The sequence below is a fragment of the Thamnophis elegans genome, chromosome 11, assembly GCF_009769535.1.
Source record: "Thamnophis elegans isolate rThaEle1 chromosome 11, rThaEle1.pri, whole genome shotgun sequence".
Lineage (NCBI taxonomy): Eukaryota > Metazoa > Chordata > Lepidosauria > Squamata > Colubridae > Thamnophis > Thamnophis elegans.
In genome coordinates, this window is record NC_045551.1 from 33,006,810 (window position 1) to 33,125,891 (window position 119,082).

Below are 119,082 nucleotides of genomic sequence, written 5' to 3' on the forward strand. Positions count from 1 at the left end.
ACAATTAAATTTCATTTCAATGATTGAAAAGTCATTCAGTGAAGTCATACTGTTAACATCTTTAGGACTATAGTCCTTTTGTTGAAGTAGGGTGGGTGAATGAATATGTATGTGAAATGAAAAAGAAGCTTGAAGAGTATATCTACTCAGATTATCTCTTTTCTGGAATAGGCATTAACTTGCTGATATTTCAGAATTGTGGCAGATTATGAGCCTAGAAAAAGGTTTTGACTAGGTTCTGCCGAGGAAAGAAGAAAAGCTTATCTAGATAAATATTAAAAGCTTATCTAGATAAATATTAGCCATTATTATTTTGGTATCTTCAACAACAAAAAACTTTGCTACACTTATACCTAAAAGTACATGCATGCAAATAGATCCCACTTTAAATAGAGGATGAATTTATTATATAAAAACATTAGTGTTAATACATCATATTCTTAAATGTGAATCTCTTTGTATGTGGACAAAGCTAATGGTGCATAGAAATGTATGTAATTCCAACAGCGTTCATACAAAGCTCCTATTCTAAAAACTAAAAATCCATTGGGTTTTTTCTTTCTTGATAACAAAGTAAGACTTTGTATGCCGCCCACTCCCGGAGTCCTCCGGGAGTGGGCGGCATACAAGACAAATAAATAATAATAATAATAATAACTTGATTCCTTAACAAACAGGTTTTATGTCTTACTTAACAACTCTAAGTATATACATTGGAAGGAGTGGACATTACAAGAAAATAACAAAATAAATAAAAGCCTATTTCTGAACTAGGCATAGCATTTATTTATCTATTGTTGAAATCTTATTGAGTAACTCAGGATGGTTATTTTTTATTTATCTCTGCCTTTGAATCAGCATTGATTCCTGGCAACTGCCTGGACAAGTCCCTCCCGTTTCTTTGCAAGATTTCAAAAATGGTTTGCCATTGCCTCCTTCCCAGGGCTGAGAGAGAGTAACTGGCCAAGGTCACTCACCTGTCTTTGTGCTTAAGGTAGGACTAGAACTCATGGTGTTTTGGTTTTTAGTCTGATGCCCTAACCCCTATACCAAACTGACTCTCACTAGATGGCTAGCCAGCATTAAAAATCATCAGGAACATGTTAATCATTAAAATAATAAATAATAGTACAATAAAATACACTTCATACATTGTGTAACTCCAGAAGACATCCTATATGGATCCAACCAGCTCCTGTCTAGGACCTGGGCTAAGAACCAGCCTTCAGCCACTTTTTAAAGAGGGAAGAGGATAGGATCTAACTAATTTGGGGAAGAGGTTATGTACCTATATTGATTTATGCCTCTGCATTCTGGATCAACTGTAAGCGATTCCCTCCCTAGCAATCCAGGAACGGACACAATTGACACACAAAAAGAATATGTGCACATACCATCCTAGGCATAGCTACTATTTGCTAGTCAAGCTGGAGCCATGAACCATTCGCAAACCCAAGTTGGATACCAGTCCTGTCTGTGGTAGTTCAAGCCTATCCTGAACTAACAATGAAAAATATCTAGGGCCAGGTGGCCTACAAATCCATAGCCACTTTGTTTTCCCGGGGGTATTTGAAGCTTCCTGGGGTTTTTTTGTCTTGTTCCAAACTCTCACAGTTTTCAGACACTGAGACCTTATCACTATCACTTGGTCAGCCCGCATACAGATACAGGTGGCCTTCACCTTATGATCACAAATGGGAGCAGAATTTTTGTGGCTAACAAGGCAGTTGTTGAGTGACTTTTGTGCCATTGTTGGTAAGCAATTTACGGAAGTGAATCATGTGGCCATTAAGCAAATTCAGCTTTTCCTATTGACTTTGCTTGTTGGAAGCCATATGGGAAGGTCACAGATGGAGATCACATATGAGATGCTGTAACAATCATAAATACATATATGGCCAGTTGCCAAGCTCCCAAATTTTGATTACTTGGCCACGCGGATAGTGTGACAGCCATAAGCACAAGGACTTGTCATAAGTCACTTCTTTTAGTGCCATTGTAACTTCAGTCAGTCACCAAATGAATGGTTGTAAGTTGAGAACTACATGGATATCAATAGCATATTATTGACAATACTTAATCCCACGTTCCCAGATAACCTCATCCAGTAGCTTTATATAGGTGTTAAATAAGAGTCGCGAGAACTTTGAACCCTAAGGACCACTTCTACATACTTGGGTAAGCCTAGATGTGTCTACTCCATCAAATCTGATTAGAACTATCGCCAGAAGAACAAAGCGAACTGCCTAACACAATAGCATGATAGCTATACAGATGCATGTTTAAGTAGCAAATACTATATAATTGAAAAAATGTAACAAAATTAGAATTTTTTCAAGAGAAGTAAGATTGATCATATTTATTCTGACATTCAATAAATATTCTTTAAATTCTCATTGTCGTCACTTCCAAATGATAGCTTTAATAGTTCTCACCATGGCAGCCAGAGAGGGCATGAAAAGAGTCAAGTTGATGGCCATTAACATTATCTTCCATTTTCATGTGCATGAAATAACTTCTCTCTGCATTTACCTCCATGACATTGCTTTTATCTCATGCCCAGTCCATGAATGAGACAATCTTAACGAAATCCCCCGTTTTCCCCCATTTTTTTCTGATATTGTCCAAGGGCAGTTTCAAGATGTGCGGAATCTGTCAAACATAACCTTTTCATTACCTTGGAAGGAGATCAGATGATTAACAAGAACAGAACAGAGACAATGTAGGGTTAGTGACAATAATGATGACAAATGTTACACTAGTATGATTTTGTGAAAGTTCACAGATGAATGGATAGCTTTATAATTTGGTAGGGAAGCTATCTAGCTGCTTCTCTGCATAAGGAAAGCCCCGCTTATGTTTCTAATTCTTTACAAAAGAACAATTCCATCAAGTGACTACTTGAAAAGATCACCCTGTTTGAAAGCACAATCTCTGGTCTTCTAAATAAAGGAGAGAGATATAGAAGTAAATGGGAACAGTCCTCTAAAAGTTAGCCTCCTTTAATTCCTATTGATAGTAAAAAGGAAAATTATCTGTTTCCTACAAATGTAGAAGAAAGACAGAAGGCAACAAGACAGCGGAGACCTGCGGAAAGGAAACTCCAAATGATAAATCCCCTTGCAAGATAGGCATTTGCTGTTAAACTTTATGAGGTTGCTTCTGAGAAAGTAAATAATAAGATTGCATATTTAAATTTCAGTGGTTGGCAAACTGTATTTATGGATATGTGCTTTAAGAATGGAATTTCTTTTTTTGCATTCTTTGCCTTCCATTTCCATAAAATTCCTCTCCTCTCCTTAAAGAAAAAAAATATTTATTTACTGATTTATTTATCTATTTAATTGCTATAGCCACCCATCTTGAACAAGTGACAGTTGGGCGGTGAACAATCATGAAAGTTTTCTTATGATGGTGGTGATGGTGATGGGTTGAATCCATTACCTCTTAATTCCATTTTCAAGTCTACCAGGGTCATCACTAACAGTCTTCCCAGAAGACCTCTGGGCAGCAGGGTAGGAATGATAAGTGTTAACTTTAGCCATTTTGCTTAATGTATCAGCCACCAAATTATACCTGTGATACAAGGAGAAAATATTAGAAACTCTGTAGGATAAAATGACTTTTTTTAAAAAAAGAGGAAAAGAAACTTCCCAAGAATCTTTTCTTAGAAATCCATTGTATTTAATTCAAAGATATTTACTGTTCAATTCTATAGAAGTTTTCTCAAAAGTAAATTTTATTGAATTCAGTGAAACTTTCTTCTGGGTAAGTACAAGTGCTTGAGATGGCAACAGGCAGAAACTGATCCTTTAAGACAGGCATGTCCAACCTTGACAACTTTAAAACTTGTGGACTCGCAGAATTCCCCACCCAGCAATTCTAACACTTGACATCAACAGATCTTAGAGTGCCAAGATTGGACACCCTTACCTTAAGTGTTGTTGGGTTGTAAATCTCACAGCTTTGATTTCTGATCATATTGGATGGGAACTCCATAAATAAGGTGGATAGAATTATGCATAGTAGGAAATAAATAAATAAATGTTTCTTTTTTCACAGTATTAGAACTTTGACTATCCAGGGAAGCTGAATAAAGACAACAAAGTATTTCAAATACATCCAGTCTGTAACATTTGCTTCTGCAAGAATCTCCAACTTGAATGGCTTAAAAGATTATTCCAATTTCATGGAGGAAAAGACTATCATTTATAACTACACTTCATGTTCTTAAATATACCTAGTCAATACTGTTTTTCTCAATCTTCAGTATATTTTAGCTTGCCAGGAATTGTTTATAGGTCAAATAAATATTTAACATTTCACATGAGTCTACAGATAAAGCAGGAGTGGCACATAATGATTACGTTGTAGGATTACAATTTTTGTTATTTTCAGTTTTCATTTACTTATGAAATATAGAGTATTATATTTATTGAAACAAAAGTGTTAGAAGTGTATGAACATTTTATTACCTAAGGCTTAGCCAATTATCCACTATAGCATTTTATTTTCCTACTGTGACATACATGAACCCATAAATTAAACAGGAGCAAAAGAAGAAAATAATAGGCTAGATCAATACTGAAAATATGGCTGCATTCATCTTTGACTAACAGGTTTCATTTGTCAAGGCATAAATAAAAAATTAGGGGGGGGGGAGGTTGCCTATAAGAATTTGACATTGCAAAAACACAAATATACACACAAATATAGAATAAGTGGGTCACTGTACTTCTATGTCCTAGTCTGCACTTGCAAATCACATGCTATAAGATATTATGTGGTTGTTTGCAAGTACTCGTTCAGCTTGTCTGTTTTCTTGCAGACGTTTCATTATCAAACTAGGTAATGTCATCAAGGCTACCTAGTGCTGCCCAGTGCTATAAAACATTAAGTGGAAAGAGGGCAAGTGTATAAAATAATCACATTCCTAACAAGCATGTTAAAAACACATAAGTATGCTTCTTAATATTCATTTTGTTTTTCTTTCCATAAAAAGCACTCCCTACATACAGTAAACCAAAGTGTGCTTAGCAAGCCTTTAACCTATGTGCAGGTGTGCAAATATCAGGGATAAAAAGTATGGCATCTGGAACTTTCTGCACATATTTCATCTCTCACAACTTCATCTGTGACTAGACCACACACACAAACACACACACACACACACATACACACACACACGATTTTTAAAAAGTTAGGCTGAAATTCATCAAATCTTGATAATTTGAGGAGTGGTCATTTGAGGTATGTAAATATTGTTGAGCCTATGTTGAGATGCATATGTGATGTGCATCTAAGTGATAAATAGTGATTAGTTTGAGAGAGAATTGGAAGGCTTTTTAGAAAGATAAAATCAGTTGTCACTACTAATATATGTTTTTTGTTCCAGCTCAAACTGCAGGACCTGGGGGAAGGCGTTTTGTGGGGAAGGGAATATTTCACACTGAAATATCCCCCCCCCCCAGTGATTCACTAAAGGCATTTAGCAGAGACTGCTTTGACCATCTGTCAGAGTCATTTCAATTGCCTCCTGTGTAGCAGAGAAAGGAATTGAACTTAGATGCCTTTCAGGGTCTTTTCCAAATCTATGATTCTAAGACAATGTCCATTTAGCCAGAAAACACTTGTAATGCTTCCCACTGTGGAGAAAAATGAAAGCAAGCTGCAAAGACTATACTTAGAAACAGTCAGAAATAATCACTGACTGAATGGAGGCAGCCCATAACCGTCCAGTCTTTGCTTTAAAGCCAATGGCATGTTTAGCTTAGTGAAAACTGTGGAGGACGGGTGCAAATCCCTTTGCATAACAATGTTATCCTTCAAAGAGCTGGTCACGTGGTAATGAATATGCTTAAATGATGAGCTGAGCAGAAATCTCAGTTCTATTCAGCACAGTCACTTCTAGGATTAACAATGGCACAAAAGTAAGCGGTTTGCACTTTCTGCCTTTGGACCACATGAGGAGTAATTATTAAAGCTGATCTGTTATGAAGACAGAGGTAAGGCACAGAATCCATGAAAGGTTTATGTTCTATGAAGAGAGATGAAGAGGACAACTTGAAAATGTCAGTAACAGGAGCCAAATCCTTCCATAATAATCTGGTTCCTAGCTTAGTCCTGGCCCGTTAAATCTCTTCAAAGTTTTTCATATCTTGTCACTTGAGTCTTACATAGTCATCCTTTTTTGCAGCAACTTCATGTTTTTAAATTTTTTGGCTGGAACTCTTAATTCCACCAAAAAAAAGCAGACGGGGCACCAAAAATGTTCAGGTCTTCTAATGGAACCTAGAATCCCCTTAGATAACTTCTGTTCTTTCCTATGTCTTGTTCAAACATCTCAACTGCAGCCTCTTATATTTAGGCTTTCATAAAATGTCTACAATTGTCAGGCTGAAAGAACTAAGAAGAATGATACATGGAGTTACTTCTGAATCGTTCTTTTATTACTGTTCATCTACAAATAGAAATCTTGCCAGAATAAAGCAGTTAGAGCTAGCAATAGCCCTAGCAATAGCACTTAGACTTATATACCACTTCACAGTGTCTCTCTAAGTGGTTTACAGAGTCAGCATATTTCCCCCCCAACAATCTGGGTCCTCACTTTACCAACCTCAGAAGGATGGAAGGCTGAGTCAACCTTGAGCCCGTCACCTGCTGGCAGTGAACAGAGTCAGCCTGCAATACTGCATTTTAACCAGGGGTGGGATTCAGCCGGTTTAGACCGGTTCGGGCAAACAGGTAGCTCCGATGATCAGCTGAGTAGCAAACTGGTTCACTCCAATGATCAGATTGGCCCACCCACCCGCCCCTGCACTTTGGGAGAGCAGATTGCTGCACTTCAGCTGTGTTACTCCTCAGAAGTAACGTGGAAGGTAAGTTTTGTTAAAACTGCACGCAAGTGGAGCGTGCATGTGCATGAAGCACACGATCACTGAACCAATTGTTAAACTGGCAGGATCCAACCACTGATTCTAATCAGTGCACCATCACAGCTCTCACCTGCAATAACTACTGATATGCTCTGTGAATTGTTGGGGAGGGTCCTCCTTGACCTATTCCTGCCCACCAGATATTCCAAGCAACAATGTCTCTTTGCTCTCTGGAAAAGAGACCCTCCCTCCTGCAACTCTGGACAACATTCCACCACAGCAATGGTGTGCACAAAGTTGTTTAGCTCAGCATTTATCAGAAATGCTGGTTTTCGCATGACTGGGTCAATCTATAGTTATGGAATGAGAAGCAGATTAACATGTCTCAAATTGTTATGATATTCTTTCATTCCTGATCAGAAATGGTCCTGGTGGTGAACTCCAGTGGCTTGATGGATTTTCATTGCAGTCTTTTAAAAATTTGGAGTCAGTTTAAAGAGATATTGTCAAGAATATAATGCTACCTTCATGATCTCATGTCTTCCAAATGCATTGACATATAACATCCACAATTCCCAAAAGGTATTGGATTGGGGAGAAGTGAATTACTATAATCTGGATATAATTTTTACTGACTGTAATAAAAAATATAATCCTTTAAATAAAATATTTGGAACCCAGGTATTTCAAAGCCAAATTCGTGTGTGTGTGTCTGTGTGTATGTATGTGTGTGTGTTGTTGTTGTTGTTGTTTCGTGTTGTAAGGGCCTGGGTGGTGGGTGGGGCTCATTTGTTGACTAGGGCTGGTTTCCAGATATCTTGTAGGCGGGAGGTATCATCACAACCACACAACCAATCAATCCACTTACTGAAACAAGGCCAGCACTCCACATACACCCCACGAAGATTTGTAGAGAGACGGCAATTCTGACCATGCTTTAAATCGAAAACACCAGCCTGAAGATGGCGAGTGAGGCCTGGCCAAAATGTTGCCAAGACAATCTCAATCTTACACAGGAAAAGACCCAAATACAACAAGACCAGCATACCTACACCTGTGAAAATCTATGTAGGTATGCTGGTCTTAGTCTTGTTGTATTCTGGTCTTTTCCCATGTAAGATTGAGATTGTCTTGGCAATGTTTCAGCGAGGTCTCACTCGCCATCTTCAGTCTGGGTTTTGGGCTTAAAGTGTGATTGGAGCTGTCGTCTTTATAGAAAGATTTATAGAAAGACAGCAGCTCCGATCACACTTTAAGCCCAAAACCCAGCCTGACTGTCTGTGTGTGTGTGTGTGTGTGTGTGTGTGTGTTTTCTGTGTGTGTGTTTTCTGTGTGTCTGTGTGTGTCTGTGTGTGTGTTGCAAATATATATATGAAAGATGCATGCTAATAAGTAAATCCTCTTAACTCAAATTTGATAAGGGGAAGCATAGATTGGGGTTTTCCTAACACCACCACCATTTTAAAGGATACATGATATTACAGATATTGGTGAAATGTATACTTTAAAAAATCTGCCTATGATAATTTTACATCAAAAAAGAAGTCATAATAGAAATTTGACATAAGAGGTTTGTTGGAGATTTTATCTCGAGACGCACATGTAATTACAGTTAAATAAAAAAAGGACACTTTTATGAATTATTCCCTTTCTTAAAAATCCTTTCAAATCTTATCTTACTCACACGAAATAGAAAATGGAATGGATGCATTTCCATCTACCCATCCATGAATAGAGAATGAGATGAGGAAATTTGAAGGAAGAGAAAGGGGCTAATGAAGCTTGAGAAAAGGGACAGAGGAAGAAAACTGAAATAAGACATGGCTTAAGACGCTAGGCTTGTCAGTTGTAAGGTCAGCAGCCCAGGTTCAAGACCTGAGCTCCACATGATGATATAAGCTCCTGTCCTCACCCTGGCTCCTGCCCACTATCATGCTGGCCACATGTCCATGGAAATGGCTTCAGGAAACGGTGGCTCAATGGCCTTGAAATGAAGATGAGCAACTCCTCCTGGCTTTTCAGCAACCATTAGCAGAGTAAAATCTGCAGGGATCCCTTTTACCTATATGGCTGAAGATCAGGAGGAGTTAATATAGCATTCTGAAAGATTAGAGAGAAGACTACTACAAAGACACAAGATAAATGAATAGAATAGAGCAGTGATGGCTAACCTTTTCTGCACTGAGTGCCCAAAGTGCGTGCATACCCACACATGAATGCACACACACCCAAACCCCCGCATGCACTTTGCCCTCCCCGTGCATGCATGGCAGAAACCCGAAGGCTAGTTGGCTGGTGGGAGGTGCGCATACATGCTCAGCAGAGCTGAACTGGGGCAATGGCTCGCATGCCATCAGAAAGGACATTGCGTACCACCTCTGGCACGCATGCCATAGGTTTGCCATCACAGCAATAGAGCAATAAAGGTAGTAGCATGAAGAGCAAGAACTTTAGAATAGAATAAGAGAAACAACAGAAAAAAGCAAAGCTTAAGTTGGATCTGAGCCAATGGAAGAATGGATAGGGGAATGGAGAATATGAGCTATGGAAATTTGTAAGAGATGAGTCAAAGAGACGGTTACTTTTATCAGTACATTCAGTGTCAGGAGTTAAACATTGCCACTGAGCAGCCAAATAGAAGATCTGCTCTATCTTCATGACAACCATATTCAAAGAGTTTTGACAGCTCTGTGGACCAAACAGAATTGACAAGTAAGTATGAAATCTGTAGCAGGATCTGGAAATTATCACCCAGTCTGGGTGAAAAAGAAAGTTTTGTTCTCCCTAAATAAGAAATGTAAATCAAGCCACTCATTATTTGAACTAGTCCAGATTTTAAGAAGTAGATTATTCTTGTTGCAGGTGGGGAAAAAATATATTTACTTTGAAGCAACTCTTTGGCTAGGCTGAACCAGTTGTTTCTTTTAACAAAGTAAATGCAACTTACCAAAGGAGTCAATTTTACAACCTAAATACATTTTGCAGGCCCAATAAAGCAGCTTTATGAGTTTTCAAAGAAAGTGAAACAAATTTAAGGCAATATTAATTAGTACAAGGACCCCAAATTTATCAAATAAAAGTGGAAGTGGAAACAGTACCTTTTACAGTACCCCCTTTTGAAGTAAAAGTTCACATTATAATATTGGAAAGACCAATAATAAGCCCTCCATGCATCAGTGAATCTCTTATTGTCTTCAATGTGTACACAAATCTTTGAACATCCCATTAACATATAATATAAGCTGGCAATCCATGCAGGGTCCCAACTGCATATGAGTCCCACTTGCCCAACTTTTATAGCCATCTTCTACTCTGTCCTAATCCAGGAATGCTTCATAGGAATTTGGTAGTGGTTTTTGAAACTGTCACTTTCTCATGATTAAAAAACAAATAAGGGAGATGAATTTTACTCTTATACACAACTAACCTCCATGTGCTTCATTTGATATTATATTTGATGTTCCTTTGTCCAGGAGCTTTTCTTCCTTTTCTCTCACTCAATGTTTATTTGATTTTGGTAGGAGAGGATCTTTTAGGACACCAGAACTGGAGAGAGAGAGGGAGGGAGGGAGGGAGGGAGGGAGGGAGGGGGAGGGGGAGAGAGAGAGAGAGATAAGAGGGCAAAATCTGAAGAGCTAAATGAAAATCAGGCATATCCTTTAAATATTTATTAAGAGGCACTAGAGAGAAATGAAATGGTGTATCCTTGAAAAGGGCATGTTTAGGTAATTGGATCCCTGAGCAGAAACACTTCTGTGATAAAAACTGGCTCATTTGTAGTTTTAGATCCTGACAGGAAAAGGCAATAGTAGGGCTTTTACTGTCATTACAACATAGCGTGTAGCATCCTAAAGGAAACATGGTAATGAGGATAGAAAACTGATCAATGTGTCATAAGCAGAGATCACTGATTTACATATTGCCAGAAACTTTGTTAAATTGAGCAAGCAATAGCTAATTCCACTCCTTAGATACAACCTGTTCATTTATAGCTAGACTGATCCTACTCTGATGCACCTGGCTTTTATTTAACAATGTTCTCACTCTGGATGGATGTGCCATAGAATTCACAGCTCTTTATAATTAAGAAGAGATTATTTTGAATAAGGTCAGTACTTCGTACAACTCCATCCCTTCGTTGGAATAATCTCAGTTTGGGTTCCATTTCTTTACATTATGTAAAATAAAGCAGAAATCAGAGACTCTTCTCAAATTAGGATTTTGACCATGCATCTAAAAGTGATCCTAAATAAGTTTGAAGAAACCATTACTGAGAGGAGAGCGAAAGCTGTCAATCACAGAATAACTACCTGATCCACTGTCATTGGTCTTGGTCATATGGTTTTATGTGCCACTTTTTTAAAAAAGAAAATTTGAAGCATCTACCAGTTTTAGTTGTTACCCTGTTCCCACCTATGAAAAATTAAACATGGCTCAGAATCATGTACCACTTTTCAGACAAGAACACAAATGCAATTAATTTTTTCATGTATTTTCAGAGAAAAGGAAATTGGTGTCATCAAAAAGTAATATGAAAAAAGAATCTGCCAGAAAAACAGCTGATGTGACAGCGCAGCTACTTGGGGCATAGATATTGGGGAGGGGATTGTCAAAACTGGGTTCAGAAGGAAAAGGAAAATCAAAACATTGCAGCTGATAAATGAGAAAATAGAGGAGATTCCAATGGAGCTCCCTTACCTGGAGAGGGTGTGGAAGTCAGGGAGCTCTGAATTCTGCAGAAGAACCTCTCTGATTCTCCCATTATGGAGAGAGAAAAAGAAAAACAGAGAGAAAGGGGAGAGGGAAGGAGAGGGGGAGAGAGAGGGAGAGAGAGAGGGAGAGAGAGAGAGGAGGAGAGAGAAAGAGATGGGTTAAAACCAGCTAAAAGGAAAAGCAGCTTTTGGCTTTGACTATCTCGTTAAGGACTTTGCAAGGATCAAACAGTCAAGTCATGAGCTCTGAGGGCATTTCTAGCCACCTCAAAACAATAGGTTTAAATGCCTGAAGAAATATTGGTGTGATTTGAGAGGCTTGTATATGAGTTTTCTCTGCAGGGAGGTTGTCTCTTTGTGTGTATATTTTAGAGAGAACCCCATGGGAATCAGACCCCATGGGAATCGTGCCACAGAAGCCCTTCCACATTATTCCTACAAACCTAGATTCTCAATGTATCCATTTATCAATGAGCTCAAGAACAGTTGGCACATGCTTAGAGGAATATTTTTCCTTCATTCCAGCCATCCCAGATCTCAGTCCAAATAGTAAGAACTTTCCACTAATAATAATTACTATATGGGTGATATTTCCCATTGTAACTGAACAGTGTGCAGATACTTCTTTGTAGCTGTATGTGTGCAAGGCAGCTGAGAGACCTTGTTTTGATTTTTTTAAAAGCCCCTGTAGGTTGGGTATGTCCCATTTCTTGGATTCTCATTCGTAAATGTAAATACTTTGCTGGAGTTGTCAACAAGTTTCCTACCTGCTCTGATCCAATGGATGCTAACTGCAGGCACAGCATGGCTTACCCTCTCGCAACAATGGAGGTAAGGCAGAAAACGAAACAAAAGGAAAAGGAGGAAAAAGCCAGCGATAATCCGAGGGCAGCCTTCAGACTCGCCCTAAAGGAGCGCAACCCTGGAATCTATCCCGAGGCGAATCTTTCCAGACTCACAATCCTCCACGCCTTCTCCTCTCCCCTTTCAGGTAATTCCTTTTAAGAGCAAAGCTTCAATTTGCTGTTCTGGAAACTCGCTCCTCCCTGCTATCTTTTAGCAGCAAAAGGGAGCAAACGGCCGGTCTCTTGTTCCAGTTTGGGGGCTCGGCTCCGAAGCGGTTCAGCACCAGTGGCCACGGACAGCATCCAACGGAAGCGCAAGGCGGAACAAGGGGGAATCGCAGAGGCTTCCTTCCCTCTCTTTATCTCTCTCCGGTTCTTTAAGCCTTCCTTCCTTCCTCTTCCTCCGATTGTTTCAGGAGTCCAGCGGATATGCTCATAGCTGAGAGCTCAACAAAATCTCCCACCTTCAAACAGCACAACTCTGCCCCCTTGCTCAGCATCAGGTCTCTTTGTGGCCACTTCCCGGAGGGCAGAGCTGAAGCTTCCAGGGGTGAGTGAACCAGCTGGCCAAGTCACTTTCTGCAAAAGGTTTGACCCTTTTCATTCAGGGTGCTGAATGGGGTAGACGGGCGAATTGCCATTTGAACAACTAGCATTGGATACAAAGATTGGGTAAAAGATATATTAGGGTCTAATTTAAATATCATCAGTAGATGCACAAATTTGTTTTAACTCTCATTTATTTAACAATAGCAATGTATAAATAGCTTCCACAAAAATAAGTTGGCTGAAGAAGTTAAAATGGAGAAAAATGGGACTGGGTATTTATTTGACATGCCTTCTGAATATAAGTGCCTGTCAGGCTCTCAAAATCAAGAAAGGCAAGTGATGATTCTTCCAATGAGATTTCTTTATTGTTCCACACCTATAGACAGAATCTAGCCAAACTTAAACAGACTACATAAAGCATGTACCCTGGGAACTGTTAGGGTGGGGGCTGGCTTCACCTTTTTTTCTCTCCCTTAAACTTCTGAACTGAATGGAGTTTGCATCCTATTAATACTATGTAACTTTAGTGGATCTCCCTCCCTCCCTAGTGAACTGGAAATGGTTAAAAAAAACAGCCTGGTTTGACTACTTGTCTCTTTGAAGACCACCTGTATATTACCAAATCCCGTAAGATTCCCAAGATTAGCAACATTATATACATACATGGTATGTACAAATAAAAGGTCCACAGTAAATTAACACTAAAACATTCACAGTCAGGAGGGTCTAAAGGGGGAAGGGGTCAAAAAGTCATAATGATGGGCCTAAAATAGTTGCTTGAACCCTTCAGTCGAAGCTGTTATTTTCAGCCTTTGAGTTTGCACCACAGAACGTAGTGTTCCTTGAAGGAAAACCTATTCACGTCTCTTGTTAGTCCAGCAATAATAACCTGACTAGTTAATGCTGGCCTTTCATGTCAGGAAAAGCTGTAGCATGCTAGGAATAGTCAAGAGCTTTCTCTCTAATCTAAGAAGCACCTACAGTGATAGATACTTTTCACCAATGCTTCAATCCTAGCTTTCACATTGCTTCATCTTGCCTTCTGGCAAACAACTCAGCAGTTCCTCGGTGGAATAGAGGATGTAATCAGGGAAAAACCATAGCCTATTGTTGGGAAGGAAAAAGGAATAATCCCCAGCTACTTATCTCTTTTGTTGCAAGGAATGCAATCTAGTCTTTCAGGGAATTGATTTACTACCTGAGGTGCGTTTACTTTTCTTGCTGAAGCAATTAGGATGACTTTTACAATCCTGCTGCAGGAGTTTTTCTATCCCTGTACTCTAAGGGCTCCAAGCAGCACAATAATTTTCCCTCCAAAATTTCTCCTCGTTCACTTTTTATATTGGGAACAGCTGTCTCAGACTTATCATAAATTGAGCCCGAGAAAATGGAAAAATGGAAGCAATAAAGTTATGCTGGTAAGTTATTTCTGGCCTGTAGATTCCAGCACTTTTCTGTGCTATGCCTACAATATTTATCCTCTTAAGAAGCATAGAATACTGTAATCACAGATACCCCTGGAGTGCTTATTGTTCTTCCCCTGCTTGCTGTCCTCAAACCAGAGGTTCTTCTGATGCTTCTGAACTTGTCCTGCATGAATTTATTCCCTTTGAAAGCTATCCAGTTTAACAGCCAATGCTATGTGCTACGATAATGAATTCCAAAGATTATTTTTAAAAAAAAGTGTTTTCTTTTTTCTGTTTTAAATTTCTGTCCCATCAACTTCATTGGATGGTCCCTGGTCTTAATATTTTCAGAGAGGAAGGCAAACATCTTCCTATCTGATTCCTCACTCCCTTCTTGCAATCAGCATCTTGATAATAAAAATTAGATATTATGATATACAAGTCTTCTCAGTTCTCCAAGACTTGAGCATTGGCCAATGGCTTACTGTAGTTGGGTTTTGAAGTAGATCCACCTAGGCTTATAGAATTTTTAGGCTGTTGGTTTGATCTCTGAGCTTGGCAATCTGGTTGCATAGCCAATTTTTGTTATTCAAATCCAGGCATAGCTGCTGTACATACTATTGAGATCATAGCATTCATCCTAAGAACTATTGTTGCCACTGGTTTATAGCAGAATTTCTGAAAATCAGAATATTGATACTCACACAAGAATATTATTAGAGTCATTTTTGGAACCACAAGTTGCAATTTTTTGTTTTCTCCAAATTCATCATGATTATTAGGGAAATGGGAGAGAAGAGAACTGAATAGGCGGACTGGGTCTTGAGCTTCTTTTCTTAGAAAGATCTTCATTTATCCCCTAAACCTACTAGATGTATCTTCTTTTTAAAATAATTCTCCTATTTACTGCACACTTTTTATTTACTAGGATCACAGCTGAAAGCATATTAAATAGGGAATTAGACACATCAGACTTGTTGATGCTTATCTCTGGATAAACATATATAGGATCCAGCAGCAAAATATGATTTTTGCCAAATGAAATGTCTTTGAAACTAGCAGGTTATTCTACAAATGTAAACTGATTCTATATTCAACACTATTAGAACCTTGGAAGCTACTAACTATGTAAAAATCAATATAGCTCAAGTTATGTGATTACCTCTAAAGCCTCATGGCTATTCATTTCTGAGTCTAAATAACAGTTTTAACATTAACATAAATGAAGAAATTAATTATATAGAATAATGAAGTTTCTCACTGGACATAACTACATGTGAGAAAAAGCTAAACTATAACCACAATAAATAAAGCTGCATTGAAGTTTTATTAATGTCTTTTCTTAAATATATTTTGTATCTATATGTTATTTTAGAATAATTATTCAGTTCTCGCTTATGCTCATACATTCACACTGAACGTTCCATTATTTTTAGTTAACATAGAAAAATCCCCTAGAACGGCAACTTTCCCAATATAGAGCGGATGTTCCATGCGGCATTTTCTTCTATAGTAACAGTATCATCTACGACTCACAAATAGTGGTTTTTATTATCATTTTGATGGCATCGGAGGCAGTTTGAGGCCTGACAGCTGCCTTATATTCCATGATTCCTTTTTCAAGATTCCATTCAATCCAGCTGTAGCTTTTGGGTAGTCTTCAGGGACAGCACCTTGTAGATGTCATTGCAGTAGTCCATTTGTGAAGCGGTTAAGGCATGGGGGTGCAAATCAAAAAGGCCTCCAGGCACAGAAGTCTCAATAAACCCTACACCTCTAAGGATCCAATAAGCTCAGGGGTGGGATTAAAAAAAAATTACTACCAGTTCTGTGGGCATGGCTTGGTGGGCGTGGCAGGGGAAGGATACTGTAAAATCTCCATTCCCTCCCCACTCTAGGGGAAGGATACTGCAAAATTCCCATTTCCTCCTGATCAGCTGGGACTCGGGAGGCAGAGAATAAATGGGGCCAGGGCCAGTCAGAAGTGGTATTTACTGGTTCTCCAAATTACTCAAAATTTCCACTACTGGTTCTCCAAACTGGTCTGAACCTGCTGAATACCACCTCTGAATAAGCTGTATAAAAAGGGAAATCCTGGAAACTGGACTTTAGATTGGTTCTTAAGTAGTGGTCCTGGCATACATGGGAGTGGGTTTCTCCACCATCCCTATCTACCCAGCTACCTACAAATGGATTGGACTGGATGTGGTATAAGGGTAGTGCAAAAGTTGTGTGTGGAGGGATGTAGGCTGCCTTATTGTGACCCTTTGTCTTCTCCTTTGCATATGTTGTATGCCCTGCAGCCACTAAATGTTTGTTTCCCCTGTAAAAGACAGGGGAAGAGAAGAAAAGAAGGAAGGATAGGAAGCAGTGGTGGGTTGCAGGTGGTACGCCCCGGTACGGGAGTACCGGAGCCTGCCCAGAGCACCAGGTACAGTCCTGGTACAGTGCTCCAGAGAGCCCGACCACCTTACCATGTTTTAAAGCTGTCAGTGCTTCCAGGCACATGCATGGTGCATACAGCACCTGTGCGACACTCCGCCGAGCAGCTGGAGCATTGCAGAGGCTTGCGGAAGCGTCATTTCCAGCTACAACGCATGCGTATGCCACGCATGTGCATGTGGGTGACGCCGGGGCCGTTCCAACCGTACCAGTTGGAACAGAATCTGGAACTCACCAATGATAGGAAGGAGGGAGGGAAGAAGGGAGGGAGGAATTTCCAAAATAAATTCTATGGATATTTCCCAGAGGCAAGCCCCACTGAACTCAAAGAGTAAACATGCATAAGAAAGCAATTCTGGTATGTTTTTCAAGGGGCAGAAAAGAGCACAAGTTCCAAATAAGGAGAAGATGTGCAAAAAGTGTGGCAATTTGCAAGAAATAGGGTGTAGGGGGGACTTATCTGAGGCAGAACGAGGCGGGGGTCTGGGCTTCAATATAGCTCATCACACATTAAGGTGTAAACGTGATAAATAACAAATTATGCAAGCCTTGCCACATAGGATTCTTGAATGCATTTTGATGCAATTATCTTTACTCTTCCTCTATAAATTTGCTCTCGTTCAGTTAATAGACCTCATTGAAAATCATATTTTGCTCATTGGTTATCCTAAAGCATGGCTGCTTAATGCAATGGCTGAAAACAGTACAGGAAAACTATACTCTGCTCCCCCAAATATACTATTTGCAATGGCAAGAGTTAATTATCTTCTTTGCAGCAAAATACATATACACATACCCCTACTTGACAAGCTACTTGCAGGTCAAATGCACAGATCTCTTAGGTTAAAAGGAAATATCATGAGCTGAGGAATGCAGCTGACCAGCAGTTTAACATAAATATGTTTCAGGAACAGACATTCATATTCAATACACCATCATTAAAAAATATATAGTCCATGACTTACGACCACAATTGAGCTCAAAATTTCTGTTGCTAAATCAGACATTTGCCAAGTGAGTTTTCCCCCATTTTACGATCTTTCTTGCCACATTTATTTTATTTATTTATTTTATTATTAAATTTATATTGCTGCCTATTCGCCCATGGTGACTCAAGGCGGCTTACAGAATACAAAAAGCACATCTAAAAACAGTAAAACTAAAAAAAAAAAAATGTAATAAAATCACACACACACACACACCATTTGTTAAGTGAATCACTGCAGTTGTTAAGTTAGTAACACGACAGTTAAATGACTCTGCCTTCCCCATTGACTTTGCTTGTCAGAAAGTCACAAAAGAGGATCGCATGACATTGCAACCGTCATAAATATGAGTCAATTCCCAAGTGACAGAATTTTGATCACATGACCAAGGGGATGCTGCGACAGTCATCCGTATGAAAAATGGTCATAACAAATATTAATATTGAACGGTCACTAAGTGAACTATTGTAAGTCACGTACTAGCTATATTACAAGGCATATTATTATTATTAGTAGTAGTAGAACTGGATGTTCTACTACTAAAGGGACATGGTGGCTCAGTGGCTAAGACGCTGAGCTTATCAATCAAAAGGTCAGCAGTTCGGCGGTTCAAATCCCTAGTGCTGGGTAATGGAGTGAGCTCCCGTTACTTGTTCCAGCTTCTGCCAACCTAGCAGTTCGAAAGCACGTAAAAAATGCAAGTAGAAAAATAAGGACCATCTTTGATGGGAAGGTAACAGTGTTCTGTGCGCCTTTGGCATTTAGTCATGCCGGCTATATGACCATGGAGACGTCTCCAGACAGTGCTGGCTCTTCAGCTTTGAAATGGAAATGAGCACTGCCCCCTAGAGTTTGGAACGACTAGCACATATGTGCGAGGGGAACATTTACCTTTAACTTAGAACTGGATGTATAATGGCAAAAATCTTTACTTCAAAAGACACGTGTTTGTATTTGATAGGCAAAGAGTGTTTTTTAAAAAATTGCTGCTGACAAAATTCTGAAGGAAATTCTCTTAGGACAGAACAATGGTTTCTTTTCAAGGATAAATGTTCTGACACCTCTGCTTCCAGCACTCCCAGTGAACAAAATGCTTTGTTGTTTATTTCCCATGCTTATTGCCAAATACTGTTTTTTTAAAATATGCAGTTAGTTTTAGATTCTTTAATTTCAGTGTCTGTCTGTAGAAAGAAGAAATAAAAGTCCCTTACACATTCTCTTGAATGACAGGAGAATAGGTAGAATACTAGAACCACTGACACTAGCAATAGCATTAGCACTTAGACTTATATACTGCTTCACAGCACTTTACAGCCCTCTCTAAACAGTTTACAGAGTCAGTATATTGCCCCCCAAAACTGGGTTCTCATTTTACTGACCTTGGAAGGATGGAAGTCTGAGCCGATGAGATTCGAACTGCTGAACTGCTGGCAATTGGCAGTCAGCAGAATTAGCCTGCAATACTGCATTCTAACAACCACGACTTTCAATAGATATTCTCCAGATTGGGGTTACTGACTTTTATAGATTCTGGAATAGGATGCTTTCTTTTATGGTGGAAAAATAAAATAGTTTTTTATATACAGCTACATAGGGAAAAATGTGTCTTAGAAGAAGGCTGGCTTTCCAGTTCAAATATATACAACAATATGATCCATCACTCCTCAAAAACCCATCAGTCATATAGTTTTGCTTACAACTGTAATCCCAAGCATAGGATGGGTGACAACTGAAGGGTAATAGGAATTTGAAACTGTACCTGATTGCAAACTCAATCAATGAGTTTGGAATGTGAAGTAATTGCTAAAAAGGCAAACTCTGTTTTAGATCAATAGAAGTATAGTTTCAAAATCATAGAAAATAGTACTTTTGTTTTGCATTGATCAAGCTAAATTTATATGACCTGGTTTTGGGAATTATATTTCAAAATAGTTTAAGATAAACAGGAATCCATCTATCTACTTATCTATAATCTATTTCACTTTGACAAAAAAAATAAAGAGCCAGTTGAGTGTAGTGATTAAGGCATCAGGTTAAAAACAGAAAGATCATATATCTCGTGGGATATAAATGTTTGCTTGATAGATGATCCATATTCATTGTGTGGATATGTTGGAAAGGCAGAGTTTAGGAGTTTCTGATAAAAGATCCATTCTGAACCCAGTTCCATGTGGACCAAGAGTTAATCTTGATCATGATCAAAGCTGATCAAGATCGTGATCAGAGTAGCCTCCTATATCCTGGCAGATTTAATGACAAAGTGTTATATAACACAATAAAGCTCTTAACTTCTATTCCCCTGCTACTGTATCTGTTAAGCTACCGCAAACAGGATGGAATCTCTATTAGGCATCTCTTACACATATGTTTTTCTCTATCAGGACCTTGGATGCTGAACTATAAGAACTATGCATCTACCATATAATATTCTTCTTTGTTGTTCATTAATAACTGTAACTAAGGATCAGTATGTATGCAATGTATAGAAATGTTTTTCTCCAGTTCAATTTTTTTAAATTACTTTTTCTAAGAAATTGCTTATTGAATAAAAAAGTTCAGAAATAATACATTGCAATTTTCATGTAAAAATACCCCATGAAGAACTCTATGGGATATTTAAAAGCAACTCATTAGAAGGAGCTTTTCATATTCATTTCTAACCACATGAAATAACCATAATAATTGTTGGACTCTATTCTTTTGCAAAAGGCAATAGAAAATGGGTGCTTTCCAAATATGACTAATTCAGGGATAACAGCTAAAACTATAATATGATTTTGGATGAAAGCGGAAACTAGATGGAATACCACCCATAGATCTTCAACTTTTATGTTCTGTGAAAATAGAAAAGAGGTGGGAAAGACTTCTTATTCAACTAATGCTTTCTGTGGGAAAACAATTGCTCACTGCTTCTCAGGAATCAATCCTGCACAATACAATACATTGACCTGAATCGTGACTGCAGAAAAAAATACATTTCTCCTCCCCACTTGCATTTTCCATGTGGAAAAATAACTTTTTAGTCTGAACCTCTTTTGATTAAGATTGTAGCCTTATGCATTCAGGTAAGATCTTCAGAGTAAATATGCACAAGATGGTAATGTAATAACTGTATTCACCCTTAGAATGAGCCTGAATTCTTCTCTACATAATTAAGAACTGATTAAATTAATCCACCATATATATTTTAAAAATTCTGTCAGTGAACACAACTTACTGGGCAATTTGCTAATGTACCACATTTACTTCTATTGTAGGCTTGCACTGCCCTCACCTGGTTTCTGATTGTTTTTCTATACAATTTCCAAGCATTGTGTTTTTTTAGTCTCTGATTTCCAGATATTGCTCCAGGTTGCCTACCAAATGGCAGCACATACCAGAAGCACCTTGAGGTTTTTCTGTTCATCAGTTTTACCAGGTGACCCAATTGTGAACAAAAAAACCCACATTTTTTCTATCGTCTCACAGTCTCCAACAAGCCTTTTAAAACTCCTGTGAAGAAAGTAACAGGTAACACTTTCATTAATAGATGTAGTATGAGAAGAGAATTTGTGACACACTTTTGGAGATAATTTCTCTAAAATACCAATATGGGTGCTGCTCCAGAGAAAACTATTACTGTTTAGTCTGATTACATAGAATTATTTTCACTTTTTATCTAGCAATATGGTTAAATTGTGTGGAGAGATTCTGCTAACCTTGTTCCATTCTAATACTGGATTCTCCAATCAACCCAAAAGAGATTGACTTCAAAGCAGCTGGAACCATTACTTCCTCAATGAAGCTTTTGCAATGCCTTAAGTTTTCCCAATAGCCCCATCTGCTTTGAAGTAGTTGGATGCCAAATTGGGTTTTAAGTAATCCTCACTCAATCATATGGATTACTGTAACAATTTATTGGGCAGTTTTAGGGGAAAGCTTGAGTGAGTGATAGTGGAACAATTACAAGTGGTCATGTTTAAATGAATTGGTTATGTTCATTTCTGTTAAGATTCAGGCTAAGATTTAACACTGAAAAAATTATCAATAGAGCACTTGGAGATTTTAGTAATATTTGAACTGGAGGTTTCATCTTATTTCATCTTGTTCTCCCTACTGTTTATCATTTACAGTACTAGATATCGTTGTGACCTATTGGGTCATCCTTGAAAGTCAGGTAGTACAGTCTGATGTTGAGTGTAGTTTTTTACCCCAAAGCTGGACGAGCTATGATTATCTAAGAAGATTATATATCATAAGTAGGAAAATATCTATGCAGTTTCTCAATCATCCAGGTCATGGCTGTTTCCAAAGGTGCTTTTTTCAAGAGGCAACTGGACTTCCTAGTTTTTCTTCAAAGACATTTCACTTCTCATCCAAGAAGCTTCAGATGAGAAGCAAAATATCCTCAAAGAAAAATAAGAAAGACCAGTTGCCTCTTGAAAAAAGCACCTTTGGGACAAGTAGGAAAATACCAATAGCAATAGCACTTAGACTTATATACCACTTCATAGTGCTTTATAGCCCTCTCTAAGTGGTTTACAGAGTCAGCATATTGCCCCCAACAATCTGGGTCCTTATTTTACCAACCTCGGAAGAATGGAAGTCTGAGTCAATCTTGAGCCAGTGAGAATCGAATTGCCAAATTGCTGGCAGTTGGCAATCAGCAGAATTAGCCTGTAATACTCCATTCTAACCACCACAGGACTACGACTCTAATTTTAATGGCAAATATAGTTCTATAGTCAATATTTACTTACCTAAATAGGTAAACAGAATAACTGTGGGTGAACAAAAATGAAGTGGAAGCAAGAACAATTTTGACTTCTTGATAGCTTGTAAGAGGCTGGCAGGAAGCATTGGAAATAATGGTACCATGTGATCACAGGGATACTGTAAAGGCACTGTTTTGCGAATAAAATAGGTTTGAATATCATGAACATTTCAATTCATAGGAATGGCCCTGGATTTTTTACACATTCTTTCGATTAGCAGATTTTAGGTAATGTATTTTTCAGAGTATAAGACACTCCGGAGTATAAGATGCACCAAGATTTTGAAGAGGCAAATTAAAAAAAAAGTTTTTGTACTCTGCAGACCTCGCAAAAAAGGGGCCCGTTTTTTGTCAAAAAAGGGCATACATAGCCTTTAGGAGGGTTGTAGAGTGGTCCTGGGGGCTAGGCTCCTTCTAGGCTCCTGGGGCCAAAAATGAGCAAAAAACAGGCCATTTTTGTCACAAAAAGGGCATGCATAGTCTTTAGGAGGCTTATAGAAAAATGTCCCATTTTTCACTCATTTCTGCCCTCCCCAATTGCCAGGAGCACTCTGGAAGCCTCCCAAAGGCTATGCATGGCCATTTTTACAAAGGGGATGGGGCTTTAGGAGGCAAAAAAATGCTGTATTCAGTGTATAAGACGCACCCAGATTTTCATCCTCTTTTTTGATGGAAAAAGGTGCGTCTTATACTCTGAAAAATATGGTACTTTGTTTCAAAAATTGATGTGGCATAATGTACTGTTTGGGCTAACTTGAGGGTACAAATAAACTAACAGTTAAATACAATTAGAATTTTAGTAATCTATAAATAAATATAAAACAACTGAATCAAGTCTTTGGGATTTGGACCAAGAAGCCAGTATATATAAAGTAGCTGAATCATACATGATGGAGACACTGTGGTTTAATGGTTACCGGGTCTAGGAATTCAGAGAAAGAGAGATTAGCTACTGTACATTGACCACCAGAAGTGGTTGGGAGACTAGTTTAATCTTTCACCAGATGTAGATAGTCATATTTTATGGGGACAAATTCCCCTACTGGAAATTAAACTCATGGTTTCAGAAAGGGATATTTGAATGGTACATAGTCATCTTTTCCTTAAACTCTTATAGCAGAGAGCTATAGATGTTACAGTATGTGTATGCCCCTATGTGCATGGATTGCTTCATCCTTTGCTGTTCTATCATCATACCTGCCTATTCTTAGGGATATGAAGGATTTATCCTACAGCCCATAAAGGCCTATACATCTGGTCTTAACAGAGTATATGACATGCATTCCAAAGAACCTAGATTGAAAATTGCCTGTTCAAAGTATGTATTAAAAGTTCTAAAGGGTTTGGGGTCCACATAAGTGAAGGAGCACTTCCTACTACATAAACTACCAGAGCTTTATGTTCATTAGAGTTTCTCTATAGTAGACTCTACAGAGAAGCTAATTATATATGTATGCAAGACATAGCTTATTGGGAGAAGTGCTCCAATCTTGAAATGCCCTCCTAAAGGAGATATGCTTAGCCATTTTCTCTTTGTTGGCATTGCTAAATTTCAGCATTTTAAATTATTTTATACTTACCTTAGTACAATTTTCCCATCTCAATGTCACTGTATGCTAATTCTGTAAGTTATTTAAATACTATATTTATCTCAGCCTTTTTATGTACAGCATAGTGAAATTCACTTTCACTAAGGGGCAGTTTTTAAATTCTTAAAAGGACCAGGCTTGTTTTAGAGACTACAATGTCCAGAGTTTTCTTCTTCCTTATCAAAACCGGGCTCCTAGTTTTCTCATTCAAAGAAATTCCCTTGTTCAAGGAAGTATGGAATAAGCAGGTAGCCAACACTTTTCCACTCCTTGCCTTTTGTCCCCTTAGTGTTTAATTTAGCATTCTGCCATGGGACGGCTACCAATCGGCAGTTCAGTGAGAGATAGCAATGCAGCTGCCATTAGAGGAAACAAATTGCAGCTCAAGAGTTGTACTTTGTACAGCTGATAACCTTTCCAAGAAATAAAGTGAAGCTAGGACATGAAATAAGAATGCAAATCTAGCTCTGGCTCATTTAGTTAACCCTGACTAGATTGCTTCAGGGTAGGAGTCTGTAGTATTGCTAAAATATTCCAGATTCCAGTCAGCCCATAAGTTTTATGACCATCTAAAGATTTATTATGCTATAAAGGTTTCAAGGACCACAGTTCATAAATGCATGGCACACAGTTCACAATCTTCATAGATCAACTTTTAGTACCATGGCCCTTTTGGTGCCAACAGAGACAGAAAAAGTAAAAAGAGAACTGCTCTGTGCCAGTTTGGTATGGGTAGATATTTGTTACTCTGGACAGAGAATAAGCAATTGAGAACCTGATGGACTGCATATGGTAAATTGAATTTGACTGGAGCCAAACAGCATTCTTTAGAGTTTCAAGCTGCATAATAGAAGTATTAATGTATCTTACTACATTGTGGGTTTTTTTTTTAATGGTGAATGTTTTAAAAGTGATAGAGATCAAAATTTAAATATATAGTGATTCCCACCCCATCTCAATTAAAAGAAGCACAGACTTAAAAGATGTTACATAGACTATGTGGTCCATCTCCCTAGTTGCACTTCAGTATTAGGAATCCCACCACCTCTATCAGGTTTCATTATCTAATTGCTCCCAATAATAAGATTTTTCAAAAATTCAATTGGACTCTGTTTTTTCACAACACAAATCCCTTCTTCTATGCCCTGCACTCGATAGAGAGCAATACTTGACCTTCTATGGCCGTGATGGTGAACCCTTGGCACACATGACCGAAGTGGCATGTGGAGCCAGGTCGCCTGGCATGTGCATTGTTATGCGTTCCTCAGTGGTGGGATTCTCATTTTTTTACTACTGGTTCTGTGTGTGTGGCTTGGTGAGCATGGCATGGGGAATCCCCATTTCCTTCCAATCAGCTGGGACTCGGGAGGCAGCTGGGGGGGTGGGGCCAGCCAGAGGTGGTATTTACCGGTTCTCCAAATTACTCAAAATTTTTGCTACCGGTTCTCCAGAACTGATCAGAATCTGCTAAATACCACCTCTGCCGTTCCTCTTCCAGGTTTCTGGCACACATGTGCATGCGTTGATCAGCTGGCCTTCATGCATGCTACAATGCCAGAAACTGGAAGATCTGGTCTTCTGGACAGCTGATCATTTGAGTATTTGAGTATTTATTAATACTTATAGGCCGCCCTTTTCCCTGAGGGGACTCAGGGCGGCTTACATAAAATGAGGGGGGGGGTATACAGACAATAGACACAAACAATACATAGAAGTAAAATAGTAAGCAACATTCATTCATCATTCGGGTGGGGACAGTTATCTTTGTCCCCAGGCCTGACGGGCTAGCCAGGTCTTAAGGGCTGTGCGGAAGGTCTGGACGGTGGTGAGGGTACGAATCTCCACGGGGAGATCGTTCCAAAGGGTCGGAGCTACTACTGAAAAGGCTCTCCTCCTGTGCACTAGTAACCAAAAGACTAGAACTGAACTGGAAGTTCATTTTCCGGTGTGCGCATGCCCCCTGGACAGCTCCTCTTTGGGGTTGTGGCCCAGATGAGCACTCCCTTTTTGGCATTGGGTGCCGAAAAGGTTTGCCATCACTGTTCTATGGAATGTGTTTTTAGGTATTTGAAGACTGTGTCATAGTTGCACTTCATCGTCTCTTGTCCAGGATGAACATATTCAGTTCCTTCAATCTCTCTTTACAGGTAGTCCTCGACTTGCAACAGTTCATTTAGTAACTGTTCAAAGTTACAACAGCACTGAAAAAAGTAACATGCCTGTTTTCACACTCACTATCATTGTAGCATCCTGATGGTCACGTGATTAACTTCAGACACTGACTCATATTTATGATGGTTTCAATGTCCCAGGATCATGTGATCAGTTTTTGTAACCTTCTGATAAGCAAACTCAATAGGGAAAGACAAATTCCCTTAACAATCTTCTTACTAACTTAGCAGCTAGTGATTCACTTAACACTTATGGCAAGAAAGGTTGCATAATGAGGCAAAACTCACTTAACAAATGTTTCACTTAGCAACATAAATTTTGAGCTCAATTGTGGTTGTAAGTTGAGGACCACTTGTATGGGACTTACCGTATTTTTCGGAGTATTAGACACTCCAAAGTATAACACGCACCTTAGTTTTGGGGGAGGAAAATAAGAAAAAAAATTCTGCCTACTAGCATCCATGGTATTCAAATCAGTGGTGGGACATACCGGTAGCAGCTGGAAACAGTGGCCACTGTACTGGAACAGTGTTTTGGAGGCCCCACCCACCTGTCTGCGTTCCTTAACTGTATTTAAGTCAACTGGGCCATTTGCGCACATGTGCGCAATGTACAGCATCTGCGTGACCTCCGCCGAGCAGCTGGAGCGTTGCAGGGCGGTGGGTGCACATGTGTGTGCAGCTCATGTGCCTGAGGTGGATGCCTGGCCCCATCACAACGTACCGGTTGCGATGGGATCCGGAACTCACCAATGATTCAGCGGACACATGGTAACAAGGTCAGCCAATGAATAGGCATAGCAACTAAATTAGCCAATGAGGGCTATTTGGACTCTGAAATTTGCTGTGTGAGCAACAAGGAGACAGGAAGGAGCCTAGCTTAGCCAAAAACTGAAAGTAAAACTGCTTGTGTTTGACTTGTATTTACTGCTACCTTGAAATACCTGCTTTTGGTAATGTATTGTATATTATCATTATTTTGAATCCTGCTGAATCAGTTGCTGTGCCGTCTGAATGTGATTGTTGCTGCAAACGCTGACCAGCCAGGTCAGTTATTACAATCTGATTCAGTACAGCTGATGGGCGGGTGGATTGGACTAGCGGCATACCTCCAATCAGCTGTTCCAGGCTGCAGGGATTGCCACAGACCATCGCTGCCTCCATGCCTCACGTTTTTGGCCTCTGGTGTGGGGGCTACATTTGGTGTATAAACTGCACCCAAATTTTCAACCTCTTTTTTGGGGGGGGGAAGTGCGCTTTACACTCTGAAAAATACGGTGTGTTGCTAAGTCATTGAACATTTCCATTATACTCTCTTCTGCTGTCTGAACCCTTCTCAAAGTTGTTTGGCAGACTCTCCCATTAACACCTACACACAAGTCTCCTTCATGGAGGAATATGGTAGGAAAAGGCAGAGGGAGGGCTTATCATTGAAACACAGTGTGAAATTTGTTGCTAGCAGCTTTGAGGTATGTAGGACAGCCACGACCCTACGATGGGCATCATGACCCATTGGTCATACATCAAGTAGAGATGCTTTATTCTGTGCCAATATATCAGGCAACTGGATGGCCACATTTGAAAAGATCTCCTTACAAAGATCTTGTAATGCTATATAATTTTAATATATAAAAAGTTTAATATCAAATTAAATGGTTTATTCAGGATTGATATAGTACAGCTTCAAAAGCGGCGACTAATCCCCTTTCCTCGTTTTTCATTCTGCGTGCTGTCTAATTGCAACTGGTGGAATTGTCCTTCCTTTGAGCTATGTGATACTGCTGAAGCCGTCTTGCCAATTCTTCCACTTTCTCAATGCTGGAAAAGGAGGCATTGCTGCTGCTGCTGCTGCTGCTACTGCTGCTACTGCTGCTGCTATAACTGCTAGGCTGATCAGAGGTGCTCTGATGGTACCCAGAAGTATAGAGAGAGCTCCAAAGATCCTTGTGGGGCCTATACTCAGAAGCCCTTGAAGACAGACAGATCTTGTCAGCGCTGGAGGAAAAACCGGGCGGGAAGGTTTTGCAAGCAGCTGTCGGCACAAAAGAAGATTATTATTAAGGGAGAAAGAATTGAGTGAGAACTGTGGAAAGTGATCTGCTGACTCAGCCAGAAACAACAGGACATATCATTAGCAATGCAGGTATTCTTCAACTTAGAACTATTTTTATGGTGACAGTCAGTGGTGGGTTGCAAATCCCGTTCAAACTGGTACGGTTGAAATGGGGCTGGTGGCGACCTCATGGATGTGCGCAGTGCACGCATGCATCCTAGCGCCTCTGCGATGCTCCATGATGCTCCAGCTACTCCGTGGAGCGTCACGCAGGTGCTGTACGCACCATGCGCCTGCGCAGAAGCGCAGAAGCCTTTAAACACCGGTAAGGAGCACGGGTGGGTGGGTGGGCCCTCCAGAGCACCATACTGGAATGGTATCTGGTGCTCTGGGTTGGCTCCGGTACGCCCATACTGGGGCGTACTGCCTGCAACCCACCACTGGGACTGTTTAAAGTTACAACAGCACTGATAGAAGTGACTTATGACTGCTTTCTATACTTATGACCATTGAAGCATCCCCATGGTCACATGATGAAAATTCAGATGCTTGGCAACTGGCATTTATTTGTGATGGTTGCAGCATCCCAGGGTCATGTGATCACCATTTGCAACCTTCTGACGAGCAAACTCAATGGAAAAGTCACATTCATTCAACAACCATGTTACTATTGTATCTTTTGGACTATAAGACACACCGGTGTAAAAGACGCACCAAGATTTCGAAGAGGTAAGTAAGAAAAAAAAAGTTGTTGCCTTCCTTCAGCCCCCAGCAGCACTCTGCAGGCTTGAGCAGGGCTGGGGCAAGGCAAGTGAAAAATCTCCCATTTTTCGCAAAACCGAGGGCATTTTTGCCTTGCCCCAGCCCTGCTGAAGCCTGCAGAGTGCTTCTGGGGAATGGGGGAAGGCAAAAACGCCCTCATTTTGGCAAAAAAATGGCCCATTTTTTGCCCATTTTTCACAAAAATGAGATGCGGGGGTATGGCTTTGGGAGGCCAAAAATCACCGTATTCAGTGTATAAGATGCACCAACATTTCCAAGCTCTTTTAAGGGGAGAAAGATGCGTCTTATACTCCAAAAATACGATAACTTAACAACTGCAGTGATTCACATAACAACTGTGGCAGGAAAGGTCGTAAAACTGGGCAAAACTCATTTAACTGTCTTGCTTTGCAACAGAAATGTTGGGCTCAGTTGTGACCATAAGGCGAGGACTACCTGTAATGCAAACTATTCTATAATGGAGAAAATAAAGGCATTAAATGAATAAATGTTACTGAAATAAATACAGTTTAGTGACTTTTCAAAGTTACAATAGCACTGAAAAATTATGACCATTTTTCACACTTAAGACCATTGCAGCATCCTCATGATCACGTGGTCAAAATTCAGACTCTTGGCAACTGACTCATATTTATGACGATTGCAGTGTCCCAGAGTCACATTTGCAACCTTCTGATAACCGATGTCAATGGGGAAGCCAAATTTACTTAACAACCATGTTACTAAATTGACAGCTACTTCACTTAGCAACAGCAATTTTGAGCTGAATTGTGGTCGTAAGTCGAGGACTAGCTGTATGGAGTTCCTCCATCAGCAATAACTTCTGAAATGGTAAAACAGTAAGCATGTTGTTAGGGGCCAAAGAATGCATGGGTGGAACTCTGCTGTCATGTGTGGCAATGTGATGGATGGATATATAGAAATGTAGAGGGGGAGGGGAGGCTTCATGGTTTTTGTTCACTTTTAAGCACTAACCAAAGTGCTTCAACCATGGATGGGAAGCCAAATAGGTCTCGGATGTTAGATTTCTAACATCCATAGCTAATGATGAGGACCACTGAGAAAATTGCTCCCCAACTTCGGACATAATTTCCCGATTCTTGAATCAATGGGCATCATTGTTTTTAATAATATTTTTGTTAATGTATTAAGGATAAAGGTGCTACTAGTGTGAAGATTAGACTACAAGAGAATCTATTACTTGATCATCAGAACTTGTACGCTTCTTGGCAATTAACCATTTGTTTTACTGAGCAATATCCTGGTTTGTTTCTAAATATATCCACATATTTGCATTGACTTCTTGGATGAGAAGTCAGAACTGAAGACGCTTCTTGGATGAGGAGCAAAACATTTTCAAGGGGAAAAAACAATCTAGTTGCCTTTTGAAAAGCGCCTTTCAGACTTTTCAAGATTATCAGGCCTGACTTCAAATGTTTTTAAACATACTTTTTGAAAGTAACTATCATATTTCTCTTGAGCCTTAATAAGATTCACCGATCACGATAAGATCAATTTGAGATCCTAAACCTATTTTTACAAAATGTACAACTATTTAAGAAACATGCCATGTGACGACTGATCCTCCCAACAGGCTGGGACAATTATTTGAATTTCCATAAATTGCTCAGCCCCATTTTATTCTAATCTAGTGTACTGTGTGAACTTGTTCAATATGTAGTGTCTTTGAATTTGACTTAATACAGTGCATAAATTCAGTTATTATAATGTTTAGCATAAATGTTGGCTTACTATTACTATTTATTCTACTAATGTTTTGCAGAAACCTTACTGAATCTTACAAACCACCCATCCCCCATTCCAAATAATCATACAACACACTGAATCACAAACTGACATTATTTTAGTTTTCTATGATGCACAAACACAATTCACATGTTCACATTGTGGTTCAGTGTGTCATGCAAATTCACAAAATTGTGGAATGATTGAAAAGAGAAAACCATGGTTAAGAATGTTTTATAAACACAATGTGTTTTATTGTTGTCATGGGTTATTATTTTTGTGTACAATATATAATAAAAGACTCAAGAAAACATTGTATCAATAAAGGGAAGTAAAGTTAATGAAACTAAAGACCAAGAAAAATATAGTAATATAATACGAAGTCAACAAGATTATAATTTAGACAAGAGATGGATAGATTCTAGTAAATGGAAGGTACACACATTCCATCAAGACAGCAAATTTCAATACTAACTCCTTCATTTCAGAATTTACTATTTAGAATTCATCTTCTGCAATTCTACAATACATGCAAAACTAAAAATGAATATTTATTATGAGTCAGGTGCTATCATTCTGCAGCATAATAACTCTGAGTAGTTCCTAAATTAAACCACACAACTGTTAACAATAACTTGTTTACTTCAAACAGAATACATTGCAAAAGACTGGGTTCATTCTTCATGCAAGACATAAATCATTATCTATAGTTTATGATCGGTTGATTTCTACACTGCACTAAAGCTAATGTGGTAAGTGCATTTTGGTGTAGGGTGAAAAATGAACCCAGACATAATGATGGCTACAGCTTGTTCTATACATCTTGATTTAATTTTTGGGGGGGAATTGTGTACAAACTAAGTCATTTAGTTTGACAACAAAAGTCGTAATGGGACAAAACTCACTTAACAAATGCCTCACTTAGCAACAGAAATTTTGGGTTCAATTGTGGTCGTAAGTTGAGAACTACCTATACTTTGGGATTTCTGAGCCCTCCTATCAGATCAATGACCTCGAGAGTGATGCTGGCAGGAGCATAAATCTAACATTGAGATTAACATTTAGGCTTGGGTGCCAGATAATGATATCAACTTAAAGGTCACTCATTTAATTACTGAAGAAAAGCATCAAACAAATAGATTTCGAGATCATGAAGTGTTCAAGGCAAAGCCAGAATGCATTAGATCACTGATGGAGCCAGTACTGAAATAAAAGTTTCTCATTTAACAGGGCACAAACCAGTGTAACATGGACTGTGAGAAATATGAATCAAGGAAATCTGAAATTAGTAAAATTGAAATGTGATATATGGCAAGGAAGATTGTAAAATGGGGCAAAATGGACAACAAATTTCTCGGTTAGCAACAGAGGTTTTAGGTTCAATTGAGGTCACAACCCAAGGACTATCTGTATTAAACAAGAACAAGGAAAGTTACTTCAACCAATGGAGGAATATAACAAGAAAATATATTTTTATAAAGACTGAGCCAATCACAAATTTGTGCTTAGGATACTAATATTCAAGAATAAGGCTAATATCTAATACAGGGGCAAATGAGATGAAAAAAAGATGGAAATACTATACTGACATCAGGAGCATTCATAGTACCATATTTTTCGGAGTATAAGATGTACTCTTTTCCCTCAAAAAAGAGGCTGAAAATCTGGGTGCATCTTATACACTGTATTCAGCATTTTTTGCCCCCTGAAACCCTGCACCTTTCACCAAAATGGCTATGCATATAGCCTTTAGGAGACTTTCAAAATGCTCCTGGGCTGGGAAGGGCAGAAATAAGCAAAAAACAGGCTATTTTTTGCTCAATTTTGTCGCCTCCCCCCAGCCCCCAGGAACACTCTATAAGCCTCCTAAAGGCTATGAATGCCCTTTTTTGACAAAAATTGGCCTGTTTTCACGAAAAATGGACAGTTTTTTGCTCATGGGGGGGGGACCGAGGAGCATTCTACAAGCCTCCTAAAGGCTATTCATGCCCTTTTTTTGGAATAAAACGGGTCCATTTTCGTGAAAAATTGGCCTCTTTTGGGAGGTCTGCGGAGTGCAAAAACTTTTTTTTTTTAAATTTGCCTCTTCAAAATCTTGGTTATACTCCAGTGTGTCTTATACTCCGAAAAATGCGGTAAGTCAATATTTCATTAAAATAATGATGTACTTGTGTGTTACATGAAAAGGGCAGAGCTTGTGTCACAGTATAAGATTTGTCATTTGTGTGTACACATCCTCTATGGATGCCTGTCACTGAAATATTTTTCAGACAGAATTAGAGACTATTATAGGCAAAAGATTTGTATAATGGGATTAAATTTAAAAATCAATTCCAAGAGAAAGTAAGGTACAAGAGACAACAGGTCAGCTATTAATCAGGTAAAGATAAAATACCAATGGGATGAGTTAAGAGACCGAACAGGAAGCGTGAGAGCAAAGATTGGCAAAGAACATGGTGTACACCTCTATTGGAAAAAGGAGATGCAAAAGAATGCTCAAATTAGTGAACCATTCTACTGATTCTTCACACAAGCCATGTTTTCCTAAAATATTACAAAGAAAAAGAGCTGCAGGTAGAGAGAAATGCCAAAGGAACAGATAATTTAAAGAGAAACACAAGATCAAACAGCCAATAAAAAAGAGATAACGGAGAGGAAAAGTGTATATAATAAGCTCTATCTTTGCTTCATTGATTCCAACCTGTCCTTTGAATGTATAAATAGTGCCTGAATATGGAATGTATTAATGTGTGGGGCAGATATGTTTCTGACCAAGGACAGAACCTCTGAATTTACCAAGAATGCCATGAAATGGAAGAAGAACTAATCAGTCAGTTCTGAACCAGATGAAACTGGCTGTTCATGAAGCAGAAAATAACATACTGTGGGCACGTTAATTGAGGAGATGATGGACTAGAACAAATTATTCCATTTAGTAAATTTTAGTGAGGAAGAGAAAAGAAACAGATAATGGAAGATGGAAATGATAAAAGGAATTATTGGAAGGTCTCTGTTGTAAGAGAACAGCCATCTTATCATTGGAACAGTAGTTGAGTTATTTGGGTCTATGTGCATGTAGAATGTATATGGATGTATACATATGCATGAAGTAGCATCTGGATGGTCTACCTTTTGGGCTATGTAAGAATCTATAAAATAAATGGCAAAATTCCAAACATATACTAAGATCAGAAATATCAAGTAGGTAATGGATAAAAAGGACTAATGGAGCAGATCCACTTTAGCTACATTTGATCTTATAACCTGCCTTACTTTTTTTTCCTGTTTACTTTCTGTACCTGTACTTTCTTTTTTGCGATGAAAAGTAGGTGACAAGCTATTTGCTCTTCGTTTAGTTCTAGAGGAAAACATCTCATCACCGACAGATGAGGTCCATTCTTTACAACGCTCCTTTTTGCTGTTAACTCTTCCTCTGTCCTTCTTCTTCTTCTTCTTCTTCTTCCAATCCCCTCCTACAGATATAGAATTTTTCTGTTTCTCGGCCTCTGCGACTGCTCTATGGATGTGCTTTGGGACTGTTACATTTGGTCTAGAATACAAAGGAGGAAACAGAATGAAGGTAGGCATGGTGGACTCCAAATTTCTGCCAACATTTTATTTATTTTATGTATAGAATGACAAGGAGGGAACGATAGCAGTTGTCAATATATTTATACCTGTCTTCTATATCTATTCTGTTCATTATTATATCTATACTCCAATGCATTACTGATTATCCCCATCCTACATACTTTCCATTTATGGTTAAATATCACTGTGCAAATCACGTATTAGCCCTTGTATATTTATGACCAAAGAACAATGCACTCTGTTCTTCCCCTTCCGCTAACCACACAGGAGGGGCACATGTAGCACAGTGATGGAACTATGGGCTAACCACCTAGCCAGCCAGATAAGCTGAATTAAACCTCATGATCAACAGAGTGATAAATGTCATCATCAGATCATCCTTGGATACTTCATACAGAAACTAACCTAACAATCTTTGCTGTAATAATGCTGTCATAATTCTCCATCCTACTATTTCATACAATCCTATTCTGGGTCTCTTTTGTTGTATGGATAGATGTCTACAGGAGTGGAAGGAAGCATCTGATGAAACCTGTATTGTGACATCATGATATAATTTCTGACATTCCTTAGGTGTATCACTGCACATGTGTTATGTTCTGATCATTATGGCTTGCTGCAGATGCTTATGGCAATTAGCTAAATTTTAGCAAATATATTCTCCTGAGTTCACTGCAATTCAGAAAATAATGGTGGCTCATTTTGATAAAGAGCTCTTCCAGATAATAGCTTTGAAAGGGTTCAATTATTAAATAGTACAATTGTTTTTTTCAATTAAATTGGATGCCAGCCATACTACATTAACTAGAGATGCCCTTCTGGGAATACAAGTTATTGCTCAATAAAATAGAACTGAAATGGAAAGGTATAGCTTTGATGGTGCAGAGCATTACATGATAGTTCCTGACAGCTCTTGAAAAATAACATAAAATCCAGTGTCATTGCTTGAATTTCTTCCATTTCCCTATAACAAAACTAAATTTTAACAGGTCTTGATTACAAAGGCTTGTATGTATTGCTACATTAAAAGTTTAATTTACATTGGCAAATTTCATAATAATTTATTATACGGGAGCATGGATACTTATGTAGCCCTGAGTTCATATGAGTGGGGAGGGAAATTTATTTTTCCCCCTATTTTATTTCCAATAACTATCATCCTCAGTTATTGGCAACAGGCAGATGTTTTTTTCTCAGAACGAGTAAGGATTTAGTTTCCAATGCAAAGAGTATCCACAAAAGACAGAAATCACTGGAAATAGTGTTCAAAGTTTCTGAAATGAAGAATCTGTCAGAAATATTGATAGTTACATGAGCAGTTGTAGCAGGAACCTGGTTTAACAGATATCTGACTATATGAATTAAAGGTAAATGTTCCCCTCATACATACGTGCTAGTCATTCCTGACACTAGGGGGAGGGGTGCTCATCTGTTTCAAAGCCAAAGAGCCAGTGTTGTCCGAAAATGTCTCCGTGGTCATGTGGCCAGCATGACTAAACGCCAAAGGCACACGGAATGCTGTTAACTTCCCACCAAAGTGGTTCCTATTTTTCTACTTGCATTTTTATGTGCTTTCAAACTGCTAAGTTAGCAGAAGCTGGGACAAGTAACAGGAGCTCATTCTGTTACACAGCACTAGGGATTCAAACTGCTGAATTGTCAACCTTTCTGATTGACAAGTTCAGTATCTTAGCCACTGAGCTACCACATCCCTATATGCATTACATGCATTTAAATTATATAACGAAAAGCATTTATTCATGCTCACATGAGGTAATCCATCATCTTCGTCATGTTGATGTAGCAGCAGGAACAAGTGTACCTTCTATGACTAATTTTAAAAAGCCCATTTCGTACACAATGATCCTACAACAAAACATTTTTAAAAGATTAAACTTTGATTTTTAATATAACGAGTTATAAATAATTCAAATTAAAGAAATGTGTTAAACAACAAGAAAAGGTGGTGAGTTGATTAACTATAGAGCACAATGTTCTGGAACTCAATTTCTCCGAATATTTTAAAAGGCAAGTGTTATTTACTAAAAAATAGTTGACTATTCTTCAATCTTCCATAACAAAGATTGATTACTACAGTAGACATCTTCAAAATAATGTCAAAAATAAGATTGTTTAAACAAAATATTGAATAATTACTCTATGTTATTAATTATGTATCTTATGCTAGATACTTATTTTACCTATTTAGGGAACTAATTCAGAGCCGAGGTGGTGCAGTGGTTAGAGTGCAGTACTGCAGCCCCTTCAGCTGACTGCTAAGCTGCAGTTCGGCGGTTCAAATCTCACTGGCTCAAGGTTGACTCAGCCTTCCATCCTTCTGAGGTGGGTAAAATGAGGACCCAGACTGTGGGGGCAATATGCTGACTCTGTACACCGCTTAGAGAGGGCTGAAAGCCCTATGAAGCGGTATATAAGTCTAACTGCTATTGCTATTGCTACTGCTAAATGAAGTAGAAACAACCACCTTAACTTCTTTGTTTTAGGGCCAAATTGGTGTCAAAAGCAAAATATGACACCACTTTATAATTGTCTACTGTTTTTATTGCTAAGATTTTTTTTTCTTTTTATAACCCTGTTATCCCTTAATTTGGTGTAGAGCTAGGTTGACTGAATGGAGCTGAGATTTACTGGCTCCCTGACACCTACATGGAGTTCACAGCAAATATCTTCTCTTTGCACCCTAATAGGGAGGGACATCTGTTGCTACCTAGGATTGAACTCTCAACCTTCTGAGTGGTAGGTGAGTGCCTCCACCTCTAGGCCATCATGCCACTTGTTTTCTTGCTAAGAAATAAAGATATTGAAAAGAAGAGGAAAACCCAGAATAACAGAGTTGGAAGTGACCTTGGAGGACTTCTAGTCTTCAAAAACATTGTGCATATTGAAAAACTCAGGTTTTTAACACATCATTAAATCTTGTTTATTATTTTTCCATTGCACCAACAAAGAGCTGGTTATAAACAGGGAATAAATATATCTTTATATACATATTCAAAAAAAAATATCCAGGATTATAAATCTGAGGTACAACTATTTTCATAGATTTAATAGTATATAATATTTCTGGAAAAGTGCAGCTAAGCAAAAGGCTTTGTTATATGTAGCTTTTGGGGGGAGAAACCCATTTAAAAATATTATGGAAGAACTATATAATTTTTAAAAATATATTTTAAAAAATTCTTGGTAATCTTTTGCTTTATAAAGTTGAACACTATCTAAATGTATTACTTTCTGCCCTGAGCATTCTTAGTAACAGAAATATTACTTTGTAGTAGCTGGTTCAGTTGAGAGGACACGAATTTAACCAACTTTCCCTTGTTCCAATATTCTTGGAAGTAAATTAAATGTCAGGCCTGCAGCCATATTCTTTTTGGATCTTTGGCCTGCCACACTTTCTATTATTCTTGTATGCTTTTTCTATTGTGAGAAAATGGGAGGGGGGATTGTACAGAGTTAGAAGCTATGTAGCCCAAACAAAATTCCTTTCTAGAAAGCCAAGGTCATCCTTTGTCTCTGCACCTCTGCACCTGACTGGAATTGGATGGGTGAAACTGCCAGCATGGCAGTGGAAGATTGGACCATGTGATGGGCTGGTGAGTGTGGGGCAAGTTTGTGAACTTTCAGTTGGGTGGGGAAAATGGGGAAGCTTTCAGATTCGGGTTTTCCTAGATGTGCCAACATTATCTCTTAATAAATTGGAACTTTGAGCAATACTTTGCCTTGGACTCTGATTTAATTTTGGATCCTATTTGGAACCCTGACAACATATCTGTATTAAGAGCCGAGGATGAATTAAGGCCCCATGTAGGAGATATAAACACTTTATATAATTTTAGCATAGGTTGTACTGAATATGTAATTAGAAGTTTTTATTTTCCTCTTTTTCTTGTTTATAAATTTTAATTTTTTTAGTAAAAGATTTGCATTTATATAACCATGAAAAACAGGAATTCTTCTAAATAATTTTCATGTCTTTTACAAAAGCTTTAGTTTATAATGATATTTTAAAAAATCACTTGGATAAAATAGTAAGGTTTTTTTCTGCTCATTCTGCTTTTCATTATTTTTGGGATATAACAGAGTATTACAATAGGATCAGGGGTTTAATCAACTTACCTTCACTACTGGTTCAAAAATGTGAGTGTGCTCACATGCCCCACCTCTGCGTATGGGCAGAGCATCAAAAAGGGGACGTGATGACATCCGGGCGGGTGGGCAGAGCCTCCCGCTGCCAGCACTACTGGTTTGCCCAGACCGGATAGAACCGGCTGAATTTCACCACTGAATAGGATCTACTTTGTCTATCTGATTAATTACTGAAATACTTAATTATCAGGAACAAAGCATATTATTGAAGGAAAGATTCAGGTATCAATAAAGTGCTTGCAGCACTTTCTAGGTAACACATTGCAGGAATTTAAATTTGGAAAAGACAAAAGAAGTTGTATGCTTACCATTTCATCAGTTAATCAATTGTTCCTCAGCTCTGACAACTTTAAGACGTGTGTGCTTTCAGAATTCCTCAGCCATATCTTAGACTGCTGAGGTTGAGGTACACTGAGTTAACCAGTCAAAAGATGAGGAAATAATTCCTATCCTGGTAGAGCCTTGAATTGGTACATTCAGCGCATTGCAATTCCAGCCAGATGTGGGTTGCTCATTGATTGCTTACCTTTTTATTGTTGTATTTCAAAACTGTGTAGAGTTTATCATCTACATCAGCTTTATTTGGTATTGCTATGACAACACCAGGGACGTAATACTCTTCACCTGATGGCTTCCTTATTCTGGTGAATACATAATCTCCAATCTGTTGAATAATAATAAATGTGAGTTGAACACACCTATCTTAAATGTAAATATCCTAAAGTTTTAAAGTTTGAATCTGAAGAAAGGTGAGAACCCAGTAAGAATATACAAAGATATATACAGATTTTTAATTAAAAATTTCAACCCATACCTGACTCTTCTCTGCAGTTAAATAGCAATAGCACTTAGACTTATATACCGCTTCACATAGTGATGGAATTCGAAAATTTTTACTACCGGTTCTGTGGGTTTTGCTTGGTGGGCATGGCGTTGCTTTGTCAGCATGGCAGGGGAAGGTTACTGCAAAATCCCCATTCTCTCCTTACCCCACTAACCAGCTCTGTTCTCCTGTTCAGGGCAACAAAGAAGATCAGCTGGGAGGCAACAGGTATGTGGTCATCCTATTTGCCAGTTCTCTGAACAACTCAAAATTTCCGCTACTGGTTCCCCAGAACCTGGCAGAACTGGCTGAATACCACCTCTGGCTTCTCGCAGAGTACTTTACAGTCCCTCACTAAGTGGTTTTACAGAGTCAGCATATTTCGCCCAACAATCTGATTCCTCATTTTACCGATCTCAGAAGGATGGAAGGCTGAGTCAACCTTGAGCCAGTCAGAACTGAACTCCTGGCAGTGGGCAAAGCTAGTCTGCAATATGCATTCTAACCACTGTACCACTATGGCTCTTAAATTCCATTCCACTCCCCAAAACGTAACATAAATGAACCTATGCTTTATCCACTAAAAAGTAAAAAACTAGATATATAGCCTTTGGTGCAAGCTTGAAAGGGCAGAATATGTTCAGTTGCAGCTCCATTTGATTTGTTAATTACATATGTTCTGAACTAGGACAGCTTAGCTACAATGATCATGTTCCAATAACCATTTGTTTACCATAATGTACTTTACAGGATTCTACCTTTGAAGACACAGGCCTCAACTGATACAAAATGCTAAAACCCAATCAGCAAATGGCACCCACATCTATTCTGTGAACTGTACTGAGGTTATCTGCACTGGATGTTAATTCTCTTCCGAACCCATATCAAGGTCATGATACTCCCTCCCCAGTACTGTATATACCAGCGATGGTAAACCTTTTAGACACCAAGTACCTAAACTGTGCACGCACATGCCCAAACTAAAAGGTTTGCATGCGCATGGACATGTGTGAACATGCATGACCATGCACACACATGTCAGCAGAGATCCAAAGACCAGCTGACTGGGAGGAGGCAGGGCATCCCAACACCAGCAGCACAGCAAGAGGTAAGATCTTCTTCTTTCGTGAGCTTCTGTTTCATTGTTTGGAGGGAAACAGAAGTTCACAAAAAAAACGCCACGGAGATCTGACCTGGGGCAACGACACGCGTGCCAGCAGAGAGGGCTCTGCGTGCCACCTCTAGCACACATGCCATAGTTTCGCATCAAGGGTATATACTATGCTGGTCATTACAGCTGATCTTCAGCACTTTCTTTAGGTGTCCTTGATGGGAAATGCACTGACATAGTTATTCTAGGACAAACAGATCTAAGTTGCAAAAGTCCAGATGGCCACTAAATGGCAGCAAATATGTTTTTTTTTCCTGCTCCTCCTAATTTCTGTCTAATGGTAGCACTAGCTTTTTTGTTATTGTGGTTCTTTCACTACAAAGTTCATTGATTTTGAAGTGTATTAAACATTATGGAAGTTCAATCTTATCAACTATTTTTAACATGCATCTTTACACTTCTGGTACCTTTTGATGCTGCTACATATAAATAAGTGGGTGCAATGGTTTGTGGTTTTTACAACTGGGTAGTTTTATGAGTTTTGTAACCTTTCATTTTCATAAGCCACCTAAGATTTTGCATAAAAATTGATTGAATGAATGAATGAATGAATGAATGACATTGGAATGTAGAGTTAATACCTTCATTTATAAAATATGGAAAGAAGAAATAAGCCCAGGTATTTATTAGACTATCACCTCCATTTTAAAAATGATGTTTATAATTCTACATGGGACCCAAACTAGTTTTGATGTTTTTATTTTTGAAAAAAAAAACAAAAAGAAAAAAAATCAAGGGTCAATTTACTTTATAAACATACAATGCCAGATGTGCCAGATCATGTTTTTCCATAGCACATTGCTCTGATACTTATCTGAAAATAAAAATGAATTTAATACGGTTCACTTCCAATTTGATACGGTGAGGTGCATTTTGCAAACAGTTATGTGTACAAATTGAAAATGAACCACATCAAATCACAGATAAAAACTGCTGATCAACACTAGCCATTTTTTTAAAAGAATAATCTATTTCAATTTGCATGGAATTGCTGTTCCAGAAAAGCTATTTCCCTTTCAACTCTATAATATTTTTTATCAAAAAATGGTGCATTACAGCAACCCAAACAAAAACTATTCTTAGTTCCAGGATGAAAATTGCAATGATGTCTATAGCAATTCCTTTTCCAAGATGATCAGCAAGGCAGAGTAGATTTGATCAAGTTGATCAAGACTGTAGCATGAGAGAAAAATAGGATAAATCCCTTTCCCATCCCTCACAGCCCAAATCTTGATCCCTGTCTACTCTAAAGACATTTACCCTTTTCACATATGACTTATATAGTCATTATGATTTATTACTGTGTAGAACAATTAATGGAAAATTATACCTACATAATAGATATACCTTTCACTCAGCAAATTATGGAGAAATGTTTCTTTTTAGGAAAGGTAGCTGATTTGTCTAGATCTAGTAAAAAAGGCTAAAAGAAGGACAAGGAATGACATGATAGTAATATTCCAATATTTGAGGGGCTGCCACAAAGAGGGGGTCAACCTATTTCCCAAAGCACCAGGAAGCAAGACAAGAAATAATGGATGAAAACTAATCAAGGAGAGAACAAACCTAGAACTAAGGGAAAATGTCTTAATAGTGAGAACAATAAACCACTGGAACTGTTTGCCTCCAGAAGTTGTGGGTGCTCCATCGAAAAAAGAGACTAGACAGCCACTTGTCTGGATTGGTTTAGGGTTTCCTGCTTGAGCAGGGATTGGATTAGAAGACCTCCAAGTCCCTTCCAACTCTGTTATTCTGTTACTCTACTCCAGGGGTGTCAAACTCAAGGCCCTCAGGGCAGGGGGGGGTTTCTGCTGGTGTTACTACCAGTCCAGCGCATGCATGATTTGCTCGCGATTTGCGCACACTCTGCATGTGTGTGCAGTTGCCTGTAAATAGGTCTGCCCATGCGCAGAATGTTAAAAATGTTTTTAAAAAAACATGCCGCAGCAACTGGGAAACCGCAGGGTGTGGCAAGCCTGCCATCCCTACTGGTTCGGCAACCCAGTCACAATTTCCACTACTGGTTCACCGGAACCGGTAGCAACCCATCTCTGCCTCAGGGCCAGATCTGGCCCTTGGGGTACTTAGATCTGGCCCATGTGGCTGCCCTGGAAACAGGAAAGGACCAGCCCACGGTGCCTTTGCCAGCGAAAACAGAGGGCCATGTGTGGCCCTCTCATGCTCTGTTTTTGACTGTGCAGTTCTCCTGCAGCCATTTGCCAGTGAAAAAGGAGTCCAGGCAGGCCTCAAGTGGCCCCCATGAGCTCTATTTCTGCAGGCAGAAGGCTGCAGGAGACCATCAGCACCAAAACCAGAGCCTTGACAAGTGACATCATGCTGGCCATGACCACCCCACCCACGCACTCCAGCCCCCCAAGGTCAAACACAACCCTGACACAGCCCTCAATGAAATTGAGTTGGACACCTCTGCTCTAGTCATTTTTACAGGATCAAATTGGACTTTTAGCATAAAGCTACAGTAAACCAGCTGTTCTGATCTGATCTTGTGTTCACAGAGAACTTCCAAATATATTCAAATAAAAAGCATATTGCCTTTAAAAAGCACCATGCAGCCTAAACCTAAACTTATCTTGAGAAATAGCATGCTACTCACATGTAAGGGTGGACAAGATGTCGCACCTCCAATAAACAAAATGAACTTCAAGGGGACAATCTCACTCTGTCCATTAACAAAATCAACAAGTGCATAAAATGATGTGATGCTCTTCACCACTGTTCCTGAAACAAAAAACCCCAAAATTCAATTTACATGCACAATGTTCAGATGCATATTTTAAAAGGAATTTAAGTAACAGAATTGTAAAAGTTCCCACCTAAAGAAAAAGCAAGAAAACTACTGCTCTTGAAGATAATCCCACATTATCAAGAAAAAATAATGTGGGATTAAACAATGCAATTTGTAATTCAGTTTATTCAATGTGATAAATTATTTTTCTGGACCCACTATCAATTGGATTTTGAAGAGGGCTGAGATGAAGATTTTAAGATGTATGTTTGTTTGTTCATCAATCAAATTTAGAAATTGTCTATCTCCCTCCCATTCAGGTCTGAATCCAAATAAAAACCCACAGCATCCAGTAGTACCAGGCAGTCCCCACATCTTAATACTAACCAAGCCTGATCCTGCTTAGCTTCCAAAATCAGATGAGATCAGGGTTTCCATAGTAGCGTGACTGTTTGAGGAATTAAGGAGCTGGACTGAGGGAGCAAGTTCCCCCTTCAACCACATATCTGTAAAAGGCTTGTATGCATGTATCTATACGCATATTTCTCCATGATGGCAGCGAACCTTCTTGTTTGGAGTTGGGTGTTTTTAAATCTATATAAATACATACATTCCCTCATCTGAAATACCCTTGCAACCTGTTTTCATCTTCATGCCTAACATGTAATAGATGTTTGCCTGGCCCTACTTCCAATTTCATATCCACAATTTATCAATGGCAAATAATTGAAAATATACCAGTATGTATTTGCACATTAAACAAATTGTACTGGATCTTTTAAAACAGGGATTTAAAAACTTTTTCAGGCCCTGAAACCTGTTAAGCAAAATAATACATTCTAGGAATCTCTGATCAAGAGGCAAAATTTTTAGCAATAAGGTTAAGGTTATAAGGTTTATTGTATTTATATGCCGCCCTATTCCCGGAGGGACTCAGGGCGGCTAACAAACCCAAGGGGGGGGGGGTAAACAAGAAGAAAATACAACAAACAAGGTACAAAGAGAATTTTAAAAGACAGTCAACAGTCACACGATTCGAGAGGGGAAGGGAACTCGTCAACCCCAGGCCTGCCGGCACAGCCAGGTTTTAACGGCTTTCCAGAAAGCCTGGAGAGAGGTGAGGGTCCGAATCTCTGCGGGGAGAAAACTGACTGTGTTTGAACGTTCGCTTTCTTTCTATCCCCCTCCCTAGTCTTATGGAAACCCATCAACTTTGAAAAAAGCCTGTTTAAGTGATTCTTGCTTTTGGAAACATTATGGAAAATTGAGCTATGAATTGAAAGACAAGAACTATATTAAGATCTGGGAACCAAAGATAATCTCACTAGTGATGCCAACTATAAAAAGGAAAGTTTTAAGGTTGGCACAACTCCCAACTATCATAATAATATACATATTCTCACTCTTTTTTCTGCTATACATCATTTTTTGTTCCTTCGGTTCTGAAAACCACAGCTGGATATTAAGCTTTATTCAACCAAGCAAAAATGTAAACCACTTGGATAACTTCACTAGACTTCTATGAACACAGAAGCATTTATTGAAGTAAGCCAGGATGCATAACCAACTATCGTAGTTCAAGACTAGCCCTGTGTAAAGACACAGTTATCAAACACCTTTCTATTGTCTTACCTGCCACTTGACTACAGATAGTCCTCAATTTACAACCACAATTGAGACTAGAATTTCTACTGCTAAGTAATGGAAACTAATCTCTTTTTTTTGCCACAATTATTAAGCAAATCACTGCAGTTGTTAATGTGATTGTTAAGTGACTTTGCTTGTCAGAAGCCAGATGGGAAGGTCACATGACTCTGGGATGCTGCAATAGTTATAAATAGATGCTGGTTGCCAAGTACCTGGATTTCTATCATGTGACCATGGGGATGCTACAACAGGTGTAAGTTGTCAGGACCAGTTTCACCGTAAATCATTTTTTTACAGTACCACTGTAACTTTGAACAGTCTTTAAGTGAATGGTTGAAAACTGAGGACTACCTGTATTTGTCTCATTTGAATGGGCTGGCCTGTTTTCCTTTGTTTTTGAAGTGATCAGATTTGCTCTTTGTCATTGCTACCTGTGTGAGAACAAACTCTCGCATTGTGGATGTTTTAAAAATAGTTTAGGCCACAAGCATACGTCAAACACACTCTGTTAGTCATTAAAGCTGCAAGTCTGAAAAAAGTTGCCATTACATTAAAGAACCCACTTATGAAAGGTAATAGAAGCAGTGGCACATTTTGTCACATTTACAGGAAAAGTCAGAAAAAACAGGCTGCCTTGATACACGTCTAAGAAATGCTGCACTTGTGTCAAATGGGAAGCACATCTTCTGAAATTGTGTTCAAAGCAGGCAAATGTATAATCATCCAAGCCTGTTCTTTCAAATCTTTACTTTACTATTCTCTTTTGTATTTATATCTTAAAGAGTTGCAGTAAATTCTGTTATGCATAACTGGTTTCAGAAGTGTTAGTTAGCTGAATGTTGGAACACTTCGTAAAATCATCTCTGTGCTACTAATTGTAAATAAAGTTCTATCCCAAATATATTCCTGTAGACAATATTTACCTGGGTAATAAAATCCTGTGGTTTCTGATCTTGCGATGACATTTTGGCCTTTGAGATAATCAAATACTTTTGTTTTTGGTTTCTTTGCCTGTGGTTAATAAAAATGCCTGTATTATATAGGGAACACCAGATATTTGCTCTTTCTAATGTTATCATAGCAGAATAAACAGAAAACAAAGTACAGATATACACAACACATTTAAGACTTAAGCAGAATAAACTTGTCAAAAATATGGCCCTATATAATAACAATATTTGTAGTGAACTGAAATGTTTGACTCAATAGTATAATTGTTACTGATGGGTTTTTTTGAACAGTACAAATTACAGCAACTGAGTTCCAAGGTAATTTTTAAAAAAAGAAAACAAAATACAATAAAATCGACAAATTAAACTTCTGTACTTTTCTACAGTATCAAAAAATAATAAAATGGGCTTTCTAGAAAATGTGTCAATCAAATTTTGAAAAATAAGTTGAACTAAAGCTATAAAGAATCTCATTGTCTGATCATTGTATCTTCAGCAATATAAAGCCATAGTTCTTCACAGACTTTGGAATAGACACATAAGATATTTGCATTTTCAGTTCCTAAAGATGTCAGGTCATAAAGCTGGAAAAGAAATTTCCAATTTTGGCCTCAGATTGTCTTTGCCAACTAGATCATACAATATGATTAACATGACAGAATCATAATATTGGAAGGGGCCATTTAGGCTATAAGGTCTAACACTTGCTCTAACCAGGAAATTGTGAGTTCTAATGCTGCCTTAGATATGAAAGCCAGTTGGGTGACTTTGGGCCAGTCATTCTCTCTCAGCCTAACCCACCTCACAGGGTTGTTGTTCTGGAGAAAATAGAAGGGAGAAGGAATATTAGGTACTGTATGTTTGCTGTTTTGGGTTACTTATGAAAATAATAAAGGTGGGATAAAAAAATCTTTTTAAAAATTGATGTAGTATAAAACATGTCTTCTTCCTGAGGTAATGATAAAGTATACGAAACATTTTGTATGTACTATATAAAATACAAAGTATTTTCTCTCTTTCTTTCTGTTTCTCTCTTTCCTGTTTTTGATCCAAAGATTTGGCAATTGCTGTATGCTTCATTTTCCCCAAATAAACTGATTTTAATTACTCAAATAGACCTTTCACTGAATTTTGTTCAAAACTGAATTACATGTAGTCATCTTAAGAGCTTTCAAAATCCAGATTTGTAAAGCAATACAAATCTTTCACAATAATCTACTTCTGTACTATAATGGTGATAATACAGCCTCACTTACAGATTTATTTGTGCAATTCTTTAATCTATTTAATAATCCACATGAATAAAGCAATAAGCAAAGAGTTGGTCACAGAAGGCCATCAATAAAAATACTTCTATTTCTCTTTGATAGCTAATGAAGTTAGGGGTTCTTAAGAAAGTTATTCTCTCATTAAAAATAGATTTTAATTATTTCATGAAAATTGTTAATGTCTGTTAGTCACATTTTTATAATTGTTCACTTAGGAGGATGTAATTGAAAAAGCTAACGCTTTTTATTTTCTTGAAGTGAAAATGAAATCTTGAATGCTACCTACATTTCTGCCCTTCAGTTCTTAAGGCTTTAAAGATGCAGATTAACAGTTACTAAGGATGATGTTCTGACTGGGCTGCTAAAAAAGGTTGTCTCAGGATAAGTGATTGCTCTGTGTTAATCACATCGTGTCTACAGCATATGTTGGCAGTTGTGGTGGGGGAGAGAACCAGAATAAGCCTATGAATTAAGGAAATTGATGAGTTGGTACAAATCAAGGTCACAGCAAAATTATAATTACCTAATTTATCAATCTGATGTATTTGAGAAGAAGTATAGATCAAATCTTTAAGAAAGTTCCAAGAACAATAACCTTAATGCAGGGATTCTCAAAAGGCAGATTTTGAGGAGGATAATTCAATTTGGGAAGCTTATCCAGGTAAAGCAAGACTGAGAGGTCCTTGGTGCTTTCTGAGCTTGATGGTTTTCTTGCAGATATTTCATTACCAAACTAGGTAACATTATCAGTGCACCAAGCTGAGAGAGAACGAAGGACCCCTCAGTTCAACTCTGAGCTACAAATATTCTCTTTTATCAAAACTGAGCTGCTGCCAGGTATCATTTCCTCCTGCTTGAACAAGTGTTTGTCCAGGCAGAGCAGAAGGACTATATGGGAGGTTTCCGCCTATGCCTTATCTGTCTGCTACAATTGTCCTATTTGCACCATCCTGCTTCCAAGAGCCAAGATGCACTTGCTTGCTTTTGGAATCATATTTGCAACCTTTTCTTCCACCAATTATAGATGTAAGGCTAGAAGGACATGCAGGACTGAACTTCTTGGCTATTCATTGCAGGAGAGGAGGAGGCAGAAGAGTTTACTGTATATACTCGAGTATAAGCCTAGTTTTTCCGCCCACTTTTTGGGCTGAAAAAAGCCGCCTCGGCTTATACTCGAGTCAGTGAAAAATTTGCCCGAAATGGAGGAGAAAAAGGGGCGGGGCCATGCCGCTGGGTGACACTCATGAATGGCCCAGTGCCCGTGAGTTTCCCCTCCCTCTGTGTCAGTTTGCCGCGCAGCGCGCACCGCACCATCCCCCCTCCTCACGTTCTAATGTAATGCAGGGCTGTCTTACGATTCCCCTTCCTCCCCCTCCTGCCGCTCTGCAACAATGTCCCACCTCCTCCTTGTTATGGCAAGCAGCCACATAGCGATGTCCCACCTCCTCTGGTACAGTGATCCAATGATAGGAATCACTGTGCCGTGTGTCATAGGAGGCGGGACATCGCTCCCGCGGCTGCACGGGACATCATCATCACAGCGGGACATCAGCATCATGAGGTGAGTGAAGTATTTCATTGAATACACCGCTAGTTTACTGTTTTTCTTTGAAATAAATATTCAAAAACATTATTGGTATCTATTTTTATTTTTGAAATTTACCGGTAGCTGCTGCATTTCCCACCCTAGGCTTATACTCGAGTCAATAACTTTTCCAGTTTTTTGTGGTAAAATTAGGTGCCTCGGCTTATATTCGGGTCGGCCTATACTCGAGTATATACGGTATATTGATTGTGCCTACACACAAGACTTAAATAAAAATTCAAAGATACCCAAATGCTACTATCTAGTTTTTGGGCTGTTTACAGGTTGGTCATTTCTGTACATAACTATTAACATTGAAATCTTATGTAATCTTTAGAACAGATTATGGTAGATTAACATAAAGCTTCCAACTGGAACAGAAAAAGCTAATTGAATAACACCAAAAAATAAAGCCCAAGCAAGTGAAAAGAAAGCTTTTCAGATGTTTTCTTTTTAAAGATAGAAGAAACACACAATTAGAAATCTCCAGAAGTCTGGCTTTTTCCTGCTGATAAGCTTTCTATATTATGCTTGCCAAAGACCTTATCAGGGTTAGCATTTTAATAACCTTCCCTGTCAATAATTCCCATTTCTCTGACTGAATGTAATCCTTGAAAGGCAAGAGTTTTCATTTATCATCTGTATATTTCAATTACAGATTACATCTGTTCCTAGCCAAGTAAAACGTGCCCATTTCCTTGAAATGAATATTTAAAGTAATCTCATAGCTAAATAAAGATGTTTCATGTCCCTTGCACCCCAAATGTAATGATTTGGAAAATCAACAGATCTCTATTTTATTTGGAAAAACTCCAGAGTACTTATATTATGCAGATAAAATCAGCAATTTTACCATTTTAACAAAGGTTAAGGATTCAACAAATTTATTCAGTTGTTCATTCATTGACAGGGCTTCTAGGCCTCTCTAATCAAACTATCTCTGAGGGAATTAGTTTCTCAAATCCTTACCTTAGCAGGTACCTTCTGAATAAAAAGCTTGCCCGATACTCAGTGTTTGTATATACACATGCATACTAAAGTATAGGAAAAGCATTATTCAAATATGAAGTAATGTTAATTGTACTCTAAATAGTACATTCACATTATTTGGCCTTGTTTTCTCAGGGAAATATCAACATAGCCCATAATGCATTCTCAAAACTACTAAAGCAGATTTTGGAGACTTGGTCAAAGACCATGCTAAAATTACATCAGGCAACCTTAACAGCTATTTTCAATATTTCTCAATCAATCACTCACTCATTAATTGGTTCTTTCATTCTTTTTTTATTTGCTGTGATCAAGAAACCATCTCTATGTAGGCCTGCTTGTTTAAAAGGCAATTTCTGATACAAAAATTGTAATGGTGCCTCCTTTCCTTCTTTAATGAATTGAACTGTAGGTAGAAGAAGGAAACAGGGAGACTACATCTCCAGACTAAAAAAAAACCAATAACTACACATTACATTGCAGCCATGTTTTAAGAAAGCATTGCAATGCTAACACCAGGGCTCTTTCAAAGTGCCCTCAGAAGCTTTATAGAATTAGTTCAGGTTCCTCAAAAACTAGGAAGTTTCATAACAAAATGCATCATTTCAGTACACACACAATTCAAAAAATAAATCCATTTTGACAGTTCCATGCTGCAACATGTTAGAAATACTTGAAAAGTAAAGTTCAAAATCACACCTTCTGCATATTTGCCACTATTGCAGTGTTTTTCAAACTTGGCAATTTGTAGATGTGTGGACCAACTCCCAGAATTCCCCTTCCAGCATGGGAATTCTGGGAATTGAAGTCCACACATCCTCAAGCTTCCAAGGTTAAGAAACATTGGTTGCTATTGTAAACTGTTTTTGTTTATGAAGTCTTGTTTCTATTTCTTCATTCTACTTTCTTTTACAGAAGCTGCCTTGGAAATTTCTTCAAAAAACATAAATAGCAGCAGCTACCAACCTCTTTAGTGGGACAGATATGGAGTGGACAAATTCTCTGGGGTTCTTCTTTGGATGCTATTTCAAGATCAGAAGCCTGTTGTAGATATGTTAATGCTGTTAGAATCTCATCTTCCAACATCACAAGCTCCTGGTTGGCAATTGGCCACTTTGCATTGGCTAAGGCTTCGAGTAAAGATTCTTTACAGTCCACATAGGAAACTGGCTGATCCTGTTGAAATCTAGTAACAAAGGTTATGTATTATTATTTATATGATTTATGCTACCAGCATTCCAAAATCAATTATATATATTAACTGTATCAAGTGTGTATTTTTCCTAGAGGAGAGTATCTGTTAGTTAAAAGATTCCTATTGTTTCCATGCTCACCTTTTCTTGCATTTGCTCCAGATAACTTGGAACATTCTAGGGCTCTCCCCCATAGCTCCATCACTATGTTTCCTTTCCAACTAAAAATTGGGAAGAAATCACCATGGCATAAATCATGCTGCCCCACAAAGTGCTGTCAGTATGCATTTGGAATGGGAGCAGAGTAACAGAGTTGGAAGGGACCTTCGAGATCTTCTAGTCCAACCTCCTGCTCAGGAAGGAAGCCCTACACCAGGGCTGTCAAATGCCAAGTTTAGCGAAGGTGTAGAAAGTTCTGATACATCACGTGACACCACCATGACAACATGAGTTTGACATCCCTGCCCTATACCGTTTCAGACAAATGGTTGTTCAATCTCTTCTTAAAAGCTTCCAGTATTGGAGCACCCACCTTCTGGAGGCAAGTCATTCCACTGATTAATTGTCCTAACTGTCAGGAAATTTCTCCTTAGTTTTAGGTTGCTTCTCTTCTTGATTAGTTTCCATCCATTGCTTCTTATCCTGCTTTCAGGTACCTAATAGCTTGACTCCCTCTTCTTTATGGCAAAATATTTAGCAATAGTTAGACTTATATACCGCTTCATAGGGCTTTCAGCCCTCTCTAAGCGGTTTACAGAGTCAGCATATTGCCCCCAACAACAATCCGGGTCCTCATTTTACCCACCTCGGAAGGATGGAAGGCTGAGTCAACCTTGAGCCTGGTGGGATTTGAACAGCCGAACTGCTGAACTGCAGTCAGCTGAAGTAGCCTGCAGTGCTGCATTTAACCACTGCGCCACCTCGGCTCCTATTTAGATATTGGAACAATGCTAGCATGTTACTCCTAGTCCTTCTTTTCATTAAACTAGACCTAACCAATTTCAGCAATTGTTCTTTATATGTTTTAGCCTCCAGTCCCCTAATCATCTTTGTTGCTCTTTTCTGTGCTCTTTCTAGAGTCTCAACATCTTTTTTACATCCTGGTGATCAAAACTGGATGCAGTATTCCAAGTATGGTTTTACCAAAGCATCATAGAGTGGTATTAACACTTTATATAATTTTGATTCTAGCATGCTATTCTGCTGTTCATATAGCTCCTCCATGTAAGAACAATTATTGAGGGCCTTTCCTGATTCAAGTGAGATCATCAACAATGTAAGAACCTGCACCAACTGCCAAACACCAAATGTGTGGCAGAGTGGTGATTGTAACGCCCAAGCTCTCCAAGCCAATCCTTTTCTTTTCTTACTCTTTTTCAAGGACTGCTGACCTAATAATCACTAGATGAGAACCTAATAATTCATCTCTGTTATGGCTACTTAGATTTGTGCATCCCTAATGCAGCTACTGCCTAAGTATTTTTGAGTTCAAGAAAGGATTTTTGATGTCTGAAACACACATAATGTGGACCTCTCAAGTGCATTACTGCAGTGGTCTCCAACCTTGGCAACTTTAAGACCTGTGGACTTCAACTCCCAGATCCCGTAGAGATTCGCACCCTCGCCACCGTCCAGGCCTTCCGCACAGCCTTGAAGAACTGGCTCGCCCGTCAGGCCTGGGGACAAGGATAGTTCCCCTCCCGAATGATGAATGTATGTTGTCTACTATTTTATTATATGTCTTATCTTAATGTCTGTATTCCCCTTCCCGATTTTATGTGAGCCGCCCTGAGTCCCCTCAGGGAAAAGGGCGGCCTACAAATATTAATAAAAATAATAAAAAAAAAAAAAAAAAAAAAAAATCTCCACAACTCAAACATTCACTCTACAAACCTTACTGCATCCTATACCATGCAGCTGATGCAGCAACTCTTTGAATAAAAATCTATTGGCCTTAAAAGAGCATGGAAAACAGACACACAGTACTGCAAAGATGACCAGATAGAACTCAATCATTAAAAAATTAAAGTCATGGCATTAAGGCCCAAGGCCATTCCTACATCAGAGCTCACTTTGAGATTAAAAATATCTGAAGGGTACCAAATGCATTTTCTTGCTTTGTCCTGCATAGAAATCTGTTGATTCATTGCAAATTGTCATACAGAACTACGGCAACTAGAATGACATAAGCAATCAGAGTGAGGTTCCATTTGATCCCATTAAGTTGCTATCATTGGGTAGTTTTATATGAGAATTCATTGTGTGAGCGCACAGAGTGACAAGCTCCTGCTTTTTACTTTACATTATAATTAATGGCACTTAAGGTTAATTTATTAAGTATCTATTATGAACCTATTATGTTTTCAAGACAGGTTGAATGCCCTTCTATTGAGATGAGTTAGAAAAAAAGCTTTTTTCCCAGTTCTGGAGAAGCATCAAGTGATGGTTTCCATGCATGAAAACAACAATAATTCATAAAGCAGCAGAGACAGAATTTCCATATAATTTTCATCCCCCTATCTGATATGAATGTGGGAAGTGCTGAAGATATACAAATGTTCTTAATACCTAGGGTGTGTTCTAAATAAGGTAACTGTTAGCAACATTCACCCCATTAACACTTTTGACTATTAACATCTGGTAAAGGAAACAAAATGTGGTATCTTACTTCTCTTTTTCCTTCTGTGGTAATGCTTTCCAAACAATTTGGTCAAGGCGCCTATAAAGGTAAATGAGACAATCTTTCAGAGTGCAACCCACTTGTTCCAAGGCAATGAATAAACTAAAAGAATGAGCTCATGAATACTCTTTGTGCCTGGGAATGGCTTTCCATTGACTGAGGTCTTCCATCACCCAACAGTTTAACAGGAGATGTCAAGCAGAAGTGTTATTCAACAGGTTCTGACCAGTTCTGGAGAACCGGTAGTGGAAATTTTGAGTAGTTTGGAGAATCAGTAAATACCACCTCTGACTGGCCCTGCCCCCATCTATTCTCTGCCTCCCAAGTCCCAGCTGATTGGGGGGAAATTTGCCGTAAACTTCCCCTGCCATGCCCATCAAGCCATGCCCACCAAGTCATGCCCACCAAGCCACACCCACAGAACTGGTAGTAAAAAAAAATGAATCGCACCACTGGTGTCAACGATAACCTTTCTGACTCTTAGGCCTGTCCTAGAGAAATCTACCTCAAGAAAATTCACATTTGATGTGGACTGTGGTCTTCAAAAACTCACAGGAAAATAAAAACATTGGTCTTTCAGAAATCACAAAACTCTTTTTTTTAACATAAAAAACATCTTCAATTGCGTACAGTGTGTCAATTGGTTACAAGGTTTTGGTGCATCCTTTCCATAGTCATCACTTAAACTTTATATAAAGTCACGTATTGTCAATCCAATATATATAGTACTTCATTTGTTTGACTATCACTATTATTTCTTCTTTTTAAATGAGGTATTCTAAATATGGGTTCATTTATTATAATAATTCATTACATGATCTTCAATATATCCAATAATAAAGTATTTTATATCCTGCTCTATTATTTTGGTATTGGTAACATTCTCTAGTAATTTTCAATTCCATGGGTTTTTTTATCTGACCACTGATAAAATAAATCCCATATCCTCTAAAATTGTTTATCTTCTTGTTCTCTAATTTCATATGTCAACTTACTCATTACAGCACATTCCATTATTCATATCATCATTCTAATATATATGTATACAATTATTATGATTATTAAGCATTCATTGAGTATAGCTATTATTACATCCTTTTTATGTGAAGTATACTAAATTTAAAGTAAAGTAATTTATAGTATGGCATTTTATCATCCTGAAATCATCCAATAGTAATACATCTTTATATTCTATTCTATATAGAATTGTTATTCTTTTGTAACAAAGCTTTTCAACATCATCTCCATAGTCCTCACTTACAGTTTATATAGAATTTCATGTTATCAATCTAGCATATATAAATGCATTGTTATCATTGTTAATCATTTATTTGACTATAATTATTATTACTTTGTCTTATACATAATACTCAAAATGTAACTAAGTTTAACTTAATTTTTATTTGTGACATTTCATTTCATTATTCTGTATCCTTCCAGTAGTAGTTCAGTCCAATATCTCTTGCCATTTGTAAAATCTGAATTCTAATTGTTTTCTTAATAAGTCTTATGTGGACTTCTCTTGGCAACTTGTTGCTCATTGCATATCTTGTAAAGACTCGAAACCCTCCATCTGGTCCTTCCATCAGCTTGTCTTTAGTTATCACTGGTGCTTCAGCCAAAATTACTCTCATTATTTCTGCCAGATTTTCTCCCTTTTCTTCTTCCATGTTTTGAAGTCTGAGATAGAGTTCCAGGTCGTCGACCTCTCCTTTCAATATTCCACATGTATCATTTCCCTCCACTCTCAGTTTGCTGTCAATGTCAACAATTTTCTTAACACTTTGTTCATATTTTTCTGCAATTTTTTTAGTATCCTCAAATTTCATCATCGTTTTGTAAGTATTCTCAACTCTTCCCTCCATTCTTTCTATTCTTTATTCTATAATCTCATCTCTTTTCAGTGTTCTCTGTACTTATTAGTACTTTTTGAATTTCTAGCATAATTATTTGTAATGTTAATTCCTTTTCTTCTTCATGTTGTGCCATTTTTCCAGGTTGTAAGCACTGCCACTAAAACATCCAAGGCTTATTGATGGGTTTCAAACAAATTCACTGTAATCTTTCAAGTCAAGGCTTTCTCTTTACTCCAGTCCAGCTACTGATAGTACTCCAAAAGAGCACCTGTATAAACAAATTGTGCTCTTCCCATTGTCCCTTTCAATAAACAAAATCAAGGACTTTATATCAAATGTTCAAAGAAAGTAGTGTTTCCAAGCCTCCAGTCTCTAGGTGGCAGTGTTATTTCTTTTTCTCTGCTTTTACCCCTCTCTTTGTTCCGGACTTGAGAAAAAAAATTTAAAGGGTAAAATCGAACTGAGCGTTGAAAAGAAAGAGATTCTTTACCCCTGATACAAAAAATGAGGAAAAATAGAAGAAGAAAGAAAAAAGAGACCAGTACAATGTAAAAAGTATGAGGCATTTGTAAGAATTCCATCCATTTAAAAAAATGAAGTTAAAGAAAGATAGATAACACACTAATTTTAATACAGGCTTAATCTGCCGCTTATTCTCTTCTGTCTTCAATTTTAATATTACTCTAAGTCTTTTTGGGTGTTCTCTTTTCTTATATCTCACCATTCCGACACACTCTCTCTCCTGCTTTCTTTCCGTTCAGGGGCTCTTCCAACCTTGTGCAGCCTCAATGGCTGCTTCTCTTGTAGCTGGAAAAAAGAGCTTCTCCTGGATCGATCAGGGGCTTTGTAATGCCCCTGAGATCAGCAGGACATGCCCTTCTCTAACACCATCTCTATGGGACGTTTTAGGTCCAAAAGGACCGTCCAGCAGCAGAGATATCGACAAAAATCCTGGAGCTCCAAGATTGCATGTCGTGTAATAGCGATGTCAAGCCCCACCTCCAGAAATCACAAAACTCTTTTGGTTTTCCTAAACAGCTCACAAAGCTGCCTCTCTCAAAAATATTTTGCTTAAAGAAAACCCCACTAGATTCATAATAGTACAACACAGCCACAACAAATATTGAGCCGATATCAAGATATCTGTCACAAATGAGGACATTAGATGTAGGTACTTCCTCTTTCTGGGTGTGGGAATCATCCTGATCAATCAATATTTACAAACAACAACAACAACACCCCGCATCCAGTCAAAAGATTCTGGTCAGTGTAGAACAGAACATTAACATAAACTATTCTTCAATAATAATCATTTATGCATAAAAGCCCATCAATCTTGAGTTCTCATGCCAGAAAAATATCCAGTAGGTTAAATCTTATAATTAGACTTGCCTTTCATAGATTTTTATTGCTTCTTGCACCTTCTTTCTATAGACATGAAGATCTACTGCTTGAGGATTAAGCAGGGTGACACATTTCTTATCACTGCTCACATGGGCGAAAGGGAATATCTGTAGCGGAATACAACAAAATATTTATTCCTATATCTAATGACCTTGGAATCTAATCTCCCTGCTTTCCCATGTAATCTAACGTTTATTAGACTCTTACAGATATTACACATTCCTGTTTAACAAAATCCTTAGTACAGTTTAAAATGACATTAAAAGCCTGACAACAACTAAAAGTAATTCATATTAATAACTAATAAAACTGACCAAGCACCATAAAGGAAAAGATCCATTTTATTTAACAAAAAAAAAGGCAACACACATTTGCTTGGTATTCATGTAGCAACTAAATGAACATCAGGTAAGTTGATGTAAGCAGTAGCTTAATTGGAGTAACAATAAAATATAAATTACTATCTCAAATTATGGAGCACTTTAAAAATATTGCAAAAGGAAAGAAAGAATGTAATAGAACTGTTGCAAATCTCATAACAGCATTTACTAGTTTTATTGTTAGCTTAAATTGAGACAATGTGTGGTTGCTATTATTGCTATTTAAAGCTCTCAAAGATCATTACACATTTAATGAACCATATTCTAGCGAACTTATTACATGCAAAGGCAGAATGCTATTTGTGGCCACCATTTTTAACATTCAGTGCTGTACACTGTTACCCACATAATGCAGGCACCAACCTTTCCCTGTTGCATTCTTCTGAAACACAACTTCACCAATTAACTTCTTACTCTGTGGTGGCACAGTGGTTAGAATGCAGTATTGCAGATTAATTCTGCCAACTGCCAGCAGTTCACTCCTGACTGGCTCAAGGTTGACTTAGCCTTCCATCCTTTGAGGTTGATAAAATGAGGACCCAGATTGTTGGGAGCAATATGCTGATCTGTAAACCACTTGAAACAATATATAAGTCTAAGTGCTATTGCTACTCTTGTCAATAAGCCACTGTATTACCATCTTCTTCGGAACGGCATACCATTAATCTGCAGAAACCAAAAAGGTGGTCCAAAACATAATAACCTCACAACATAGGCAACATTTATAAGAAAATATTCCTAGATACTCTTACGTGTGCTACATTCTGCCACAATTAAAATGAAAGAATAGACATGGTAGATCTGATTGCAGTCTGTGACTAGAATAGTAGAGAATGTAATGTTTTAAAAGCAGCACAAAAAAAGCACAAAGACTTACATCATCAAATACTTTGGAAACGACATGTTTATCTAAAATTGGAACATAAGTTGTTGTACGAGAAACTGCTGTTGGGGATAAGGCATCCATTAGGGTAAGTCTCTTAGCAACCAAACCGTGAGTCTTTAGCCATTCAGCTGAAGGGATATCCAAAGAGCTTTTTAAAAGAGAGAATGAAAGAAACACATCGTGACCACCCCAATAATGATGGTTTATTCTCAAAAGAAGGAACCTCTTCTTTTTTATTGCATATATACTTACTCATCCTTTATCTTTTGTTCAAGTTTTGGGCTCTTCTGTTCTGTAGGGAAAAATTTTAAAAATGTTTTATAGTGTCAATTTTGTTTACTTGGATGATCAAACATTCAAGTTCAGCAGAATAAAATCTGCGCTAGGAGATGAAATAAGTTTAATATGAGAGAAAGCTACAGTGTGTGAAAGCAGTACTACCATTTAGGGAGCTACACCAACAATGTTCAGGGGAACAAACTAGGAGAAACCCAGATGCATTTCAGGTTAAAGGAACTAAGTCAACTATTGGAGTGTACAAAGATATCACACAATAAGACATCAACATTGAAACAGAATAAATATAGGATGAAAATATGACATTGTCCTGGCTTAAAACATATTCAAATATTCATTCAATGGTGCCCTTGATCAGCCATCTCTCATCTTAAATCACTCATAGCAATGTTTCCAGGATAAAATGAATAGAAACGAGCATGATCAGTTCTCAATGGAAGAAAGATTGAATAAAAATGCAGTCGATTAAAAAAATCCATCCAGCAATAAGCACCAAATGCTATTTGTTATCCAATTAAGTCAGCCTATCTCTATGAAGCAAATAGTTGCCCCAAATCATGGGGAAATGAGCACAGGAGGGACACAATATGCATGGAAGGTTAACTGCTAAAGCTGTTGATGCAGAGTGGCTAGGTGGATAGGAGAAAAAGCTAATCTGGAAAACTTACCTTTTCTTCCATCTTGACTTTGTTCAGAAGGCTTGGCTGCATAGCGTTGAGTTCTAAGCATGCTACTCTTTGTTGGCTCTACAAAAGACATTAACACATATGCATAAATAAGGAAAGGAGTCTCACAATGACCAATAATTAATATTTTTAGGCAATAATTTTTTCCCAGTCAAATGTTTTTCTATCACTTATTCTGTACTTTTCAATTATTTTAGCTATTGGTAAATATTAACGTTCAGTAAAGAACCCAGTTAATGAGAAAATGACTGTGGAATTGGAATAGCTCTCAGTTCCTCAACAGTTCCTCAATTTGTACTTTAAATTTCAAGTTAAGAAATAATAATTCTTCTTTTATAACCAAGAACAATAGATCTTAAGACACAAGTCCTAAAATGCTTCTCCCACAGAACACTACAGTATGTGACTATTAATTTTTTCTTTCTTGAGAAGTTGTAGGGAGAGTTGTGTGCATGCACAAGAAATATATAAAGAAACATCAGAAAAAATGTTTACAAGTGGGACTCTTTCCATCTGCAAACACTTTCTCTTCTAGACTTCATACTACAAAGGAAGAAAGAGCTATCTAAAACTACTTGGCCATAAGCAGTAGCTCTGATATTATTAAATCACTTACACAATGGTCATTTTTCAGATCCCTGATTTGTCTGGTTAATATAGATTGCATGAGTCTGGGAATCTTAAGTACTGTTACAATGAGCATCCATGTGAAACATGTGATGTAGGACAAAATCTATGCTCAAAATCTCAAAAGATGAGATGTTTTAACTGAATAATCCCTGTAATTTCCTTTACCTGCATATAAAACTCTCTTCTTTGTGGTTGGACTCTCAGAGAATGCCATATCGGTTTCTGATGAAGCTGATGCAGGTTCTTCAAAGGCAGAATAGGGCCTAGCTCGAGGTGAGGGGTTCAGTCCCTCAACTTGTATGGATACTGGGATTGTAGCAAAAGTCTGTCTGGGTTGTCTGTTTAAGAAACAGACAAGTCACTGCCTAGGCCACAGTGCACACATACATATATTTGGGTGAAAGTTCTCAGAAAAGTGAACTGCAATCAAACAGATCAAGATTTTGTTGAATACAACATCCCCATCCACCGTATTGTTTCTTTCATAGCACAGAATAGTGGGGTCTCTTCTGCTACTGCTATGTACCGTATTTTTCAGAGTATAAGATGAACCTTTTTCCCTCAAAAAAAGGGTGAAAATCTGAGTTTGTCTTATAGACTAAATACAGCATGTTTGGCCTCCCGAAACCCCGCCCCCTTTGCAAAAATGGCTGTGCATAGCCTTTCGGAGGCTTCCAGAGTCCTCCTAGGGATTGGGGAGAGCAAAAATCAGGCTGTTTTTTGCTCGTTTTTGCCCCCCAGCCCCTAGGAGCAGTCTACAAACCTCCTAAAGGCTATGCATGCCCTTTTTTTGACAAATGGGCTGTTTTGGGGAGGTCTGCAGAGTGAAAAAACTTTTCTTTTAATTTGCCTCTTCAAAATCTTGGTGCATCTTATACTCTGGTGCATTTTATAATCCAAAAAATATGGTATATAAAAGGATTTAGAGTTGGAATAACCCAAAATTCTTCCTGTTTGGACTGTCTGTGCTATTTATTCCCAATAATGCCTTCAGTGCTCTGGAAAGTTCTATGCCTTCTGAAATAAACAGAAATAGAAATATTGCTAATATTGATTGCTGGAATTAAGTCTTCTCTGCCTTTAGTACTTCTTGCCTGTTGTTCATGTCTCCCTCACCCAGTTTTGTCTCCCTCTTGTCCCATTTGGCCAATTAACAATTTTGATATTTGTTGATGTTTAAAAAATAAGCTTCAACCTATATTTTTGCTAGCTGAACTTATATGTGTGTTCTGATTGGGTTATAGGATTAATGGGGAGTGTGCTTGATGTAAATGGAAATCTGGAAATTGTCCAAAGTCATTTTCCAACCAAAGGCTATGGACCATATCTAAATATTGAGCACTGAGATGAGTCCAGTTATTTAAAAATAATTATCCCAATTTAGGCCATTGGTCAAATATATGGCTGAACCAGCTTTTAGAGCCCACAAATTATGGATATTAAAACTTAGAATGTCCTAATTGAGGCACATTTTTTATCTCTTATAAAGCGAGTAACCTTTTTAAAATTATTACACTGGAACCAGAACATTTCATACAGATGGGAAGGAGTACAACATCTGGAACACAAAGATGGAGGCACTGATTGAAAAATAGGACCTCTGACATTTTAGAGATGCTATGTTCAGAAAAAGTCCAAACCAGGGTAACTTACTTAGAGGATAGACAACATAGTACTTAAATTTAAAATAATCCTGAAGTTGAGCATGACATATGGTAGAGTCAACATTGTACTTTAGGAAAGGAAATCTAAGTTACAATAGATTTGGGCACTCTATGAAATGAACAATAATACTTTAACATTTAAAAAAATTATAACTCTTGAACTATCAGGGATTAGATGTTTAGTGGCTATTACCCTGTTTCCATGAAAATAAGACCTCCCAGATAAAAAGCCCAATCGGGCTTTTGAGCACATGCACTAAAATAAGCCCTCCCTGAAAATATTGCAACACAGCAGGAGCCATGAGGTGACTACGCTCGCCTCCTCCTGCACCTCAAAAATAATAAGACCTCCCCAAAACTAAGGCCAAATGTTTATTTCAGGGAAAGAAAATAAGACCCTGTCTTATTTTGGGGAAACATAGTAGTATCATTCCATTTAAAAGAAATTGAAGTGAAACAGCATGAACTTTTCTGATGATATAATCAACAAATTGTTGAAATAAGATTGTTATCAGAAAATTGTAAATATATTGTTGATACATTTTGTATGTTGATACATTGTAGATTAATCCAAATTCATGGTAAAGTTTCTTTTTAGAATGTTTGACAATCAGAGCTATACCAGCATGCCTTAGTGTCATAGTTGAAGGCATTTCTCAAAACAAAATAAAAAAGGAAATGTTACTCATACATTATTGTAATGGTAATGAATATATTAAAGTAATAGAGACTTTAAAGAACTAAAATTCACATAATGGAAAAAAATAGCGAGATCAAATATCCTAAAAGAAAAATTGAACCTGCATAGGGACTGTAAAAAAAAAAAGCTATAGACAAAGATGCCGGTCAATGTCGACTGGCAACCACGCGGAGGAGAGCCTTCTCGGTGGCAGCTCCGACCCTATGGAACGATCTCCCCGTGGAGATTCGTACCCTCACCACCCTCCAGACCTTCTGCACAGCCCTTAAAATCTGGCTATCCCGTCAGACCTGGGGTTAAAGACCGTAACCCACCCGAATTGTATGAATGTTGTGCTTTTAATGATGTACTGTCTTATGTGTTAATTTGTTTGTTTCCCCTCCTTTCGAATTGTAAGCCGCCCTGAGTCCCCCCAGGGAAAAGGGCGGCATATAAATAAACTACTCAAACTCAAACTACTCAAAGAATGTATGTTAGCAAATACTTGCTTATTTGAAATTGATCATGATTATAGTTTGAAAAGAAAAACTGATTTCTGCCTGTGAATAATGCATGTTCAATATACCTGCAACACATGTATATTTAAAAGCCTTGATTAATGTCACCAAGAAAAAGTTAATTTAGCTAATGGAATTTTGGTGAACGTGAAAAAGGTAGTAATGCCTAATAAATTATAATGACTGTTAGGTAAGCTCCCCGTTAGGAGAACGAGTGCATGCAGAGAAGCGTAGTGAGAGAGGTGTGGAAGAACGCATAAAGCAGCATACGGAGACACTTAATTGTAAAAACAGATAGTGTTTTACTTCTATGGAAATAGATGTATGCAGAGTCCAAGTCATACACGGTTAAGACAATCAGTCATCAACGTTCTCAGTTAAGGGGTGATCTAACAAACGCAGTCCACTATCATATAATCAGTTCAGCACACAAAGTCACTAACAGTAGCAAAACTCTCAGTAATTCACGCCACATCTACAACCAGTATCCAACACTCGGCATCTAACAGAGAGAGTTAATAGTCATTCTGGCTCCATCTTATGGCCACTTGAGGAAACAGCAACCAATCACATTTACAGCAGTACTTAAAGGTACAGCACTATCATCATGGTTTATATATTGCTAACCCAACTGTTAGCTTACATTCCTAACAATGACAAAAGGTGTATAATATTTCAGAAAGCACATACATGCCTGAATTGGATGCAGATTACATAAGGCTTATGCTATGCAGTGTAAATGTGAGATTGTCCTTAAAAATGCACATGATGTAAAGAAAATACAGTGGGAAATTTATGCAGCCTAGAGCAATCAGAGGAGTAGCAGGATGTATGCCTAATATTCCTGAGCACAATATGGTTGCAGAAACAAAGAATCAAAGCCAGCTAACCACGATAAGACACCTTTTGCTTGGTTACCCAATGATTTCTGCAGAGAAGCACTTAACACAGTTACTTATCTGCATCCAAAAAGTGCAGGTAAAACCCGTATGAGTTATAGAGGGGGGACAAACCAAACGTGTCACATCTAAAGATATTTGGATGTCAACCTTATGCATATATCCCTAGAGTGCGGGGGGGGGGAGTAAATTATAAAAGCCAATTAGAAATAATGCTGGGATATCAAAGGCTACAGGATTTTAGACTTTTAAAACTGGAAAAGTAAATCCAGGTAGCATTACTTATTTTAATGAAGGATAATCTCAGATAAACTACAATATCTATATGTAATAGCTACACAGACACACCAACCTGATTTTACTAGTAACATCTGAGTCTACCCAGAAAGTACACAAGAGAAAACAGCTAATGATAACATGGCACACTCAGAAGCGGTTACTGAAAGTAAATCAGAAGAATCTGAAATAGTATTGGATTCAGAAGGGGCTACTGACAAACAGTCTGAAACAGACTCAGCATTCGAATTATGGAGTTCTCACGGATTTAATAAAGGAATTGAGAGAATGTGTTGCATGGATAGAGCAAGGGATGTGGTGAAGCCAATGGGGAAATATACAGGAACTATCAACAGTTTAAATCATTTTTCCCATAAAAAATGGGAATCTTGCACAAAAATGCATAGAAACATGGATTCTTACAAAAGAAAGAGAAGGGAAACATAGGCTGGAAGGGGAAGCGGTGCCAAAATCAGCTATGCCACTAATAAAAATGTTTAATGCTGTAGTACTAGGTTACTAACAAAGGTCTAAACTTATAAATATGGAAAAATTACAATGAGGTTTTTGCATCAGTAGTTAAACTTGCAAGACTCAGAATTCTATTTAATCATATTTATAAAACTGCATGTGGAGCACTTAGGTATTAATACAGTTATTCTACATGGGTCAACAAAGTTTTGAAGATCCAGGGAAAGAAAAATTGGTACATGAACTGAAAACTCAATATATGGACTAAAGCAAGCAGCCACCAGACGACATATCCCATGCCTGGGCCTTGAACTGAAAAAAGCTGATCCACATTTATATACAAGAGGTAAAAATAGAAGGCACGTGTACGTTCTCTGTTACGTTGAGAATCCAGCTGCATTTGCAGAGGAGGAAAAAGACAGTTTGTAGATAACAAACAATGTAAATAAAAAAGTGGTAATAAAACATCTTGGAAATATTACCCACTCTCTGAAAATTGAAATAAAAAAGATAAACAAGACAAATAATAGAGCAATGAACAATAAATACTAATCCCAAAGAAGTGTCTAGGTCACTGGGAGACCAATGAGTCAAATACATCCCTGATTGCTTGATATTTAGACAGAGAAGCAAATCAAAGCAAGTTACCAAATAATGAGCAGGGGGGAAACCACCACACATCACAAGTGTGAGTTGGCTGGGGAATTCAGAGAGTTGAAGCTCACACATCTTAAAGTTGCCAACTTGGAAAAACACTGAGAGCAAAACGGAGGGAAAGCCTATGTTTCTATCAGAGGAGCAGAAACAACTCCAAGGAGTGAAACTGACAAGCCCATAGAGGTACATTTACTCCACATCAGACTGTCCTACAATATTGGTAGTCCTCGACTTATAACCACAATAGAGCCCAATATTGCTAAGCAAGGCTGTTGTTAAGTTAGTTTGGCCCATTTTACGACCTTTCTTGCCACTGTTGTTAAGCGAATCACTGCAGTTCAAGTTAGTAACATGGTTGTTAAGTGAATCTGGCTTCCCTATTGACTTGGCTTGTCAGAAGGTTGCAAAAGGGGATCACAGCCATCATCAATATGAGTCAGTTGCCAAGCTTCTGAATTTTGACAACATGGGGATGCTGCAACGATCGTAAGTGTGAAAAATGGACATAAGTCACTTTCTTCAGTGCCATTTTAACATTGGTCACGAAATGAACTGTTGTAAGTCAAGGACTAGCAGTAAAGATGCCCAGAGGTTTTACAGAGGAGTATTATATTTTCCAGTTCATTATCGTTTTGAATAATAAAAGCACTGATTTTTTTCTAGTTGTTTCTTTCTTCTCCCAGAGTGCTTGATTTTATTGACATCAATGTTTTTTCCCCCTCCTTACTCTTGTCTGTTCAAAATAGAAACCACTGTGGCAAAAATTGTCCTATGCATATTTTAGTCAAGTTAAATCATGAAATACGTAGCTGAAGAATGAAGAAACAAAGAAAGGCAGAAGAAGCACATACTTATCTTGAATGTTTTTTGCTCCATTAAACAAATCCATCAAATGGCTGCCAGAGTAAAAGGATTGTACTTTGCTCAGTTGTTTTTCTCCTCGTTCTATCTCTCTTCTAACCAAATATATATCCTCACACTGCCAAAAAAATAAGCCGTTTGTTATGATTGTTGAGCAAAACAAAGACTAGGGAACTTCTTTAAAAAAAATAGCAAATAATTACAAGGCACCATCTATATATGGTACAGCTGCTTTATGTTTTAAGCAGGCTTTGAAGTAATATTTTATTGCTTCCCCTATTCTTTCTGAGCACTGATTTCCCAAGGAGAAATTTCTATAGTGTTTCTTAAAGTATGGTCCTTGGTCCTTGGGGGTCTCTGAGGAGTCCACAACATCAACATTATTTGCCAGACATTGAAGATATTTGAAAATTATAAAATAATCTCCCTCATGTTTATTTGTTCAAAAATATGGGTTTTTGAATGCAAAATATTTTAGTTAATATCTAGTGGGTTTAATATTTGTTATGATTCAATAAATTTTTGATGAATGCATGGATTTTAATTTTTAATGCAATAAATATTGATAAATATATCCCATAGAACTAAAAGTTCTTTTAGATTCCTCCATAATTTTTAAAGGTGAGAAAGGATCTAGAAAGCAAAAACCTTAACCTTGATCCCTGGTATTTCTTAGCCTTTTTCCTCTCTTTAACTATAAAAATGTAACCCCAACAGAAAAGAATTTACATAGCTCAGGGTTGAACTGTGGACTCCCTCTGAGCTTCATTGGTTTCTTGCGAACATTTCATTACTTCAACAACTGACACTCGACTAGCGTTGATGATGTTACTTAGTCAGGTATTAAAATGTCTGCCAAAAAAACAGCCAAATTCCGGGAGCACAAAGAATGTAATAGTTTTTAGCAAGAGGTTTTTATAATGTTATTTTCACAATCGCCCATAAGTTACCAATTCCTTTTGTAGGCACCATATCAGTGGTGAGTTATGATCAGTACGCCCCGGTACGGGTGTACCGGTGCCTGCCAGGAACACCGGGTACCATTCCAGAGGACCCACCCTCCCGCCCACGCTCCTTACCAGTATTTGAGCTCTTCAGTGCTTCTGTGCACACGCACAGAGTGTACGGCATCTGCGTGACACTCAGCCGAACAGTTGGAGTGTCACGGAGACGTCACAGAGCGTCACAGAAGGTAAGGACACATGTTCACATGTGCGCACATGTGTGCAGATGTGCCACATGTTCATGTGGTGGACATTGGGCCCTGATGCACCTTACCAGTTGCACCGGGATCCAGAACCCACCACTGCACCATATAGCCCAAAACCATGCAAATGAAAGTCTGGCTTGCTATAATGGATAAGTCCCTAAAATAAATAACTGTATTTTAATTATCACCATATTACTTTGGTTTTGATATCAACACTTTCCATGTGTTCATTAAGCAACCCCCTTGGCTTTCATCAATCCCCAAAACATCAAACTTCAGGGCAAACCAAAAATCTAGTGTAATTTTTTTCTTACTATTTTGCCATGCATAGAGCAGCAATTTCCTCAAGTGCCCCTTAGATTATATTCAGTGGAGAAAATAAAATGATTTGAGCCAGAAATTAAAATGATATCAAAATGAAAATGTACAAGTCACTTAAATGTTGCTTCATTGAACTGATCTAGTGTTGAATCAGTTAATAAATCTTGATTCTTAATATCGGTTTGTGGCAATATTTTTGCTTGTTTTTTTAAACTACCCAATAGCCAAAATACTTGCTCTTTTGCTCCCCCCCCCCTTTTCTTTTCTCTTTAGACCTAAACTTTTCTGTATTTTACTTATACTTTTGAGTGTCTTTCTCAAAGATTAGTTTTCAATTGTTTAAGAAATTCATATTAAATTCATATGACATTTATCTTCATTAAAGCTATTATTCTGGTCATCCAACTATGGTGAAGAATAGTGGAGTTATAGTTTACAGTAACTCTGGGATACAGCTAAAGTACCTATTATTATTTTTTATGCAGTCTCCTGCAGGTTAAGTGCAACCTCTAGTCATTTCAGAACTATCCATGTAGTTTACTTGGAAAAAATTGATATTTCTTGCCATTTTCTTCTGGGATGTTTTCCTATTTCTCAATCTAATGTACAAACCCAATATTCCATAGATAACCATGAGCACTGAGCTTCCATGTAGGTTTCTCATCCAGGTCCTAAGCAAGTCCAATCCTGCTTCAGCTTTTGCTTAATAGACCCAATCAGGATGGTAGGTACATGAAGGATATCTTGCTCAAAATCAGGTGCCAATTATGATATTATCCTATTACAGTTCTATCCTTTAATTTGGACTTGGACTATTTTTAAAGACTTACCTCAAAAGGTTTGGGGGAATCAGGATCTGTCAGAATAATATGGTAGTAGTGAAATCGTCCACCTGTGCTGCTGGCCAGTTCATGCAAAAATTGATTAGCTCCAGTATCATCACAGTTAAATGATATAGTGTGAATTGGAATATTCCGCCAAAGTTTGAGTTCATCTAAAATTTTATTGGGGTGCTGTGCAAAAAGAAAGGAAGGAAAAATGTGTAAATTTAAAGATATCCAAATCAGAGGTGGGTTGCTAATATTTTTACTACTGGTTCAGGCATGCTCACATGCTCGTGCAATGCTCTGTGTATGCGCAGAAGTGTCTGGTTGGATGGGTGCATGGAACCTCCCGCCACCACTATTACTGGTTCGCCTGATCCAGGCCAAAAGGCAGCAACCCACCTCTGATCCAAATAAAAAACACTTAAATCACTTAGCCTTTAACAATAAATCAAGTAGTGTAGAAGCCTTTAATCATTATTACCATAGCAATCAATGGCTGGCATTTCTTAAATCAGAAGCCAAATTCCACTGAATGAGCTTTACAATCTAACTTAAAAGCTCTGGTCCAAAAGGCTCCAATTTCTATGTTGCAGTATTTCTGGACAATAATTTATTGGTTGGCCAGTTTAGTGCAGAGGTTTCAAACTCGATTTCATTGAGAGCCACATCAGGGGTGTGTTTGACCTCGGGGAGCCAGATGTGTAGCCCTCCTGAACTCTGTTTTCGACTGCCACAGCAGCTCTAGCATGCTGCCAGCCTCCACCAGATTGTAGATCAGCACCTGGGCTGGCCTGGGGCATTATGGGCCAGTCCTTCACTGTTTTCAGGGTGGCCTCCCAAGCCAGATCTAAGCATCCTAAGCATCCAGCCCGCGGGCCTTGAGCTTGACACCCCTGGTCTACTGCATAAGGCACCAACCAGAAATTAGGAGACCTGCTAGTCCTACTTTAGGCATGATAGCCAGCTGGGTGAGCTTGGGTCATTCTCTCTCACACAGCATAACCCATTTCATATGGCTGTTGTTGTGAGAAAGATAGGAGGAAGGAATACTATGTGTGTTCTCTTCCCTGAGTTATTTTTAGAAATAATAAAGATGGGGTATAAATAAATAAACTGAGGGGCTTCAGATTTACCTGACTTCACTTGGTCTACATGGTTGACAAAACCAATCTAAGCATTGCAATGTTCACTACAGGCTTCCCTTATCTACTGTTATTTCTTCCCACAAGAGCACATTAACCTCTGTCTCCAGTGGCATTTTGGAGAGAGTTTATGCTCTCTACTGCACTCTGAAACCTTTCACCCTTATGCCAAAAATAGGAGCTACTTGCATGAAATGTAGGAAAATACCAGTATTTGCAAACACACACCTCCAGCCGCCATAAAAAAATATCAAACTTTAGGTCAACTATTTTTTGCATTCTTGTGACTATACACATAAAATCCATATTTACACTATATCAGATTCTATGATACATTTAATATGTTGTTCTTCTATCTCCTATAGAACCCTCTTATTTCCCCCAAAGTAGTCAATATTTTAAGCCTTTTTTTTAAACAGAGGGTTAAACAATGTCAAATTTGCTTTTTGTTGTTTGCTATTTGCACGTAGACCATGGCTAGAAACCTGTTTCCTCTTGATGATTTGGAAAGTACCTCAACCTAACAGATTTGACCACAAAAATCCAGATGACCACTAGATGGCAACAAATAGATGTACAAATCTTTACTGCCATCCAGTGGTTGTCCATACTTCTGAAGCCAGAACTCAGTCAAAAATTCTGTTGAGATTCGCTATTCAATAGTAGCTATGCTCAATGTGAAAGTTCTTGACCACAGGTTGTCAGATTTACTGATATATTCCTTGTTTCTATGGAATATGTAACTAAAAAGAATCAAATAAAAAAATGTATTTAAAGAGTCTCTTCCATCTTGTCCCTCAGTTTTATATAAAAACAAGTCCAATGAGCTGACCCTTTGAAGGAGGAGTATGATTTGGGGAGAAGATTAGATTAGAGGTCCACAACTTATTTACTGGCTAAATCTTTTCTAATCTTGATTTACAATAGCATTACTCTGCAGGATAGTGAGGAAACCCAAACTGCACAGAATAAGCAATACCAAAAGTTCAAAGTTCCAACATCATTGTTCATGTGAAGCTCAGATTCTGTTAGTGTATGTTTCTTATGCACACCACTGACTGTTCGTGGTACATGCAAAAAATAACCAACACCATGGCATAGCAACAGGGCATCAGGTTTACCAGACGTTAAAAGAGAAACAACACTAAATGTACAGCTGCCCTTTCTGAATCACTTCTCTATTCTATGCTTAAACTGAACATTTCCATTTTTGCCATCATTATGTTTCTGTCTCTTACACCCCATTAAAATCATCTCTATTCAGTACAGCTAAACACTCCTTTCACAGGGTTACACTGGCTATGTTTCCACTGCAGCTTTATCCTCCATGAATATTGCCACTTCTTTTCCCTTTTCAGTCTTTCATACCCAAAAACCAGGGGTGAAATTCAGCAGGTTCTGTCAGGTTCTGTAGAACTGGTAGTGGAAATTTTAAGTAGTTCAGAGAACCAGCAAATGCCACCTCTGACTGGCCCCAGAGTGTGGTGGGAATGGAGATTTTGCAATATCCTTTCCCCAGGAGTGGAGGGGGGGGAATGGAGATTTTGCAATATCCTTCCCCTGCCACACTCACCAAGCCACGCCCATAGAACCGATAGTAAAAAAAAAAATGAATTTAACCACTGCGAAAGACTCCAATTTAGTTAGTAGCCTCCAAAACTCTTGTTTTCCCCGCCTAAACCTAATCCCATTTTTTCCCTAATCCCATTTTGGAATGTCCTACTTTAGACACAGAAATGCTTCTTTGCTGTCCTCTGTCACCATATCCTCCTCCCAATCTCTCATGTTTCCAATGTGTCGATGGAATAAAGATCAGGAGGAGACACAGGCATGTATGCCTTCCTTCATCTGTCACCTTGTAGTCAGTTTGACCATCCTTGGTCTACATCAATGTGATGCTTTGTCATCTGGCCAGTGTTACATCATCATATTGTCCTGACATGATTTTCTTCTTCATAGATACCTGATCAGGTCTCCCATCAGTAAGAAGATAAATGGCTTGAGTGCCATGATCAGCAAAGGCAATCTGAAGTGCTTTCAGTACATTTGTAGTAGTCCCAACCTAGGCAGTCAGTGGAGGAACAGAGAAAAATTAAGATGTTAATGTGGGCAGATTTATGGGATGGGTTATAAAATTTATTTCTCAGGTATGCCGGCAAGGCATATTTTAAACACTTTACATGATCTAATTCACATTGCAGATAATATATGTGGTATTCTGTATTTAAAATCCCATTATTCTTTTAAACACTGATATGCTCAATAGCTGAAAGTAATGAAAGACTACAAAAATATATTTCTGTAGTTTGCTGAAAGAGAACTGTTTAAATGTAAACCAGCTAGCTATTTGGATTAAATGAGGGAGTACATTATCCTGAAGGTAGCTTCAGAAATGACTTTTGCCAGAGAAGATTAACTTCTTTATTTATTAATATTTAAATTTATATGCCACCCATCTCACAATCAAGAGACTCTGGGTGGCTTACCGAGTTCTCCCTCTTCCTTTAGATAAGTTGTAGGGAATTTGAATTACATGTACAGTAGATACTAGCCTCTTGATCCAATTAATAATTCTTCCTGGGCTATGCCCTTTGTCCTTGTCCTGCTTTAGATTACCAGGCACATCTACACCAGTGAGCATGCCATATGGAGAATTCTGAGAACTGAAGTCCATACATCTTAAAATTGTTAGGCTGAGAAACCCTGGTCATTTGTTTCCTGTTGCAAAGAATTGAACACTCCCAATAATTCTCAATATTCCTTCCTGGAGCAGGAATGTCTTCCTAAACCAATCCTTTTGCTCATTAGAAATGTTACTATAGAAAATAAAGTTGAGTTATTTTAAATCAAATCTGTATTCTAGTAAGCATGGTTACAACATTAATAGAAATTAACACAATAGAAGTATATTTATAAAAACACCAATTACCATATTAATGGGAGAGATAACTTAAATTATAATTATCTACTTGGAAGGATTGCCTTCATATGAAGTTTGACTTTAACCCAAATATATTGACCCAGAGCATGGAAGAAGGGAAGGAGAAGCCCAACAATAGTTTAGCTCACTTCCATTTGCTTAAAGTTTTCTCTATAGTTACCTGAAGTTGTTTTATCCAAAGTATAGCATCTTCTATATTTTCTTCATTAACTTCGGCAAGTCTGTCTTTCCAGGCTATTGCTTCAGCATCAAATTTAACAAAATTAAACCTGGTTTTGTTTTGAAACTGTTCCTGTAAGAAATCATCTGTTGAATGATTTCTCTGAAAGAGAAAAATCATATTCCCTTTGCCCACCCACCATTCCTCCTTGTCATATTGAGAAGCAGTCAGTTATGGGGATAATTTTTTTCATTTGCCTAGCAAATATGTATTAAATATTTTGGAATTTGTAATTCTGCTATCTCTTTAAAATATTGTCTACCTATAATCTAATTTTCTCTACAAGGTACTCACAAAATATTTGGCAGCTCAGCATTGCCAGAATTCCCACCCAGCATAGCGAATTTACTTACTTACTTACTTACTTACTTACTTATTTACTTACTTACTTACTTACTTACTACTTACTTACAGTACGTACTTCCTTATTTAGCCACCCATCTTGTATCCAACAATTCTGGGTGGCTTACAACATTAAAACACTGAAAACATTAAAACCATCCATTATAAAAACAGTGTCAACATACCAAATGATGACACCATCACTAGAGAACAATGATATGGGGAATGTCCTAATTTATTGTCTACCATTCCATCTGAGAAAATAAACTTAAAAAATCTCTTCCACTTGGCAGGAACTAGTAGAACATTAACGTGGAAGAATAAAGTTCTAGTCCTGTTCTAACAACTCCAGGGAAGATTGGAAAAGATTCAACTCAGAACTAATTCCAGGCAGCACATTTTCAGTTAAAAAGACCAACAATACAGGTAGCTGTCAACTTATGACCAAAGTCGAGCCAACATTTTTAATGCTAAATGAGACAGTTGTTAAATGAATTTTATCCCATTTTATGACCTTTCTTGCCAGGAATGGATCAGTCAGTTAAGTAAATCTGGCTTCCCTATGTATCCCTCACAAAATGGATCATGACCCATGGACATGGCAACTGTCATAAATATGAACCAGTTGTCAAGCATACAAATTTTGATCATATGACCATGGGGATCTGCTATGGTTGTTAAATGTGAACAACGATCGTAAGTCACTTTTTTCAGTGTCATTGTAACTGTGAATGGTCACTAAACGAACTGTTGTAAGTTTAGGGCAATCTGTAAAAGGCAACTTCCTAGATCCCTTTCAGAAAAAGCCAGTCATTCTACATTAGGCACTTCTCTTCACCAAAACAGCCGTTCACTCACTCTTATCAGCTGATATATTTTCTCCTTCACCACAGGCAGTTTGTATATCATAGACTGAGATACATCAATGAGGATACAGATGTGGTCTTGTGTGATATCTCCAAAAAGGGCTCGGCTTCCTTTCTTAAGGTCCTGAATTCTACACAAGAATACTTTTTTACATGAAATGAAAGGCACGGCAAGAATGATGTCTGAAATGCTCATGTATCTTAACACTCCTACATAATTTTTATTTTTATTGTTAATGTAATATAAAGGACAAAAGAATGCCAAGTAAATCACTTTAAGGAAGACAAAATAAATATTATTAAGTAAAATACATTTTAAATTGGCAGATAAACAAAGATTATTGGATAATTTACAGGAAGGAATATAATTTCAAGGCTATATAGCATTTATGTGTTAGTGAGTTAAAGCAGCTGTCAATCACTGAATTGGGATTACAATTCCCACTATTCTCAACAAACAAGATTTAAAGCATCGGATGAGAATTAGGTTTCAATCAGATTGTAGGCTTCATATTCATATTAAAAGCCAAGGTGGCGCAGTGGTTAAATGCAGCACTGCAGGCTACTGCTAGATCAGCAGTTCAGCGGTTCAAATCTCACCGGCTCAGGGTTGACTCAGCCTTCCATCCTTCCGAGGTGGGTAAAATGAGGACCCAGATTGTTGGGGGCAATATGCTGACTCTCTGTAAACCGCTTAGAGAGGGCTGAAAGCCCTATGAAGCGGTATATAAGTCTACTGCTATTGCTATTGCTACCATGTAACTGTGCCATCACATCCCTTAACCTAATCTATTTTATGGGGTTATTGCAAGGGTAAATTTCAATTGGACTTCTCTTTCCATTGGCTTTGAACAAATATAAACAACACAAATAAATGCAGATCAAAACTCACACTGGCAGTTTTAACGAGGCACTCTTCAGTGTTTCATTATTATTACTATATTAAAATACATCCCATAAATATTGAATAAATATTCAATATTAAAGAAATAACACTTGGTTTTAGAAGCTCCCTACTAACTCTAATGAATGATTTACTTCAAATGGTATTCAAAATCTCATAGATTAAAAAAATAAAGTAGGACTCGAATAGTCATTATTTCAACATGATATAAATGTCTTAAAAGAGATTTATGACTACATTGGGATCAGTGCTTCTAGAAACTTAGCCATTATTTAATTTAGTAAAATATATGTAGAATATGCAGCATTACAGAATAAAAGTGATGTTTTTACAGCTGAATTTCTTTAAAAATAAGATATTAAGTTTGAAGGTCATGGAATGTAATTATGCTACTCAAAGGAATATTCATAAATATTCATAAATATCTACCCACATTTGATGTTGCAGTTAGGAATCCTTAGTGTTGCCCATGCTCAATTTTTAAATAAACAGAGTACCTAACATTAAATATTAGAGTACTTGGGCACTTCAAAATCTTTTTAATAGGATACATCAGTCCTTTTTTCATCATAAGATCTGTCTTTAGAAAAGTTAATATCAGGATGCAAACTTACCTTTCTTCCATTTGATGAAGAGAATTCTTCACCTTATTTTCAAACTCCTTGCATCTTTCTTTATTCAAATGTAAATGAATTATAGACCCATCTTCCAAGACCGTATGTATAAAATTGTTGCAGTATTTGGCATGGATTACCTTTTTATTTGTCTCCTAAAAGAACAAAGATTTCCTCTGTGAGTATGATTTCTTTAGTTTCCCTAAATCTGCTCAAGCTTTAAAATCAGTAGGTCTAAATGGGTTTGAAATGAATTCAGTTAAGTGATGTGCAACAGGACAAGAGAATCAGAGGCCTCGTAAACTTTTGATCAGCCTTGACTCAGGCAATGCAATTTAAATACACAGAAGTTTAATCCTCTCCAGAGACTGGGATGTTGTGAATTATAATCTAGCATACTGGAGACAAGCCCACATCGATCAACAAATGTGAAATATAGTTCTCTTTACTGTGCAAAGGAGATGGAGGGAAAGGAAAAAGCGAATTCTGTAGGCAATCTCTCATTTGCCTTTTCTGCAATTGAATTGCTTTCAATGTATAGAAGACCAAACAAACGTACTCTCTTGAAATTCATCTCCATTCTCTGGTCAGGTGGAGGGGAAGGTTAGGCAAAGGAGAGATTGCCTATAGAAATTATTAGTTTTTTAACCCCTTCTCCATAGAGAGAAAGGGATTTCAAGAGAGCAAGATGTTTTGCATAGTGTACCCATAGCTCTCAGCCCCAGGCTGTGACACAATCACACTGGTCTCCATGTATTCAAGATAATAAGTCAACATCCAAGCATTCCAAAGGGTGTGGAGTGGTTAGGAGGCAAATAAAAGCCAAAGGTAAGAAACTGAGTAGTCTTGTCTCTTTCCAGTCAGAAAGCACAGCCATATGATTTCCCATTTAGTCACCACTTTTCTTAGTGGCGGAGTTGCTGGTCCCCATTAGGGTTACTCAGTGAGGCTATCTGTATGCACAGGCATGCAGGAAGCAAATAAACATTTTCTCCTAGTGCATTTCAATAACATATTGGGGGATTCATATCAACTGATTAATGTATACAAGCAGTCCTTATTTGATATCCACAATTGGGACTAGTGAAACCATGACTATACTTAATGATCTTACTTCAACTTTCCTTTGCTTTACAGACCTGTAAATGTGAGGATTGGTCACAAAGTTACTTTTCATCTCAGTTGTAACTGAACAGTCGCTAAATGAAGCAGTTGCTGCATGAGGACTATCTGTCTCAGTGCTTAACTTAGATTCCTTTACTTCAATGAAACATTAAATTTAGCTATTATGGTTAGATTGAACCCAATGCATTTCTTGACAAAAGAAGTTATTCCAGATATGATGCTTGTGATGCTTTTTCTTTGAAAAATCCAGAATCAGTTTGGCTAAACATGTGAATAGTTTCTAGAGGATTAAGAAAACAGAAGCCGTACTCTTTACCTCATTCAGTCACAATTCCTAATCAGTTTTCATAACTGCAGGAAATATTGCTAGGCAAACAATGGGATCCTGTAAGTGATCAGACGTGCAAATGAAGCTTTCTATTATACAACTAACAAAACCTAGAACTCTATTTGATCTCCTCATTAATCCCCTCCTCCCAAACTCCACAAAAAAGGTAGAAAATTATAATGCCACAATGGGAAGGTTTCTTACAGCATTTGTCTGAAGAGATTCATCTTCTGGCTTGGTTTTTATATCAACAATTCCATTTATATGACGAAAAGCAAAATCAGGAAAAGCTGTTGATATGGTCAGATTCTGGGCTTCCAAGCCATTCTTCTGAAGCCACTCTCTGGAATTCTCAAAACCTTTTACTTCTGGTTCATATTCCGTTTTATTCATTTCTCCTGCTGATATGAAAATATTAATAAGTAAGTACGTGCCAATATCAGCTTGAAGATATTATATGACTTGATTTTAAATGGATATATTTGCATACACATATTTATTTATGGTACATGACTAATACATTCCGTGGCACGACAAAACCGTGCTCGACTAAAGCGCGCCCGATTAAACTGCGTCGCTGACGTCATCAACAGGGTGACAACAGCGAGCGCGGAGAAAGAAGGGTGCTTTAAATAGCGCTTTGAAAGCAAGCCGATTCAACTTAAGGTAAGGGTTAGCTTTAGGGTTAGCTTTAGGGTTAGGTTTAGGGTTAGGTTAAGGGTTAGGATTAGGTTTAGGTTTAGGGTTAGGTTAAGGGTTAGGTTTAGGGTTAGGTTTAGGGTTAGGTTTAGGGTTAGGTTTAGGATTAGGTTTAGGGGGGTTAGGTTTAGGTTTAGGTGTTAATTTTAGGTTTAGCATTTACAGCGTGCTTCTGTCTTCGTGCTGTTGTTGCCCTGTGATGACGTCAGCTACGCGGTTTCGGCGAACGCGCTTTAGTCGAACGCGGTTTTGTGGTGGAACCAATACATTCTTCTTTCCTTAGAAATATTACTACTTTATCGGTAAGTCTCCTCTCATCTGAGTCAATTCTTAGTCACTATAGTCTTTTGCAGGTCTATGTAATTTTCTTAGGTAACAGCTTGCAATATTTTGCAACTGCCTTCTCCTGGGATTATGACACGCTGTAGAGATTTTGTGACTGGGTAGGACTGCTGCTCTACTGGACACTGGAATGAGATAAGAAGAGAAAGCAGCTCACTTGTGTCCTTCATGGACAGCTGTGTTGTGAGACTGATGGGTTGAGCTGACTGCTATTCAGAGCTGCTGTGGGGAGATTTTGAGTAAGCAGTTCCATTGGTGCAGCAAGGTATATCAGTGTTGGGGTCTCTGGGAGAACACTAATTTCCACAGTAGCTTCAGGAAATGGGAATAGGAGACTAAAAGTATGCCACCTGTTGTGAATAGAGAAGCTGGAGAGAAATTGGAGAGTGAAGTGTGCAGGGCAAGTGTCCTTAGGGGAGAGAAGAATGGTCCAGGGCTTCTCTAGAAGATAGGAAGCAAAGATCCAAAGGGATGAGCTCCACTGAAGATTCTGGAAGGCTTGGAAGGTGCAGGTGACAGCTTCACCCAGACTTAAAGGAAACTGAGGGGATTGGCTACCACTACAGAAACCTTGGTTTTGGGGGGGAAATTTGGCAGAATACCCTGAGAAAGTTTCTTCCCCCTACACAGAGCAGGTGTTTTGGCTGAGCTGGAGAAAGTCCGTTGAACGCAGTCCAGTTCGTTCATTCCTTAACCAACAATGTCCTTTAGCAAAGGAAATAAGTCTGCTAGGGTAACTTTTTGTAACAAATTCTTCCCACAAATGAGAGATCTTACGTTGAACCCAGATCTACTGAGGCAAGCTGTAGCAAAAGAACAAGTGAAGGTGAAAAGCATAATTTCAACAAATAAGTAGTTATTGAATCAGTAAATGAATATATATGTATGCATGCTGAGGAACTACAGTATATCTTCTTAACTTCCCCAGTTTAGCTCTGTTATTTGTTCTCATATTCAGAAGTAGATTGCAAGTAAAACCAGCCAAGTCATAGAGAATTTTTTTCTAGTATTTAGACTGTTTCTGCAGATTTACAATTTGTAGATTGATCGCTAATGGATGGGCACGTACTGAAAATACTTTCCATCAAACTGTTCATAAATCAAGTCCTTTGCAATTATGCATTCATAAAATACCTGCCACTATTTCAGATTTCTCAAATTCTATGAGAATTTTCTCTATCTGGGTTAGGATATTCTTGGCTTCCTCTAGTTCCTTCCAAATCAGGTAGACATCTTCTCTAACACCGGTTCCTGCATTTGCGGGAAGGTATAAAGACACAGAGAAAAGATTAGATAAAACTAAGGAAATAGTTTCTCTAGCCTTGCATAATCTTTAAATATTGTTGCATTTGGTAAGCCCAGGGCAGCTACAACAAATCATTACCCCTTTTTAAAGAGCCTATTCATGGCTATATAATTCTGGGGAGCCAATTCTATGCTGGATTTGTATTTCATGAAAATAAATAAAACCTATTAATTTCGGGATTATCAGACTTTAGCATATTATGCAAAGACCTAGCTCCCTGGATAAGGCTTTATTGCTTGGAAAGGTGGAAGGAAAGAGAAGGGGAGGAGGACCAGCAGCAAGGTGGATGAACTCATGGTAGTGGAAACGTCTGGAACAGTGGTGGGTTATGGCCGGTACACCCTGGTATGTGCATACCGATGCCTGCTGGGGGGTACCAGGTATCATTGCGGTACGGTGCTCTGGAGGACCCACCCGCCTGCCCGCCCTCCTTACCTGTATTTGACCCAACCGGGCCATTTCCACATGTACATGTATCACAGGTGCGCATGTGTGCACATGGTGGATGTGTGGCCCCATCGCAGCGTACCGGTTGTGATGGGATCCATAACCCACCACTGGTCTGGAAAGTCTAACATTGGAAGGTCTGAAGGACCTTTTGAGGGTCCGATTGTCATGGAGAAAACCTATGTGCCCACTAACAGTTGACACTGATTTAATGTCACATAATCACAATCAAAGTTGGTGAAACCACCCAGACATCCAGATTGTTCAAGCATATTCTCTTAAAAGAATGAAACTGGGATTAGAACCAAATGAGGGGAAAGGAGGAGTATCACTGTTGTTGTTTTTCTTTTCCTGTGCAGCCCCATGTAAGCTGGGAAAAGTGGTGTTAATAGGCTATGCAGTTCAAGACAGTATGGACTGTGTGTTCCATGAAGAGAAATAAATAGAAACCGTCCTCTCCAAGATTCTCTCTCACAGCTTCCAACAAAGAAGTCCTTTCTATGGAGAAAATGAGTCTCTTTAAATCAATTCTTAAATATCCAGACTTATTGGGAATTAAGAATTGCCACCTTGTACTTCCACCTCTATGGTGTCTCCTAGAAGAGGGGTTGTCAATCTTTCAGACCTCAGGGACCACTACATTCATAATTTTAAATCCCGTGGACCATTAGTACGGATTTTTAAAAAGATAAATAATATTTAGTGCAATATCAAAAATGCAAATAATTTTTCTGCAGACCACCACAATTTTCTTGCAGACCACCAGTGGTCTATGGACCAACGGTTGGTGACCACTGCCCTAGAGACCACTTTTGCTCTCTCTTAAATGTAAATGTATCACTACCATTCATTCCAATGCTTCAAGCCTCAAAGACTCCCAAACACGTGAGTATTACTACAGTAAATGAACAATTAACCCTCATCAATATACAAAGTACAGAAAAGTGCCAAATGTGCAGGAATCATGAATGCAATGTAATTAAGGAACTGATAATGCAATATAATTATGTTCATATAATGCAGATGAATGATAGTCCACAAACACTTGTGCCGTTAAGTCTGCCAGTCTTATATAATGTTCTCTCTCTCTCTCTTTCTCTCTCTCTCTCTCTCTCTCTCTCTCTCTCTCTCTCTCTCTTGAAAAAGAGTGTTTCACTAATATGAATAGGTAAGCTATGAAAAGAACATTGTTTGGAAAGCAGATCCAATGTTCAATTAAATATACCCGAATAATATGCTACACTATTGGCTTTATCAGATTAAATATCAGCACCAGCCTTATGTGGTGCAGTAATCATTTTGTTCTCGTCAGTGCCAGAATAATGTCAAGTTTTATGATGCTGCAGTGGCGCTGCAGTTGGTGTGAACACGTCATGAACTGATTTGCTAGCACAGCAGATTTCCAAGGGGGCCATATGCCAGAGATTTGGCAGCAATGGGTTCCTGCTGTCATTAATATAACTGAATAGAAATAATGCATGCATAATTTTCATAAACCCCAGAACAATTCTGAGAGGTTAACGCTTTTCTCAGTCTTTCATTTTCATTTTTCATTGTGCATTTTTATGTGTTATTGTATACTGCCATCTCCTGGGACTTTCCTATATTTCCTTCATTTGAATGAAAAAACACTGATATGAGCATAAACCAACTGTATATTTTTTTAACAAGTGGAAGGACCTCATCCATTTCATTTATTATGTTTTTTTATTAGTAACAATAAATGAAATTAAGTACAATGATCAAACTATTAACACATTTTTCAATTCTGAATGCCAAAGGAGTTACAAGTACCAGGTTTTTTTTAAAAAAAATCTCATGTTTAAAAGAAAAAGGCAAAGCAATTAGAATCACTTTGCCTGTAGTCTTATATCATCTGAGCTAGGATAAAATCCACAGAAATCAACATATGACACCGAAAAAATTGGGGTGAGATTACACAATACACAAGAATGCAACTCATATTCCAAAGAAATAAGCTGATCCCACTGTATGGATCAGTGTGTGTGAATGTGTTTGTGTGAGTGTGTTACATGCCTATGGCCACCGATCTCAAAACATTGAGTCTGGGTGATGTATAAAGATTACAAATCAAGAGTTATGAACAGTAATCCATGGCATCCAATGCATCTCAACTATAAAACCACATCAACAGCAAAACACAACATCTCAAATGTCTTGGGAAATAGCCAGGACTTTAGAGGTTATGAAAGGCTAGCAAGCCAGAGCCATCCACCTGTCTGGGGAACATGTTGCCACTGAGAAGACCTAATGCCCAACAAGATAATATTGTTTCAGGGGGGGGTGCGCAAAGGGTGCTCTCTTGAGTAATCTAGTGAGGGGAGAAGAAACATGTGCAGGATACAAACCAGAAAAGACTCTTACTTAATTGCTACCTGCATTTCAGAGAGTGGGACTTAGAAGGCCCAAGAGAAAAATTGTATTGTTCAGGCAAGTTGAAGTGGTCCTTAATTTGTCTTACAACCACGAAAGAAAGAAAGAAATCACTGCCCACACTTGTTCCTTTATGCAAAGCACTTCTAGAGAAACAAAGCTACCCATGGGAGAATATATAATTATCACAGAAGGCAGACTACCAAGTTTCAAGAAGGATAATTATGCTTAAAGCCAATATTCAAGAGCAATTCTCCTGCCTGGTTTCTTAAGCAACATTTTTTAAAAAAAAATTAATTGTCTTAACCAAAAGGCTACAGATTAGTTTGGGCTGCAAACAAGTAACAATGTTAATGCCTATTAAAAATGTTTAAATTACCTTTTGTAGAAGCATTGTTCTTCCCTTTTGGGTGGGGTGGACTTAATTATCAGGAGCAGAGACAAAGGACTGCAATATTGGATTCATTGCAAATGCCTACCCGGTTCTGACATAATAAGGCATGGTTTTCTATTATGAGTAGAAGTTGACACAAGTCCCAGTCTCATGAGCTCTGTCTCCACTTTTCAAATAACAAGTTGTTTAATTTCCACTCCTGTTTTTTTAAGCCAGTGTTTTCTGTGTTTTTCAGTGTGTGAGAAACATATCAGTCTGTACAAAATGCTATAAAGCAACTACACATGATATTTGATTTAAATCAGATTTTATGGATTGATCTATATGGATAGATCTCATACCCTAGGTACTGTTTAATATTAAATCCAATTTAAATAGCATCACTGCCATTGCATTGGGAAGAGGCAAGTGACAAAACACGAACTATGATATCAGAGCCTCACAATTCACATATCTGCACCTGACATTGGGTTGCAAATAGGACAGTATTTACAAAGTGGTGTCATGGTGCATATTTTATCATCATAGCTTTCTGCCAATGGCTATGATCATTGCGTTTCTGGCTGTTAATGCTGTATGATTGTCTGTGATGCATCAATGATTAATGTTTTTATAAATAGTTTTGGGAATTGGATAGGACTGAAAAGAATTGCATTTTTCAAGTAAGATAAATCTGATATTGAGCAAGGGTGAAAACAGTAATTGAAAGCTAAATTGCATAAGCTATCATAGCTTTCATACAGCAAATATTACATTCCCAAGACATATATTTCTTTATTAAAACTGAATGAATTGTGCAAAAGTTTCCTGTCCAAATTTCCCAATCTCCTGATCATATACATTTCCCTATTTTAAACTCAAGTTCAACAATCTTGACATATATATTTTCCAGAAAGGAAAGGTTAGAACATGTCAAAGCCAATTTCATTTGCAGGTCATTTCTATCATAGAAAACAAATCCTCAAATACTAATATTTACCACCTAAACACATAATCTCCCAAGAGACTTGGATCATCGTTCCTCTCATTAACACTTTCCCAAGTTTTGATCCTCTCTGTAATCTTATCTCAGGAAATCTATACTTCATAATAAGTCATCAAGAGTATGGATTTCGTCCAATAAGTACCAGTCAACAGCTGTTACAATTGTGGAAAATGAGCATTGCTAGCTGTCTTTATCACCATTACTGCTTACAGCTTAACTGCTTCTGAGATCTACCCAGAGTTCTATTGAAGAAAAAGATATTTTTATCACCATCCCAATGACAGAACACAGAATTGTCTCAATGGCAAATATAACAATATAAACTATTTTCTCTCACAATGCATACTTAATTAATGGGATTCGCTCTCCAACAATGCAGTAAGGGCCAAGAATTAACAGTTAGGATAATTTATATCGATGGCAGTAAACTAGGAACCGGGTTTTTAAAGAGAGGGGAAGACAAGGGGATACACTCAGTATAAAGGTTGTCTTTGACACACTTGGACAGCACAAATCTAAGGATATTGGTGGTGGTTTGTTCTCCGAGCTTGTTGTTCAGTTTCCAAATGTTTTGTCATCAGGGTAGGTAACATCATCAGTGGAACTTTGGTTGAAGTTTCTTGTTTCAGTTCTCTCCTGCTTTTGTAGGTCTCATGTGGTCAGTTGGACTGAATGAGTGTTGTTACCTAGCCTGGTGACGAAAAGTTCGGAAACTGAACAACAAGCTCAGAGAACAAACCACCACCAACACCTACCACCTGTACTACATTTTTAAATCTAAGGATGTGTAATTAATATGCATTAAAAATGAAAACTGTAGTAACTGTGAGAGGGATCTTGGAATCCTAGTGGACAACCATTTAAATATGAGCCAACAGTGTGCAGCAGCTTCTAAAAACCCAACACAGTTCTAGGCTGCATAAACAGAGGGATAGAATCAAGATCACATGAAGTGTTTGTACCACTTTATAATGCCTTGGTAAGGCTACACTTGGAATACTGCATTCAGTTTTGGTCGCCACGATGTAGAAAAGATGTGGAGACTCTAGAAAGAGTGCAGAGAAGAGCAACAAAGATGATTAGGGGACTGGAGGCTAAAAGATATGAGGAACGGTTGCAGAAACTGGGTATGTCTAGTTTAATGAAAAGAAGGACTAGGGGGAGACATGATAGCAGTGTTCCAATATCTCAGGAGTTGCTACAAAGAAGAGGGAGTCAAACTATTCTCCAAAGCACCTGAGGGCAGAACAAGAAGCAATGGGTGGAAACTAATCAAGGAGAGAAGCAATTTAGAACTGAGGAGAAATTCCCTGACAGTTAGAACAATTAATCAGTGGAACAGCTTGCCTCCAGAAGCTGTGAATGCCCCAACACTGGAAGTCTTTAGGAAGATGTTGGGTAGCCATTTGTCTGAAATGGTATAGGGTTTCCTGCCTAGGCAGGGGGTTGGACTAGAAGACCTCCAAGGTCCCTTCTAACTCTGCTATTCTATTCTATTCTATTCTATTCTATTCTATTCTATTCTATTCTATGGTATGGTATGATATAGCAATAGCAATAATAATAGCAATAACAGTAGACTTATATACCGCTTCATAGGGCTTTCAGCCCTCTCTAAGCGGTTTACAGAGTCAGCATATTGCCCCCAACAACAATCCGGGTCCTCATATGATATGATATGATATGATATGATATGATATGATATGGTATGGTATGGTATGGTATGGTATGGTATGGTATGGTATGGTATTGAAAGTGGTAATTCCTGATTATTCCAAATGAATAAAACCAGAACCTTTTCAGTAGTCATTTTAATTAGTTTCTTTCACTTTAGAAGTTATCTATTCAACATTTAACTTGTATACTGTATATTGTACATCTAAAGTTTCTATGTATTGGAATGACACCAAACCTCTGGAAATGTTTGTTTGATTCCCATATCTGCCTTGATATAGGAACCAATTCCCATACATTAAATGGATAGCAAGGGCCCTTCACATCATATTACCACCAGTATGCTCACACCCAATCCTGAAAGCATTTTTCCTTTGAAAACAACTTCTGTGAAATCTGCTTCCTTAGATATTTTGCTTGCTCACTATATAGTCATATGAACTGTAGCCATCCCTGAAGACTGATCCAAACTGTTTCAACTGATGGTTGCTAGAATTTAGCAAGCTGTCTTTTCCCTTGCTGCCCATCATGGAATTATTGAAAGTTACAAAATTATATCAAGAATATCTGGAAAAGAAAATTACTGTGTCCTTTGAAAATCAGAAATTCAGCAATAAATAAATGAAGCAGCTCAGGGTCACTTTTATGTACAAAACTACAGTGTTTATTTAATCAACTATATTAAATAACATATTAGCCTTCACATCCTGAACTGTTTCAACTCCTCCCCTAAGGACACCACTATAAAGCATTGCACGCCAAAACAATTAGACACACAGACAATTTTTCCCCTCATGCCATCACTCCGCTAAACACATAATTACCACATCACTGTTTTATGCTTAAGGATATCTAATCATGTAATAGAACTGTATTACTATAATACTTCTCATCTTTCCTATTACCTACTCTTATTGGTATCTTATGACTATCACTTTGTTGGTTGTATCTTATAATTTATGATTGTGTGTTTATGATATATGATTTAGCACTTTGTTGCTTGTATGTATACTGAGAGCTTTCACCTTGAAGACAAATTCCTTGTGTCCAATCACATTTGACCAATAAAGAATATTCTGTTCTGTTCTATGTTGTCAGATAAAATGTTCAGAATGTGTAAGTCAAATTTCTGCGTTAAGATGTTTAAACTGCAAGATAGGTGGCAAATAACTTTAGTAATTAATATTTAGTCATCTAAGGTTCTATTAAATGTTTGATTTATACCATCATAAACTTTGTAGAACAAACTACAATATTCTATCTTCTATTAGCATCATCACACTAAACCTGCTATGTACTCACTCTTTCAATTTAAATATTTTATAAGTAAAGGTAAAGGTTTCCCCTTGCACATATGTGCTAGTCATTCCCTATTCTAGGGGGCAGTGCTCATCTACGTTTCAAAGCCAAAGAGACAGCCCTGTCTAAAGATGTCTCCATGGTCATGTGGCCAGCATGATTAAACGTCGAAGGCGCATGGAACACTGTTACCTTCTCTCACCAAAGGTGGTCCCTGTTTTTCTACTTGCATTTTTACATGCTTTCAAACTGCTAGGTTGGCAGAAGCTGGGACAAGTAACAGAAGCTCACTTTGTTACACGGCACTAGGGATTCGAACTGCTGAACTGAGGACCCAGATTGTTGGGGGCAATATGCTGACTCTCTGTAAACCGCTTAGAGAGGGCTGAAAGCCCTATGAAGCGGTATATAAGTCTACTGCTATTGCTATAAAGAAAAGCTAAATGCCTAGGATTATTTGTATTCCCATTTAATGTGTTAATAAGATGCAGCATACGGAGTGCTTCTAGAAGATTACTATACTTTGTGGCTGATTGAAACCACGCCACAATTCACTCATAAAAAGAAAGGCAGAGGAATAATTTTAAGATTTCTCAGCCCACCCATTGAAATATAAACCGAATACCTAGAGAGAAGCAGATGGAAAGCTTCCCTCAAACAGCCAAAGTCAGTAGAGAAACATAGTTAGATGCAGGAAATTATTAAACAGCTGCTGAATCAAAATTAAGGGGAATTAGGAAAGTATTTCTGTGAAGAGCTTCACAGTCCTGAACGATTTTGAAGAAAAAGAACAAGACATTCATATCCTTTTTTCTTATGTCAACTGTATGCAATTTTCCTTTGTTTTCACCTTTCCAAGTTCTGCAATTTACTCTTGTGATCTGGGGGCTGGAGAAAATCAACCAAGCATGCAGAGTTAATTTCTCCCTACCTGTGTGGGAAAGCTTTAATTAGCTTATTTATCGAATAGATTTTTATAAACCTTTGAGCATGAGCCCTCACAAGACAGCTGATGATAAAAGGGAGAACAAGGATGAATGCAAGCAGTAAAAATAGCATCAACCTAGGAGTTAGCAATAAATCAAAAAATATTTGGAGGATTATTTTTTAAAAGAAAAGATCATTGGGGATCACTTGAAGTCCACATCATCAAAGGGAAACAATGGCACAAAAGTGGAAGAGTGTTTTTCTACCTCTATCATACATAAAAACAGCCGTTTCAGCTACTCAGAATCAAGTGGGGCAGGATATGTTCAAACAGCCCATAGAATTTGATCCTTAATTACCCATTTTATTTATTTTTATTTAGAAAATTTATATTGCCAACTACTTGCACGTGATGAGTCAAGCCAGCTGACAAGGATATACAAACATTGTATAAAAGAAATAAAAAGAAAAATAATAAGGTAATAACCTCCCAACACGCACCCAATTTTTCTGTGGAAAGGAGGATTGTTCTGACCTAGATACTGTATATCCATGTTTGGGGGGGGGATAGAACATCTGGTTTAAAAAGCTTTCTCCTAAAGAATTGCAATCTTAACTGCACATCCAATTCATTTTGTTCAAAGCTTCTTGAGTCTGTTTCAAATCATCTGGAATTTTCCCATGTTGATGATTTCTAAACAATCAGAAATAATGCTTCCTCTTTGGGCCAACTGTGGAAAGTAAATGTTTCTTGGGTTACAAAAAAAAATGCCTCCCAAAAGTTACTGCATTATGAGAGCGAGTTTGGTGTACTGAACTGACAAAAGCTAGAAACCAGGAGTCAAGTGAGATCTAGTTCTACCTAGGACATAAAACTAGCTGGGTGATCATGGACCAGTTACTCTCTCTCAGTCCTAGGAAGCACATAATGGTAATCTAATTCTAAAATCTTGCCGAGAAGAACTGTAGAGACTGTTCCAAGCAGTTGCCAGAGGTCAAGGCTCTCTCTCTCTCTCTCTCTCTCTCTGTCACACACACACACACACACACACACACCACCACCACACCACACCACCTACTACATCTTAGATGTTAGAATCAGACCAGAATTTGAAATGACTCCTTGACCCTATAAAAAGGCCTTTTGGAAAGAAAGAATAATATATTTATCCCTTTTCTCATTAAATGTTTTCCCCTTTCCCCCACTTTATTTATGCCAACTGCTCAGAGAGATTTGAGGATTGGGCAGCCTAATACAGGTAGTCCTCAACTTACAACCACAATTGAGCCCAAAATTTCTGTTGCTAAGCAAGACAATTGTTAAGTGAATTTTGCCCCATTTTATGACCTTGTTTGCCAAGTGAATCACTGCAAGTGTTAAGTTAGTAACATGGTTGTTAAGTGAATCTGGCTTCCCCATTGACTTTGCTTGTCAGAAGGTTGTAAAAGTTGATCCCCTGACCCCAGGACACTGCAAACATCACAAATATGAACCAGTTTCCAAGCATCTGAATTTTGATCATATGAATATGGGGATACTGCAACAGTCATAAGTGTGAAAAACGGTCAGAAGGTACCTTTTCAGTGTGGTTGCATCTTTGAACAGTCACTAAATGAACTATTGTAAATTGAGGACTACCTGTAAATCAATCAGGGGAGCACTCAACCTTTCTAGTTTAGGCATTGCCACTACATGTTCAATTTGTCATGTAATTCCACCCACTCACCTTTTTAGGGCCTTTCCCCATTACTGCAACCAATTCATGCCTGGGTCATGGGGAAACTATGGCACATAATTTGCTGTCCCCACTGCCAGGTCCTGTCCAACTTCTATTGCATCTGTTTCAAGCCATTACCAAAAAACTTACAAAGCAAATGTCATGCTTAGAAAGGTTAAGGAGCCAAGAATAAAGCACCATAGTTCCCTGAGGTATCTGTAATAAAACGTCTGGCCCCAAATACCCCACAAAATGATATTGTAGGGATGGAAATGTTATAAAAACAGACAAGCAAAATAATTAGCAAATAAAGCAGCTTTTTTTCATGAGAAGCTACAACATCAATGCAGAAGCCTGAAAAAAAGATGCTACTCTGTAAGTAGATCCCCTCTTAAAGTTAGTAGGATTTTTAAAGCAGCTGTCATTTTTATTCAGGATCCCTTGGACAGCTCAAAGAAAATGAGCTGCTGGTGAATTTTAGAAAAATATTGTGTTTGCAGAAGTTCCAGATTGCTTCTTCTGAAAAAAAGTTTGAAGAACATGCAATCTTAATGCGGTTGCCTGGACTGTTGTTAAATAAGTAGCATTTGCAAATTATCTATGTGAAATCACAGTGTTCATAACAGGAATTGCTTAATTCTCTTCAGATATTTTTTTTTATTAACATACACAATTTGGCAAGCAATTCTTTCCCCTTCTGGAAACTTCTACACATTCACTTAAAACAGACTTAGAGAATATACAAATGATCTCTATTTCGAAACAGGTGATCTTCCCCAATCACTTTCTCAGAAAAAATTAATTTCACTCTTCCCTAAAACACAGGAAATAGGGGGCGTTTTGCTGAAATAACTGAAAATCGTAGTGAAATAACATCTTTTTTCCCCCATACGAGTTATAAAAACGTTCCTTTACATTATTATTTAGCATTTTAGCTCTGTCTTGTTTAATGACACTATCTATATTTTATAAAATGCCCATCAGAAGCAGCAGGGATCATAACTTGCTGCAATCTTTTCTAATATATATTTTTTTATTTCTCCCTTGGAAAGTACCAATAAGTATGAAAACAAGCCCATGGTGATTTTAAAATATACACAGCAGTAGCTCCATCAAGACAGGGATCTCTACATTTCACAAGTTACAACTGTGGCTGCCTCAATTTTGGGCTCAATTGTGGTACGGTAATAAGTCTGGGATTACCTGTATTTTATGTGAATTAGTAGGAGCTTAAACCATCATATTCCATTTACTGAGTGCATACACATTATAGATACAGGCACCTGAATCTGAAAAGTTCCTGCTACTGGATTCACTGAGCAAAGCAGTCCTTAAAAAATATGAAGGCGAATATAGGTAGTCCTCGACTTACGACCATTATGGAGCCCAAAATTTCTGTTCTAAAGTGAGACATTTGTTAAGTGAGTTTTGCCCCATTTTATGACCTTTCTTGCCACAGTTGGTAAGTGATTCACTGGAGTTGATAAGTTAGTAACTTGATTGTTAAGTGAATCTGGTTTCCCCATTGACTTTACTTGTCAAAAGGCCTCAAAAGGGTACCCATGACCTTGGGATACTGCAATGGTCATAGAGTAAATATGAACCAGTTGCAAAGTATCTAAATTTTGATCACTTGATTATGAAGATGCTGCCAAGTTGGTATCTGTTGAGTGAAAGTTCAACATAAGTCACTTTTTTCAGTGCTGCTGTAACTTTGAATGGTCACTAAATGAACTGTTGTTAAGTCAAGGACCACCTGTACCTACCACTTGCCCATAGCAAGAACATTGCATCAAGGCATTCAGAGTCTCTCCTGTTGAATAAGGACCAACTGCTTAATTTGCTTCCTTATACTCTCATTTTTATAGCCTTAGAAAAAAATCCAAACATTTTGGTATGCACTGACATTTGTCTTCAACACTGAGTTAACTGAAACCCGCTCAGTGTTTTCTGCAGTTCTCTCTTTTTGACTCTTGTGTGGTTTTTCTCAGGGTATTTTCACAGATAACATTTGCATCACTCCTATATTAGCTCCATCAGGTCATGTACCTCATCTACGTTAGGAAACTGAGCCAATTCTGGGGTTTTTTTTCTATTCTGGTTCAACTATGGTGCATCAGAACTTGTTTCAACTTTCCACTTGAAATGCTGGAATTCCATAGAGTTTGGAGTGACCCATTTTCCCATTAACAAGAACACTTCTTTTGGACTTCCAGTTTTTAGTATTTTTTTTCTTAACTGAACAGGTAGAAATGAGCAGTTTGTCAGCTTCCCTCACAGCATTTTAAAAAAATAAATGTAATGAAGGAAAGAGGTTTTGATCCCCTCCAATTGGCTAACTGACACCATTTCAAAGTTTCACATATTTTGAAAAAATATAGCTTTACACTGTTCAAGAGTTTTCAATAAAATTTGATACTCTTCCTTGGATCTGAAATGTACTAGTGATTCATTTGTCCATTAAATATCCTGCTTAAGTTCATGACATACTTAGTCTCATCAAGCTATCCCTGTTTTACTTAAGGGGACTTTTCAAGCCCAGGTTATGAGCTGAATTCTACTTACATAAGTCTAATCATATAAGAACATGGCTAAAGAATCAGAAGAGGGGTGGACTTTTATAGTGTGTTCAACCCTTGCTTATAATGCTTATCAATATTCCCCACATTTGGTAATAAATGACCATAAAATAATGTAGGTTGAAAATATACATGAGCAAACAGTTGAAGAAAAGTAACTGGCCAGTAATTCTAGATAATTTTAGATGCAAATATAACTAGGGCGTGTGTCAAATCTGATTTCAGCAGAGAAGCTGACTTGGTCAAACTGCAGCTAGAAGACAGAAGAATATGGCCTTGAAATTTTTTGAGACTCTTTCAATAGCGTTTAATACAATGGCTTTAGCATTAGTTTGAACAAGCTGTAAGAGGGACAAATTATGTTTTCATAGCTCCTGGTGATAATTCTAGGAGACTCTTACTTAATATTAAGCCTTGCTTTTTATTTCACATACTTTTCAACATCAGTTTTAAATTGCTTTGATCACTTAATGGTTATGGCACAGGTTGAATTCCACAGATGAGAGGCCATTGGTCTGTTTTTTCATGTTCAAATGTGCAAACACTCTCGTATCTAATCTAGCATGATAAGCTTCTCTTGTTAAACAACTTTGACCCTGGCATTTTCTTTCTGTAGTGGTTGTGTTATTCTTCTACATTTGATATGCAATCTCAGATAAAAATGTGCATTTGAAGATTTTAAGGTCAATGGGTAGCATTGATTTTGTTTACTTTTACCTAAAGGGAGTCTTCCTTTCAGCCTTCTTGAATTCAGGGTAGCTTTCTGATTCTTACTGAGTGAAGGGCCCATCACAAGCACTTCATCTGTCCTCTCAGCAAATGCATGGAACCTGAAGTGTAAACAATATTAATTTGTAATATATATCTGGAATCATAGTGTAACCTCCTTTAGGAGGAAAAGTATTAGAAATGAAACAATACTGTTGCTGCTGTAGTCATTCTGGATGACCTTGGATTTTTCTTTCTCCCGTACTGCCTACCTCACATAGTTTTTATAATTGAGGGGATGGAGAGCAATCTACACCAATTTAAGCTCCTTGGGAAGATAAAAACGTAATTTGAATTCCAAAGCAGCTGGTAAACAGACATGGGCAATATGATACCCTTGTGACTTCATCAGCTAGTTTTAAAAAATCTGTTCTGAAGCATCTTTCAAGAAATCAAGTTACATCACTCAATATTTTCTGCAATATTCATTTTTTTTATTATGTGCACATTAATCAGGGCATTTGTCACAGTATTTAACATACAATTTCTGATTTTTTTAAAAGGACTATGGCTTGTTCATTGACATAAACTTTTCATCTGTAGAACTACACATTCAGTCAGCTGCTACAAGCATTTTTTTTAATTAGCACCAACACTACTGTCCTTCCAGAGATCTTTTAAGAAGTGAGTTTAAAGCCAGGCCTGGGGATCCCTTGACAGGGAGCCTGCAAAACAGCTTTATAAGATATGAGTTTTTAAACCCTTATATACCATATTTTTTGGATTATAAAATGCACCAGAGTATAAGACGCACCAAGATTTTGAAGAGGTAAATTTAAAAAAATGTTTTCCCCTCCCTGGCCCCCAGGAGCACTGTGCAGGCCTCCCAAACCCTCTGCATGCCCCATTTGTTGTGAAAAATGGGGCATGCAGAGAGTTTGGGAAGCCTGCAAAGTGCTCCTGGGGGCAGGGGAGTGGAAAACTGCGATGCATGGGGGGTTGGGGAGGTGAAAAATGGGCCTGTTTTTTGCAAAAATGGGGTATGCAGAGGGTTTGGGAGACTTGTAGACTGCTCCTGGGGGCTGGGGAGGGCAAAACACCTGTTTTTGTGAAAAACAGGCCCATTTTTTGCTCATTTTTACTCTCCCCAGCCCCCAGGAGCACTCTGCAGGCCTCCCAAATCCTCTGCATGTCCATTTTTGTAAAAAAAACAAACAAGAAAAAAACACCAGGATGTGCAGGGTGGGGTTCTGGGAGGCCAAAAATGCTATATTCAGTGTATAAGACGCACCCAGATTTTCATTCTCTTTTTTGGGGGGGAGTGCATCTTATTCTCTGAAAAATATGGTATGTGTTTATTGTTAATAATTATTTTAAAATATGTCTTTCTAGTTTTTTTATAGTACAGTTTCCAGAGTTATATTCATATGCCCTTAGAACACCAGGCCTATATAAACCTTTTGATTATTCAAAAATATTTAGTTATTGCTTCAGTAAAAAGCTAACTAAAGATTCAACCTTCACCATTGTAGCCTTTTGGAAATGACTACCAAGCCATTCCTTGCCATAATTATTTTTTATCTAAGTGTCATGCCCCTATCAGATCCTGAATCTGTGGGGGAAGACGAGCTGGAAGCTGAGCCGACAGAAATTGAGGGGGCGGCTTTGTTGGCTAAGGAGGAAAATGGGGACTGAGATGTAAGGAGATGCCAGTGGGAGGGGAATTTGTTGGGAACAAGCATTGAATCTGTGGAGCCTCGTGTTCACTTGCTGATGCCTGGAGATTAATATGCTCATTCTTGTGGGGCTTGCCTGGTTAGCCTGCTTTACTGAACCTCTTGCTCTAGTTACTATTTTGCTAACCTTGTTTACTGGATTGCTGGCCCTGGTTACTGCTTTGCTCACTTTGATTACTGGACTACTCGCAGCCAGAGGCTGTTGAAGGTGCATATGAGAGCTTTGCTCCAGAACTTGTAGTAAACATGGGGATGCTTGAGGCAAAGTTGGAGCAATAAAGCATAGTTAGACCTGTTCTATGGCTCTGTTGCTTTCTTGCCACGCCCTGGGTCATCACACTATAGCTGGTTTATGGCTGGACTTAGACAATTAGTCAACTAAGATAGGAGAAATGAGTGCTACAGGATTTCTACATTCCAGCTTTTTCCACCATGGAGATATGTTGGACTATAGCTCACATCATCCCAAAATAACATGAAGAATGTGCTTTAATCTACCCAGAAAGCATCAGTGTAAGCAACTACAGAGGTACATCTTATAATTGGGATTTATGGAGCTGACAATGTTAGATATCCCATTTACTTCATACCTGCCAGTGGTTAGCTGACTCAGATCCTTTAAGAAATCAACTGTTTCTTCTTCTCTAGCGTTGAAAGATATGGTATGGATTGGACAGAGACTTCTTGAGATCTTCTGTATGAGCAAGTGCTTTGCGCATTCTGGTATATCACCCACGACAAAATAGTATACAGCTTCTGCCTGAAGTGCACAAGTCATTCAACAAAAACAGTTACAGACCCTTAGGTCAAAACTCTGCACATGCTCTATATGAATAGCAGAGCTATACCTCCATTCTATTCTTGATTGTCAAAATTGCTAAAATGATAGAAGGGCCAATGGCATGCAGAATAATCAGCAAAAGATAAGATATACAGAGGTCTTCACATTAACAATATGGACCTTCATGCTCAATTCATATGTGGACTTGTACAGTACATGTTTTAAATAGTGTCAAATGTCATCCTTGTGTGTCATCAAGGTCACAATTAAGTTGGGTGCCCTGATAAATTTATCACAATTTTCCTTTAAAAATGAAAAAAAAGAAAGTGTATAGAGTTAAGGAATGGGATTCTAGTGCATCATTATTTGATGTAGTGTTTAGTTCTAACTGAAATATCTGGATTGTCTTGTGGCAGAACTCCATATACAGTTCTAGAATACATTTTCTTGAAGGGATTATTATTGGGAGGGCTGGGCATACTATACAGCAATGTGCAGGTAAGGGCTCACTGGACTGAATTACTACATGTTAAAACTATGTAATAAAAATTTAAAAAATGGGTTCCAGTATTCTGAATTCAGATAACTAGTGAATTGTGTCCTGAAACTATACCTATTCTCAGGAAGAAACAGGCTTTTTTGATAGCTAAGATCAGTTTTACAAGGACAAAGTTTCATCCTTTAATGAAAGGATGAAGAATGACTTATTCTATGGCCATGTTACCTCTGATGTGAACAGTTTGAAAATTTGATCACCTGAAAGAATTAGGATTAACCTAGGAGTGGCTAGATTCAATTGCACAAATTAAGAGCCTCTGATACCTGCACGACATCTATATTACACACAAGAACTGCACAAATCATTTGAAGATAAATTTTACCAAGCAACTGAAATATTTTCCTTGAAGCCACTGTTTAAAGCATCAAGGTAGACAGGTTTCCAAGCCCTCAGCTGAAGTCCTAGTGAAAGTGTTTATGGGCATCTATGGAGGTCTGCAAAGGATCTTGAAGTGGTTTTTCTGGGTTTTGGGGGCCTGCATCTGTTTCATTGTTCAAGCGGCAACTTCAGAAGGTGACTTTAGTCACTTTACAAAGCACCACTACTGATGTTTTATCATCTGTTTTTAAATAAAAGTAGTAGTTTTTGTTAAAACAAATAAAAATAAAAATAGTTATTTCTTATTCCATAAAATGGATTGTCTTTTTATCAATTTCCTCAATTTGGTGCTCTCTAGAAGAGTTTGGTGACAAATTCTATCACCACAGACAATGCAGGAATTGAATGCTATGCCTATAAAGTTGCACATTCATAACAACACGTTTTGCAAGAGTGGCTGGGATCTAAGCTTTAGACATAGCGATAATTTATCCATGTTCTATCTCAGAATCCATTTTCATTGATGTGGAGTCCACTGCCTATATCAGAGGAATCATATTATATGGCTCTTTTTAAAGTATGTTTTTCCCCCAGATGTCTGTTTTGTGGTTTGTTTGTTTTTAATTGTTTTCATATTGCGTGTCATCAAGGTCACAATGAAGTTGGATGACCTGATGAATTTAATAAATAAAGAAAACTTCCATTTTATAGAAAGGGGAACTGTTTAAATTTCTCCCTTATTCTGGGTTACCAGAATGACTTACAATATCTGGACTTGCTGTGTTTATATTTTTGTAGCAGAAGTACAGAAAGCTATTTCCTTTTTGAGGTTGGAAATAGTCTCCACAAATACATCTCTCTGTCTGTAATACAGTTTTGTGTGATCCTCAGCTTTAATGTAAGTCCTGATTTTTTTGTGTCAGCAATTTATGATCTACACATCCACGGAAGGGCAAAGTAGGGTAAGTAAGAAAACATGTGTCACAATGCTGTGATGCAAAACCAGCCCTTGCATACTTGTATGCAATGTTATGACTCAAACATATACTTGCATCATGACATTACAATGCATGCTTTCTGATTTTGGCTTCATTATGCTTAGGAATGATGCCAGTGTTCAATGAATTAAAATTCATTAACCCTACTGTTGTGGCCCAGCAGGAGCCATTGGAGCTGCTACCAGACTCTGAAAGCGAGGGACCCTATGAGTCGGCTTTGGAGGATGTGGAGGACCCTGGACAGGGTTCCGACTCCGAGCAGGGCACAAAGAGGCTGGTTGGCCACCAGGAGGCGCCTGAGCCTTGGACCAGTGGGGTGGAGACAAGGGAGGGTGATCCAGACATCAGCAGTGGGGAGGAGCCAAGGGAGTTGTTTCTAGATGCCAGGCACTATAAAAGGAATGCTTGTGCACATGCCCCTTTTGCAGAAGTCAACGCAGGAACGAATGTTGGAGAACATTATTGTGAGCTTGGCAAGGCTGGATTGCTGCCATGGCTTATCTGTGCTGGATTGCTCCCCAAGCTCGTCTGTGCCGGTTTGCTGCCAAGGACCTGCCTGTCTGTTAATTAAATGCCGTAACTTATCTTTGGTTCGGAGTGTGTGTTGGTGTGGGACGAGGGGGGTCAGAACACCTACCAGTGCTGAGTCTGTAGCCTCCATGCTTAACAGGAAAGAGGGCTGCTACAGTTTACTAGGATATACATTATAAAAGATTTCTGTTTTACCAGTTCAGAGATGTCTGCTTCAGATGTACATGACTACCTTCAAATGATCATATCTTCATTTACTAAGGCATGATCAACATTCAATATTTTGAATGGATATACTGTGTGGCCTACTCACACTTCTCTGTACATTATGAACAATTAGTCAGGAAATTTCTAATTAATTGTTTCTGAACAAGCCAGTACAGTGTGGCTTTAAAAAAAAGAAGAAGAAGACAACTATTGTGCCTCCATTTGGCAAGCTAAAAGAGGAAACAAAAAAGTTTGTGAACCCTATTGCACTTTCAATATTTCGGCATAAATATGATCTAAATTCTAAAATGTGATCTGTTCTCCCCACAATTCCTAAAACAACCTAAAGAGAACCTAATTAAATATGGAACATTTAGGTGATTTCACCAGCTTCTAAGTATCACCCTATATTTAATTAGACTTTCTAGAAAAAATTATATTTCCATGAAAGGCTGCATGCACAGGAAAATGTTCATGTATATTTCCACCTAATATACCAAAATGGATCATTCCAACCAAGGTTATATATTTCCAAGCTCTTTGGTGTCATGGAAATATTTCTCTGCCCCTCTTTCCAAGGAGAATTAGAAAGAAAACTTCTGCCTTCAGAACAGGACACTGTCATGTACATCTGTTATTGGTAAACTTCAGCCTGCAGAACAACTTGAAAGAAATTCCTTCTAAATAAACCCCATGTTCTTTTATTAGTACTTGGGCCCTTCATAATCCATTCCCGCAGTACTGTCAGTTAAATCTCAGTGGGGTATCCTTAGTCCTAACTGAACACTTCTGGAAATAGATTACCGTATGAGCAAACAGTGCCTCCAAGATTGCTTCTGTAGCTCCAGTGTGACAAACAGCTGGTAGGTTTTCCAGCCTCCAGAGCCACTCAATGGCATCTTCTATAGAGTCCTTTGTAACAAAAACAGATTTCTCTTGCCACCTCACAGGATCCTGAGCCACCCTGCAAAGGAAGTAACTAAAATATTTGGAGGAAATGCTACGTTATCCTCTTACAAGCCTAGGAATTCCTAAGACCAGAAGGCAGAGGGATATTCTCTGATGTCTAGACAGATATATGATCGGGGTGACAAATGTCCAGGACATATCACAAGTAGCTCAGAGTTGCACATTAATGACAAAGTTCTGCTCATTCACATGCTCTGACATCTGTCTTTGAGAAAGCACTGTAAAAATGAAGGAGGCTAACTTTTGGGGGCTGTCACACACTCCAACTTGTTTTCTCGACCACTTTCTTATCACAAGTAAAGCTCACCTCTGTTACGCCTAACAGACAAGAAATTCTTCTCATCTCACAAATAATTTAAAAGACATGCAAAAATGTCAATACCTCTCCTTAGTTATTTATACTTCATATGTCTTTCCAAATAGCTTGTTGCCATTTGAAGTGCAATGGTTAAAAAAAAAAAATTAGCATAACTCAGTAATAAAATATAGATAACTTACCGGATTAAGTTAAATTTCTCAATTTGGGTCACTTGCTGCTTTAAGACCATAGAAAGTGCTTCTCGGCAGAGATTGAACTCACTTAAAGAAGCAGTTCCAAAATCCAGAACTATGGTGATATTCTGTTCCTGTATGACTCCAAAAATCTGACGACTTTCAGAAGTTAACCAGTCCATTCTTTTTTTGTACAGTTCAATCATTCCAGTTAGACAATTTGCAAAATTAAGAAGGCGGCTCTTTTTGGCTGTCAGCTGTATTTAAATAAAAAGAGAATACTACATTTCAAGATAGTAACCAAAAAACCCCTGATAAATGTAGAAACCTTCCTTCCTTCCTTTTTCTTTCTTTCTTTTTCTTTCTTTCTTTCCTTCCTTCCTCCCTCCCTCCCTTCCTTCCTTACTTACTTACAATTTTACTTCCCGCCCAACAGTTCAATATGGACTTATTGTATTCTGTGTTTGCTGAAGACATATTTTTTCAAGCCCAGTCATCTCTTGAATTTATTCAATTGAAAGGAGAACAGCTCATTTAGAAAAGAGTACGGGAACACTATTATCTGCTGAATAATTGTACATGATTGTACACTAACCCTAACTAATGCTGGTCAGAATGTTGCCAAAGAGGAATTGGCAATAGTAATCCATGCCCTTAGCACCACCCATCTAGATTAATGTAATGTATTTGTACATGGGACTGTCAATAAATAATATATGGAAAGTGTAATTGTTTCAAAATGCAGGAGCCCCCATACTTTTGGCTCTTGGCACTGGGAACATATAACATCACTTTTGTGAATCCTGCATTAGCTTCGAATTGGTCTCCAGGTCCTATTAAAAATGCTGCTTTTGACTTACATAGTATTTGACATCCAGATGCTTTCAGGATCACCTTCACTGTCCAGTTCCAGCCCAACCAAATTAAATCTAACAGGAAGAAAATGTTACCAATCCCAGTTTCAGGAATTTGGGGGCAAGGGGAAGCTAAGGCCAAACTATTTTGGAGAACTTTCCCCAATTTGATCCGATATAGCCTTATTTTTATTTTCTTAGTATTTCTGAAGCATTTTTATTATTTATTTATATTTGATACATTGATTGATTGATTGCAACCATCATTTTGGTTCCTAGCAATCCTCTAAATAGATTTTCTCTATGGTGATCTGTTCCTAATTTCATCTTCCCGGTCTTCTCACAGTGTACTCATCACCATTATAACTGAGTCCATCCACATTGCTGCTGGTCAGCCTTTCTTTATCTTTCCTCCCACCTTTCCCAGAATTACTGCCTTGTCCAAACAGTTAGGTCTTCACATAATATGTCAGATGCAAGATAATTTAAGACTGCTCATGTGTGCTTCAAGGGAGATCTCTGAGTTGATTTGTTCAGTGATCCACTGGTTTGTTTTCTTGGCTGTTTGTAGTATTCTCAAAATCTTCCACACCAAAATGTAGAGGTGTCAGTATTCTTCCTAGCCGGCTTCATCAGTGCAACTTTCAGTTCCATAGAGTGTCACAAGAAATACCATGGCTTGCACAATTCTGATCTTTGTAAGTCAAGCCATTTGAATATCTATTCTAAGGCCTTCATGGCTGCCTTACCAATTGCTGGTCTGTAGTGTATTTCTTGACTGCTTGTCTCTTTGCTACTGCTGGTTGATCCTAAAAAGCAGAAGCTATTCATCACTTTGATATCTTCATTATCAATGCTAAGGCTGGTTGTTGAACCCGTGTCATTAGTGTCATCTTCCTTATAATTTTAGCTCCATTTTTTTTCACTTTAGTCCTGAACTTTTATTATTAGAGCTTGCAGATCTTTTGCACTTTTGGCTATCAAGATAGTATCATCAACACAGTACAGATAAGATTTATCTGAACTGTGCTAGCATAGAAATATGTTTGATAAATAAACATCTGACATCTCTTATCCAAAAACTGGACAGCTTTTGGAGGGAACCAAGAATTTTGGGGAAAATTTGGAAAGCTGCACCTTGCTCCGATGCCTTAGAATTGACTCCTTGCTTTAAGAGAGGCCTTTTCCAACTCCATTATTTAAAGATTCCTCAGATGTGTACAAGCAGCAAACATGCTAGACACAAGGCCATTTTATCTGCTGTACATTCTCCTTCAAAAAAGAAAGAAATTCGTTACTCCAATAAAATATAAATATATCACACTTACGTTATAGAGCTTGCCATCAGATACAGCCCTATATTGGTGATACAGACCATCTGCATATCGTGAAGCCACAATTTTCCCCAAGACGGAGACATAGTCTGCAACAGAAAGTGTTGTTCATGTATAACTTTCATTGTGTGCATTCTTTCTTCATTGCTGTCTCTCGCGTGTTCATGAAGTAGTAACTCCTACTAAGACAAGGCTACAAACTCATACACACATGTGGCTGTTTATTAACAAAAGGGACATCCAAACAACAAAAGAAGCAACAGATTGAAACACAATCGAGATCTCTTTGCATGGTCAGATTTTAGGAATACCTTCTTTGTGCTGGAATCCAATTTGGGAAAAAATCTGAGAAAAAGTCATCTTGTTCTTCTTGAGTCCATAAAGTTGAAGCCATTTAGCAGAGGAAATGAGAGTTTGTGCATCCAAGTCCAACTGGACATCATTTGTCCTTTCTTTTGCTTCCAGGGCATTCTTAAAAGCAACAAGTGACTGAGATGTTTTGTGCTCCTTTTTAGTCTTTCCATTAACAGCAACCTCTGTAAAAGGAAATACACTTATTAAAGCAAAATTATTTAGATGTCTCCTTTCTTCCTGATTGTCTTTCCTTTTTTAAAAGCTACCAATAAATAAATTGCTCACTACTAAAAATAATAATATTCCTGTAACACACTATAGATCCGAGAACAGTGATGGCTAACCTTTTTGACCACAGTGCCAAAAGCGCGCACGCGCGCCCCCAAAATGCAATGCGTGCCCCCTCCGCACCCCTCTGTGCATGTGCATGTGACCCCCCTTACGTGTGCACTTCCCACCCACATGGTTGCACAATCCCTGTATACACCCTTTCACCCTCGCATGCGCACGGAAACCCCACATCTGCTCATGTGACTCCCCCATGTGCAACCCGCCACCCTGTGCATGTAAGCACATCTCCCCCATGTGTATCCTGCCTGCCCCCGTGCTTGCATGGCAGAGACCTGAAAATCAGCAGGTCTGTGTGCATGCGCAGGGGAAACTGAGCTGGGGTGACAGCTGGCGTGCCCACAGACAAGCCTCTGCATGCCACATGTGGCATGCGTGCCATAGGTTCACTATCATGGTGCTAGAACATCCAACCACTATGATTGCTTCATTTCTCCAACATAAGTATTGCAAAGTGCTGAAATTTTTACGCAAATTTGAACCTGCAGTCAACCTGCAAAAACAGTGCAAGAACAAATAACGTTCTCCTCTATTTCAACGGACTGCAAGTGTTGGTGCTCCTTTTACGTTTAGACCTTCACAGGTAAAAGAGTACAAATTCCAAGGAAGACTTCTACTGATATCTCTAGGTTCTTTAGAGGGAGACCCTTTCTGGGATACTATGTAGGCAAGTGATCTTGTGGAGGGCTTGGCAAGCACTACATCTCTTACCTATGGTAAAAATCCAGATGGAGAATGATTGCCTTGATTAAGAAGGAAGAGGAAAATGCAGTTTTCTTCGGTATTGTTCTGAGTTCTTGGTCCCTTACCTCCTGAGATAAACTAAGGAAAATCTCACCAACTTTAGCAAAGCAGAATAAGAAATGTCTGCCACAAACCAACTAACTAGTCATTGAGGATAGTCCTTGGGGTGAGTAGACCGCATGACTGGTTGCTTTCCTTCTGGTAAAGCCATTTGTTCAAAAAGCCAAGCCTTGAGAACAATGCTCCTAAACAACTAAAAATTCTTCCAATGTTTAGAGAAATAGCAAAGGGCTCCCTGAGTCTTCAGAGGCCAAAGCATTCTATCAGAGAAAGAAAAAGGAGAAGGAAAAGAAAAAAAGAGAAAAAGAAAAAGCAAGATCAGCTGGGAATTCCTGCAAGTGGCCCGCTTATCAGAGCAGGGAGGATGGAAGAACTAGTGAGAAGCTTAATCTTTATTATCCCTGAAGGGCTGCCAAAGATAATTCTTTGGTCCTCCTGTTAGAGTGAATGGAATGAGTAATTCTGCCAAGGATATCAGCAATAGTAGGAAGAGAAATAGTCCTACTGTACTGTTATTAATATTACTTATTTACATGGATATCCAAACATGCATCCTGAACAAAAAAATTCTTTGCTACACCATTGCCATAAGACAATATAATGCTGTTTTGTAGCTTGTCAAGAGATACTAGACATGTCTAGTAGGAATTTCAGAAGTAAGCATTTAATAGATACTCACGTTTACTCCAAGCAGGCTGATTACTCATGTTGCCAGTCATCCCAAGGACACCGTTTGTTTGTGCTTCCATTCCTCTTAAATCAGCAATAAAAACAAATATAAATTATATTGGCTATATTCATTCAAGGCTGCCTCAGCAAACTTAAACTTAAATATAAAAAATATTTATATATTTAATTATTTCTATAACAATAAGTTGAGAGACTTTTTCAACATTAAATGGAAAGATTCCCTCAAATCTAACACATTTATGATGCCCTCATCTTTCACAAATTATAATCTGCTTTTGCAGACCATCAAAGCTTATGCTGTAATGAATTTTTAATAGTCTTTAAAATGCCACAAGATTGTTTAAGTAGAAAGTAAACACTTGAATTCTATCAGTTCTGTGCTAATCACATTGCCTGCCTTTTTGGCCTTATTTTAAGGAGGTAGATTTAGGTCCATTTCTTGTGAAGATTAAATGGTTTCGGCTGCCTATAGCACCAATATTAAATTGCTTAAATTTAAAGTCCACATCTTAGGCCAGTTTTCTAAAATAAGGATTATCCTTATAATGGAATGTGCTGAAATGAGTAAATTCACATTTGAAATTAGAGAACAAGAAAATAAACAATTTTATAAGACACGGGATTTATTTTATCAATGGTTAGATAAAAAAAAAACATGGAAATGAAAGATACTAGAGAATGTTATCAATTCAAGAATAATAGAATGACATTGAATATAATATAAAGATATATTATTATTGGATAGATTGAAGATGATGCAATGAATTGTTATAATATAAATGATCCCAATATTAAGTATAGCTCGTTGAAAATAAAGGAATAACACGTGACTTTATATAAATTGCAATGACTATGGAAAGGATGCACAAAAACCTTGTAACCAATCAACACATTGTATATAATGAAAGATGGTTTTATGGTTTATGTCTTTTTTGTATACGTCTGTTTAAAAAAATAAAAAAATAAGAAATAAAATAAAATAAAATAAGGATTATCCTATCATGGGCTCACAATTCTGGAAAGTCAACTTTCATCAACTTAATTTAATTTTAATTTAATTATTATTTTATTTTAATTATTTATTATTATTTTACCTTCTTTCTTATTACAATCTCTGGGCAGTTTCCAATCAAAAATTAAAATGTCAAAAAAACCATATTAAAACTATTAAGTTACCAGGTCAAGCTTCCAACGTGTAGTCACTTCATCTTATCCCAGTGCTTGGGGGGGGGGGGGTGTCAGGGCTTATGGAAGGTTGGGAGGGTAGAGATCTGTAGAAGTTCAGGGGAAATATTTTCTGTAGGGCAGGGACTGCCACAGAAAAGACTCATTTCCTAGTTCCCATCAGCTGATAATCTTCAAAAGAAAGGACTAGACCAGGGGTCCCGAAACTTGGCAACTTTAAGACTTGGGGACTTCAACTCGCAGAATTCTCCAGCCGGCACAGCACAGCTGGCTGAAGAATTCTGGGAGTTGAAGTCCCGCAAGTCTTAAAGTTGCCAAATTTGAAGACCTCTGGACTACACACATGCCCACCCTACCAAATGCAGCAAATGGTTATCTCCTACATATAGCATAAATATCTTAATCAGTATTTCCTGTTTGAGAATGTTAGGAATTGAAATCCATTATATTTGAAAAGCACTAAATTAGGAAAGGCTTATCTAGCTATATATATGCTTGAAAAGGAACGATCAAATCAATCGTAATAAGTAATCCCTTATATAGTTTGTAGATTTGAAAGGTATAAAAATAATAATAAAATATCATACTACCCACAGAGGCAGTAAATGTTTAGGTAGACACTTTAAAAATACTTAATACATAACATATACAATTTGAGATGTTAGCTCCGATTGATGACTAAGTTACTTCACTGTAGATGGCAGTGATTTTAAGTATCTCAGGTGCAAATTTGCATGCAGAAAGTTAGTTGTGTGCCTTTTGCATGCCAAGTACACATTCTGCCCTAATGAAGTAACGAATAGTTAATATAAGTTAATAGAGGTAGACTTCTATTTATGACCACAACTGAGCCGCAAATTTGTTGCTAAGTGAGACATTTGTTAAGTGAGTTTTACCCCTTTTTTGACCTTTCTTGCCACAGTTAAGTGAATCACTGCACTTGTTAAAATAATAACGTGCCACAGTCGTTAAGTGAATCTGGATTCCTGATTGCCTTCGCCCGTCAGAAGATTGCAAAAGATGATCACATGATCCAGGAAGACCGCAACTCTCATAAATATGAGTCAGTTGCCATATATCTTAATTTTGATCACATGACTAAGTGGATACTGTAATGGTTGTAAAGTGTGAAAAATGGTCATAAGTCACGATATAACTTTGCAGTCACTAAATGAAATGGTATAAGTTGAGAACCATCTGTATTTGCCACATCAATGTTGGTTGCATGAAAGAAAAATTACATGAAAAGGAATGTGGTTGAGATTACAGTACATAAAACCCTTATAACAAATCACAAGAGGTTCTTTCCAAAAGATCTTTTTAAAACTCTGGGAGAATGAATTGGGATTTGAAATCATAACAATTTCACAGAGAACTCTTCATATTATTACAGATTTACCTTTACATCTATTTAATCTAATCATTAAGAATGGATCATGAACATAAGGAGCCGAGGTGGCGCAGTGGTTAAATGCAGCACTGCAGGCTGCTTCAGCTGACTGCAATTCTGCAGTTTGGCTGTTCAAATCTCACCGGCTCAGGGTTGACTCAGCCTTCCATCCTTCCAAGGTGGGTAAAATGAGGACCCGGATTGTTGTTGGGGGCAATATGCTGACTCTGTAAACCGCTTAGAGAGGGCTGAAAGCCCTATGAAGCGGTATATAAGTCTAACTGCTATTGCTATTGCTATAAACCACAGGTAACATTATATACCATGAAAATTACGCTATAAACTTCTTACTATTTCAAGAGTGTGTTGACAGGGTCGGATGTCAATTGATATAGATTGGATGTCTGATGGCAATGCCCATTGGGCAGAACCTCTGTGACAAAGCCATCCAACAATTATTCATGATCACTCTCAGTATTAGTTTGGTGTCCAAATTTCCAACTGCAGACAGATTGATATAAGAAACTGATTTTGTCAACTGCTAGAATTGCTTCCACAAAATTAAAAAAAAACACTAAAGCAAATCTTTCATTTGATTAGTGACTGGGGGGTGGAATTAACAGAACAAAGCATTTTTAAAAGTCTGCAAGTCCCCATTGTCAGACTTACCAGTTAAACCAACACATGAGTCAATTTTACAGAAAGGCTAAAAATACTTTCACTAAGTTTGTTTGTAACAACAAAATATTGGCAGTTTGTTTGTGGGTATATCTTTCTCCTTCTTATACTCATCTGAATTAGGGAGTTGGCCTGAGCCTCTTCTACATATTTTCTGTTGTTGTGAATGTGAGATATGTTTTTCCTTTGATGTTATTGCTTTGATAACAGAGTTCACATATTTCTGTCAAGGTCATCTGCCTTATTCTTTACACCCATTTATTAGCTGCACAAATATTGTTTCCCTTTAACAGATTATAGCGACTTTTCCCTTTTTCCACACTCCCTAATTTTGCTTTTACTCTGCTTCCCTCCCTTTTTTCCCTTTTAATCTTTTGTATTTTACACTTTTTTGAAATCTAATAAGGTTGTAAAAAAAATTTTTAGGAAATGATATCAACAAGTTGATATATATATATATATATTTAAAGTCACAACCCCTGGTATGCCCAAATATGGGAGGAAGATCACACGTCCATTCTCTGTCCTTCGGCTCGTCACAAGAGACCATCCAGACAGAAACCCAATATTTTTTAATGTTGCCTTTTTGTTACATTTTTTATATTTGTGCTGATAAATAAATAAAGGGAGACTAGTATAGATCTATTTCAAGCTATTTAGCTCTCAAGCTATACTAGTCTCCCTTTATTTATTTATCAGCACAAATATAACATATATATATATATATATATATATATATATATATATATATATATATATACACACACACACACACACACACACACATACACACATACACACACACATATACATACACATGTATACATACATATATAAAATTTATATATATTATACACACACACACACACACTCACACACACACACACATATGTATGTATGTGTGTATATGTAGTATTTGTGCTGATAAATAAATAAAGGGAGACTAGTATAGATCTATTTCAAGCTATTTAGCTCTCATCAGCTAGTCATACCCTTACTGGGATTCAAACCTGGGCTATATTACATATTAGGCAGATGTGTTAACCACTAAGCCACAAGCTCTGATCCATTATCAGCTGAGCCAGGGAGAAAGGTATATATTTAAAGTCACAACCCCTTAGTATGCCCCAATTATGGGAGGAAGCTAACTTAAGGTGACCAGACGTCCCGCTTTTGGCGGGACACCCCCGCTTTTTAATGCATTTTCCCGCGTCCCGCCCGCTTTTTTAAAAAGCACACTTTTTTTGGCGCTCGCAGCTCCCGCCCATCAGCTGCTAGCTTGCTGGGCTGGCTCATCGTTCTGTTCTCTATCCTACCTACCTACAAATTTAAGCCAGCCCAGCCTGCCGCTCACTGATTGGATTGGCCTGGACTCCAGCCAATCAGTGAGCTGGCTGGGATGGAAAACGCGGCGTGCTTAAAGTTTTCCATCCCAGCCAGCTCACTGATTGGCTGGAGTCCGCTTAGCATGCCGCATGAGTCCCCCGCCCATCCGTTGCCGCTCGCATGGGCGGGGTAGCGTAGCGAGTGAGCGGGGAGCGAGCTCGCCTTTCCAGCTCCACTTCCGGACAAGCTGTGGGAAAACCTCTGCGAAAAGTGCCACCTGGGGCCGCCGCTTCTTCTCCGAACTCAGAGTAAGTGACGGGCGGGGCGAGTGAGGGGGGGTGGCGGGATCGCCGCCCGCTGCACTGCAGCTGACTCACCCCGGGCCGGGCGGGCTGGGAGGCTCTGGGCGTCCGGGCGGGAAGAGCGCAGAGAAAGGCAGAGCGGCGCTCGACGCGACTCTGCTATTTCTGCTGGAGGAGTCCCTAGATAGGGAAGGCGGGTGGCGAGGCAGAGCAAGGGAGTGCAAACGGCGGATCCCGGGCTCATATGCAGAGGGAGCTCTCCAGGCACAGGAGCGCTGGAAAAGTGCTCCGCTCATGCACCCACCGCTCGCTCGCTCGCTCCAGCCCTGCCTGCCGGCACGACTTTGAAGTGTTGGCTTGCCGCTTGCCTTCCACGTCGGCCCGCGCGGAAGGCAATCCAGCCCTTTCAAAGTCATGCCGGCAGTTTAGAACTCGCCCGCCATTCAGCGAAACATCTTTCACTGAATGGCGGCCGAGGGGCACGCTAAAGTGCCGGCATGAGTTTGAAGGGCTGGCTTGCCTTCCATGTCGGCCCGTGTGGAAGGCAAGCCGCACTTCAAAGTCATGCCGGCAGTGGGAAGCCTTTGCCGGCCCGATACCAGCTCTGAAGTTGCTTTCCTTTCTACTAAAGCCCCTGCTCAGCAAAGCAAGTCCGGGGAAGTCCTTTGAGCCGGCTAGAAAAGGTCTGCCGCGAACTGGGAAGCTGACGCACCCCCCTCCTCTCTGCCCCCCCTCTGCAACCCCGGATACCCTCTGCTGCTGTGCCTGAAGCCTGGGAGCGCTCACCAGCCGGCAGAACGCCGGAGTGGAAGAGGTGGATGTCCCGTCCAATTCCCTCTACAGATACCCCCCAAAATCTGGTAAGACGGAGCAAGCGGGGGGGGGGATATGCGAGAGGTTTGCGGGGAGTCCCGCATGGCAGGGTTTTGCGCGCGCTCCGTACTCTGAGTTGAGGGAATGGTGAGCAGCGGCTGCAACCCCAGAGTTCGGCTAGGCGAGAACTTTAAGGCGAGCGGCGGGACGGACCCTTGCTGTCAATCTCCCCCCCCCTTTGTGCCTTTTCGCAGCCGTCCCATCGTTCTCCCGCCAGTGGGGCTGCTCCTGTGATCCCCCCCCCGTGGCTGTGAAGGAGTTTCCCGAGAGTTTTAGAGGGTCAGGAGTACGACCCTCGTTGCAACGTCGCCATTTGCAAGCTCCGGCTGCTTGGGAGGGTGGTTATTTATTTATTTTTTTCTTCTTGCTTCCGCTTTCTTGCCGGCTTGCAAGGATTGTGGTGGCGGCTTGGATGGAAATAGTGACATTCGTGGCATTGCGCTTGGGGTTAAAAACTGCTTTTCGTTCACGGCAGCAACTGCTCTTTGAGAATTCTTGCTTGAAAAAACAGGACTCCCTCATGCGGTCCTGAATTGAGGTCCATCTCCCTCCACCCCTAATTAAAAAGCCCCTGGTAAATTCTTGCCTGTCCTGTGCCACTTGGCATGCCTGCCTGTTTAGTTGTTACTGCGCTGATTGAATTCTAAAATACCCCATCAATCTTCCGATGTAACATTTAACCATCCCCGCTGCTAATGAGAGTTCGCCCCTTCGCCCGCTGAGTTGGAGTCGGCGATGGGACGCGCGGGGTCGGTCGGTGGCTCTCTCGCTCGCTCCTCCCGCCGTGCGGCCCCTGTGCTGCGGTGGGAAGCGAGTCTGCAAGGCTTGGTTGCTTCCCATCCGGAGGTGGCGGCAAGAGCAGCGCGTTGTTGTTGTTGGGGCCAGCCTGCTCGTCCATGGCTGGAGCCATCGTCGCGGGCGGGAGGGATCTTCCGTTCTTCCTCCGCACCTCGCCCGAGCAGTCGTTACAGTCGCTGCCCGGCTCCAGCCATGGACGAGCAGGCTGGCCCCAACAACAACAACGCACTGCTCTTGCCGCCACCTCCGGATGGGAAGCAACCACGCCTGTGCGGCCCCTGTGCTGCGGTGGGAAGCGAGTCTGCAAGGCTTGGTTGCTTCCCATCCGGAGGTGGCGGCAAGAGCAGCGCGTTGTTGTTGTTGGGGCCAGCCTGCTCGTCCATGGCTGGAGCCGTCGTCGCGGGCGGGAGGGATCTTCCGTTCTTCCTCCGCACCTCGCCCGCGCGGTCGTTACAGTCGCTGCTGACGTCCGCCACCGCCGCTTCCCTCGTCCGTCTCGATTGCTGGAAGCAGTAACAAACGGCGCGTCTGCTCCGCTGTCAGCGCCTTGACAGCCACCCCAGCCGGCGGCTACCGGGCCTCACTGGAGTCAATTGCAAAACCGTGTTCAGCGCTTTGAGGACCTGAGGCATCTTGGGAAATGCAGTTCCCTATCGAAAAGAATGGAGTAGCTGCGAATTTGTAACAACAGAAGATAATAAATTGGTGCTTCGCAGGTTACGAAAATCTCAAGTTTGATTTGCACACTGTTTTTTAAAAGTTAGATAAAGAAATTATGCTGTGAAAGCGACTAGAAAGCCTCCCCTCCCCTTCCTGTGTGCGAGAAAGGGAAGGAGAGGAAGGAAGGAGGGAGGGGGGAAGAAAAAAGAAGAAGGGAGGGGGGAGAAGATGGAAGGAGAAAAGATGGATGGAAGGAGAAAGAATGGGAGAAGGAGGAAGATGGAAGAAAAAAAGAAGAAAAAGAAGAAGGGAGGGAAGAAAAGGGGAAGAGAGGGAAAGAGCAGAAAGACAAAGAGGATGAAGTTGATAGGCAAGAGGAAAGAGGAAGGAAGGAAAAAAGAAAAAGGGAGGGAGAGAGGAAAGAAGAAAAGATGGAACTAGAAAGGAAAGAAGGGAGGGAGGAAAGGGGAAGACAGGGAAAGAGCAGAAAGACAGAGAAGGTGAAGGTAGATAGGCAGAAGGAAGGAAGAAGGAAGAAATAGGGAAGGAGGGAAGGAGGAAGGAACAGAAGCGAAGAGGAAGAGAGAAATGGAAAGAGCAGAAAGACAGAGAAGGTAGATAGGCAAAAGAAATGAAGCTGAAAGAATGGAAGGAGGAAGGAAGAGAAAAGGAGGAAGGGAGTGAGTGAGGAAAGAAGAGAGGATGGAAGGAGAAAGGAAGGAAGAGAGGGAAAGAGCAGAAGACGGATAAGGTGAAGGTAGATAAGCAAGAGGAATGAAGGAAGAAGTGAGGAGTCTCGAGGAGGGGGAAAACATTTAGTGACCAAAGTTACAATGGCATTGAAAAAAGTGACTGATGACCATTTTTCACACTTAGCGACCGTTGCGACCATTTTTCACACTTAGCGACCGTTGCAGCATCCTCATGGTCATGTGATCAAAATTTTGTTTGGCAACAGATTCGTATTTATGCTGGTTTCAGTGTCCTGAGGTGACCTTTTGACAAAAAAAATTTTTTTTAATCAAGCCCCCCCCCACCCCCCGGTCAAAGGCGTCCCTCTTTTCCAATCTGAAAATCTGGTCACCTTAAGCTAACTGCTTCCATTCTCTGTCCATTGGCTCGTCACAAGAGACCATCCAGACAGAAAGCCCAATATTTTACTGTTGCCTTTGTTACATTTGTGTAGTATTTGTGGTGATAAATAAATAAAGGGAGACTAGTATAGATCTATTTCAAGCTATTTAGCTCTCATCAGCTAGCCATACCCTTACTGGGATTCGAACCTGGGCTATATTACATATTAGGCAGATGTGTTTACCACTAAGCCACAGGCTCTGATCCGTTATCAGCTGAGCCAGGGAGAAAGGTATATATTTAAAGTCACAACACCTGGTATGCCCCAATTAGGGGTGTGTGTGTGTGTGTGTGTGTGTGTGTGTGTGTGTGTGTATGTATGTATGTATGTTGTATTCGGGTCTTTTCCCATGTAAGATTGAAATTGTCTTGGCAACGTTTCAGCGAGGTCTCACTCGCCATCCTCAGGCTGTGTTTTGGGCTTAAAGTGTGATCGGAGCTGCCGTCTTTCTATAAATCTTGGTGGGGGTGTGTGGAGTGCTAGCTTTGTTTCAGTAAGTGGAATGATTGATTGTGTGGTTGTATCATGATTGGTAGATTGATGCTGATTGGTGCTGGCTGTGTGTCCATTGTTGTTTCGTGTTGTAACGGCCTGGGTGGTGGGTGGGGCTCGTTTGTTGACTTGGGCTGGTTTCCAGATGTCTGGTAGGTGGGAGATACCTCCCACCTACCAGACATCTGGAAACCAGCCCTAGTCAACACACACGCACACACACACAGATATATATATTCATAGATTTTCACGGGTGTAGGTATGCTGGTCTTTCCAGACATTTGGAAACCAGCCCTAGTCAACAAACAAGCCCCACCCACCACCCAGGCTGTTACAACATGAAACAACAACAGACACACAGCCAGCACCAATCAACCAATCATAATACAACCACACAACCAATCATTCCACTTACTGAAACAAAGCCCGCACTCCACACACACACACCAAGACGGCATCTCCAACCATGCTTTAAGCCCAAAACCCAGCCTGAAGATGTTGAGTGAGACCTCGCCGAAACATTGCCAAGACAATCTCAATCTTACATGGGAAAAGACCCGAATACTACAAGGTCAGCATATGTGTGTGCGTGTGTGTGTGTGTGTGTGTGTGTGTGTGTCTGTATGGTTTAGTGCATCTTGTTGATATTATTTCCTAAAAGATTTTTACAATCTTATTAGATTTTGAAATGTGTAAAATACTGATATAGATATAGATCGGGGGTCAGCAACCTTAAACACTCAAAGAGCCACATGCAGTTTCAGAGCCATGGGTTGCTGACCCCTGATATGGATATATACAGTACATACACACACACACACACACACACACACACACACACAGAGCACCCAGTCCAGAAGTCTTTCAGATTCAACATTCAGACAACTGTATTCAAACAAAATTCCAACTTCTTGTAAACTAAACCATTTCCTAATCATTTAATTGTCGTGGTTGACTGAGCTATAGTTTACTAAATCCAAGGCCCTGAATTTTCATAACATTAATTAGTAAACCACATTTTAGGACTACTGTATGTTTTGAAAATCCAACCACAGGAAATCAGAAGGTAGGTCTGCAGGCACGGATTAGGATGCCTTAGTCAGAAGAAATGATTACCCTCTACTTGCTCTTTTGTTCTTATCTGCTCCATATCAGAGACGGCAGACTTCAGCCATGGATTATGGCTTCACCAGAAACCCAATGCCTACCACAGGCAGATATAACGTAATACTGTTTTTAAAAGGCGGGTGAGAAGAAATGTATCCCAGATCGTTTCAAACCTAGAAATTTGTTTCCAATGCCATATCTAAATTGAGCATTTTAATAGCCTAAATGGGAACATTAATTTTGATTGGAATTCAGAAACTCTTGTTGGCTTTCTACTTCCTATTTTTAATTCCTAAATCACTCTGCAGGTCAACCTTTTTATTTCAATTCTACTTTTTCAATTATATGGCTTCTGTCAGAGACCCAAATCACAACAGCGCAATAGTCAACACTAGCACCAACGGTCACCTAGACAACCTTTTAAAATATAGCTGTTGATGGATTGACTAGTCAATACATTGATATACGTGTACAATAAAGAGCATGTGCAAACATTTATTCTTAGGCTGTAGTACCAAATAATTTGCTTCTGGCAAAATCCCCAGAAGAGTTGTGTTAACAAGTCACTGCCACAATGTGGGGTTGAGTTGCTAGTCTGCCGTGCACTAGCCCAAGAATTAATCTCTTATCAGTAGTCAATGCTAGCTAAGCTATTGTTGTACGTGAACAGACAGAACTAATCATAATTGACTAGAGTCATTCAACATGTTGAGTTGATGCTGGACAAACAACAATTAGCACAAGTAAAGGATCAGTTATAAATCATTTTAGCGCCATCATAACTTTGAAAGTAATTAAACAAATGGTCATAGATTGAGGAAAACTTGTATTACGAAACAGATTTAAGCAATGAATTAAAACAGATCTGGCTGTATATCGATAAGAATAACCTTTATTGTCATGCCATGTAAATATTGGGCAGAGCATGACTGTCTGCAGTTGAGAGTCTCCTTATCTATGGATGACCTCAGTATAATTTAGAATACTATTACAGGATTCTGAGGAACTGAGTTTTCCATTGGTCTTACATGCAGCCATAATCATGTGATTATAAGTTAAAATATATTTCATTTAATAATTTTCTGGGAATCTAGCCAATTGTGGTTAATCCATGAAACCTGTGTGGGAAGCCCCCCTCCTAGAAGAATGAAAACTTTGAGGAGTATTTAAAAAGGCAAAATATTATACTTCCCTAAATGAGAAGTGGAGAAACATGTTTTTAGAGGCAGAAAGCAACCCCCACCTTTCTTAATAGCCCACAGCAGATGTCAGCACTTAAGCGATATTTTATTGAAAGAAGACAAGTATCTAGATACATCTATTCATAAGCAAATACTCTCATCCAAGAGCCAAAAAAGGCAAATGCCATTAAGCCAAAATAGGAATTACCCAACACCCTTTCAGAGCACAAGCCCCTTCACTGTATCACCCCCAGCAAATTTCACCCAAACCTGGGAGCTCAACCTATAGCTATAACCCCTATATAAGCCCTACAACAGCCAATAGAACACATGTTCTTGCACAGGAACAAGAAGCTCAAGTGCAAAGCTTAAAGAAGGTATATAAACCTTCACTCTCAACTCCATTTAGTCATCTGCACCAGAACCATGTGCTTGGTGGTTCTGTTCATCATTAAACCCTCTTTCCAATCAGCCTCCATGTTTCCAGTGTCTTTCTCTTGGCTTGGAACTGAACCAGATCAGTGGCGGGTTCCAGATCCCGGTGCAACCAGTACAGTGTATTTGTATTTTTTTTTTGTATTTATTATACATTTATAGGCCGCCCTTTTCCCTGAGGGGACTCAGGGCGGCTTACAATAAAAGGGGAAAGGGAGTGTAGGACAAATACAAAAAGAAGTGTGAACGAGAATAAATTAAACAGTAAAACACAACATTCACTCGACATTCGGGAGGGGTGAAAGTAAAAACTTATCCCCAGGCCTGACGGGCTAGCCAGATCTTGAGGGCTGTGCGGAAGGCCTGGACGGTGGTGAGGGTACGAATCTCCACGGGGAGATTATTCCATAGCGTCGGAGCCGCAACAGAGAAGGCTCTCCTCCGAGTAGTCGCCAGTCGGCACTGACTGGCGGATGGAATACGGAGGAGGCCAGCTCTATGCGATCTGATGGGACGCAGGGAGGTAATTGGCAGAAGGCGGTCTCTCAAATAGCCAGATCCACTACCATGGAGCGCTTTATGGGTGGTGAGTAGGACCTTGAAGTGCACCCGGAGATCGACAGGTAGCCAGCGCAGCTCACGGAGGATCGGTGTTATGTGGGCGAACCGTGGTGCGCCCACGATCACTCGCGCGGCCGCATTCTGGACTAGCTGAAGTCTCCGGGTGCTCTTCAAGGGCAGCCCCATGTAGAGCACGTTGCAGTATTCCAGCCTAGAGATCACAAGGGCTCGAGTGACTGTTGTGAGGGCCTCCCGATTCAGGTAGGGCCGCAACTGGCGCACCAGGCGAACCTGGGCAAATGCCCCCCTGGTCACAGCTGAAAGATGGTGGTCGAAACTCAGCTGTGGGTCCAGGAGGACTCCCAAGTTGCGGGCCCTATCTGAGGGGTATAAATTTTGTCCCCCCAGCCTGAGTGATGGTACGTTGGTCAAATTTTTGGGAGGAAAACACAACAGCCACTCGGTCTTGTCTGCAATGGCACCGGGCGTCCACTACATGAACGCACACATCACATGCGCACACACAGCATGCGCATTTGTACTTACCACCTGCGACGCTCCGCAACACCTCCGCGATGCTCCAGCTGCTCGGCGAAGTGTCGCACAGGTGCCATACACACCATGCACGGAAGCCCCAAAAATCTCAAATATCAGTAAGCAGCATGGGCGGGCAGGGGGCCCTTCAGAGCACCAGACCAGAACGGTACCTGGTGCTCCTAGCAGGCACCAGTACACCCGTACTGGGGCATACCGGTTGTAACCCACCACTGAACCAGATGGATACTTTTCCCCACACCTGTTAAACAAATCATGGTTTAATGCAATATTTCAAAATCAATATGCTTAAAACATAGAATGTATGACTACAGGTAGTCCTCGATTTACAATAGTTCATTTAGTGACCGTTCAAAGTTACAATGGAACAGAAAATGAGACTTTCTGACAAGCAAAGTCAATGGGGAAGCAAGATTCACTTAACTGTGCTACTAACTTAACAACCACAGTGATTCACTTAGCAACTGTGACTAGAAAGGTCATGAAATGGGGTAAAATTCACTTAACAATTGTCTCACTTTGCAACAGAAATGTTGGGCTCATTTGTGGTCGTAACTTGAGAACTACCTATAATTCTTGCGGGCAAGCACAAATCTAAACATGGAAAACTTATTTGAGAATAAACAGAAACGAAGATAGAAGTTGTTTACCACATCACATTCCCTGGTCTCCATACTAAAGCAATGCATTGTACAAATGGCAAAAAGTGAGAGAAACATTGGAACTTTCTTTTTTCTCTCTTGCAAAAAGATTCTGAATGAATTTGAACAGGAAGTTTGAACCAGGATCAATCCTTTGTTACATTTAACAGACTAAAGCCCCTGATATTGAACTATAACAAAGAATACAATGTTTGTGTGTACTTCCCTTCATGTGTCATTAGAAGTATAGTGGCCATGTATTTTTCATTATAAAGGACAATCCTTTGTTTAAGAAAGCTGTCCTTTAGATTTTTGTTTCAAAAGTTCACTGTGGTCCTTTATTTTGATCATTTTAACTTTTAATGGTACCACCTAATGCATACTTTCATATTCATGTGAAAAATATGGAAATTCCGAATGATCTTTTAAAGAGTAATTTTGCGTATTCTAATTGATTTTAGATACTTTTATTTTTAAAAATGCTTCTGTAAATTTTTTTCTTAGTTTTGCTCAATTTTTCTGTTGTGAAGCAAAGTTATAAACATAAACTATTAAACTTGTTTATCCTTTGGAGCTTCTTTCAGATTTGCTTCCATTTCAGGTTTGTCCTTTTATTTTTATTTTCTGGAATATCAATTTCTGGCTCAGATATTAAGATGTCTTGAAGTAGTCCTGGGTGCAATTCTTGCTCTATCTTCTTCATATGTGATGAATAGGGGCAATGGAAGGGGGGCGGAGCTGCAGCCAGTGCAGTTGGAAAGTGTTTGCAGTAGTGCCTCCCAGTTTTATTTTATTTTATCAATTTTTAGTGATCCCATTGGATCATTTTTTATTTAATTAATATTTTTTGGTGGAGATAACAGCATAGAACATAATACAAACAAAAACTTTTGCTGCTGCCGAGAATTTAAAAAGCATGGGAAAAAGAAACGCCATGGCACCAGACCAGGGTCTCTCCCTCCAGTGAAGACAGCAAAACAGCCAAGAATTGAGAAGCTCTTTGTTGGCAAGAGATCTGTAAGTAAAACTAACTCCCCCATCTCCAACAATCTGGAGAGATTAGAACAGGACCCGCAAAAAGATGTGACAAAACAGCATTTACTAGACTTTCCTGATCTGGCAGAGGGAGCGGGGGGGGGGGGGGGGGACAAAATGAAAGCCAGCTCTTCTCACAAACAACCCATAACTTCCTATATGGAGGAGAGCTAAAGGGGCAATGGAAAAGGGCCGCCTACTTTTTACCATGCTGCTGAACTTCGTCTATACATCTGGTTGAGTCTGTGACAGTTAAGGCTACATTTGGAGGCTGCAGCTGGTGCAGTGTGTGGTGGCACAAGCAGCTTTGGGAGCCTCAAGAATGGCCCCTATAAGACCACAAGCTGCTTTGGTTATCTGTCTGCTTCCCGTGCAATTCAAGGTGTTGGTGGTCATCTTTAAAGCCCTTCATGGCATGGGCCCAGGTTATTTGTGGGACCGTCTCACCCCACTGGGGTTGGCCTGTCCCACTCATGCCAGAAGAGGAGGCATGCTGCAGGTCCTATCAACCCAATTATTCCGGCTGTTGAGGTCTAGAAGGTGGGCCTTCTCTGCTGTTGCGCCTGCCTTCTGGAACATCTTGCCCCCACTCCCATGTGAGGTTGGCCCCAACCCTCCTATCCTTTCATATGGGCCTAAAAACCTGGCCCTATCAATTGGCCTGTGGCCCCAATGGCAGAACAGCACAATGGAGGTGGTTGATGAAGTAACAACAAATCACACCTGCCCATTTTGCCCCGCCCTCTCCACGTGTCCTTAGTTGTTTGTCTTTGGTTTTAATTTATTGATGTTTTAATGTAGATATATATTTTAATGGCTGTAAGTCACCCAGAATTACTTTATGATAAGCTGGGCAGCCAATAAATTTTATAAATAAATGGATAGACAGAGAGAAAAGATTCTCAGAAGGCTGTTGTTGCTGCTGTTATCAGCACATTAAAATCCTGTCCAAATTGCAATATCTTTCCGAAGAAAGTCTATGCAAATTAACATGGGGGGAAAAGCCTAGCAAAAGTTTCACATTTAGATGCAAAGATCCAGACTGCTGTGAAAAAAAGTTTCCCCTAGAAGAAAAGGTCCGGTAGCTGTAGAACTAGGCTGACAAAAGGTATATTTTGCAGAAATTGTCTTGTTTACCTACAGTCAGAAACCAGCCAGGAGGGAAAGTGTGCCTGTAAGTCATACCTTTAGCACACTTGTTCTTTGTGGCATGCTGGATGGATTGGTGAGAAGGCACCAATTCCTTAGCTACATTTCTTGTATTGCCATAACTTCCAATGCAGAATGTTTGCATTCCCTCCACCCCACGAATCATTTTTTCCCTATAAATCAAAGGATCCCACAATCAAAACGTGTGGACCCTATGAAAACTAATTAAGAAAAGCAGATATTCTAATTAATTTTTTACTATCTATATATCAAGACGCTGCTTGACATTCGTACCCGAAGCTCCTTGGTCATGAAAGGAGGGGAACTCAGTCCCTGAGATGCATTAACTGGAAACGAATGGTGGCATTACCCGGCCAGCCAGGTCTCCAGCTTTCCACCCATCCTGG

The 119,082-nt window shown here is 38.8% G+C and overlaps 2 protein-coding genes across 2 annotated transcripts in view; both read right to left on the bottom strand.

Moving 5' to 3' along the window:
* The window catches only part of CNGA3 (cyclic nucleotide gated channel subunit alpha 3), a 19,360-nt gene extending 15,815 nt beyond the window's left edge, over nucleotides 1–3,545 (bottom strand). The window contains exon 1 of the mRNA XM_032226904.1: nucleotides 3,445–3,545. Within this exon, the coding sequence (XP_032082795.1) occupies nucleotides 3,445–3,545 (101 nt within the window). The remainder of the gene's footprint in view (nucleotides 1–3,444) is intronic.
* Nucleotides 3,546–28,061: 24,516 nt separating this feature from the next.
* VWA3B (von Willebrand factor A domain containing 3B) lies at nucleotides 28,062–103,189 on the bottom strand. Its single transcript, XM_032226227.1, has 28 exons — nucleotides 103,162–103,189; nucleotides 101,288–101,512; nucleotides 100,971–101,065; nucleotides 98,795–99,045; nucleotides 98,132–98,291; nucleotides 94,524–94,693; nucleotides 92,207–92,319; nucleotides 78,901–79,017; nucleotides 76,930–77,126; nucleotides 75,273–75,427; nucleotides 73,747–73,885; nucleotides 72,487–72,618; nucleotides 71,349–71,447; nucleotides 68,247–68,429; nucleotides 65,876–66,003; nucleotides 60,026–60,198; nucleotides 59,213–59,290; nucleotides 58,500–58,539; nucleotides 58,239–58,395; nucleotides 56,970–57,088; nucleotides 53,710–53,760; nucleotides 50,815–51,034; nucleotides 45,979–46,066; nucleotides 43,277–43,401; nucleotides 39,195–39,332; nucleotides 36,270–36,367; nucleotides 34,210–34,460; nucleotides 28,062–28,360 (listed from the first exon to the last, which is right to left on the bottom strand). Exons 1-28 carry the CDS (start codon nucleotides 103,187–103,189, stop codon nucleotides 28,062–28,064), a joined length of 4,029 nt encoding a protein of 1,342 aa, XP_032082118.1.
* Between the last annotated feature and the right edge of the window lie 15,893 nt (nucleotides 103,190–119,082).

What these genes read in the sequence shown, in the direction of transcription:
- VWA3B (XM_032226227.1), bottom strand. Translation starts at nt 103,189, where the DNA reads ATGAGTAATCAGCCTGCTTGGAGTAAAC. An exon ending in AAGTCAAGATGGAAGAAAAG is followed by an intron (nt 58,540 to 59,212) that starts GTAAGTTTTCCA and finishes TTTTCCCTACAG; the next exon opens with AACAGAAGAGCCCAAAACTT. An exon ending in GCAATAAAAATCTATGAAAG is followed by an intron (nt 53,761 to 56,969) that starts GCAAGTCTAATT and finishes TTACCTTTATAG; the next exon opens with GCGCCTTGACCAAATTGTTT.